The 119,946-nt window shown below is 47.4% G+C and overlaps 6 protein-coding genes and 1 long non-coding RNA gene across 29 annotated transcripts; 3 read left to right on the top strand and 4 right to left on the bottom strand.

Annotated features, from left to right (window-relative positions):
• The first annotated feature begins 33,031 nt into the window (after positions 1-33,031).
• Sdhaf1 (succinate dehydrogenase complex assembly factor 1) lies at positions 33,032-34,153 on the top strand. The gene has a single exon (XM_076838994.1). It carries the CDS (start codon positions 33,119-33,121, stop codon positions 33,473-33,475), a length of 357 nt encoding a protein of 118 aa, XP_076695109.1. The 5' UTR covers positions 33,032-33,118; the 3' UTR covers positions 33,476-34,153.
• A 6,745-nt stretch (positions 34,154-40,898) lies between these two features.
• On the bottom strand, positions 40,899-45,292 carry Syne4 (spectrin repeat containing nuclear envelope family member 4). 2 transcript variants are annotated; one of them, XM_076838944.1, is made up of 9 exons: positions 45,207-45,292; positions 44,389-44,517; positions 44,073-44,199; positions 43,461-43,604; positions 43,091-43,285; positions 42,754-43,002; positions 41,919-41,996; positions 41,170-41,228; positions 40,899-41,076 (listed from the first exon to the last, which is right to left on the bottom strand). In XM_076838944.1, exons 1-9 carry the CDS (start codon positions 45,245-45,247, stop codon positions 40,899-40,901), a joined length of 1,200 nt encoding a protein of 399 aa, XP_076695059.1. In that variant the 5' UTR covers positions 45,248-45,292. The 2 variants fall into 2 exon arrangements, with proteins under 2 accessions (XP_076695059.1, XP_076695060.1); XM_076838945.1 differs by having other exon boundaries at positions 44,073-44,102; positions 44,389-44,455; positions 45,207-45,276.
• Positions 44,959-50,022, bottom strand: Alkbh6 (alkB homolog 6). 4 transcript variants are annotated; one of them, XM_076838948.1, is made up of 8 exons: positions 49,954-50,022; positions 49,606-49,630; positions 49,183-49,261; positions 48,808-48,876; positions 47,421-47,481; positions 46,953-47,104; positions 46,612-46,728; positions 44,959-45,392 (listed from the first exon to the last, which is right to left on the bottom strand). In XM_076838948.1, exons 3-8 carry the CDS (start codon positions 49,234-49,236, stop codon positions 45,129-45,131), a joined length of 717 nt encoding a protein of 238 aa, XP_076695063.1. In that variant the 5' UTR covers positions 49,237-49,261; positions 49,606-49,630; positions 49,954-50,022; the 3' UTR covers positions 44,959-45,128. The 4 variants fall into 4 exon arrangements, with proteins under 4 accessions (XP_076695063.1, XP_076695061.1, XP_076695062.1 ...); XM_076838946.1 differs by lacking the exon at positions 49,606-49,630 and having other exon boundaries at positions 49,954-49,995; XM_076838947.1 differs by lacking the exon at positions 49,954-50,022 and having other exon boundaries at positions 49,606-49,838.
• A 157-nt stretch (positions 50,023-50,179) lies between these two features.
• Positions 50,180-55,339, top strand: LOC143383386 (uncharacterized). Its single transcript, XR_013089141.1, has 3 exons — positions 50,180-50,914; positions 51,924-53,514; positions 54,807-55,339. It is a non-coding gene; the product is annotated as an uncharacterized LOC143383386 (long non-coding RNA).
• Clip3 (CAP-Gly domain containing linker protein 3) lies at positions 50,428-63,643 on the bottom strand. Of its 2 annotated transcripts, none has more exons than XM_076837857.1 (14): positions 63,301-63,643; positions 62,764-62,991; positions 59,569-59,708; positions 59,393-59,486; positions 59,046-59,207; positions 58,564-58,682; positions 57,467-57,703; positions 55,055-55,190; positions 54,780-54,908; positions 53,358-53,501; positions 53,163-53,286; positions 52,904-52,968; positions 52,327-52,399; positions 50,428-51,991 (listed from the first exon to the last, which is right to left on the bottom strand). In XM_076837857.1, the coding sequence occupies exons 2-14, from the start codon at positions 62,927-62,929 to the stop codon at positions 51,937-51,939; spliced, it is 1,644 nt and encodes a 547-aa protein (XP_076693972.1). In that variant the 5' UTR covers positions 62,930-62,991; positions 63,301-63,643; the 3' UTR covers positions 50,428-51,936. The 2 variants fall into 2 exon arrangements, with proteins under 2 accessions (XP_076693972.1, XP_076693973.1); XM_076837858.1 differs by having other exon boundaries at positions 58,564-58,679.
• An 85-nt stretch (positions 63,644-63,728) lies between these two features.
• Thap8 (THAP domain containing 8) lies at positions 63,729-77,866 on the bottom strand. Of its 5 annotated transcripts, none has more exons than XM_076837863.2 (4): positions 77,428-77,866; positions 67,742-67,934; positions 67,072-67,473; positions 63,729-63,936 (listed from the first exon to the last, which is right to left on the bottom strand). In XM_076837863.2, exons 1-4 carry the CDS (start codon positions 77,508-77,510, stop codon positions 63,910-63,912), a joined length of 705 nt encoding a protein of 234 aa, XP_076693978.1. In that variant the 5' UTR covers positions 77,511-77,866; the 3' UTR covers positions 63,729-63,909. The 5 variants fall into 5 exon arrangements, with proteins under 5 accessions (XP_076693978.1, XP_076693975.1, XP_076693974.1 ...); XM_076837860.2 differs by lacking the exon at positions 63,729-63,936 and adding an exon at positions 64,940-65,622 and having other exon boundaries at positions 77,428-77,861; XM_076837859.2 differs by lacking the exon at positions 63,729-63,936 and adding an exon at positions 65,632-66,974.
• A 375-nt stretch (positions 77,867-78,241) lies between these two features.
• Positions 78,242-118,864, top strand: Wdr62 (WD repeat domain 62). 14 transcript variants are annotated; one of them, XM_076837483.1, is made up of 33 exons: positions 78,242-78,421; positions 82,908-82,999; positions 84,095-84,157; positions 87,638-87,695; positions 87,934-88,104; positions 89,067-89,204; positions 89,572-89,754; positions 91,471-91,631; positions 93,191-93,365; positions 95,858-95,995; positions 97,463-97,641; positions 99,566-99,657; positions 102,345-102,470; positions 107,471-107,538; positions 107,617-107,738; positions 108,511-108,586; positions 108,789-108,900; positions 108,988-109,051; positions 109,873-110,001; positions 111,179-111,312; positions 111,451-111,503; positions 113,138-113,356; positions 114,696-114,823; positions 115,156-115,250; positions 115,611-115,721; positions 115,978-116,112; positions 116,397-116,511; positions 116,603-116,744; positions 116,824-116,884; positions 117,036-117,713; positions 118,268-118,425; positions 118,514-118,703; positions 118,746-118,864. In XM_076837483.1, the coding sequence occupies exons 1-33, from the start codon at positions 78,245-78,247 to the stop codon at positions 118,817-118,819; spliced, it is 4,617 nt and encodes a 1,538-aa protein (XP_076693598.1). In that variant the 5' UTR covers positions 78,242-78,244; the 3' UTR covers positions 118,820-118,864. The 14 variants fall into 14 exon arrangements, with proteins under 14 accessions (XP_076693598.1, XP_076693606.1, XP_076693600.1 ...); XM_076837491.1 differs by having other exon boundaries at positions 93,176-93,365; positions 114,750-114,853; positions 115,987-116,112; positions 116,824-116,875; XM_076837485.1 differs by having other exon boundaries at positions 93,176-93,365; positions 115,978-116,099; positions 116,399-116,511.
• The last annotated feature ends 1,082 nt before the right edge of the window (positions 118,865-119,946 follow it).

Genomic DNA, 119,946 nt, shown 5'->3' with positions numbered 1-119,946 from the left:
TGCCCCTCCTCCCAGGTCCCATCTCAGGGTAACCCCTACTCAGCTTCCCCTGTGTCCATCCCACCACTCCTTCCTCCCTTCTCTGGCCCTGTCCTGATCTAGCTGGCCTCAGACATTTGGGTCCCTGCATTGGCCTCCCCTCTGGACTGCCAGCCTCAGTCTCCCGATTCTGGTAGAAAATCTTCCTAGAGCCAAACCAGACCCTCCTTTTCATAGACTCCTTTATGGCTCGCAGGGACAGACTCTAAGCTCCCCAGCCTGCTTTTTCTATGCTGTCCTCCTTCCCCCAGTGCCATCTCCAGCACGCTTGTTCCCACCTCGGGCTGGAAGGAAATCTGCTCCCTAAAAGGCAGGGACAGGGACTTTCAGCTCTTCCTTCATGTTGTTCACTGTGCCCTCTCTGGAACCTGCCCTCACTTCCTGCTTGCAGTGAGGAGCCAGGAAAAGATCTTAAGCGAATGGCAAATGAAGCTACTGGAAGAAAGCTAGTTCCTTCTTGAATTGTACCCTGTCTCCAGCAAAGCAAAGGTTCCGGGGGAGAAGGGATCTAGGGGTGTAGGCTCCTGGGGCCTGAGGTGGAAGGTGGTTGGAAACTATCACCTTCACCTTTTCCTTTCTGGAGACTGCCTTGTCCTCCCTCCCAGACCCCCTCGGGAGAAAGCAGCTCGGTTGCTCTCCAGCTAGGACCTTCTGGGAGGATGGGAGTGGAGGATGGCCATTGTCCTCCCGTGGGGAGCTCTGCCCCCCACCCTCCACCTCACATCTGAGTGCATGGCCTGGCCTCAGCCTGGCCTCCGATGGGTGGGATTCCCTGCTTCTGTCTCCACTCACTTCTGTGACCCAGAAGTCCAGGCCTCCCACCCCTCCTTCCCCAAATTCAATTCCCCAGTTCCCTCCTCCCTCAGACACAGGAACCCGATCTCCATTCCCCTCCTTCCTCAGAACTTCCTTCCCAGGTCTCACAAGCACAACCTGGAAGCTTGTCTCTCCCTCCTCAGCAGGCTCAGCGGGGGGCCACCTCTCTTCTCAGGATGGCCTTCAGACCTGGCTTCCTCCCCCACCCCTTTGACCCTGATCTCCTTTTATGTGGCAGAAACTGGGAACCCTCCAAGCACAGCCACCCTCACACCCAGAGGCTCTCCTCTGCAGAACTCCCCTTCCTGACTCTCTTTTAGTCTTTATGTCTTTCCCTATACCTGTTCTCTTTCCCTCATCTTCTCCCCACATCTTTTTCTCCTCACTGTAATTCTCTCCCATCTCTTCCTCTCCCTCTTTTAGTGTCTGTCCCTCTCTGTCTCTTCTCTCTCTTCCCTTCCTTCTCTGCCCTTCCATCTGCCTCTTGTCCTTCTGCCTCTTGTCCTTATCCCCATAATCATCATGATGGATGGCACCAGGTTAGGCTGGAGCCAATGCTAACAGGGATGTACATAAACGGACTCAGGGAGGGTGCTGAGGGACCAGCCTAGGCACCTACAATAGAGTGTCCCCCTCTGAGCATTCCTGGCCTCAGCCTGGCCTCTGATGGGCGGGACTCCCAGCCTTGCTTGCCTCCCTGGGCTCTAAGGTGAGTCCTCCTCTGGGGTTTCCCTTGTGCCTCCTACTGCTCCTACAGTGGGAGGCTAAAGAGAAGACTGGCAAAGGCCTCCAGCTCTTACCCAGTTATGGCTGCCAACGTGCCTGGCCTTCCATGCCTTGGTGCTCTGAGTTTCCCGGGGGCTGGAGTGATCCATGGGGGACACAGAAAGCAGGTAAGCTGGTCTGGCCTTATAGCAGAGGACTGGTCATGCTGGCTGGGTTGGCATGATTCTGTGACAGAGGGGTGGCAGTGAAACTTCTTGGGATCGAGCCCTGGCCAGCTGGCACACAGGGGCTATTTGGACAAACTCCGTGCCAGGGGTTGGCCAAACTAGAAGGGGGCACAGCAGGTAGTTCAAGGAAGCAACTTTAATATTTATACACATGACCTTTCTACTCCATTTCATCTACCTCCTATAGCTCTATGAATCGTGTACTAATAACCCCTTTCCAGATGAGGCAACAGAGGCCCACAGAAGTTAGATACCTTGCTCAGCTTCATATGAGTAGAACCTGGCAGTCCGGATTAAAACCGGATTAAATCCACCCAGTTATTCTGACTCCTCTCCCCTCCAGCTTCCCTCAGACTCAACAGCTGCGTCTGTGGGTTTCTAGGATAGCCACTTCATCGCAGCTTTCTTGGAAAACGGGGGCGCTGAGAAGCTTGACTTCCGGCTGTATGTATTGCCACCGCCCAAAGGCCCCCGACGGGGGTGCTAGTGACAGCGCCTGAGCGCTGGCTCGGAATCCCTGTGGGGGCGCCTTCCTGGACGCGGTGCCTGCCCCACGGCGCCGCCTACTGGGCACTTAATGCTTGGTGGCAATGCCGTGGCAGCATCCCCGCGACAGGCACAAGGAGTGGGGCTGGGGGTGGGTTCAGTCCACGTTCCTCTTGCACCTCGAACGGTTCCGGGCACCGCCGCTACAGAGCACAGGCCACCAATCTAGCTCCCGCATCCTGGCCACCCATTCCGTCGCGCTACTTACTGGCCGGCCACAGTTGCCTACAAGCTAGAACAACCGCTGCCCTAGAATCTCTGGGGCCACATCAGTGGTTCCCTGACCTCGAGACAGCGTGTAAGTGTCGGTTAGTGGCTTGGGTAGCTTGCACTTCTGCTGGGGCCACCTCCAAAGGACGCTGTGTGCGCGTGGTGTTTCTTTAATTCTTTGGCAGTGTGCAGGTGCTTTTTCTGGTGGCAGCCAGGGCTCCCAGAGATGCCACCTACGATCCCTTTTTCGTACACATGTCATGAGTTGGAACGATCTGCTGGAGCTTCAAACTCACTGTACAGCCTTAATTTTCAAAGTGGCAGTGCTGTTGGCGCGCTCCTGCTCTGGTGGACCTGGACCGGTGGTTATTGCCCTGCCCAGGCCCTGGCGCCTCAGCCCTGCTGGCCCCAAGCCACATCGTCAGCAGCAGCATCCTGGCCAAAGCCAGCTCAAGGCTTCCCTGAACTGAGGAGGCTTAAGAGTACCGGTATAGAGTTGTGCACCACCTGGAGACTCACAAGTGACCAGTGGGAGTGCCCAGCTTCTGGACTGTGGCTTTAGTGCAACCAGAGGTTCAACAGACCTGAGGATCAAGGGTCTTGGGAAGCGATCGTATGATGGGATTGCTGAGGATGGGATCAAGGAAAAGCACAACACTACATTTGATTCCTCGAATAGCAGCCAGAGAGACTTTTTAAATGCAAGTCACATTCCTACTCCACTCAAAATTCTGCAATATATGGCTGAGGTTGTGGCTCAGTGGTAGAGTGCTCACCTAGCATGCATGAAGCACTGGGTTAGATCCTCAGCACCACATAAAAATAAAATAAAGATATTGTATCCACCTTTAAAAAATAAAATAAAAATTTCTGCAATGTAATTATCCCACCTCTCAGCAAAAGCAAAACCCTTACAGTGGTTTATAAGGTCCTACACCTTTGCTGCCATAACCGCTCTCTTCCCACTGTGTCCCTCCCTCCATCTACACCAACCACACTGTTCCCCTTATTTTCTTCTTCCTGCCCCAAAGCCTTTGCACTGGCTGTCCTGGTGACATCCCTCTGGATCCTTCCCTCACTTCCTTTGTTCAAATATCACCTTCTGACTGAGGCCAACCTGACTACCAGATTTTAAATCACAAACTCCCACCTCCTACATTCACTATCTCCTTTCCTGGCTTTTTCTTTATAGCACATATTTCTTTCTATATGCTTATTTATTCTATAATATTTCTCTGTTACACAGATGTTCCTTGAAGGCAATGATTTCCCATTGTTAAATAGGTTTTAATATAGGCAGTTAATTGCACAGTGTGTAGGTATCTAGCCTGAATGAATTTTCACATATATGTATGCCTGTGTAATCATCATTTAAATGAAACTATAGACATTTCCATCACCCCAGATAGCTTCATAAGGTCAGTTTTTTTAAAGAATATTTTGTCCACTGTTGAATAGTGGGCAGTGCTCAGTGCTCAGTGCTAAGTAAATACTTGTGGAATGAATAATATTCATTATATTTTGTTAAATATACACCACATCAGCCAGGCGTGGTGGTGCTCACCTGTAATCCCAACTACTCAGGAGGCTGAGGCAGGAGGATCACAAGTTCAAAGCCTGGGAAATTTATGTATACTATGTCTCAAAATAAAAACTAAAAGGCCTGCTCTGTAGCCAGTGATACAGCATTTGTCTAGCATATGCAAAACCCTCAGTTTGATCTCTAGTACTGAAAAAAAATAACACATCTTGTGCCAGGTGCTGGGCTCAGAGAGGAAACTGTTGGCCAAAACGTTTTCTTTATTACAGTGTAATATGCAAGTAGTGGGGCAGGGAAGGGATAAAATAATAAAGGTTAGTACTGAGTGCCTTCATATTCATTCTCATTCTTTCTCTCCCCCCTTTCCTGCTTCTCCCTCCCTCTCCCTCCCCCTCTCCCTCTCTCTGTTAGTTGGAACCTAGGGTCTTACACATGCTCTACCTCTCTACCTCTGAGCTATGACCCAGGCCTCTGCATCCTCTTTTTATCTTCCTGCCAGCCTTTGAGCTATAATAATATTGAAACAATTCCTTTTTCCTAAGGAAAAGGAAAGGGGCCAGAAGTCACCTCTCTTGCCTTACATAACTAAAAAAGTGATAATATTTGAACTTAGGTCTGCTTGCTTCCAGAACACAAGCTTCAAATCACTTTTTGGGTGGTAGTGGTAGTGGTGATGGTTTTGTGTGTGTGTGTGTGTGTGTGTGTGTTTTGTACTTCCTCACAAAGACTTATAAATAGTCCAGACTTTATGGGCTAGGTGGTAAGTGCTTCTCTGTATAAAGTACATACATCATATAATATATTCCTCAGTCACCCTGGAGGCAGGTGTTTTATCATCCCTCTATTTAATAGAGAAGGCAGTGAAGATTGAAGGCGCTAAATCATCGCCCAGAGGCACACAGGAGCAGGTGGCAGCTTGTACCCAAAATTCGCTGGGGCTGCTGGGAACCAACCTTGTGGCTGTGGAGAGCGCAGTGTTTCGCGCAGACTCAGTGTGACTGGGCGCTGGCCATGGTCCTGAACACACGGTGCTCTGAGACTCAGGATTTTTCTGTGTCCTTGGAATTAAGGGACTCCCACTCAAATTTTTTTCCAGTCTTGAAAAACAAACAGGAAACCAGGGAGATGCGAGAAAAAGTGAAATAATGTTCAGAGACAGGCTGGAGTTTTTCAGAAACGAAGACCTTGACTTTTTTTTTTCTAATGGCTTAGAGCTGAACTCTGGAGCCAAGAAAATTCAAATCCTGCTCAAACCAAACTGTGAGCCCTTGTACAAGTCGCTTCATCTCTCTGAGTCTCTATTCCCTCCTCTGTGAAAGTGGATAATAAGGCCAACAACATCATAAAGCTGTTGTGGGTTTTTTTTAAATGAATTATAGAACAGTGCCTGGTAAGCAGTAAATATTTGCTATTACTATATTTTGATGATCTTTTTTTAGCATTTACCTAAGGCCAGCCCAATTGTAGACACTGGAGATGCAACAATGAACCATATAGACAATATCCTTACCCTCACAGTGTTGATGCTAATCAAATCTGTCTAATCCATACTAAAACTCTGTTTTCCATTTTCATAGAAAATAAACAAAACTCTAGAAAAAGCAAGATTTTCTATTAAAGATCCACTTTGTAGGGGGCCAACTTAATCACCAGCTACAAACAAATATCTCCCCTCCCTAGGAAGGAGGAAGGCAAGCTACTCTCAAGGCTGCTTAATGTATCAAGCTGAAGTCCTCACTGGTCAAAATTAACCCACAAGATGTGTTTGGATTGACTGACACAGATGTGTCTGTGTGTGTGTGTGTCTGTGTGTGTGTGCACATGTGGGGGTGAATGTGCATGTGCAAGTGCTAGGAATTGAGCCCAGGGCCTCACACATGCTAAACATGTGCTCTACCACTGAGCTGCATCCCCTAACCCCCAGGGTTTTTAAAATAATTGAATCTTGTTATCTTTACATGGGGCCTGTACTCTACAGCTCACATCAGTTCTATTTTATACCCAGACTGTGATGATCATTTCTTTTTTTTACCTCAGTCCCATCTTTCTCCTCCTGCTGATACATACAGGCCCATTTAATTTTATACTAGGAGCCCTGCTTGCTTCTGAATGTTGAGTTTCCGGTTCCAAGGAAACTGGGGGCCTAGATATGGAGGCAGGTCAGGGGTGAGGCTAAACACAGGCATTAAATTCTCCTGTGGCTTCTCTTTATCTCATCTCCAGGCATTCTGACTGAAGAGCAACTGAATCCTTCCAAGAATTCCATCCCTTCCTAGACTCTTTCTTGTCATGAGCCATCCATAGGCTGTGTGTTTGAGCTATGCACATTTGAATGTATGAAGGGACTGGTCTTGTGTTACACGCTTTTTGGGCTGTGCAATGCATGTGTGCCTTTCCTCTCTCTCTTCTCTCTCTGCCTGCATCCCACACAGCACCTGAGATGGGTGTGGCTTTCCAAGATGTCAATCAACCTGATGACCACAAGACATCACCAAGCAAGACTCCACCCTTTGAAACCCAATCCTTTGCCTTATTTGGGTGGGATATTCTATGAATGACTTTTCCCCAATAAATAGGGGGGGGGTTGCCTTGCCTCCCTTGCTCTCCTTGCCTTCCAGCGTAGGAGCTGACACCTGAGGTCTCAGAGCCATCCCTGACCCCTAAAAAGGAATTTCTGTGTTTGTGTGAGTTTTTGTTGCCAGCCTGGACAGCTGGTGACACTTTCCTGGTAGTGTCATTCCAGTAAGAACTTTGCATGCTATGATGGTTTACATGTCACTTTGTGAAGCAGAAGCCTAAATCTGTGTCCAGTAACCATGTCACATCTGGTCCCAAGACCACATCCAGTTCCAAGATGGTATTTCTAAAAGGCTCCAAAACAGAATTCATCTCCATCTCCAAAACCCGACAATGGTTGAGCCAGGATCAAAGATCGCACCTGAAGCTGCTTCTATGGTCATCGCTGAACCTGCACTTGAACCTGTGGTCATGGCTCAACCAGGGCTTTCATGAGGGGCTGTGGATGAGTGTCTGGCCTGAGCCTGTAGCTGTGGCTGAGCCAACACATGTACCTGTACCTTCGTCCAAGCCCGTAGATGAACCAGTGTCTACAACCATGTCCAAAGCCAAGTCATTCTGTCTGTCCGGATCAGAAACGTCACAGTGACCAAGCCACAGCTCAAAATTGTAGATGTGACTGAACCAGGCTTACGGGCTGTGGAAAAACCAGAACTTAAAACTGGTGTCTATGGCCAAATCAAACAGTAAGCCTCTCTAGCAAGGGCAAAAGGATACCACAGTGGGTACCTGCTAGGCCTCTGAGTCGCCATACCATTATACTTTTTTGTCATAGTTGGAATTGAACCCAGGGCACTCCACCCTTGAGCTACAACCCCAACCCTCTTAAAATTTATTTTTGAGACACAGTTGCTGAGGCTGGCCCCAAACTTGCAATCCTTCTAGCCCTGCCTCCCAACTTGCTTGGATTACAGGTGTGTGCCACTACACTTTAGATGGCCTGTCTACACTTTCAATGGTTACTCATTCCCTGTTCCTGCTCTGGAAGGAAGTATCCCCTGTGCTCTGTGACAGTGTGCATCTTTGACATCATTGCTTGTGCTGTCAAGCATGGGTAAGAATCCTAAGGCATGGGATCTTGGGAAAACTCGTCCTTCTCTCTCCACCACTTTGGTCATCTCTAAAATGGAGGCAATCATACAGTCCAAAGTTCTTTGCCTTAAATGCTTGGGCCAGGTCATTTCAAGTTTTGGAATTTTGAATGATCATACCAGCGAATGCCACATATCGTAGAACACACCCAGTGGGTGTTCACATAATCAGAAACACTACTATCTCTGAGGTGAACTATCTGAATATTCATATTAAGTGGGGTCAATTAAGAGTATAAGCAGACACCCATGGGTTCAGGTCAGCGAGTGCTGCCAATCAAGTTTTAACATCAAATCCAACTTTTGGTCTTTAGGCTATTTTTCACTCTCGGGGATAAGGGATTGTGGATCTTTAGCACCTACCTCATGACGTTCCTATGAGGTGGAAATGATTTAACAGATAAAAAGCACCTGAAACAGAGCCCAGCTCATAGGGAGTGGCATATGAAGAGTGTTTGCTATGTTTGTTTTCCCCATAACACTGCCCTCTGGAACCTCCAGATCCTCTGAGCTTTGAACATATCCTAGGACCACATGCAGCTACTAGAATGTCCCAAACTTCTCCTCAGAGGAAGTTTAGGGATAATGCTCTGGTTGAAATGTTGTAAGGACCAGAGTATATTTAATCAAGGTTGCTAGAGGAGGAGACTTGATAGAGGTCATGGATGTACTAAGTCACCCTCAGCACCACTGTAGGAAGACCATGGGGAAATTCTTTTTTTAAAAAAAATAAGAAGATGGATTCTGAAGCCAAATGGCCTGGGTCCCAGTTTGGCCTCTCATTACTGTGTGACCTTGGGCAAATTATTCAACCCCTCTGGGCCTGTTTCTTCATATGTGAAATCAGAATGATGAAAAGATATAACCTGTAGGGCTATGGTGAGGATTAAGGAAACTAATATATGGAAAACTCAGAGTGTGAAATGCTAGGACCTGATATATGATCCCGTAATGCTCTATATGAGAGAAAGAGAGGGGGGGGGGACACGACTCCTGAGATGTTACCCTGCCACTCAGAAGTCCCCAAGTGCTCCCATAGCTCTCCATGATCCAGTGGCCTCCACCCCAGGTATTCAGGACCTTCAAATTCTCAAGGATCCAGATCTGTACTCTCACTAACATGAACTCTTACTTCCCAGGGACCTGACACTCCTGTCTTCCTTCCTTCCTTAAGGAGTGTTTTATTATTATGCATCAAGCCTTGTTCAAGGTGCTGAGGACACATCAGTGACCAAGACAGGCAAAAATCCCTGTTCCTGTGGTACTTGTGTTCTGGCAGAGAGAGATAAGCAATAAATATAAGTAAATTGATTACATAGCATGTTAGAAGGTAATACACACCAAGGAGAAAAAAATAGAGCAGGGAAAGTGGGATCAGGATTTCTGAATGTGCAGTTTTAAATAGAAGAAGAGGTTCAAGCCAAGTCTTAGAGGAAGTAAGGGAGAGAGCTATGTGGCTGTCTGGGAAAAGAGCATTCCAGGCGGAGAACAGCAAGAGCCTAAGGTGGGAATCTTCCAGGCACACTAGAGGAACAGCAAGATGCTCACTGCAGCTGCTGCAGAGGGATCGTGGAGCAGAATAAAGAGAGAGATGACAAGGACCTCATCCCTGCAAGTGGCTGAGGCCACCACACATGCTGGCCCTGGGTGGTAACTTCAACTGGAAGGGGCCTGACAACATGGGCACAGATGGGCCCTGCAGCACCTGATGCCCTGAGCCACATCCTTTGAGCTGCCCCTTGCACCAAGCCCACATCCCGACAAGAGACCCCAGGACCCTATGCTGTTCTGGCTGCCTGGAAAGATGTCTTTCATCACTGTCACCGAGTGCTGCAGCCTACGCCCTTCAAGGCCAGCTGCAGTGCCTGGAGTTGCCACTTCCCCAACCCCCATGCTGCACGGTCCTCACATCCATGCACATACCTGTCAGTGCCTGGGAGTCAGTGTCCACGGAGGTTCCAGGCTGGCTACTGTGGGCAATCCTCCAAGGAAAGGGTTAATGGCTGCTGGGGAAAGAAACTCGGGGAATCAGGAGTGACGCTTCTTAGTTCTGGAGGTCTGATGTTGGGACAAGGCTACCGGTCCCTGGGGTGGGACAGCCTCTAGGTGCTGGGAGCAGAACTACTAAGTTGTTGGGGGTGGGGTAGTTAAGAGGAAACTTCTAGAGTCTGGAGGCAGGGACTTCTTGGATCCTGGGTCCTGGGATGGAGACCCCGTGGCTCTAAGGCTGGGACTTCTGGGTTCTTGGTTTCTGGGGAAACAAGACGTAGGTCCAGTGAGTTGGGGGCACATCTGAATCCTGGGGCAAGGACTTCTAGGGCCTGGGGGATCAGAACTACTTCATTCTAAAAGGGATGGCTTCCCAGATTGGGTGGACTGAAAGGTCTTAGTTCTAGAGGGTGAGAAACCTATGGGCTGGGGTAAGAGTTCCGTGTTCCAGAGCCAGACTCTCATTTTGGATGGGGGACTTTGGGTTTCTGAGGACATAAATTTCTGTACCCTGTGAGTCTTTTCAAGAACATGTTGGTCAGGACAACAAATAGCAGCTCAAACACTGATAGGCATTATGGGCAGATTCCTATTCCTGCAACAGAGCCCTCCAGAACCCACATTTCTTACCTAGGGATCCAAGAATACTCAGAACCAAGACTGGGTTCCTAGTCTCCAGCTTGACCCACTCTCTTCCCAACATCTGGCGTGTCAAGCCAGGTATGGTGGTGCATACCTGTAATCCCAGTGACTAGGGAGATTGAGGCAGGAGGATTGCAAGTTTAAGGCCAGCCTCAGTAACCTTGTGAGACCAAGTTTCAAAAAATAGCTCAGTGGTAAATCCCCTGGGTTCAATCCCCAGCATCACACCCCCACCAAAAAAAGAAAGAAAGAAAAAGAATCTGGCATTTCAGACTCTGGGCAACAGTGTCCACCATGGGTGGGACACTGGTCCACTGCCCTGTTGGCTTACTTGTGACCTATACCTTGTGGTGCTGTGTGAGAGCCACCTGTGGGCTGTGTGCATCGCAGCCATCTTGTGCATTGCAGCCTAGTGAATAGGTGAATAGGACAATCTGGTGTCTGGGAAGTGCCAGTGGACAGTTCCTCTGGTTGACTGCCCAGACACACTGTGAGCCCTATTCAGGTCCAAAGGTCCAAAGGTCCCACACAGCACCGGAGATGGGGTGACCTGCTGTAGCTGCACAGCCCCTCTGAGATGGGTGTGACCTTACCAACATGCCAATCAACCTGCTGACTGCAAGACCTCACAAAGCAAGACTCCACCCCTGAAACCTATCCCTGCCTTCCTTTGATGTACCCCTTAAATAAACCGCAGGAGCCTTTTTCTAGTTGTCTAGCTCCAGCTCCTGTGTGGACTGGACCTATTAGGGTTCAATCCCCAGTATCACGTCCCCACAAAAAAAAAAAAAAAAGAAAGAAAGAAAAAGAATCTGGCATTTCAGACTCTGGGCAACAGTCATGGTGCAGACCTTCATATATACCGATCTTGAAGTTTGTTCTCCTCTGATTAGAATCCAGTCCCCAACTCTTATCGGTCCCAATTCTCAATTCTGATGACAGTGCAGCCCATTAGCTCTGACCTCTTCAGAGAGATTCAGAACCCCTTCCCTGTCCAGCCCCTAATCCCTTGCCCATCTCAGAGGTCCCATAAGTTCCTCTGATTCATGGTTAGCCACATGTGTGATGTGGCCATGGGTCGGTGCCAAGCCAAGCTGGTCGCTACCTTGAGCCTGGCTTTGGTTATCATCCCCTCATCAGGCCTCTAGCCACAGTTGCTTGCTGCCACCCCGGCTGCTGGGTGGCCTGAAAACCTCGCTGTGCCTCTGGCGGTGTCTCAGGCATCTGCATCCCCTCGAGAAGGCCCTGTCACTGCATCTTCAAGAGCACCTCCCAAGCACTGGCATTTGTTGGCGGGTGTGGCCCAGCAGGTATACGGCCTTAGAGGTGGTGCTGGAAAAGGGCCCAGGAATTCCTGGCCTCTGCTACGCACTGTGACTTCAGGAGTATGTCACAGTGAGGCCCCACACTGCAGCCCACCTCATTGGATGGCCTTCAAGACTCCGTTCCGGTGGGTGAGTCCCTGGGTGTGTCCCTGGGTGTCCACCTCTGAAGCTCTCCTTCCCTCCCCTCTCCAACACCCTCGTTTCCGCTCTTCTCCTCCCCTGTCCACTCTTCACTCCCTCATCCCTCTCTCTCTTCCCTTCACCTTTCCATACCTGCCCCATCAGCTGTGCATCCCTGCTCCGTGCTGCACGGTCTCTGTGTCTCTGTGTCTCTGCTCTTCCCTTCTCAATCTCTTCACCCACCCACCACTCTCTCCCATCCTCCGATCTTCATTTCCCCATCTTTTCCCCCCACCCCACTTTTAGAGATTGAACCCAGGGGAGCTTTACCACTGAGTTACAACCACAGTCTGTTTATCATGTATTTTTTATTGTACTTTGAGACAGCACCTTGCTAAGTTGCCCAAGCTGGCCTTGAATTTGTGACCCTCCTGCCTCAGCCTCCTGAATAGCTGGGATTACAGGTGTGCACCACAGCTGCAGGTTCCCTATCTTTTTCTCCTCCTCCTGGGCCTCAGAGGTGCCCTCTCCCCCCACAAAATTATTAACTCCTCCCCATCCACCCTCCCCAAACCTCTCCTATTCACCCAAACCCCTTCCCTGAGCGTCCCTCACTTACCACCGGCCCTTTCTCCCCCAGAATAGTCCCTCTCTTCCTCCCTCTTTCCATCCCCAACATCCCCTCCTTCCTCTCCCTTGGCTCTACAGCCTTCCCATCCCCCAGATGCACAGAGACCTCCAGACCACTCTCCTGTCCTGAGTGTTCCTGCTCTCTCTACACCCCCAGGCCCACCCTGCTATTTTCACTGCCCCTCCCTCATTCTCTCCTGGCCCCTTCCCGCTAGCTCTTGTCAGCTTTTTCACAGCTGCAACCAAAAGACTTGAAAAGAACAATCTTAGAGGAGAAAACATTTCTTTGGGGATCACAGCTTCCAAGGTCTCTGTTCATACACGGCTGACTCCATTCCTCAGGACCCAAGGTGAGGCAGAACATCATGGCGGAGGAGCATGGTGGAGGAAGGCAGCTGGGATCACAGCACCAGGAAGCAGAGACTAAGCTCAGTTCACAAAATATGTATGCCAAAGGGAGCCCCCAAAGACCCACCTCCTCCAGCCACGTCCACCTGCCTACAGTGGCCACTCAGTTAATCTTTATCAGGGGATCAACACACCGATTGGGTTAAGGCTCTCATTACCCAATCATTTCCCCACTAAACCTTCCTGCATTGTCTCACACATGAGCTTTTGGGGGACACCTAATCTAAATCATAACACCACTCCATAGTATCCACCCAAAATGTCGCCTGGGCCCTCTTCCCTTCCACTTTCCCCCATCCAGTCCCTCGTCTCCCCGGCCTTACACCTCCTCATCCCCATGTCCTTCCTCTAAATCGTCCCATCCTCTTCCACCTCCCCACCGCCCTCAGTTCTGACACACCCGCTCTCATGCCCTGTAACACACTTCTCAACACCCCCTCCCGTCCTCCCCAATCTGGGATGTCCTTCCTTATTCTTGAGTGTGGTGCTGTCTGCAGCCCAACGTGGTCACATGCTCGACCTCTGCAGCAGCTTCAGTGAGTAATGTCTTGGAGCTGCTGAGGCCTGGGCCCTGCGCTGTGCAGCGTCTTTGCCCAGGGTGGGGCTGTTCAGTGGCCACTGGAAGCAGAGACACAGAAACAGGGCGGCCTACCACCGATAGCCCCTTGTGCAAGCTGGGGGTGCAGCTGGGCACCCTTCCACAGAGCCTGCTGCTAAAGCCCTTCTTCCAGGCTTGTGTAGAGATATGGGCATGCCTGCCTGGACCACCAAGGGACCAGGTCTTGCTCTCTTTCTGCCTGTGACCCTATGTGGCAGCAGCCAGACAGCTGGTAGCAGGGTACACCCTGGAGGGTGCAGACTTCCGTTGTGAGTCTTCTACCCAAGGTTGTCCAGAGCCAGAGTGAGCGGGGACATGAAGCCTTTCGTCATCCACAGGTATTAGTTGAGGACCTACTAAGTGCTGTCCCCAATGCTGAGGACAGCACCAAACGAGGAATTCTGTGTATATTCTCATGGAAAGGACAGATTTCATTTGAGTTCTTAGCTAACACAGGGCACTGTGTGGGAGGAGTGTGGAGACCAACAGAGGGAGGAGTAAAGTAGTGGGGTGGGCATGGGGAGAGAGGGAGTCTTCAGGACAGGGGGTGAGATCTGGAGGCCTCTGTGGCCCCTGGGAACAGGGAGGGCTATAGAGGCAGGGAAGAGGTGGGAGGGGATATTGGGTGCTCTTTTAAGGTAGTAGTTCTCAAAGTTTCTCAGCAGCCCCAGCAATAACTAGGATTTGTTAAAAATGCAAATTCTTGGGGTTGGAGGTTTTTAGCTCAGTGGTGAAGTGCATGGGTAAGGCCCTGGTTGAATCCCCAGCAGGGGTTGGGGTGAGGGTGTTGTAAACCCTTGCCCTACCCCAAACACACTGAATCAGAAACTCTGGAATGGAGCCCAGCCATCTAGGTTTAACAAACTCTAGGAATTTCTGGAGCAAGGCCAGACCTGAGAGCCTCTGTTCTACTTCCATTAATTTAGCTCACTCTGTCATCAAACTGCTCTATGACAGGGCAGGGTGTGAGCACTTGTCTAAAATGCACAAGATCCTGAGTTTTACCCCCAGTACTGCAAAAACTCAAACAAAAGTTACTCCACAAGACAGCAACAATTGTCTGACTTCAACAGTTGAGGAAACTGAGGTGCAGAGAAGCTAAGCAACTCCCCCATATCCCATAGCCAGTAACTGGCCTTTCGGCTGATCCCAGAATCCTGACTCTGACTCATTGTGCTACAGCACCTCTACATAAGGTAAGAAAAGTCTCAATGATGGCATAAAAAGACACCTTCCACTAAGGAGGCTGAAGAAAGAGGATCACAAGTTAGAGGCTAACCTCAGTAACTTAGCAAGAGCCTGTCTCAAAATTAGAAAAATAAATAAAAAGGGCAGGGAATGCAGCTCAGTGGTAAAGTGCCCCTAGGTTCAATCCCCAATACCAAATATAGGTGATAGATAGATAGATAGATAGATAGATAGATAGATAGATAGATAGATAGAGCTGATCTTTTTATTTATTATTTTTTGTTGTTCATGGATCTTTATTTTATTTATTTATATGCAGTGCTGAGAATCGAGCCCAGTGCCTCACACATGCTAGGCAAGTGCCCCACCACTGAGCCACAACCCCAGCCCATAGCCAATCTTTACTGCTAAGCCCTCTCCTACTTCAATTAACTCTCCCATCAGCCCCACCAGGCAAGTACATTTTACAGATGAGGGAAACCAAGGCACAGATGGTTAAGGAATCTGCCCAAAGTTACACACCCAAAATATGGTTCAGCTGGATCTAAACAATTACTCATTCTTTTTAAAGCAAAATCTCACCAACTCTAAGTCTCTGTGTCCACTTGTTTCTTCCATGCCCCTCCTGAACTCTCGGCCCCAAGTTGACTTACTTTTTTGTGTCTGTGTCCTCCACTCTCCACCACCCAACCCCTCCCTGCCTCTAGGTCCATGCTCCTGGGGACATCTGTTTGTCTTGTCTTACCATATATATGGATGACCTCTATATGTACTTTTTGTCCAGCTCTGACCCAGTCAACTGGCTATAGCAGAGGCAGGGTGCGTTTTTTGTGGCACTAGGGACTGAATCCACTGCCTTGTACCCTTGAGGTTGTCCCCAATCCTCTCATTGTATTATTTTACTTTGAGAGGGGTCTCACTAAATTGCCCGGGCTCACCTTGAACTTATAATCCTCCTGCCTCAGCCTCTTGAGTAGCTGGAATTATAGGTGAGTGCCACCATCTGGATTGGGCAGGGTTTTGTTTTTGTTTGGTTTTGAGGGGCAAACTGGTTTTTTGTTTTTGTTTTTTGCTTGAAGTGCTGAGGATCCTACACCCCAGCCCTCAGGCAGTACTTCTTTTTTTGGTACTTGGATTTTGAACCCAGGGGCACTTTACCACTGAGCCCCTACATACTAGTCCTTTTCATTTCTTATTTTGAGACAGGGTCTCACTAAGTGGCTTAGCACCTAGCTAAATTGCTGAGGCTGACCTCTAACTTGTAATTCTCCTGCCTCAGGCTCCAGAGCACTGAGATTATAAGCATGTGCCACTGTGCCCAGAAAATAATTTTTTATTATTCTTTGTTTGTTTATGGTGCTGGGAATTGAACCCTGGGTTTTACACAAACTAGGCAAGCATTCTACCAAATAAGCTATGTCCTCAGCCCTCAGGCAATACTCTTAATGGCAGTGTCAGAATCAAAGAGTGAAAGAAAAAAGGTTTTGGAGCACACACAACTGCAAAGACTAAAGGGGCATTTCTAACCTTCAGGCTTAGCTAGATATTGGGAATTCATTTCTCTCTCTCTCTCTCTCTCTCTCTCTCTCTCTCTCTCTCTCTCTCTCATTTGTTTGTGCTGGATTGAACCCAAGGGCACTTTTCCGCTGAGTTATATCCTCTGTCGTCTTCTTCTTCTTCTTCTTCTTCTTCTTCTTCTTCTTCTTCTTCTTCTTCTTCTTCTTCTTCTTCTTCTTCTTCTTCTTCTTCTGTATCTCTTCTTCTTTGTCTTGTTCTTGCTTGTCCCTTTTTCCCCCGCCCCCCCCCCTTAGTTAGCTTTATTATTTTCCATTGAAGCAAAAGAAGAAAATTTATTGAAAAAATCGAGGAAAATCAAACAGAAAAATAACCTCAAACAAGTAACAAAGCAAAGACTAAAAGGAAATAAGAGGAAAAGATACCTAAATTAAGACAAAGCTGCAAACTATTTCAAGATGATGAAATTGGATATGGAGCCTAAAAGATTCAGTTGGGGGATGGGGATCTGATGTGGGTGTGGCTGTCAGCAGAGGACTGGGGAAAATCCTTGTGGGAGAGCGGAGGTCCTTCATTCCTGGAGATGCAGGCAGCCGCTGCGCTGGGCTGCAGACCAAGATCCCCATAAATTAGGAAAGATAGTGACAAAATAGGTTAGGGGCGGGGGCAGCATCAAGAGAAGAAAGTGCACCCAGGAACACCCATTCCACTCCTAGACTGGAGACCCAGACACTCCCAGGTGACTCAAATGACAGGTGAGGACAACAATTAGATGGAATAGTAGCCAGAGTGAGGACCTGTGGGACCTGTGGAGTGGGGCAGGTGCAGAACCCCCCTCCACTCAGAAATCTCCTGGACCTGATTTGTCTGTGCCTTCAAGGTCACCTTCCTCGGGCTCTGCAGTAGAGAGTCTCTTCAAGGCGACATCTAGTTCCTCATCCTCTCCCCTGAGGGGCCAGGCACTCTCCTGGGCACCGCCCTGGAGGTTCCCACAGGCCTGGGCCTGAATGGAGAACCTTCTGGATCTTCTGGGGCTGGGGTAGTGGACGTCTTTCAGGATGAGCATGTACAACAGAAGCTAGACCAGGATGGGCCTGCCCAGGTTGAGTGGGCCCACAATGAGCGTGAGGGCCGCCTGAGGCGTGGTGCAAAATGACTGATAGCCTCGTTCAGGATTCGGGTATATCTTCTGTTGCACCCTAAACCAATTCTGCATCTGTTGTTCCTCTAGGCCGAGGCTGGAGGCCAGGGCCACCAGGGTACCATGGGATGGAAAGGGGTCCTTCAGGAAGTGTGCCTCCAGCTCCTGCATCTGCTGCTTGCTGAGGATCAAAATAGACCAATCCGAGGCCGATGGGCCCAGCATACTGCGAAGGCTTTCGATCTCATCCATGTTAACGGAGGCTTCGTTCAGAGGAATGGAAGCTTCCAACTTTCCATCCTCCAATCTCAGCCTCCTGGGTAGGTGAGATTACAGGTATGCTCCAACTCGGTTCAACTCTATTCTCAAGCAGATTCTCCCCCCATGTAGCAATAAGGCATCAATAATTTAGACTAAATCCTACAGCTTCAAAGCCTAACACCATTTTCCCCAGTGGCAGCTTTCTGTGGGCTTTGTTGGCCAATTATCGTGGCCTAGAGGAGGGAGAAATAATCTGAAAGCCAGACTTGAGGCTTGTTAGCACCCCTAACAAGGAGGCTGGTGATGGAATCACCTAGGTCCACATATTGAAAGTAAGGATGGAGAGGCTGGGTATGCAGCTCAGTGGTAGAGCAGTTTCCTGATATGTGTGAAGCCTTGGATTTGTTCCTCACAACAGGAAAAAAAAAAAAAAAGTAAGAATAGGCAGTTGTCCAGGTACAGGCTAGGCATGGTAGCAACTCTGGAGGCTGAGGCAGGAGGATCACAAGTTGCGGGGCAGCCTCAGCAACTTGGCAAGACCCTGTCTCAAAATAAAAATGGCTGGGAATGTGGTTCTGAGTTCAATCTCTGGTACCACAAAAAAAAAAAAAAAGAAAGAAAGAAAGAAAGGAAAGGAAAGAAGGTACATGTTATTATTAGAAGGGTATGGAAGCCCTGCATGGGGTTGCATGCCTATAATTCCAGAGTCTTGGGAGGCTGAGGAAGAAGGATCAAAGTTTGAGGCCAGATTCAACAATTTGATGAAGCTCTCAGCAACTAAACAAGAGCCTATTTCAAAATTTAAAAGACTGGGGATGTACAACCACAAGAATGGGATCCTAATTAGAAAAAAATTATACTCCATGTATGTATAATATGTTAAAAACATCCTATTATAATGTATATCTAAAAAGAACAATTAAAATTTTAATTAAAAAAGACTATGGATATAGTTCCGTGGTCAAGCACCCCTGGGATCAATCTGGGCTTGGAAAACAAAAATAGGTATCCCTGCTAGAGGCCAGAGACAGATCCCCACAGACCTTTGGGGGTGGGCAGGGCAACTTGGTTCACATGGAGGCCAACCCCTTCAGCAGAGGCTGGGGGTGAGGTAACAAGAGCTCAAAGAAGACAAAGAGAGGGGTAGCCATGCTGGTCATGTCCTGGGCACATTAAAGTAGTTGGCACCCTGTGTCCCTGTAGACCTTCCTTCCGGCTGCCTCAATGGCCTGGACTTCCCTGAGAGCTTTCTCCTGGGTCTCTGGGAGAGTCACACTTGTGTGGACCCACTTGGCTTCTGAAGCCATACTCTTCCTCTCCCTGTACCTTCCAGTAGCACCTCACCATCCACCACTTCCTCCATACTCAGGCCAGACTCCCTCATCAGGGACTTCTCCTGTCCCCTGCAGGGAGAGAGTGTGACCTGTGATCCTTTAGCTACCCTAACAGAGGAGCTTGTGGCATCTCAGATGGAATTATTCTAGGCTCTTAATTGTGAGGTGACCAGGGATGGGGTCCAAGGAGTCAGGGGTGGGATCATGACTTCTAGATCCTGGGAAGGGGGGTGGGGGCATTGCCTTTTGGGTCTGAAGGAAGAGAGGCCTAGGGACCCTGAGTCATGGGTTCCTGGCTTTCTCTCTCCCCTACAGCATCCTCAACCCTGGCCCTAAGTCCTGTAGCCCCGCCACTGGTTACTCTCATGGCCCCATGACCCTGGTTACTCTCACTTTGTCCCATGTGGGTCCCATGCCCAGCCCCTTGGACCCAGCAGCTGCAACCACTGTTTCCTACCTGCAGCTCCCTGCCTGGATACCTGCTCCTGAAGGCCACTGTGGCCTGGCACCCACTGTCCTGCTTCCTCTTCAATGCTGCACTTTCTGGACACTTTCTAGGCCCTGCCACTGCCTGGAAAGACCCTGATACCACAATGTCCTGGTGCTGTTCCAACAAGTGCTGAGGTGGTTGTAAGACCTCCACAGGTGGCTGGCACTGCTGCCCATTGACCAGTCCTTGTCCAGTCCCATTGTCCTGGAGGAACCACGGTCTACACTGCCACTGGAGACTTCCACTTACACACATTTAGAGGGCCGTTGGGAGTTTCTCAGCTCCTACATCTACCAAAGGGTGATTCTCAGGGGCATAGCCCATGCCAACCTCAAGCCCATCAGCCTGATTAATCACATCCTACTTCTGCAGCCATGTAGCTGCACCAAGGCTTTGACCCTCTCAGGCTGTGACCTGACCTGACTCCATGAGCCTGAAGGGCCTCAGTTACATCCAGGTGAGGCTCCTAAAGACTCCACATTATTCCCACTATTCCAGGCAACCTATAGTTAACTTTTTATTAACTTTCCCATTGGATCTCAAAATGCTGACTCCAGTTTCCTACTGACCCTGTGTATCCCCCACCAATGGCTATTGACCCCCCTCCCAAGTTGTTGGTTGATCCCTCCCCATCAACTCCCCACTTGCCATTATTAACCACCACTGAGACTCCAATTACCCTACCATTGACTCTCCATTGAGTCCTCAATGATCTTCCTATTAACTCCCTAATAGCATCCCCTTGACCCACGGGCACCCTACAGATCTCCCCACTGCCCCTCCCTTTCTTTGGACATTCCACTAATCCATTGAGTCATCCACTGCTCCCCAACTGATCCTTCCACTCTTAAATTGACTTGCCCATTAACCCTATCCACTGTCCTTTTGAGCCCCTTCCCCCATTGATCTGAACTCAGCAGTCTGTTGACCTTCCCAGTGATCCATTAACCAGTCCATTAATGTCCATAATTACCTTCCCATGGAGCTCCACCACCACCCACCAATTCTCCCAGTGAACTTCTTATTAATATCCACTATTCCATTGAATTCTCAAGCCATTCAATTATCCTAATTGAGTCTCTCTTTGACCCGTTTTCTCACCCATTGAACTTTCCAAAGAGCATCCCATTAACACCTGCTGATGCCACCCGACTTACTTTCCAGCAGAGCCTTCCCACTCCATTGCCACTTAAAACCACCAAGACTTGACCCGCAGTGATATGTGAACACAGCCACCATTTCTTCATTTGCCATCTTCTTGATCTTTCTATGGCTCCCCCAGTGACCCTTACTCACTTGGCTATTCTCTCATTATCCATCATTGAACTCCGAGAGATCCTCATTTACTCTGATCACTCTACCAACCATTGAATCCTTAACTGAATCCTTAACTGACCCTCCACTGAGGCGCCTCTTGACTAGACCAGAGAATTAGAAGTTATTTTTGCTAAAGGCACCGACTCTTCATGAGGGTCTGAAGGTGCCCAATGGTAACTAAAAGCAGGATAAAGCCAGGCATCTCTGCTTAATTTTGTATCTTTATTCAGATTCCTGCTCAGCTCTGCATATGGGCAGGTTATTTGCTTTCTGCCCACATAAGGAGATCTCTCCAGAGGCACAAGAGACCGCTACTTGGACCTTTCAGGCTCACACAAAAGAACTTGAGGGCGCATCAGATTTTAGCAAAGAGGAAGAATTTTAACAGAAAGTGAAAAGTAAAGATATTCACTCTCAGAGCCGAAGGTGGGCTATCTCAAGAGGGAGAAGCACTATGGGGGTCTTGGGCTCTTTATTTTTTTTTTTTTTAGTACTGAACCCAGGGATACTCTACCACTGAGCTATATCCACTACCCCCTTTTTATTTTTGAGATGGGCTCTTGTTAAGTTGCCAAGGCTGGCCTTGAACTTACAATCCTCCTGCCTCAGCCTCCCAGGTATGTGCTGCCTTGCCTGCCATGGGAGCTTCTTTTAAAGGAAACTTTGTGAGGGATCAACATGGTAATGTATATGAGAATAATGACAGTTCAGTGAGTTCAGTTCTTTGATCATGGATCACAAGACATTTATGACAGCCTCATCTTCTTCCAGAATCTTCAGGTTGACATTTTCTCTTCCATAATGTTTAGAATGTGCCTATATAATAGATGTCTTAAAATACATCTCTCTTTGCTTTATCTAATCTGAAAATATCTGTGTAGGCTAACACTGCACTTAACCTTTAATCAAAATGAGGCAATTTTCACAGATGAGTGAATTTACAGTAACTGTAACATTTGTAGATTTCTCAGAAATTTGGGAGTGACATGCCTGGAGGTAAAAACAGGGCTGGAGAGTATGTCTAATCATGTGGCTTTTAGATTGATAGCTACAGTCTCTTTTTCCTTCCCTTTTGTCTTATTTCTACCTCTTTATTTCTTCTATCCTATTCATGTTCATCGAAAACTGGAAATACAACCAATCTTGTCCCCCCTCAAGGCTGAAGACACCAAGATAAGAGTAAGTAAGTTATTTTCATGATTTTCAGGGACATTCCTTGGCTGCAATTGCTGCAGTCTGCCTGGGCACAAAATAACCAAGCCGCCTCGAGGCACTTGTAGGTTCAAACAGGAACTACTTTATTGCCAGAATTCTCACCTGCACTCCATGTGCTTCCCAGGAACTCCCTCACCCTCCACCGGGCTCCGCATGACTCAGAACTCAATGGGAACCCCGTGAGAACTCAAGGGGAACTCCAAAGTAGCAGTGCCGGAGGAAGCAGGAGCCACCCTATTGCCAGACAGCAGGGGTCTATATACACCTCAATACACAGTCTGTTTCAATCCAGCATCATCCAGTCACAGCAATTATACACGCTTCACTTAATTATCATCATCTTAATGGCTCCCTGGCGTCACCTCTCAACCACTCCTTCTGGCAAAATCCTAGTGGAGTCATCCCGACTTGGCTGTGGCTCTCAACATGCAATAGTGAACATCTGCAATCCTAGTGACTCAGGACACCTAGGCAAGAGGATTGAAAGTTCAAGGCCAGCTTGGGCAGCTTAGCAAAAACCCTGTCTAAAAAATAAAATAAAAATGGCTGTGGATATAGCTCAGTAGTAGAGTGCCCTTGGCAGTATCTGCAGTAACACACACACACACACACACACACACACACACACACACACACTTGCAGGAACATTCAAGCTTTTATAGCCTCCTGTTGCAGACCCTTAGAGGAGCCCCTAGAAGACTCTAGTCATTTCCCTAAACCTGTAGTCACCCTGGATTCCAGAAAGAGCACAGCCTCACAGATAGATCACCCCATGATGAATCTGCCCACCCTAAGTAATCACCTCATGGGAACTGAATTGCCCCTCCCATGATCTCAATGGTAGCTAATAGACAGACATGGGTGGTGGGGACATAGGTTAAGGGGATAATTCTATTAACTGGGTCCACTATGCTGACCCCCAGATGCTTTTTTCTCCAAGAAGCAATTTATCCGCAGCCCTGCCTGGCTTAAGTGGATAGGATATGTTACATTCTTCAGCAAACAATCTGTTATCTGCAGGATAAATGCAGGCACCAAAAGGTTTCCTCCCTGCCAATAAGAAAAACACGAATTACCCTGAAGGAGAAACTTTTGTGATCTTTATACTGATCAGATCCCAGAACTGTGGGAAATAGGATAATCCTCCTAACCTTAAAATCTACAAGAACAAGGTCCTATTAGAACTGATCGGCATGGGCCAAAGTGAGCCAGAGTTGCCTTGGATCTTTAGCATATCATTACAACAGTCAAATTTCCCCTCCATGGGATAAAACAATGCTTAGTAGGGAGTTGGAAGTCTGATGCGATCCTGCTGTCAGTCAAAAATCAAGAAGTCTCTGGAAACTTCCTTGGCACCCCCAGTAAAACTGGAGTTCAGGAGGGGTGCACCATCTTTCTCCTCTCTGAGAACCCACTCTCTCCTTTAAGAGTGTCCCCTTTTTCTCTTTTCTTATACTTTCTAATAAACTCATGCCTATATTCTGAGTGACATGTCTGAAAACTTTACAGTGTGACTGCAAGAACTAGCAACTGAGGATGCTGTGGATGCATCACCTCCGCAACAGGCCCTTACTCTGTAACACCAGGACAGACAGAAAATCATCCTGAGCTGAAAATGATCTGACTGAGATGAGGCAAAACATCACGGTGGAAGACATCAGTGGTGGAGGAAAGCCACAAAGATCATGGAGGTCAGGAAAGAGAAAGAGGAGGAGGGAAAAGGAGAAGAAGAAAAGGAGGAGAAGGAAGAGGAGGATGAAGAGAAGAGAAAAGAGAGAAAGGGGCTAGGGGACAAGAAATACCCTTTCAGGGCAGGCCCCTGGTGACCTATTCCCTTCAACCAGCCCCACCACCTACAATTTCCACCACCTTCTAGTAGTCCATTAGGCTATAAGTGGATTAATCCACTGATGAGAGCAGAGCCCTATGATTCAATCATTTCCTAAAAGACCCACCTCTGAATAATGCTGCATTGGAGACCAAGGCTTTAACACACACGAAACTTTAGGAGATATTCTAAATCCAAACCATAAGAATCACTCAGGTGATAAAGCTTCTCCAGCCACTTTACAGAAACAAACTGAGATAATGGTCAACCAAACCAGATTAACCAAGACTGTTCAATTATGCATGTCTCTGTACCAATTATTCCTCTATTTAAACCTAGAGTTCACATCAACGCTGCAAAGACAGGACTGAGACTCTTGATCTGTTTCCCTGTACAGCCCTGTTGATTAAAATTCCTTTCCTGCCTTTTTATTCTTTCTTTTGTACTAGAGATTGAACCACCCAGGGACACTTCACCATTGAGCTACAATCCCTTCCCTTTTTTTACTTTATTTGGAGACAGGGTCTCTGGTAAGTTCTCCAGGCCAGCCAAGAACTTGAGATCTGTTGGGTGCGATGGTGCACGCATGTAATCCCAGAATCTTGGGAGGCTGAGGCAGGAGGATCACGAGTTCAAAGCCAGCCTCAGCAAAAAATGAAGTGCTAAGCAACTCAGTAAAACTCTGTCTCTAAATAAAATACAAAATAGGGATGGGGATGTGGCTCAGTGGTAGAGTGCCCCTGAGTGCAATCCCCAGTACCCCCACACACCCAAAAAAAGAACTTGAGATCCTCCTGCCTCAGCCTCTCCAGTTGCTGGGATTACAGTCTTGCCAACTACAACTGGCTTCCTTTCCCGCTTTTCACTGTTACTTTCTCAGTTTGATTTTTTTGGATGAGTGGCAAGACCTAATTTGTTGGGACCCTCAGAGTCCTGCTTCTGGTCTAGGACTTGGGTAACATGACCTTCCACGGAATCCTCTTATGACACTTAATGACTAGTCCTATTAACCAACCTCTATGTTCTCCTTGATCCCTTTCTGGCTCTTTCTGCTGACCCACCACTACTCTGAACCCTCTCCTCCTGCTGTCTCCCCACTGGGCATCCTCCCTGTAGGTGGTCAGAATTCAGGAATTGTTGTCTTTCTCTCCTGGCAGCTGCCTCTGCACTACCTTCAGAGCCACCAGCTCTGTGTGGAAACAGACCTCTCCTGACCAGGACTGGAGCAGCCTGGTGCCTGTGATGAGCTGCCAGGGCTCTGTGGACCCTACCTATATGAACTCTGCAGCCCCAGTGGCTCCAGCGGGCCCTTGTGTTTGCTGGACTGCAGCCTGGTCTGGGAAGGCCTCTTGTGGACCCTGCTTCAGCTACAGATGCCCACCTGCCAGGGAAATGCACTGCGGGCTGCTGGCGCTTCCCAAGCTATGCAGTGCTGGACTCCCACTAGACAACGTGTATGGCAAAGAGGGCCACGCTTTGGGGTCATCTACCCTGTTTTGCCAAGCCCTGAGCCTACACCTGTGGCTGAGAAGGACCCCTGCCTTCTGTCTAGAATGCCCAGGCAGTTGGAGAGAGATCAGAAGGGTCGCTAAGCCACCAGGTGCTGATGCCGCAAACCCAAGGGAAGCAGTTCCCCTGGGTTGGAGGAAACAGACCAGGCAGAGTGGGCCTCGGAAAGGAGCAGCCATACCTGGTGTGGCTACAGCTTAATTAACTAAGTCTTTCTGTCTTTTGCGCCTGTCTCATTTCGTCACTCTGTGTCTACCCACCAGCCCCAACCCACTCACCATCATGCCTCTGTCTGTCTCTGTCCCTTTCTGATTCTCCTCCCCCAGGCCCTTCTCTCAGTTCCCCCTCTCTTCCCAGAGTACCTCTGTGTTGCTCACCCCCGCATCCTCCTCCGTCTCTGCTTCCCCCATCTACCTATCAGCTTCTTGTGGACGTACTTCCCTCTCTGTCCCCCACGGTGTCTCTCCATCTCTGTCCCTCGGCCAGGTTTCTGACCCTCCCCCTCAGCATTGCCGTGCTATAAGGGCTGCTCCTGGGTTCAGGGCTTCTTGCTGAGCTGCGATGTCTGTGTGTGTGCGTGGCTGCCTGCCCGCGAGCCAGGGTACTGACCGCTGAGCACCATCTGGTACCCTGGGCCTGGCTCCGTATGCTGCTGCCGCTGCAGCGCTGGGGTGGAGATGGAGCACGCTGACTGTGTCAATGCAGCCTCAGTGAAGGACAGAGTTGCTGCCAGCCGAGGACCCCACGTTCACACTGCACCTGCCGCACCTGTGCTCACATCCTTGGATCCTGTGCGCTACCTTGACTTGGGATGTGCAGGGACCCTGGCCTTTCAGGTTGATGTAGCCCACCATGAGGCCAAACCATCTGCGCTTCAACTTCTCTGGGCGTCCACTACAATTGGACTGCTCAGTGGTCAGTGTCATCGTAGTAAGCACCCATTGGGCTACCCCCAGGCCCTGCCCTTCCCCTTCTGGAAACATCTCGGTTTCACCGGAAGTAAAATGGACGTGTGTGCCCCCTCAGGATTTTAAACGATGCCAAGTATACAATCAGGTGGAAACCCCCTGGATATAATTCAGTAGCTGTTGTTACTTATATTATGTCCACCATGTAGGATTGCAGAAAATCTGTCATTTGGGATTTTTTTCAGTAAATACTATTAGTGATAAGCACTTTTCTGGCATCATCTGACTTAATTCTCACAATTGTATCCGTCAACTAACACTGTAGAATAAACAACTGCAGAATCTTTTCTTTTTTTCTGGTCCAGGGGATTGAACCCAGGGGCACTCTACTACTGGGTTCATCTGCAGCCCTTTTTATTTATTATTTTGAGACAGGGTCTCCCTAAGTTGCTCAGGCTGGTCTCAAACTTGTGATCCTTCTACCTCAGCCTCCTGAGTAGCTGGGATTACAGGTGTGCACCACCACCCAGCACAACCTCTGAATCTTAGTGACTTACTCCAACCAGTTTTCTCACTCATATGCCTATGAGTTGATTGGCATTTAGGTGATCTTGGCCAAGGTCACAAAGCACTTACCACATATCCAGCTCTGTTCTAAGCCCTTTTAGTTATCTCATCTATTCTGCCAACAACCCTATGAAGTATAAATTCTTTTCTTTCCATTTTACACACAAATAAAGTTCAGAAAGGCTCTCTCTCCCCCAGTTCTCACAGCTCATTTGTGGCAGATGAGGACGGACATCCAGGTTGCAGGAGCAATAGGAATAAGCTGCAGCTCCTCAGTCACAGTCCCAAATTCTTTCCTTCTCTGTGGGTGAAAAGTGAAGGCTCCCAGGTTGTGGCTGCATTTCATCAATATGTGGGGCAGCCAGATGCCCCTGTCAGTACTTCCACCTTTTGAGGCCAGCTATCAGGGCTTTATGAGAACTTTGGTGGCAATTTGGTCCATTTGACTTGCCTTTGGACACCAGGTCATTACTCCTGCCCACTTCTCCAGCCTGTCCACAGTGTTAGCATCAGCTGCACCATGAAATTTGTCCAGATCTTCAAGGCTTCCAAACTGAATGGACTTTTGAAGGTATCAGTGGCTCCTTTGACCATTACCTGGGCCACACCAACCCCAAGCCCTTCCTTATTATATACCTACAAGATAAGAGGTACCTTTGCCTCTGTGATGCCCTCACAGCCTGGTAGGAAGCTGGAATCCCCTCTGAACTCCTTGACAAGCCCTAAACCTTATGAGTTCTATGGCTGGGTCTGGGGTGCATCCAGAGCAGGTTATGGGTTTCCAGGAAGAACTCCCTCCCTTGATGGGGGTCACTAGGTCATAAGCTAGTATTATGATTTAGATATGAGGTATCCTCCAAAAGCTCCTGTGTGAGACAATGCAAGAAAGTTTAGAAGTGAAATAATTTGGTTGTGAGAGCTTTAACCTAATCAGTGCATTGATCCACTTAAATGAACATAGTAACTGAAGGCAGGTAGGGTGTAATTGGAGGAGGTGGGTCTTTGGGGACATGCCTTTGGGATTTATGTTTTGCCCCTGGTGAATGAGAGCACTTTCTGCTTCCTGGTGCTACGTCCTGAGCTGCTTTCCTCCTCCACACTTTTCTGCCATGATGTTCTGCCTCATCTCAGGCCTAGAGCAACAGAGTCAGCTGTATATGGACCTAGACCTCTGAAATTGTGAGCCACAAAAAACTTATCCTCCTCTAAAATTGTTCTTGTCAGTTTTTTTGGTCACAGAAACAAAAATAAAAACTTACTAAAATAAAAATTGGTACTGAGAGTGGGACCATTGCTGTGACTAACCTGACCAGGTGGTCCAGAAGCTTTTGGAGCTTTTTGGAATTTGTGGGAGGAATTTTGAAACATTTAGAGATGCAAGCTGGAAAAACTTTAGAACGTTGTAAGCAGAGCTTAATGGGAGATTCTGGTGGGAGTTTAAAAGACTAGAATGCTGATAAGACTGTGGACAGTAAAGAACGGGCTCATGAGGTTTCAGAGAAGGAGGACTCTATTGGAAAATGAACTAGAGGCCATTCATGCCGTGTTATGGATAAGAAGTTCTTACATTTTGCCCATTTCTGGAGACTTTGTGTGAGACTAAATTAAAGGTGATGTGCTAACTAATCTGGCAGAAGAAATTTCAGGGCAGCGCAGCATTCAGACAGTGGCATGGATATTGATGGCAGCTTTTAGTCACATTTCCTGTGATAATAGGAGCAGAAAACAGAGCGAAAAGATTTGAAAACCTTGGAGTTCAGCCACAAAAGTTTGATGAAAACTGGGACAAAGGAAGTTGAGGCTGTTAAAAACTTTACAGTTTTCTAACTCACTAAAATGAGACTACATGCTTTACCCAGAGACAGTTTAGAAAGTTGATTTGAGGGTATCTCAGGAATTGGCAAGACCACACACATCTTGCTATAAAATGGCTATAAAAATAAAGACTATAAAAGTAAAAAATCCCTTGAGAATAGACCAGTGGGAACCCTGCTTGCACAGAGGGGTCTAGAAAGTTTTTTCACCATGCTCAGACACCCAGGCACTCAGTACTGGGGATTAAACCAGGGGCACTCTACCACTTGGTTACATCTCCTGCACATTTCATTTTTTATTTTTAGACAATCTCACTAGGTTTCTGAGAATCTCACTAAATTGCCCAGGCTGGCCTTGAACTTGTAATCCTCCTGTCTCAGTCTCCCAAATTGGTGGGATTACAGGTATATGCCACCGGGCTTGGCAGGGGTACAATTTAAACAAAGAAGTTGAGGAAGTCAAGGAAATAATTTTGTTGCTATGTTATAATTGTGCCTTTAGTGAGAAAATAAGCCACATGGACTTCTAGTGCAGCCCCGTCCAATAGACACAAATGCAATTTTAAATCTTTTAGTAATCACTAAAACAGTAAGAATATGTGAAATTAATTTTAATAATTTATGTTCTATTTTACCTGCTATGTCCAAAATGTTATCAGTTCAATACACTGTCAATATAAAAACAATGAGATGTTTTACAATCCTCTTTTCTTACTAAGTTTTGAAATTTGGTATGTATGGCCAGGTGGCTGCTTCCACTATAGATGTTACACCCCTGTGAGAGGGAACCTCTTCTAATGCTGGGGCGGAGTTTTTCATATCTCATCACAAGATGTTCCCTGAACCACAGTATTTTTTTTCAGTCATAAATGAAAGAAAATGAAGCTAACTCTTAAAATGAAATTTATCTACTTTTACTTATCTGTGAAGCCTTTAGGCATGGCTGGATTCAGGAACTCAAATGATGTATTTAGGACTTATTCATCTCTGTTTTTCCTTTTTCTGAGTTAGCTTCTATATTCGGTAAGCTCTTGGTCCAAATGCTACAAAAAGGCTCAAAATTTACATGGCTTAAACTTGATGGGAGTCTATTTCTGTCTCATTAACAGTCCAAGTATAGCCAGTTTGGTTCTTCCAAAACACTCCTATCAGGTGGCTCTGCCCTAATTTGCTCCCCCCCACATCTATATTCAGGCAAATTGGCAGAGAAAAGGGCAGGACAAGGAGGTCATGAAGTCAGGCCACCTTCCTTTAAGGGTACAATTAGAAGTGACACACATCTCTTCCATGTACTTCCCATAGGCCAACACTTCCAGGAAAGACACCATCTGGCTGCAAAGAAGGCTGGAAAATGTATTTTTAGCTGGGTGGCCACGTGTGTAGCTAAAAATTCTAATTCTAAAAAGCCAGGCATGGTGGCTCACATGCTTGTAATCCCAGCTATTCAGGAAGCTGAGACAAGCAGGCTAGAGTGTAACTGAGCGGTGGAGCGGCCCTGGGTTCAGCCGTCAATGCTGAAAAAAAAAAAAAAATCTAGGAAAGAAATGGAGGATGGATATTTGAAGCCAGCTATAAATTCACTTTCAAACCACCTGTTTGTCTGTGGAGCAAAGATGGCCTCCAACTGGTCCAGGCTTACCTAATATAGGTTAGCAATCCCAGTAGGGAGGCAGCACTTACTTATCAACAATTTTAGCAGATATCCCAGGGCGGATAGTCATTGACAATCATCGTTCCAGTGCCCCTTTGCTCATTCCTGTATTGATCAAAGGAACGAGGGATGGAGTGCTCTGTTCATCTCTGTTTGGCCAGGTCTGGATATATCGAATGGGGCTAGATCCCCAAAGGCAAACTGAGAGACCATTATCAGAAAACCACAGATAGACACTGGGCAGGGGGGAACAGTATGTCGTCTGAGATTTTGCAGCCCCTTGAGTCCATTAGAAAGCAAAGAAAGACCCTAAGCCTGGTTGACATAGTTGTCTAGGAAATGAAAGACCACTTGATAGAAAAATATGAATTTTTCTGAGGCACTAGGGATTAAATCCAGGGACTCTCTACACTGACCTACACCCCCAGCCCTTTTTATTTCTTTTTAAATATTGAGTGAGGGTCTTGCTAAATTGCTAAAGCTGGCCTCTAACTTATAAGCCTTCTGACTCAAAGTCTCCTAAGTAGCCGGAATTACAGGCCTACACCCAGCTAAAAGCATGGATGTTTAAACCCCTGTGTGACCCTGGGAATGAAGAAATGGCCACAGAAAGAAAAACAACACAGAAAAGCAGATACATCTACCATTGTGTCCATTCCATTGCCAGAGTTGACAATACTCACTACATATCAGAATCTTGAGAGTTCTTAGAGCTTTTCAAACACCAATGAAAGGCATAGTGACAGTCCTAGATCCAAAGGGCCTTGAAATAATTACTACTTCAAAATAAAAATATTACATAAAATAATATAAATTAGGTAGCAATGTAAAAATACCAATTGTATCACATTATATTGCTCATTTTATTATATGAATACACTGTGTCACATATTCCTATAAGGTAAATGATAAAATATTAAAGTCATGTGGAATTGTACCTGGCACATAGCGCTCTGTAAACAGATTATGAAGAGATGCAGTTGGTCCCCAAGGCTTTATTTTCTCCCTCTAAATCTCTCTTTTAGGAAAGTGCTTAAAAGAAAAAGTATCAAATAAAGCTAGAGAAATGAGAGTGGAACCAAAGGGTCATTCTAATTCCCCTTTTGGGTTAAAAAAAAAAAAAAGTGGTAAGTCACCTCCTTGGCTTCAACCATGCCTAACGGCATGCTTACTCAACAGGAACCATGACAGAAGACCTGCAAAATCAATCCAAACCAGAAAAATCTAAATGCAGTGGTGTGGCCAGCACAAAACTGGCTGGGTGCAGAGCACAAAAAGATAATCTGCTCATGATTCTCCTTTTCCCTCCTTGACCTGACCCCTGCCATCTGCCCTTTCACCCCTCTTTTTAAAAATATTTTTTAATTGTAGATGGACACAATATCTTTATTTATTTATTTATTTATTTTTATTTGGTGCTGAGGATGGAACCCAGTGCCTCACACATGTGAGGTATGCGCTCTGCCACTGAGTGACAGCCCCAGCCCAAGAGGAGCCCCTCTTGACCCACACTGGGAAGCAAGTGTCTTTAGAGCATGAGTTTTCCCCTCTCTGTTCTTTGTATACACAGAATAAAGTTTCTGTTTTACCCAACTCAAAAAAAAAAAAAAAGGAAAAAAGAAAACATTTCAAGTATCACAAATAGAATAGTATTATGAAACCCTACGAACTCATCAACTCCAAATATCCTATCATTCTTGATTTAGACCTTATTCCTCTTTGCTGATACAGATACACCCGGCAGGATTCACTGTGGTTTCTGAGCCCCTCTAGACTCCGGGACTCCATTTCGTCTTCTGACCCTGACCCACCCATCCTTTCTGCAGAACCAGTGCCTAGCGGGGCTGCCCACTCATGTGCAGAGACTTGGTTGCATGCCTGGCAGAGGCTCAGGGGTTATCCAGTGGTTCCCTTTGCTCCTGGTACTAATGGGACCCGAGGGGGGCGTTTCCTTGCGGGCCTCTCAGCAGCCTGCTAGGACTACGGGGAAATTGCAGCAGCAGACCAGGAGGTTCAAACTGTGTCAACCCAGGCAAGCTGTTCAGCATATGGGACTTCGAGCTTTAACTGCGGGGAAGGACTCTCCCGCTGCTGCCCCAGGACCCAACTCTCACCCGCAGAGGGCGCGACCAGTCCAACTTGTTGAGCTTGGCGCTCTCTCTCTCTCTCTCTCTCTCTCTCTCTCTCTCTCTCTCTCTGCTTGTCTTCCAAAAAAGAGAATCTTGTCCCAGACCCAGCATTTTACTCCTTAATCCCTTCCCTCTGGGAGTCTCCAGGGCTGGGACCCCTAACGCAGACCTGGCCTGAGGAAGCGAACGCACGCAGCTTTTAATAACTAATGACAAAGTGCTTGGAGCCAGGTGGATCGCGCCTGTAGTCCCAGCTGCCCCGGAGGGTCACTTGACCCCAGAAATTCTAGGCAAACCTGGGTAACATAGCAAAACCCGTCTCCTTAAAAGACAAAGCAAAATAAAATGTTTGTGCCTGTCTTTTCTCTCCCAGTGCTCCCACGCCCTTGGGGACAGAAGGGTCCGCATCCCTAGCTCCCTCTCCTCCCAAGACCAAGGGGTTAGGTCAGAACCTCCGGTACTCTCTGACCCAAAGCCTAAGAATTCGAGCGCTTAGCCCTCTTCCCCCAGGTCCCAGGTGCCTGGATCGATAGAACGGCTGTCCACTCAAGGGCACTAATTCCCCTTGGGGTGGGCCAGGGCTACAAAGACTCCGCCCCCTTCCCCGGGGCGCCGTGACGTAACTGCCACGACAGCCAATCGGGAGTGGCGGCGCCGGATAGCTGGAGGCGGGGGGCGGAAGTGACTGTTTCCTTGCCCTTTGGCTTGGGCAGCTGTTTGGCTGCTGTCCACCCGGCCTTTGCTGCTGCTGCCTCCCTGCTGCTATCATGAGCCGGCCCAGCCGGCTGCAGAGGCAAGTTCTGAGTCTCTACCGCGAGCTTCTGCGCGCTGGGCGCGGGAAGCCGGGTGCCGAGGCGCGGGTGCGGGCCGAGTTCCGGCAGAACGCCAGCCTACCGCGCACCGACGTGCTGCGCATCGAGTACCTGTACCGCCGCGGACGGCGCCAGCTGCAGCTGCTGCGCTCCGACCACGCCAAGGCCTTGGGTGCTTTTGTGCGCCCTCGGGGCCCGACCGAGGAGCCTGGCGGCGCGGCGGCCCTGGGGACCCCGCCTGACGATGATGATGGTCCAAAGAGCCCTCTCGACGACACCGGGGCACCGGAGATCCGACCCGATGGACGATGACAGGCAGAAGAGCTCTCTCAGTGGTGCAGAGGGGCCCGCCTGGCTCCTTGAAGGGGCTCGAGAACCCATCTGATGGAAGATGAGAGGTCTTGAGAAACTAGCTCCAGATTTGGGTAACAGCTCTCCTGGCGACGTGGGCGTAGAGAGCCCTGTGATGGACGGTGAGAGATGTCCGACCTTGCCCGATACATGGTGACAGGTCAGTCCCCCCATCCCCTTGGGGTGGCCTGGGAGGCTGAACGGTGCTGTGCGGAGATCTACTTACCCAGAGTCATGGGGAGCCCAGATGCCCCCTCCCTCTGTCATGGACAAAGAGCCTGAGACCCTTCTCTTCCTTCACCTCTGAGAACACATCTACCCCTGGCTCTCAACGGGACTGCCCTTTCCTGTATTTAACTCTGAGAAAAGCAGACTTTTTGCTGAGAAGCACTTTGGAAAGATACCCTGATGAACCGTGAGAAGACTAGAGTTCCCTTTGAAAAGCTTTCTGACCCCACCCCCATACACTGTGTCAAACTGGAACCACAAGGAAGGGGTGGGGTCTCACCCCCAGCTGATCAGCTTAAGAATCCCTATTTGATTGTTAAAGGGGCAACTCTAACTCTTGTGCCCCTTCTCTCTCAGGATTGTTGCACAAAAGGAATAAAATTGGGGATGTGCTTAGTTCCCTGTTCTTAAGGATTTTATGGGGAATTTTTGAAGACACACACATCCACACCTGGATTTGGCTCTCTCGGAGAGAATGGATGTAGGGTGCTGTCTCTTCCCTTCTGAAGCCCTCTAGCCTGGCAAATTGGTTGAAGTGGCATTGTTCTCTCTCTTGGGTAAATCCAAGGAGGAGACCCATCCTAGCTTCACTTCAAAAAGACTCCAGTTGACTTCCTTTAAATCAAGTAATAAATCAGGAGAGGAAAAGGTAGAGCTGAGGCAGTAGTGGGGATCTCAGATTCTTTTCAGTGTTTCACAAAATCTAGAAACTTACACATCTTCGAACCTGACTGAGGATTCCAACCTCAGCTAGAAGCTGGGATTTTTGTTAGCAAGGCCCTGGGACAGGGGGCAGGGAATGGACCCACAAAACACAGGCATACCCCTTCTCCTGTTCCCATTCGAACCTTCCCTGAACATTACCTAGAGTACTATATTTTGCAACCCTGAGCTGTGTTTGCATCCAAGTCAGTTAAAAAAGTGGAAGAGGGATGAATTCTTGCAGATGCAGTTGAGGAAAGGAGGACCTTAGAGAGGAACCCAGACCTTGACTGAAGAGAGGCCAGAAAAGACAGTCACTGCCCTAATCCCAATGGAGAAGCCAGGCACCCAAACATTTATAAAGTTGGCTTGAAATTTGAAGAATTAGGAGTTTTTCAGAAAGTAGTTATAGACTTCTAAGAGGAAGATCACTGAGGATAAAGGCCTGATAGGGGCAAGAGGGAGAAATACAGGGTCCTAGTGAGGACCTAGAGTGCCCCAGACAACAAAGCTGTGGCACTGCTCTGTGTCATCTCCTCTACTTCTGTCTCTGAATAGTCTTCACCATGGGACCTTAGTCATCTATTCATCTCTCAGCCTCAGTTTTTTCCATCAAGGTGACTCTGCCCAGGCTCCATTTCAGAATTAAAATGAAGACTTGTAATTAATGGGGTGCCAGGTCAGTGGCGCATACCTATAATCCCAGTAGTTCAGGAGGCTGAGACAAGAGGATCACAAGTTGAAAGCCAGCCTCAGCAACAGCGAGGCATTAAACAACTCAGTGAGACTCTGTCTCTAAACAAAATACAAAATAGGGCTGGGGATGTGACTCAGTGGTCAAGTGCCCCTGGGTTCAATCCCTGGTGCACCCCTCCCCCCCAACAAAAAGAAACTAATAGGATCCTACCCATCCAGCCCCTGTTATGTCTTCCAGCCTTACCTCCCACCTGGCTACATGATCTTGAGCCCTAATAAGCTCCAGGATGGAGCCGCCAGCAGAGTCACTGAGCTGAGCAACCTGGGTCAGCAGAGGAGGAGACATTCACCTGGGTGTTGTGGAGGAATGGAGTTTGAAAGTAGGAAGGACATGAAGGGAATGTCTCCCTTGACAGAGGAGGTGTGTAGGTAAGGGGAGGTTAAGAGCAGGACTACAGAACTCGAATGCCAGTTGATCATAGCTCTAGCACTTGCTGATTACATGGTCATGGGCAAGTGGTTTAACAACCTCTTTGCACCTTTGTGCCCTTATTGATGAAATGAGCATAGTAATAGGCCCCATCACGTGACTGTTATGAACCAGTGAGCAGCCAGCGATGGTACTTCCTCTGCCCACCACTGAACCCTCCAGCTTGAGTTCAATTGCAGCTGCAGAAGCAGGTTCCCAGCAGGCTGCCAGCTTCCTGCCCATAGCCTGCCTCTCTGTTTCTTTGCTGGAGGGTTTCTGGGAGTCAGAGAAGGTGCTTTGGTGCCCCTGGGGGCAACCCTTAGGCTGTGGGGAACAGCAGTCACTGGATGAGTGCCTGGACCTGCCTCTTGTCCATCGAGCCGATCATAATACATGTTCAAGCTTCCTCAGAGGTCCTTATGGGATTGAGCCCCTGTTGCCCACAGTGGTCACCACTCCATGAATACCATTCTTGGCCTTCCCCAGCCCTGCCTCACTCTCCCCACTGATGCTTCCTGGATCACCTCCCAAACAAAATTCCTCATCCAAGTCTGGGGCTCAGCATATGCTTCTGTGTAAAGGAGGGGATTCTGCTGATGCTCTGGGACTGTCTACTGCTCTATTCTATCACTCTGCCAAGGCCCACTGTTAACATTTTAACAACCCCTTGCCCTGGTCTATTAAAAAAGAATCTCCTAGTCCAAGAAAATTGCTATAAAGCAATTGCTATAAAGTTGGAGTAATTTAGAATATGAATTGTGGGTTAATAATAGATTTGAATTGAGTTGTAAAATTTCCTGATTTTTCCCCCAGTACTGTGGGTTAAACACAGGGGTGCTATGCCACTAAGCTACATTTCCAGCCCTTTTTATTTTGAGATGAGGTCTCACAAATTTGCCCTGGCTGGCCTCAAACACATGGTTCTCCTGTCTCAGCCTCCTGGGAAGTGTGCATTATCACACCTGTAGAATTCCTGATTTAGACAACTATATTCTAATTGCAGAAGAGAATGCCTTTTGTTTTGTTTGCAGTGGAGAAATTACTATGGAATCAAACCCAGAGCCTCACATTTGGGAGTTTTCTGTCATTGAGCTACACACCCAGCCCGCCCTTGTTCTTAAGACACACACATTAAAGTATTTATTTCTAAAGTATTTAGAAGTAAAGAGTCATCATGTCTGCAGCCTACTCTCAAAAATTTCCAAAACATGCAAGTACACAAGCGTGTGCACGTGTGAGTTTGTACATACACATATATGATAGCAAGAACGTGATGGTGGAGCCGAAGTGTAGCTCAGTGGTAGAGGGCTTGCCTAACACATGTGAGGCACTGGGTTCGATCCTCAGCACCACATGGAAATAAATAAAGGTATTGTGTCCATCTACAACTAAAAAACATTTAAAAAAAGAAAGAAAGAAGGACTGGGGTGTTTCTCAGTGGTAGAGCACCCCTGGTTTTGTTCAAGTTTCAAAAATGAAAAATCAAGAAAAGTCAGTGGTGACTGGAGGAAGAAGGGCTGAGGAAGGAGGATTGCAAGTTCAAGGACAGCCTCAGCAATTTAGCAAAGTCCTCAGCAATTTAGGGAGAGCTTGTCTTTTAAAATAAAATTTAAAAAGGACTGGAAGTACAACTCAGTGGTATAATGCCCCTGAATTCAATCCCTAGTACAAAAAAAAAAAAAATTAATGGTTATACCAATTGAGAATTCCCTTACTTGAAATGCTAAAGACCAATGCATTTGATTTAGATTTTGGAATATTTGTGTCTACATAGTGAATCATCTTGGGGGTGGGACCCAAGTCTAAACATAGAATTAATTTGTGATTCACCTTATACACATAACCTAAAAGTACTTTTATATATATTGATATTTTTAATTAGTTTGAGCCAGGTACTATGGTGGGCACTTATAGTCTCAGCTACTCAGGAGACTGAAGTAGGAGGATTCCTTGAGCCCAGGACTTCAAGATCAGCCTGGACAACATGGGAGACCCCATCTCAAAAGTAAGTAAATAAATAAATAAAAATTTTTAGAAGAAATGAAGCTTTCTGATGTTGAATTTTCTACTTGTAGCATTATATTGATATTTAAAATTTTCAAGTTTTGAGGCTTTTTAGATTTGAAATTTTCAGATTAGGGGTGTTCAACCTGGGTCATTGTCTTACCAGTCATTGTCATCTTTGGGCCAGAAAGACAATGGCACATTTTTATAAAAGAGAAGCTGATATTTTGAGACTTTACAAAACTCATGCATAGCTGCTGCTTCACAATTTTATTTCAAAATCAATTAAATAAAATTTCCATTTTTTTTTTTTGTCTTTGAAAAAACAAAGACTTTATTTGGTCTCCCTTATAGAGTGTGATCGCCACTCTATCAGGAATCACAGATTACTAGAATATATTCTTATCTTGGGTCACAAATTCAGCTGTCCCAAAGTACCAATGACCAGATGCATGAGGTGGCCCAGGAGGGCCTTGGAGAACTCTGGGAAATTCACTATACCAGAGGAGGAGCCACCGACCACAACTAGAACTTCCTGTCACTCCTGCTCAGCACTCTTCCTTGAACAGCGTCACCCTGGGTGCAATGATGTGGAGAAATTACTATGGAATATTTTGACAATGAAAAAAATATCATGACCAGATTTATTTATGTGTGTGTGTGTGTGTGTGTGTGTGTGTGTGTGTGTGTGTATGTATGTATAAAATTTTTTGTACTAAGGATTGAACCCAGAGGTTTTACCACTGAGGCATATCCCCAGCCCTTTTTATTTTTCATTTTGAGACAGCATCTCACTAAGTTGCCTAGAGCCTCACTCAATTGCTGAGGCTGGCTTTGAACTTCCCAGCCTCAGCCTCCCAAGCTGCTGGGATTACAGACATGCACCACTGCACCCAGCTCTCATTATTTTTATATTGACTATATATTGAAGTGATATATTTTGGGCATACCAGGTAAAATAGAACATAAATAATTAAAATTAATTTCATCTATTTTTACTGTTTTAGTCTACTAGAAGATTTTAAATTGCATTTGTGTCTTACATTACATTACTACTGGACAGGGATGCTCCAAGAATCCATGCAGCTTGTTTCCTCACTACTGTTTGTTCTAAAGATAGTTATAACATAGCAACAATTATTACCTTGACTTCCTCAGCTTCTGCCAGGCACAGTGGTGTATACCTGTAATCCCAGCAATTTGGGAGTCTGAGGCAAGAGGATCACAAGTTCAAGGCCAGTCTAGGGCAACTTAGAAGACTCTCAGCAATTTAACAAGACCCTATCTCAAAATAAAAAATTAAAATGGGCTGGAATGTAGTTCAGTGGTAGAGCACCCCTGGGTTCAACCCCCAGTACTGCCAAATAAACAAAAACCAAAAACATCGGGGTTCCCATGGATGGGCACCTTTAGTCCCAGCTACTCCAGCAGGTTGAGACAGGTGGATAGCAACTTTTAATGAGGCCCTGTCTCAAAAACAAAACTTTTTTTAGAAGGGAGGTCTGAGGATCGCTCCTGGGCTCAATCCCTAGTACTTCAAAAATAAGTGAATGAATAAATTGTACCCCCCTAAAAAACAAAAACATAATTATGCTCCCTATAGCTTTGTCTACTTTTTCTCCTTAGCATTTATAACCACCTGATTTACTACATATTTTACTTATTGGGACTCTCCCACTAGAATGTCAGCTTCATAAGGACAAGGATTTTAATCTGCCTTGTTCACTGAGGTATCTTCTTGACCAGGGCCTGGCTCCTAGCAGATAATCCTCATCTGTTTAATGAATGAATGAAGATTTACTCCATTCCTAGGTTTTTTAGGTCAATATTGCTAACACCCTGCTGGCCCTATTTGTTGGTGATGCCAGGGAGGCCACAGCCCCTCTACGGGGGGCAGAGACAGGGTCTGGCCTTTGAAACAAGATGGACATGGCTTGCATTCTGGATTTCCTAGACCTGCAATCTGTCCTGGAACCTGCTGCTTCCCTTCCTCTTCAGTATCTGTTCCCCTGCTTCAATTAAAAGTCCCTCAATTTTCTTTAGAGATCTTCCCTTCCCTCATTTTCAGTTTACATGGTACAGGCAGGGCTGACTGGTCTCCAGTGGATATGGGACATGTGGCCCAAGCCAGAGAAGCCACCCTTAAGACTTAGCTAGAATTACAAAGAACGAGTGACTCTCCTTTTGGCTGCTAAATTGGTGGTAGATATACCTGAAAGTTTTGAGGGCTACTTTGGTCACCACTAGGATAAGAACAAAGCGGAAGCAGGAAAGAACTGAAAGAAGGAGACATCATTTGAGTCCCTGGATCTAGCTGTTCTCAATTTCTCAGTTTCCCGTGAAAATAAATTCCCATTTCTGTTTAACATTAGTGAGGATTGGGCTTCAGCCACTTGCTGCATATGTGGCCTTAGCCTGTGACTTCTTTTTGAGCCTTGTTCAGTAGGCCCACATCATGGGCAGTGGTGAGAATTCCAGGAGAGGGGATCTGTGTTAAGAGAATATCCAGGAGACCACCACAGAGCTCCTGCCCCTGTTCTTAAGTCTGATTCTGTTTCCACCTCTTTTCTCCATACTTTAAGTTTGAAGGAGACTGGACTTCAGGACCACTCTGGCAATTCAGCCTGGTGCTGAAGAGTGCTGGAAGCAGGTGATGGCCCAGCAGGGGAGCCGCCCTATCCTCCTGTGTAGAGTGTTTGAACAGAGTTCCTGTGTGGATAGTCAGGGCTGACAGCAGTTGTCTCTGGCAGCTCACCCACAACACCTGCTCCCTTCTCCTTCCTGCCTCCAGCTTCCTGTGGCAAGCACCTGTGCTCCTTTGCCTGAGGGAGGGGCCTTCCCAGAAGGGACAGGCTGGCAGTGGTGGGGAGTCAATGTCACCAGAAAAAGTCCATCTCAGTGAAAGATGGAAGCTGAGACGTAAATGCCCCAAAGGGTGAAGAATACCCAACATGTGGTGCCTTAGGAACCCAGAGCAGCAACCAGCTCATGAACCAGTGTAAGCTTTCTCCCTTTCCTGGTTCACTTCCTCATTCCCCTACCACTCTTCCGAGGACCACCTCCCAGTCAGCTACTTTAGCATGAATCTTTGTATCTGGATCTGGGGGAACCCAGCCCAAGATAGGCTCATTCAATTCCATGTTCTGTGCTCAAGACAAAGTAGTCTACAGAGGGGGCTGTCCAGACACATCAGGGCTGTATCCCAGCTTCTGGGTAATCGAACAACCAAGAGCCTCACACATCCTTTGACAATGACCATTTATTACCCATGTCTGGGCTGGGTATTCAGATTGGGGGGAGACCATTGACATAGCTGAGCATCAGGTGGGGCATCCTGGCCTGTAGGGCATGAGAGCAGCAGGAGCCCCCTGAAATGGGCAGAAACAATGTGACACCCATCAGAAGAAAGAAGAAGAGGATAAGGAGGAAGGTCAGGGACCATCTGGATGCAGGAGCAGAGGCCCTGAGGGGGGAAAGGAAGTGTTAGATACACGTGGGCTACTACCATGAGCCCAGTCTCCCACATCCCCAGACCAATGTCTTCCAAGCATCTCACCCAGGATCCACCTCCAGCATCACATCCTGAAGACGAGGAGATGTTTGCCTCTTCTTGTCCTAAGGTGGACAGCAGCCAACAGCAGAATGGATAGATGTCACCCTTAATGTGGCCTTTCCCTTACTACTATAGCCTTGCAAGACCAGTCTTATTTATCTTCCTTTCCTCTTCCCCCCCCAGGCTCCCACATGGACTCGAGAGTGTCTCCAAGTGTGGTGGATGTCTGTCTGTCTCTATGCAATCCAATCCCCTTTTCCTGATAACATTAGCTTAGTTTGGGGGGGAGGTGTGGGAATCATGCCTCCCCGCTCATAGACCTTCAGGCTCAATTGTAGCTGACTCCCACCTCCTCCACTTTCACTATTGGTCATGTGATCCAAATGTGACCAATCAGAGCATTCTGATTGGATCTGGGTATAACCCATGACCCAAGCAGGGCAGCCCTGGGACTTTGGCTGCTGCCAGTAGGCAGAAGCATTCTCTTTCCCTGGAGTACTGTGGGCAGAGAGTGTGGAACAGCAGAGCAGCCATGAGGAAAAAGCCATCTCAGGGAAGTAGTACCCAGGAGAGGGAGGGGACTGAGCCCTGATAGAATTTAAGATCTGAATTCAGCAGTGCCTGGACTTTTCAGTTACAAGGAACAAAGAGCATTCTTTTTTTTTTTTTTTTAAGTTGGTCAATTTTGGTTAGTTTTTTGTTACTTGCCATAAAGGTCCTCAATTGCTATACCTGGCTGAGGACCAACTCACCTGAGGCTTCTGGAGCAGGGAGCGTCTTCGGTGACCTATTAAATGTTTCTGGTGGCTAAACCCCAATGAGACCATATCCTGTGAGGAAAGAGGGGTGTATGGTTTGTGGAAAATTGCAGCAAAGAAAAACATGGTTAGGGGAGGGTCTGGAAAGGGGAGTGTCACAGGGATAAGATTCTAGGAGAACAAAGAGATCTCAAGGGAGAGACAGAGAGGGGAAGAGCCAGAGAAACCAAGAGGGGAGGGGCATTATTTATTCATTTCCTCAACAAATATTTGATGAGTATCTATTACATGTCACTCTAGGAACTCAGGGACAGTGGGGATGGAAAGAGGGAAAGTCCTGGCCTCCATGGAGCTTATATTCTAGGCAGAGATGCCAAAAATTAAATAAGTAAATGTATAATGTCAAACTACGGGAAGTTGTTTGAGGAAATACAGTAGTAAGATAAGGAGTGCTATTGTCAGAGGCTAGGGAAGGCCTCTGATAAGGTGACATTTGAGGAGAGACTAGAATGAAATCAGGGAGTGAACTGAATGTGAACCCCGGGCCTCAGAGATGAGAGCTGTGACACAGAAAGTGAGGGGCACAGGGACAGGGAATAGCGTGGAGGATGCAGATAGAGATGGGAAGGAGGGAGACAGAGAGAGGGACTCCTGGAGACAAAGAGACAGGCGGTAGGAGCAAGGAAATCCTGGAGACACTGAGAGACGGGGAGAGGGACAGACAGCCACTAAGACCTCAGTAAAAGGAAACGCCCACGCTACAATACACAAAGGGGGCTCTGGGGGTGCCTGGCAGAGTTGGGGAGCCCTCAAGAGGGACTGCTCTCACCTCAAGACTTTGTCCCCTGCCCTGGAGGCCCCTGTGGCCACACAGCTCACAAGGAGGCCCTGGTGTCTGTGTTGTCTTTTGCTTCGAGGGTCCAAGCTCCCCAACATCCCCTGCTGGGTCCCACTCCAACTCTGCAGGGGTGGGGAGGTTACTGGGTGCCCAGGGCCCTGAGGCCCCATCAGGTCCTGGCCCATCCAAGTCCCCCTCGACCTCCAAGTCCTGGTCTGGCATATTGGCCTTCTCGAACACCTGAGTCAAATGACAGAGTTTGTAGGAGTTGGGGGGCCTGGGGTTGGGGACTGGGGCCTGCACTGAGGACGACCAGGGCAGTTTGTACCAGGCTGTAGCTGGCCAGCTGGGCCTGCAGCTGCCAGAGCCGTCGGAAGATGGTGTTTCGGTGTGCTCCAAGGGCCCTCAGGATCTGCTCCAGAGATGCCCAAGCCCTGGGCTCACTGCGCTGTGCCAGTCCCTCACCAAATGTTAGCAGTGCATCCACACGCTCAGCTGCCCCTCGTAGATCTGCCTGGAGGGCCTGGACACATGGTTAGACATCACCCCACACACATGCCAGGGAGGCCAGAGACCCCTTTCCTGTTTCCTACCCAGAAACCTGGAACACATACTAAACCCACTTCTCACTGCAGAAAGCTGGAACCCACTCCCGGGGCCCTGCCCACCCTCCTGCATCCTGTCCTCCCAACGCCCACCTGTAGCTGGACCATCCTGCGCTGGGCCAGTGTCCAGGGCCCAAGGCCTTGCTCCAGGTCCTGCAGCTGGAGACCCAGCCCCAACAGGCAGAGGTGCAGACTGTCCTGCTCAGCCTCCAGTGCCTCCAGGCCAGAGCCAGGGTGCTGGGGAACACAGGGGGCTGAACCAGGGTCAGTGGGCCAATCAAGATAATACCTCCACCCTTCTGCAAGCTGCTGCTTTCTGGATGCTTCTCTGCACCAGAGTCCATTCCTGGGGCTACATCAGGGTTGTTCCCACCCGAGGGCCCTTCCACTTGGAGGATGGGGACATATAATTCAAGGTCTACAGATTTTCAAGCTTCCTTGAAACTTGGATATATGGGGCATGGGAGTCTGGACAGGGAGGGAATTGATCCCTGAGAAAAATGGGGGTGTATCCAGGCACCTAATTGGTAAAATATTGAAATATTTTTATAACAATTAGTAAAGAAATGTTTTCCACAGCACCTCACACCACCACCACAGATGCCCAACACCTTTCCAGAATCATCTCCTCATCTCCAGAACAGAGGTCAGATTCTGGGGGACAGAGAAGGCTGACAATAAAGGGGTCTATTCACCTCAGCTCACCTCATGGTGTTTGTTCCCATCTGGATCCTCCTGGAAAGAGGGCGTTGATGTTCTTGGGGGCTCAGTGCCCCTCAACCCACCCTGGACATGCCCAGGAGGGTCCAAGAAGTCCTGTGCCTGTTCTCTCCTGGGATGTAAGGGGTGTTGACAGGTCCCGGATGGGCCGCTGTATCTCATTTCTATCCACCCTAACCCCATCCCAGTAACCTCTCCCATGTCCCCAGATGATCATAGCCATAGCACCTCCCGGCCTTAAATGGTCCCTGCCGTTGCTCCCACCCTCACGGAACCAAGTTTTAAAAGCCCCAGCCCCCACCTGATTGTCTCCTCTCCAGATGCAAGACAGATGGTGCATCCAGCAATGTCCGGCTCCCTAGGGGCTCCTGGGGGATGATTGAGAGGCTCTGAGGGGAGCCTAGGTGGGGACAGGGCCATATCTGGGGGCCTGGGTACAAAGAATCAGGTGAAGACACCTGTTAAGAGCCTTTTTGTCTAATAATGGTGTCTCCTAGACTTCCTCAGCAGGACTCACTCAGGCCTGAAGCTGTCAGAGGCCCAGGGGCACGTCTGGCACCACCCATTCCTAGAGAAACAAGACCCAGGTAATTTGATGCCCTGCTGAGATGACAGCAGAGCCACTTAACTCCTTCCTCCCTAGCAGGACCAGTAGCCAAACCTCCCAGCATCACCTCACCTCAGTCCAAGGGGGTCCATGATAGAAAGCCTCAAAAGCCCTGGATTCTGACCCCCTAAGTGACCCATAAATCTGACCTCCAAGGCCCATCCCATCCACTTGAAGTCCCAGATGCAGTACCCCTCAAGAAAACAAGAATCTGTACTGTGGCCCCCCACCCACCCCTCCCCCCGAAAAAATAACTAAAAGCAAGAAAAGGTATTTTTGGTTTATTTGGAATGGGTTCTTCTCCCATGGTTCCCACAGTTACTGGGAAAATAAATAACTCAGGGGAGCCACCTCCACCCCAGAGTACCAAGGTCACAGCATCCCAACAGCCAAGTAGGAAGCCCTGTAATCAGGAGGGACCTGGAGTCTGGCAGTCACTTGCTGAGCAGTAGACCAGCGCGTAGTACGCGGGGTACACGGCGGATGGTCAGCGAGACTCGGGTGCCGCGTACCAGATGGGCTCCAGGCAGTGCGGATCTGCAGGCAGCCGCATTGGGTGGCAGTGAGGCAGCGTCCAGCACGTCTACCTGGGTGGCTGCGATGCCATGCAGGAGGCGTGTGTATGCAGTACCACGGAGCACCAGCAGGCTGCACGGTTCTAGCAACAGTGAGGTAGTGGGCTGGGGTGGTGGCCGGGGCTGTGAAATGGGTTGGTATTTAGAGGCTAATCAGAGGTCAGGTATGGGCAGTCAGGTTTCAGGGGTCAGGGGACAAGGGTGAGTACCCAGGGGCAAAAGCTGAAGAGTAAGAGTGCTCCTGGGAATGGAGGCTTTGGTGAAAATCTGTGGGCTCCACAGTTACAGCTGATGGGAAGGGAAAGGACTAGGAGTCAGCAGTCCCTCCAGACCCCTCTGGCAGGATGTAGGCTGCAGATGGGCACCTCAAATGGTCAGCTGACTGTGGGAGTTGCAGCTGGAATCTCCAAAGGGCTGGGGCTGAGCCTGAGATCAGAAGGCCCCAGGACACCAGGGCAGAGCTGGGCTGAGAGGGCATGTTGAGGCAAGGACCTGGGGTGGGCAGTCTAAAGGGGCTGAAATATCAGAGGACATCAGGATGTTGGAAGACACTGACATTAGGAGGCAGGTCAGAATATTCAGGAGCATGTAAGGCTAACCGAGAAACCCCAAGGAGCAAAGGGCTAGGGTGTCCAGGAGTCTGTGAACACTGGGATGTCAAGTATATCCCTCAGTGAAAGAGGTCAGAGAGGGTACTGTCAGGGTTTCTGTGGGGGGTCTCTGAGCAGAGTCATGTGACATGGGATCAGGAGAATCTGGGCACATCTGCACTGCAGATCACATTACAGGAGTAGCAGGATATCAGTGTTGCAGTGCTCAAATGGTGGGACGAGAGGGCAAGTGGGAAGATGTTGAGACACCCATAAGTGAATGACACTAGGGTATCTGAGGATATCAAGAATGTTTCTTGAGGGGCTCAGTTGGCAGAGTGCTTGCCTCGCAAGGTCCTGAGTTCAATCCCCAGCACCACAAAAAAAAAAAAAAAAAGAAAAGAAAAGAAAAGAAAGAAAAAAAATGTCTATTGAGTACTGGGGGAGCCATACATGGTGCATAGGTGAGACTAGGTCTGTTGGGCCACTGAGTGTATGGGGTCAGGGGACCGTAGGGTGTCAGGGCATCTACTCGGCAGTAAAGGTACTGGATGTCTGTGTTATGGCAGTCAGGGCACCCAGCAAACAGATGGGTTGGGTGTCTGGGAGGAAATGAGTATAACCCATGAAAGAACAGGTCAAAGTGTCTAGAAGATGTCAAGAATAGCCTGGGGCAAATGGGATTGGGTCAACCTGGAGGAGGTGGGATGTCAGGGCACTCCCAGCGCTTGGGGCAGCGTTGCAGAGCCCACCTGTTCTATAGGGTCATCATCCTCCGGCTGCCGAGGTTCGTAGAAATCCAGCATGGTGTGGGAGCCCAGGCTGATGGTGCTAACGGTCGGGTAGTAGAGTGGTCCATCCTCGTGGGGCTGGGGAGTGGGCACCAGGGCTGGGCAGGGCAGAAGTCCATCCCTCCCACCCTCTGGTCAAAGGGGCACTCCCGAGCTGGGATGGACACGCGAATGCCAGGTTGGGTATGCAGCTGCTCCATGATGTGAGGGCGGGTGAGCATGATGCTCTGCCCTATGATGGCTCAGAGATCTGGGATGAGGTGGTTACTACTGTGGGGGCTGGGGTGAGGGTATGTGGTTACCATGATGCCCTCCCCAGGCAGATACTGGTTCACGAGGACATGGTTAGCAGGGAGACCCCCAAAAAGGCTGAGATCAGACACTTTATCCACGTAGCGCTGGAGCCACGGGGGCAGTCGCTCAGGGACCATCCCCTTAGGATGGGGGAGCCCACCTGGGGAGTGCAATGGGGTCCTGAGGGCACCAAACCAAGGATTCCTGGTACTTGGTGCCCCCTGAGGGACCCCTGAAGACCACTGGGCCCTTCAGAGATTTTCTGACTTTTCTGGTTCCCCAAACCCCATGAGTTACTCCCAAGTCACCAAGAAGCCCCTAAGCCCTCAGGATCTCCATTGACCCCCTCAGAATCCTTCTGGCCCTTAGAACCTCTTGAGCCCTCAAGGGTCCCCTTATCTTGAGACTACTGGACCTAAACCCTCTGCCCACCCCATATCCCAAAATTACCTACATCCCTAGTTAGGGAAACTTACCCCAGTTCTGTAGCTTCCTCCCAGAAAGCTGGGTCCACTTTGGCTTTGGGGCATTGAAAACCTAGGAGGTAGGGAAAGGTCACTGTTTTTGGAGTCACCCCTCTGTAAGTCTCGCACCCAGTTTAACATAGTGGCCCTTTCCTAGGGTGGAAATGGGTCATCTTAGTGGCTGTGGAATTTTTCTCTGGAGTAGTAAGTTCCCAGGATTTTGTTGTTTGCCTTCTTGCCAGGGCAGGCCTTTGGTCCCAAAGTCTATCTGTGTCCACCAGAATTAAGTAAAGAAACCAGGGCTGCACAATCATAGTTTGAGTCTAGTAAGAACGCTGAGGTTGGCCTAGGCTCTTCCTGGCTATCTGGGGATACTCTGGGTTCTGGAGCACCCTTGTTCCTATTGCATGGGAGAGGGAGTGTGCTGGGCTTAGTCCTTAGTACAGCAGGGAAAGTATTTTGAAAATTCTCCATTGCCAAGATCCCCAGGGTCTAGAATGGGCTATCTCAGTCAAAGAAATCTATACTCTAGCTGATAATCTCATTGTTGGTATGGTTATGAAGCTAACCTGAGCTACTTCAGTACAAGGATTTGAAAATATGTCAAGTTTTCAATCCCAAGAACCAAAAACTTTTGGGCTATTTCAGCACAAGGGTTTATGTTCTGTGGTGAACTTGTTCCTGGGACTCAAGTTCAAGAGGGCTATCATAACACTGGGAAGATTGGTGCTCTGTAAGACTCTGACTAATAAGAGCTATCCCAGTGTGGGAACTCTAGGTTCTGGAAATTCTTCTTTTCCCAAACCTGAAGAATAAAATATGAACTGGGCCATCTCAGCATAGGTGGTGTATACTTGGTAACCTTGTTCCTAGCGTTTTGAGACTATGCTGAGCTACCTTGGCACAAGGCAGAACTTACTCTGTTACATCCTGATTCCTGGATTATCTTAGCATAGAAATTTGAACACTAAATTCTTCTATGTTTATAACCTCCTTTAAGATTGCAGGACTGGACTATCTCAACATAGGGAATATCGTAACTTCCATGTTCCTGAGACTCTGGAGTTGCATAGGCTATTTCTACCCAAGGGATGTGATCTCAATAAAATTCTCATTTTGGAGGCTGGACAGGACTATCTCGGTACAGGGTGTCTGAGCTTCATAATAACTAGCTCCTTCCTAATCATTAGTTTGGTTGCCCCTAAGCCTCCTAGGAAAAAACAAAACAACTCTAACAGCTCTAACAATTTCCAAGAAAGCACACGGAGGGTAGGGGAAGGTCTCCTTTCTGCCAGTGTTTTCACAGCAGCCTTGGGGGCTCTCATACCAAAGCTGAGGGTTGGAGAGGAATATGGGAAGACCGTGGTGGGGGTGGTTTTACAAGGACATTAGGGGTCACCTGTCGAAGCAAATACTCTTCCTCTTCCTTGGAGATGAAGTCAGGTACATAGTAGATTACAGGTGGTGCCTACAATGGAAAGATTCCCCTGAAGATGTGGCCCTCTAACCCACAAAGGGCCCTACCATCACTGAGTAACCTCCCTCTGGGGAGGGAAGCTAAGGATGTCCTCAGACAGGCCAGGGTCTGAAGTTGAGGGACTCATGCCCATTATGAGTTGGGGTTGGGAGTGGGACTGGACTCTTGAGGGTAAAAACAAATTTGGAAGGAGTGGGGGACTCCCAACCCAGGGACCCAGGAGTCAGCTTGTCCATCCCACCTCACCTCCCACTTTCTAGCCCCACCTTTACCCTATGTATCCCCAGTCCTGACAACCTGTTCCACCCTGAATGGTTCCAGAGCTGGAACCCTGACGTCCTGCTCCTCCATCGACACCAACTCCTTGCACCCAGTCCTGTGGGGAGTTGAGGACAAGTTTCAGTTACTAAGCCTCCTATCCTCAGTCTGTGATTCAGCCTTCTGCCCCATCACCATCCAGGCCCATTTTCATCCTCCTGTGAAACGCATTGTCTCTAAAAACCGAGTCCCCGACATCTCAAATGCCACACAGTGATCCCCTAGGCTCCTTGCCCAGCACCCAGCACACTCTTCCAAAATTCTGAGGACCCATCAAACTACAAATGTGCCCTCTCCAGTCTCTCGCAGAGAGCATTCTCTGACCCCACACAGGGAACCTTTCTCCAAAGTTCCGCACAGAGTCCCCCTACCCCACTTGCACCCCAGAGCCTCTTTAAATACCTTAATTTGAGACCCCACTTCAGACCTGCAACGATGAATGACGGCTCTCTGAGGCGGAGGAACGCTTCTTCGACCTCAGCCCTTTCGGAGCCCCCATTCTGAGTGTCCTTGTGACACAAATCTAAGCCTCCTCAAACCCCTTCCACTCTGGAGCCCCTCAGATTTTTCTTTCAAAGCGCCCCTTCACTGCTTCTCCCTAGGACCCAAGTCTGACTCCTCTCAAACCTTCTTCCCTCCCTGAACCCTTGTCCCCGACTCTTTAAAGGACTCCCCAGTATGAACTCCCTCGGACCCCCACTCTCGGACCCCCTGGGCCCCCCATCTCTGCCCCCAGCCCCCAACACTGACCGTCCACTCGTGTCCCCTCCAATTTTCAGAATCAAGACCCTCCTCCCCCCCCCCAGCTACTTCCGCCCCACGTTGCGGAAGCAAAATACCTCAGACCAATGAGAACTCTCAGAAGCCTAAAGGGTCCGCCTTCCAACCAATTGGCGCTCTCGCTTGGTATTCGCCCGCCCCCTCACCCTCGCTCAGGGAAAGGCCGCGTCTCCCGGCCTCTGAGCCTGCGGGGAGCCACTGGAGACCGGTCTTCGTCTGACACCGGCCAATCAGGATTCCAAAACCGAAAGTGTCCGCCCTGCGTCGTGGGCCAAGATGGGAGAACCCGCTGTAGTGGCGGCGGGAAGGAGATAAGGGCTTGTTGGGTGGATTTTTTGCAGACTAGGCCATCCTACAACCAGGCCGCGGGGAGGCGAGATTGAAGGGAAGCCTTGTTCTCCCTCACTCCCCTAGCAAGTGACCTGACACACAGAGGCCGTAGAAACGTCTTTATTGAAGAGGACAGGGGTCATGCTGAGTTTGGGGACATGCAGTGAGAAGGGGCAGTCGTGAGCTGTCCTTGGTGGTCAGGGCCCCAGGTCTGCCCTGGACCCGCGGGGCCTTCAGGTTCTCCCTTAGGCTGTTGGCCTGGCCCAAGTGCTTTGAGGTCCTTTGGGGCCAGTAAATCAGATTTGGTGTCTTGGACCTGTGACCAGAAGATAGATTGAGATGGGGGCTCCAAGACTTGGGATCGCTTCAGGGCCTCGGGGCCCTCCACGTATTATAGACGGAGGCTTTAGGATTTGGGGGTCCCTTAGGGCTGGGGCTCTTGAATTTGAGTTTCTTGAGATCCTTGAACTCAGGGCATTGAAATCCTGCAGTTTCCAGGATGGGAATTCCTGTTTGGGGGTCTCCTGGTGCCTATGGACAGGGCTTGAAATACTCTGAAAGCCTGGAATACATTTCCCGATTGCAGTCTCCTCCATCCCAGGTACAAGGACCTCATAATTGGGTTTTCCTGGGGGTTTGCGATTGGACTTTTAAATTTGGGATTCCCTGGGGATTTGGGGATTCCATGATTTGGGGGTCCTGGGAGTTAGAAATTTGGGATCTTCTAGGGGTTATAGGACTTGGGGGCACAGGGGTTCTTGGGACATGTATACTCTGGGGTGTGGGATCCCCAGAGTCTCAGAATGGGGTCTCCAAATTTTGGGGTCCCCCAAAGGGGGAAGTCATTACTTCAAAAATAGAGAATTTTCTGGGAGCCTTGCCAGCACAGAGGCTGGAGGCCATGTGGGGTGGGCTTCATACAAGGCACTGGGGGTTTCTTGAGGGTGCAGAGGGTAGGAAGACTTGGGGGTCCTGTAATTAGCACTTCCAGGACTGTTTTGGTGTCTATAAATTGGGGGGGGGTGACAGTGGGCTAGTTAAAGTGGGTCTTTTCTTGAGGGGTAAGAACAAGGGTCTTTGTTCATGGAGAGTCTTTGAAAGGGGGAATGGAATGGAAGGGCTTCGGAGTGACTATGGGATCACGGAATCTTGAGGGCAATGATGTTAAATGGGGATAGTGACATGGTCTATTATTCTGGAGTTGTGACCTATGTTTATTACAAGGAGAATCAGGGAGAGTCTTTGTTAATGGGGGAGTTTCTGATCCACTGAGGAGTGACTCAGAATGTCCTGTTATGGAACATTATATGGAAAGGATCAACCATAATTTGGGGTGATGCAGAAATCTGTTAATTAGGGTTCTGCTCTGAGGGGCTGGATAGGGACTAGCCTGAAGGTGCTACTTAGGGAATCTTTTTCTGGGTGATATGGGGTCTGTATTTGGGGGGCAGGTTATCATGGGGATCTGTTAATAATGGGACCTCAGTGATTGAGGGCTGGCTAATGGGGGGGTCTCTATTCTGGATGTGTTACTGGGAATCTCTATCTCAGGGTGACTGGGGGCTCCTTGTGTCAGGAGATGCTAGAAGGGACTTCTTTGTCTCTGTCAGGTATCCAGGGTCTCTAAGACTGCATCTCTGCCCTCAGCATCCATGGAAACCAGCAGCAGAAGAGCAACCTAAAAGGAGAAGAACCTGGTCAACCATGATTCAGAATGCAGGGACAACTGGTTCCATCACCCCCTAGTCTTTGGGATTCTGCTTCTGGCTTTGCGTTCTTAGGCTTATGTGCAGTGGAGGGTGTTCTGCTTCCTTAACCTGCCCCCTAAGAGGTGTCAGCAAAAGTCAGTATTGGGCCCTACACCCTAAAGACTGTTTCTGGGTGTGCTTACTAGTCACAACTTCTAGCTTCTATTTCAATCCCCAACTAGAGCCCCAGACCCTAGTATCCAACAGTCTTGTGAATGCCTCTCCCTAACAGCCCACAGGAAAGGGGACAGTCTTGGCCACACACCTGGAGATAGAGTTCTCTGACGCAATGTCCTTTGGAGTCCTGACTGTCGTGAAGGTGCGTTTGGGCTGTGTCACTGGAGAGGAGAGCAGGGTGAGAGGATGACAGACTCACTTGTGTCCTCAATACTCACCTAGAATCCTTGTCATTAATATCTATCCATGTCCCCAGGACCTACCTGGATTCTATGTTCCCAATCCCCATCTGAACCTCTTGTCGATAATACCTTCCAAGTCCCCCTATACCTAACCATATTCCCAAAATCCACTCAACCTATATCCCTGATGCCTGCTATAGCCTTGTTTTTTGATTTTGTAGGGTTTTAGTTGTTGTTGTTGTTGTTGTTGTTGTTTTGGGTGCTCAGGATTGAACCAGGGCCTTGCACATGCTAAGCAAGTGCTTTACATCTGGGTTATAACCCTAGCCCTCCAAGCCTTGTTGTTAACTTCCTCATACCCTATAGCACCTCATCTCAATATTTTCCTGGGCTGACTCTTGTCATAAGCATACACCTGAAAACCCATGACCCTTCTACCATTCCCAGACCCACATGCCTCCCCATGTTCAGCCCCCAACTCACTTGTCACTTGATGTACTTTTTTGGCTCCAACACTGTCCCCAGGGGGATCCGTAGACCCACCAATCCTGGGGAGACACAGGGAATGGAAGAAATCAGAGCCACAAGAATTCAGGGCCTCCCTGGAAGGTGAACCCAGAGGAAAGGGCTAGGGTATGGGTGGTAACTACAATGTCCTGCTAGTCCAAGAGGAAGAAACCAACCAAGGGTGGATTAGGGCTGTGGGTGGCCCCCTGGGTCAGGGGTCAGAATTTGGGCTCACCTCTGAATGCGGGATGCTGGTGCAAAGACTCCATGCCTTGGGGGGCAGGTGAAGTACCGAACACCAAAGACAGAGCCATCGTGCTTGCCTGTGGGCTGGTCCAGCTCAATGCCATACCAGTAACCTGTAGCAGGAAGGTGTCAGGATGCCCCAGAGCCTTGCCTGAAACCCCCAGCCCCAAATCCCTGTCCTCACCTGGAGCAAAGTCTGTCTTTCCATAAAAGCGCACAATCCCCTGCTTCTGGCCTGCCACAAGGACTTGGTCTCCAACTTCAGCCTTGGCCCCCTCACGCTGCTGCAGGCTGCCCAGAGATGGGGACGATGGGGACTTCTTCTTGCCTGGGAGGAGATGGTAAGGGGAAGATGGGGCCTCAGATGCCAGTTTTGGGGACCCCCATGCCACCTGGAAAGTCTCAAGATAAAAATTCTGTCCTGGCTCCAATCACAGGAACTTTAGTGCCTTCCACAGGATTAGGGTAGGGGATGGTATTTGGGTTTGAAGGGAAACTGAATCTCAGATGCCAGAGAACTAGGAGAGAGGGGGCCTTTAGACTTGAGTGGAAACTGAGCCACAGAACCTAGAGAACCCAAAAATCTTAGAACTGAGGATTTAAAGGCCAAAGGAAAAACTGAGGCAGAAGGCATGAGCCTAGAAACTGTCCTTTTTACAATGCTAGGTTGTGGCTCACTGGTAGAATGCCCTCGGTAAGATCCCCAGGACCACAAGAAATAAAAAATTAGCCAGGTATGGTAGCACGTGCCTGTAATCTTAGTTACTCAGAAAGGAGGCTCCCAAGTTCAAGGCCAGCTTGGGCAATTTACTGAGAACCTGTCTCAAAATTTTAAAAAGGCTGGGAATGCAGCACAGTGGTAGAGTACTTGTGTAGCTTATGTGAGGCCCTAGGTTTGATCCCCAGTGCCACTAAGTATATAAATAAATAATAAAACAAAGTCTGGACACAATAGTGTCTACATGTAGTTCTTCTTCTTGTCTGTGAGGAGATGGTAAGGGGAAGATGGGGCCTCAGATGCCAGTTTTGGGGACCCCATGTCAAGACCCCAGCATTCAAGAGGCTGAGACAGAAATTCAAAGCCAACCTGAGCAATGTAGCAAGACCCCTGTCTCAAAAATCAATCAATCAATCAATAGTGAAATAAAATGAAGGGGGATTTGGGTCTGAGAATAAGTAAATCAAGTCATAAAAGCCATAAACCCCTGGAACAAGAACTCCCAGAAAGAGTCTTCCCCAATTTGGGGAAGACTTTGGGCTTGAGGGGAAACTAAGTAGAAGGCAGTGAACCTACAAGTCCTTTCAAGAACTGGATGGGGGCTGGGGTTGTGGCTCAGTAGTAGAGTACTTGCCTAGCATGTGTGAGGCACTGGGTTTGATTTTCAGCACTGCATATAAATAATCAACAACAACAACAACAAAAAAAAGAACTGGATATGGCTACTCCTGAGCCAAAGGGAAAACTGAATTAGAAAAGCCAGGAATTCAGAGCCTATCCTCTAAAACTAGAGTTTGGGCCAGAGGAGAAACTGAGTCACACAAACTGAGCTATCCACAGAATGTCCCCATGACTGGCTCTTCCTACCCCTAATGTTCCCCCTCTGACCTTTGTGTTCCCTTCGGCCTTTGCCAGTAACACGGGAGAAGTCCATCCGGGGAGTCCGGGGCGTGGAGGTGACAGACGAGGGGGGTGCATCCACTGCTTTGGAGATCTTGGACACAGAGGCAAAAAGACCTGCAGGGACAGAGACTAGGCTTGGTGTTGTTCAAGCCTCTGCCCCTGGCCATGCCCTCAACTTCCACACCATTACTCAGACTCTGGCATCAGAACTACTAAATGGACCCCCATCCCCACCCTCCTGGACGCCAGGTGAGACTGACCTTGCTTGGGAGGGCAGATGAAGTACCGGACACCCCCAACACTGCCATCATTCTTGCCCTCGGGTTCATCCAGCTCCACGCCCACCCACTGGCCGCTGGCAAACTCCGTGGTCCCGCAGAACCGCAGAGTGCCCGTCTGAGGAGACAAGGGAGGTATGACTTGGGAAGGGACCCTAGGGAGGACCACTGGCACATAGGAAGCATGGTGGTGGGGTGAGTGTACGCAAGAATACTGGGCTCAAATTTCAGCTTCAACATCATCATTTACTGGCTATCTGACTTAACTTCTCTGTACCTCAACCTCCCTATCTGCAAAATGGGAATACCACTCTTACCTACTTGTAACATCCTGTCCAATACAGTAAATAACCACTAACCAAGTATGAAAATTTATTTTTTTAAATATTTATTTATTTTTAAATATTATTTACTTTTTAAATGTGGTTGGACACAATATCTTTATTTTTATACGGTGCTGAGGATCAAACCCAGGGCCTCACACGTGCTAGGCAAATGCTCTACCACTGAGCCACAACCCCAGCCCTTAATATTTATTTTTTAGTTTTAGGTGACACAACATCTTTATTTCATTTTTATGTGGTGCTGAGAATTGAACCCAGTGCCCCGCACATGCCAGGCGAGCACACTACCACTTGAGCCATATCGCCAGCACCAAAATTTTTATTTTAAATTTAAGTTAAAAATTAATTTCCCCAGTCACACTAGCCAAATTAATATATATATATATAGATAGATAGATAATATAGATATAGAGGGGATTGAACCCAGGGCACTTTACCACTGAGCTACATCTCAAGTAAAAATTTTATATTTAAAATTTTGAGACATGGTCTTGCAAAGTTGCTGAGCCTAGTCAGGAACTCATGGTCCTCCTGCCTTAACCTTCCTAGTCTCTGGAATTACAGGTGTGCACCACCTGCCTGGTTTTAATACAAGTAAAGATGCTTAGCTGCAGACAGTCCTCCATGAGTGTGGTTACTAGGATTGTGTGAGTCCCTCTCACCTCCATACCTCAGTTTTCTTTTTTTTTCTAATGGTACTGGGGATAGAACCCAGCCCTTAGTTCCTTATCTATAAAATGAACTAACTTGAGCAGATGAAGTACCGGACACCCCCAGTACTGCCACTGGGGTGTAGCTCAGTGGTTGGGTACTTGCCTAGAATGTGTGAAGCCCTGGGTTCAATCCCTAGTGCCATTAATTAATTAATTAATTAATTACAAAATAGGCTAATAATGTTGATTTTGGAGGGTTGACATAGAGACTAGAACAGGCACACAAAGAACAATTAGTGTATACCAGGTTTTAATTCTTTTAACCTTCATACAAAGAGGGATCAATGGCCTGTGATGCAGTGTTTCTGACCCCTCCATCCCCACAACTTCTCTCCAGTCCTATGCCTCTCTTCACCATGGGTCTTCATACTTGCTGTTTCCATATATTTGTGATATGAACTTCTTTGTGAGGTGAACTTCTTCCCATCTCTGCTTGGACATCACCCACTCAAAGAAGCCTTCTGAGACCACCCAGTTAAAATAGCTCCTGCTTCAAGCCAGACAATTTAAATCCATCCATCTAATGGTTTTCACAATACTTTCTGCTTCCAAAAATAATTTTTAACCATAGTGTATTTTACTGACTGGCTGACTTTTCTTCACTAGCAGTGGTGCTTCATGAGAGCAGAGCTGGAGCAAATGCAGCCCTCTATCCTTAAGAACACACTGGGCTCAGCATGGAGCCTGAAGGACACTAGCAAAAGAATGAAAGTTGGGGGGCTGGTGTTGTGGCTCAGTGGTAGAGCGCTCACCTAGCATGCACAAGGCACTGGGTTTGATCCTCAGCACCACATAAATGTAAAATAAAGATGTTGTGTCCACCTAAAACTAAAAAATAAATAGTAAAAAAAAAAAAAAGAATGAAAGTTGGAATGCCCAGATGAGTCAAGATTCTCGACTCCCTCTAACTGAAACCCTTTCTCCTCCCCTTCTCTTCATCTTCAAGTTGGGTGCATACCCCAACACTTCCCTGAGCACTCTGGCTTATACTATCCTAGTCAAAGTTCTGTCCACTCTAAGATTGGAGATGGGAGCTGAGAAGGGACCTTAAAACTCTAGGAGCCACAGATACACAGAGCTATGCTAATCACTCTGCTCATTTCAACCATGACTGCTCTGTGCTGTCCTCGTTTGGGGATGGGTCTATTTCTCCCTCTAAGCCAACAGTTTAGCACAGAGTGAGGCACAGAGGAAGCATTGACAGAACAATTGTTAGATGGAATAAAGAACTGTGTGAATGACTGAGAGGCGGACAGACAAAGAGGACAGTCTGTTTGCAACCAAACACCCAGCTCTGAGGGATGAGGGAACCGTCCCCTCCAACACTCATCTCTGACCTTCTGACCATCCAGCAGAACACGGTCTCCTAGACGCAGGCCCAATGCGCTGAGCATGAGATTGCCTGGGACGTTGTCATAGTTGGGTAGTGTCACCTTGGGAAGGGCACATGATAGTGGTACAGCCTCTTCCAGCAGCGTTCGCAGCTCTTTGGCCACCAGTGCAGCCTCTGCCTTGTCCAGGGACATGTCCATAGGGTCTGGGACCACCTCAGCTGGCACCTGCCCCTTCCGATTCTGTGGGCCAATAGGAAGAGAGGAGACAGGAGCTCAGGGGTACAGGCTACACTCCCATGAAGGCTACCAGTCTGAATGAAGCTGGGACAGGACTACATCATGCCCTGGGCCAGCACAGGAATAAGAAGGGGTGGGGCATTTGGGTGCAGACCCCCAGTGAGTCCACCCCTGTGGTCCTGAGCTAGGGATGTGTCAAGTAATGCAATGTAGCATTGGGGATGGAGCCTACAGGGAATGAGGATGGTACTGCAGGTCATGCCCTTGGGGAGCTTATGCTTTGGGGACCTTAAGCCTGTAATGGGGCCTTGGGAGGTGGGTGGGCATGAATACTGAGAACAGGCTCCTATGCTATAGGCTCAGATATCAAACTGAGCCGATAGGGAATGAGAGAACAGGGGCACAGGGGCACAAGCCCTGTGATGAACCCCCGGGATGCCAGGGATATTGGGACCTGATAACAGAAAGGGATCAAAGATCATATTGAGGGCTTATAAGGAGCCCAAGCCTCTCATTCACTGAAGGCCTAACTCCACTTTCCTCATGATTTCAACTGCTGTTTGTACAAAGCCATAGGGTCAGCCAGGATTGAAAGAAAAGATATCCTTGCTGAGTGCCCCTGGGAAAATCCTTGAATCTCTCTGCCTCAGTCTCCTGGTTGTAAAACAGGGCTTGTGACACTTCACCTGACATATAATGAACCCTAATATCATCTATCATTTCATTTGTTGAATGTACAGATCGTTTTTATAACATTTTAGGAGAAATACAAGTGGTCCTCGTCCTCTGCAGTGGCCTGTTGGAGGGCAGTGGATGGAGGGAGTGGGGAAGAGGATAACAGGGCTGGGCCAGAGTGGCAGTACCCTCAGCGCTGGGTTGGCGCCATGCTCCAGCAAACATTTGGCCGCGCCCAGGCACAGGTTGGAGGCAGCGATGTGCAGGGCTGAGCCGTGGTTGAAGTCACTGCACGTGGAGTTCACTACTGGGAAGTGGGCGAGAGGAGGGTTCTGGGTGAACGTGGTGGGAACCCAGCCCTCCTCTTACCTCTGGGTTCCTCTCTTAACCCTCCCCAGGCCTCCCAGCCTCTGTCTCTGCGAGAGCCCCGCCCCTCTCTTCTATGCCCCGCCCCTCCCATCCCTGAGGGTGGGGCCCACTGACAGCGCCCTGCCGGCTTCCACCTCTTGCTTCGGGCTACCTCCTGAATCCTAGTCCTCTCCCCTTCCCAGCCAGGCCTCAGTTCTGCCCCGTCACTCCAGGTCCCTCTCACCCCAGGTCTCTACCTCTCTAAACCAGGTCCTCGAGGCGCCCTCCCCCTTCTCCTCTCAGCCAGGGCCCTCCTCCTTACCGCGTGGCCGCGCGCCCTTCAGCAGCACCCGCACCAGGTCGGGCACATCAAAATAGGCAGCGTAGTGAAGAGCGTTCATATTGGTCCAGCGACTGCGCAGGGTAACATCGGCGCCCAGCGCCAGCAGCTGCTGGGAGAGACGCACGGCCGCCGCAGGGTCCCCTGCACGACAGCAAGGGTCAGCTTGGAAGTCCTCCAGTAGAGCATGCACTTAGTGCGTGGGGAGACCCTGAGGCCTCATGGTCTACACTTCGTGTTATTAGGGTCTGAATTCTGGGAGGTTTTGCGGGTATCAGGGCTAGAGGCTTAGGCTTTGGGGCTCAGGGCTTGGGGGTTTGGGCCCTCACCGACTCCATGGGCCCCAGCCTTGCATGCATAATGGAGCAGCGTCATGTCGGTCAGCCCATCACGATCATTCACGTGGCAGCCTCGACGCAGAATCTGGGAGTACCAGGGAACGGGAGGGTTACCCAAACATGTGAGGGGCACATCCCCTCCCCCCTAACTTCCCCTCTGTTCCTACCTCATTGCCGATGACATCTATCTTGTGCTGGACTTGGGGCACCCACTGACGCACGATGGCGAACAACTCCGGGATGGTGGTCTGAGGGTCAAACAGAATCTCCTGGCATGCAGGGTCATTGGGATCGAAGAAGGTGAAGGCTAGGGTGGAAAGAGGTCCAAGGTCACTCTAGGCAAGCTGGACCCTCTCTACCCTGTTCCCCCCAACCCAGGCAGGGGAGCTCAGTCTTTGCCTTTAAAAGCCTCTAACTAGCCTTGGTCAACCCACAGACATTTTCTGTGTGCCCAGCATGAGGTTTCAAAATCTGAAGGTTTCATACAAAAATCTGGATGCACAGTGTCTTGAAAAATTGAAAAATCAGGCAGTTTTCATAGGGTAGCAAACTCTAGTGCAGCGCCTTCTGGTCTGCAAGCCCAAGGATGCTACTACCACTTGAGGACTCTGTTATGCTGTCAGACTATGGTCACAGTGTGGACAACTTGCCAGAATTTTATTTTATTTTATTTTTAATTTTTTTAGTTGTCAGTGGACCTTTATTTAATTTATTTATTTATATGTGATGCTGAGAATCGAATCCAGTGCCTCATACACGCTAGGCGAGTGCTCTACCACTGAGCCAAGACTCCAGCCCTGCCAGAATTTTAAAAAATTTATTGCAGAAAGCCCAAAGTCTAGTTTTTTAAGAAAATTCTCAAATTTTTCAAATATTGTGTAAAAAATATAAAATGTCTCTAAGAATGAGCAGGATCCAACCGGTGGCCAGCCAGCATGGTGGTCAGAGGGACTTCTAGTTCCCTGCATTAGATTCTGATGAGTGTTGTTCTCTGGGAGTAACCTCAGCACCCAGCAGGAGCCTTGCAGTGGCAGATGTGTGAGCTGAATGAATGAGTAAGTGAAGGATCAGATCATACACAGCCCCGGGACAGGCTGCGTAGAAGGTGACTCAGGAATCAGCCTGTGTGTTCCTTTTCAAACCCCATTCACACTGCAGCCCTCCCTGGCTCAGAACCTCCTTCCCTGGCTCCCATCCTACTCAGAGTAAAGACCAAAGTCCTCCCGCTGGCTCAAGGCCCTGAGCAATCTGGCCACCTCTTTCTCTGCCCTCTCCCTCTCCCTCATTCCCCTCCAGCCACATTGGCTGCCTTCTGTCCCTCTGATGTGACAGGAAAATTCCTGTCTCCTTGCACTTGCTATTTTCCCACCTGGACAGTCTTCCTTCAGATATCCTGAGTCCCCCCACCCCGCCTCAGAGTGCCCCATCTAAATCAGCACCCCTGCCCTTCTCCAGCTCTATTTTAATCTTCTTATCATAGCACATATTGCTACTAAACATGATATGTTTACTCCTTTCTCTCTTCTCCCTCTTTCTCCTCCTCTCTTCTCTCTTTTTTCCTTTCTCTTCCTTTCTTACTTATTGCCCTCGCTTGGATAGAAGCACAATTTCTGTTCTGCTTGCCACTCCCTTATCCCCACAGCTGGGTGTAGCAGCCAGCATGCAGTGGCTACTCAGCAGATCTCTGCTGGATTAATGTACAAATTGAACAAACAGATATATAGTTTTCAAAGGAGTTCACCTTAGCTTTCTCTCTGGCTTGGACAACATTTCCAGATTCCTTCACATTTTGTGACCAAACCCTCCCTTGCTCTATAAGCAGGATTCCTTGGGGGGCCCAGCTTAGACACTCTGACTGCCCACTGGACCTCAGGCTCAAGCCACATACAGTTGCATTTCCAAAGGAGATTTTCCAGTTTTTCCCCACAACTCACGCCCTCAGAAAACTTTCCTATTTTTCTGCCAGACTGAAATGAACATGTCTCTCCAATCCATCAATAGTGGGTGATGCATCCATAGATGCCATCTCTCCTGCCCTATCCTGGTGATGCCAACTCTCTGAACCAAGTGCCTAGTTGCTGAGCCTCACAGCTGCTAGGGATTCCCAGTCAGCATCTTCTAAAACCTCTCTCCTACATCCAACACTGGCTGCACTCCACCTCTCTACCCAGAAGCCAGAGGGAGCTTTTAAAATTATAAATCAAACCTGCCACTTCTTTGCTTTTAGACACACTGAGCACACACATGCGTGTGCACAGATACACACACACACACACACACACACACACAGCTGTTTGTGTGTGTGCCTGTCATACTTAGAATATATCCAAAGTCCTTCAAGGCCCTTCCAGATCTTGCCCATGCCCTCTCACCTCAACTCTGATCACTCTCCAAATGCAGCTCTATGATCTTTCTGTTCCAAGCTCAGTTCTGCCTCAGGGCCTTTGCACTTGCTAGTCTCTGCCTGGAACTCTCTCCAGGTCTCCTATGCTTTGGGTGTCAGCCTAAATGTCACCTAATCAGAAAGACCCACCCTGACTACTTGGTTTCAAGCAAGAGGTCCCTGGCCCTTATCTATTATAACTTTACCTTTTATTTCTTTTATAGCATTCACTCTGATCTGAACTCATCTGATTTATCTGTTCACTTGTTTAGTCTCTCCTGAGAACAGGGGCTATGCCTTGATTGTTCTTCATCAACATCCGATTACCCAGTATAGAGCTCATTACAGGATAGTAGCAAGCAATAAATAAATGATAGATACCTTCAGTTTCTCCAACAGGACACCCCCAGATCCCACCTCACACTCTCCTACCTCAGATCCTTTACTCCTGAAGTTATCTCTCCATGGACCCTCTTTTCCTAACCTTTTAGTTAACCCAAGGGACCACATTTTAAAAATATCCTACAGCATCCTGTTCTTGGCAAACACAATTATCATACTTTGTATATAAATATATACAAATTTATATATAAATTTGTATATATTTATATTTATATATATATAAATCATATATTTATATTTTTAATACTTATTTGTGTGGTTGTCATTGATTTCTCTCAGAGCAAAGACAGCTTGTCTTATTCTGTGCTGTGGCCCCAGCTACTAGCATAGAGCCAGATCCGTAGTGGCTCTTCCAAGATTTGTTTGTTGAATGACTGCATGATAGAATTATGTGTCATGAACCAAATATTAGGATCATTCCAACTCCATACTCAAATGGGTGAATAAACGAAGGGAGGGAGGTCCAAGACTCTGGACCGCCTCAGAATCCCCCCACCATCACCACTAGCAGAGTTCAGCCATTCTCCCAGACCACCCAAGTCTCCATGCCAGATTCCAGGGTGGGGATAGCAGTTACCATAGTCTTTGGGGAGGGGTGCAGGTGCCGATGGATGCACAACAGGCTTCTGCCGCCGCTCCTGGGTGGGGCTGGGGGCTTCGGGGACGGGCTCATCCTCTTCCTCCTCTTCTTCCTCCTCTCCTCGGGGTGGAGGGGCCATCGGGGCAGGATCTGTCTTAGTCATGATCCTCTATGGCCCTCAGTGGTGGGCGGGCACAAGAGTCAGGGGCGGCCTGCAGGCAAATCCTGGAGGCAGAGGTCAGCTACAGAGGGTGCCCCAGAGGCTCTGGGTCCAAGCCCCCAGAAACTCCCAAGGCCCCGGGTGGTCCCCGTGCCCCCAGCTCAGGATCTTGGAGAACCATAGGGCCTCGTTACCCATCAGAGAGCCCCGGGATATGCGCCCAGCTCCTGCCTCCTGCACCAGGCCCAGCCCCCCATTCTTCTCCCGCGTCAGGCCCCTCAGTCTCGGCCGCCCCCTCTCGGGGTTTGTTTATCTCGGGATGCAGGATGCTTCGCCCCTCCCCTTCTCACGGGCCTCCGCGCTTCCCATCTTACCTCGGGCGGACGGGGTTGAAGACCGAGGCTGAGACTGAGGAGACCGCGAGTAATGGGGTGTCGGTGTCGGGGGACGTGGTAGGGGAAGACAGGGAGACAGAGAGAAGGGGACGAGGCCCAGCAGCCGATCGGGGGTGGGGGTGGAGAGGGAGGGGCGCTGGCGGCGCATGCGCGGTGGCAAGGCGCGGGGGAGGAGATGCTGGGCTGCTCGCTCAGATGAAGGCGCTGGAGGCAGCGACGCCAAGGGGCTAGACCCCGAGCACCCGAAGAGGAAGAAGGGACTGCCACCTGGAAGGGCGTGAGGCACCGAGGCAGGACAGAGATGAAGCAGAGACCTGGGGGCTGGGGGGGCGGGAGAGGGGCGGCAAGACGACACGGGTCTTTTTATCCATCCGCGCGGTGACAGACCCCTCTCCCAGGTCTGCGAACCCGGCCAGTTGGGACAGTGGTCTCTGTGCGGTGGTGATGTTGTTCCCTCTGTCGGAGCTCAACGCCATGCTTACCCTCTATGAACGTCTCAGAGGGGTGCTTTTACATCTCCATCACCTTTGTCCTTATAAATAGTGCTCATAGCACTTCCTCAGGCCGAGAGTTCGAGTTGCTTGCCCATCAGTACACACCAAGTGGGTGGTGGAGCTAAAATTTGAAAGCAGGCAGTCTGTGCAGTGAAGGCCATGTGACCTAGCAGTGTCTAGAAGACAGATCTGTCAATGGATCTCTTCTGAGAACCTGTATCTCTTGGAGTAAAGCCTCTTGGAGCCAGCCAGGGTCCTGGCTCAACCTCACTCCTGGTTTGTTACCTGCTCTGCCCCAAATCACCCCAGCCTGGATGTGCCTTGTGCCCTTCATACTGGGTAGGCCCAGTATCTCCATCACCAAAATACTTCCAGAATTTTATCACCCAACTCCAGGCCCCTATCCTGGTCCATCCTTCATCTTTTCCCACCTCAACAATGGCAGCAGTGTCTTCTCTGTTCTCACTGCTCTCCCCACCCCACCTGACCTTTCTTCCTACCCTGCAGTCACAGGAACCTAACATGTATCACATCAGGGTACTCCTTGACTCAGAAGCATCTGGCTGCACCTCACTCCAGGTAAAAGCCAGTACTCCCAGCCACAGCCTGTAAGGCCCTAGGTACACTTGCCCACCATGTTTCCAATCTCTCCTCCTCTCACTCTGCCCACTCCACTCCGATCATTCTGGCCTCCTTGCTTTTCTGCATGCCAGGACCTATGCATTGGCTGTTCTGCCTGGAAGGCTTCCCCCAGGCCCTTGCATGGTTCCTTCTCTCCTCTCACTTGGGATATTAATTGTTTGCCTTTTCAGTGACACCTCTGCTCTATCTAAAATTGCACCCTGTCCCAGCCAGCCCCTTCCCTGCTTTAGTTTTCTTCAGAGCAACAGTGCCCTCCTCCTTCCAATGCCCTAGAAATTAGGTTCTCTGCAGATCTGTTCTTGCCCTGGAACACCTGCCCACATGCCCTACAGGTTGACTCCTCCCACCCAGGTTTGTGTTCAAATGCGGCCTTCTTAGAGAGCCCTCTCCCCCCAACTTCCTCTCAATCATATTTTTTAACATTTTTTTTGTAGTTGTAGATGGATAGAATGCCTTTATTTATTTTTATGTGGTGCTGAGGATCAAACCCAGTGCCTCACACTTGCTAGGCAAGCACTCTGCCACTGAGCTATAGCCCCAGTCCCTCAATCATATTTTAATTCAGTTTTTATGGCACATATCAGTCAGAAGTGATCCAGTTTATTGGTACACTAGTTCACCTTCAACTCAAGCAAAATGTGAGCACCATGAGGGCAGGGATGGTTTTGAGCTGTGTTCACTGCCATGTCCCCAACTCAGCAGCAGGCTTGACACAAGGTGCCAAGAGCTCTTTGGAACCAGGTACAGAACTCCCCAAATAACCCCTTTTCTGCTGATGTTGTTTTACTGACTGCAGAGATTTGAGCTGGGGTTGGCAGGGGCCGGGTACCCAGGGGGATAAGGGTTTGGGGCCCAGACACCCGCAAGATTCAAGGGATCCCTAGAAGTGGGGAGAAGAATCTAGGTACTTGGGGAAAGCACTGCTCCTCCCCAGGCATGGGTGATAGGGCTGGGCCAAGCACAGGTGTGATGGGCTCTCTTCTTCCATCGTGCATCTTCTGTCCCTTGACATTGTCCATCCTGACCCTTAGGCACTGGGTGACTGGATGTCCAGCTCAGGCTTGGCATCCAGTGTGGCAGGTGCAGGGTCTTGGGCAAGGACCACAGCTATGTCAGGCCCTCCACAGATGATGGTGAAGGTTTGGGATTCCTCAGATCCAGGCAGCTGAGCCATTCCAGGCAAAGAAGCAGTAGAGATGGGGAACAAAGGGGAGCAAGGGGTGAGGAGATTGAAGGACAGACAGAAATGGTGAGGACCAACGGACATCAGAGAAGGAAGGGGTGTCAGAAAACAGAGTGAAATGTGATGGAAGACAGGGAAGCAGATGTGAAGCCAGAGACATTCATGGGAGAGAAAAGAAGTGTGGGGAAATAGGAGAGAGATGTGGAAGGACAGGGACATGGGGAGATGGATGTGAATGTGGACAAGGACATTGATATGGGGGGGGGGCAAAGAAAGATGCAGATTCAGAGAGACATGGGCAGATAGGGACACAGGATGAATGAGTAGGAAACAGGGATTGAATGGGGACAGGGAAGGCAGAGAAAGTGAGTCAGCCCAGGGCCGGCTCCATGGAGAACTCCAGTCCGAGACTGAATTATGACCCAGCCCCACTGTCCCTCTGGGTTCCAGGCCATAGCCTCAAAGCCCCCAGGGGCAGTCACACTGCAATTCCAGCTGACTGCTATTACCTGAGAATATGAACCCTGCACTGCAAGATCTACTGAGCCTTCAGGAAAGATTAAAAGTGATTTTAAAGCACTGTTGAGGCCAAACAAATTATATCTGGAGGTCATGTCCAAACCATTAGCTGTCTACCTGAGACACTTCAGCTCCTTTCTGAGCCCCCCTCCTCTTGTCTCCACAGCTCTGCTTGGATGCTTGTCCCATCCAGGTAGGATTCTAAGTGTGTGAGTGATAGGTTGAGGTTCTCAAGCTAAGCCCTGGTTTTTAAGCAGGGGACTGACATGGTCAAGCTTTGATTTTTCACCCTTCCCTCAACCAAAACAAAAAACAATCCAGTAGTAAAATGTATGGATAAAGAGCTTTAGAGAGAGTGTGGGAGACTGTAGTAAAAGGGTTGTGAATTTAAGCTAGACAGGGGCTGAGAAGGGAGCTTTCCAACAGGACAGCCGGGCTTCTTCCGGTGCTAGACATCTGGTTTTGAGTCCTGGCTGCCTGACTTTGGGCAAGTTACTAGACTGTTCTATGCTGCAGCTTTTTCATCTGGCAAATGGGAACAACAAGAGAACCAAGATGGTAGTGAGTTTTCAATAAGTTATTAAGTATGTGTCTGGCAGAAAGTGAGAACTTCCTAAATATTATTCATAAGTGGAGCAGCCATTACTCAGCTCCAATCAATAGTTGCCAGATTGACGTTTATTTTTCTTTTTTTGCTGAGCTGGGGATGGAACCCAGGGCGTCCGGCACACTAAACAAGCGCTGTAAACACTGAGCCTCATCCCCAGCCCCAGATTCTTTCCTTCGCCCCCTAGAAAAACGAGCAATTTGGAAACCTGAAAGAAATATTGGGATTTTTAAACATAAATGAGGACACTGTGCAGGCCAGGCAAGACGCCCTGGACTCCAGACCCAAGCCCCTGCGCCACTCACCACACGAAGCTGGCCCTGGTGCGCCCGAGCCTGCAGGCTCTCCGTGCGCAGCTGCAGCGCCAGCTGTTCCAGAGCCTGGAGTTGAGCCTGGTGCCTCTGGTGGCGCCGCTGCAGCCTCCGTACCCGCCGCTGCAGTGCTCCCAGCACCGCTCCCAGTCCCGCCCGTGGGTGCTGGGCAGAAACTTCAGTCCTCTGCCCTGTAGGAGCGGAGGGAAGGGGCAGGGGGGTCAGGAGCACGGTGGACGCAGCCTTGGCGCCGTCAGATGCAGGCTCCAGCACCACTACGTGCACTGGGCCAGAGGCTGCAACCGTGGACTCCCGGGGGAGTCCTGCCTCCTGTGGCGGGGGAGGAGGAGGAGGAGGCGCGACTGGCTTCTGGGTACTTCGGGTCCTCCGCGGGCTCTGGAAGACAAGGCATAGGGTGGGGATGGCCCTTCAGGGCCAGACTCCAAGAGGCATTTCCTGGAGAGGTTAGGTCAGTCTCCAAGGGGGACTTCCCTGGGGTAAGATGACTTCAGCCAGGAACTTCCTAAGGAGAGAAGGGCCGAGGGGCCGACCTGGGGAAGGACTTCGCTTAGAAAGGGAAGGCCAGGTACCAGACTCTAGGAATTGTGTCCCAAGTAGGGAAGGCTGGGGATCAAACTCCACTCATTGGACATCCCGCGCTCACCTTGGCTGGCGGCACCCGGGAGAAGATGGAGGGCACCGCGTCTGGCCGCAGGTAGCGCACGCCCCAGCGCCACTGGAAACAGGAAGGTGTGAAGTGCTCACTGCACAAGTGCTGGTGGCAGCTGGGCACCCAGTGCTCCCGGCCCATGCATCGCAACCAAGCCTCAAGCCTGGGGCCGTCCTTCAGCGGGAACCTGCAGAGCGGTGGGATAGCAGGGTCAGCGCTACAGGTCCCCACCCACCCCGCTCTGAGGGTACCTACCTATACCTGAGATCCCTGGGTTCCAAGCCTCTGTCTTCCATCCACGCTTTCTCTACCTCACTCGCTTCCCATGAGTGGGCTCTACATCCAGCAACTGCCTCTACCCCTCCTTCACGGCCTCTCCCAGTTCTCCTGGCTGGGTTCTGGCAGCAGCCTTCTTTCTGGTTTCTCTGCCCACCTCCACTCCCTACCCTCAGGTTACTTCACATGAACCTAAAGGAGTGATCTATAAAAGCAAACATCTAGAGTAAGAGAGATCCTGCTGTCAAGTGAAAATGCTTCTTCCACAACCATATGGCATGTGAGTGGGGGTTACAGGTTGAGAGATTTAAGAAACACCACCCAAATGCAGGATGTGGACCTTGTTCACAAAAAAAAACATTCAGTAAAAAGCCATTTCAAGACAACTGGAGAAAACAAAACAGAAATTGGGTATTAGGTAATTGTAAGAAATTAAATTTGCTAGGTGTGATAATGTATCCTTCTAAAACAGGATTCTGGCCAGGCTTGGTGGTACACACCTGTGACCACAGCTACTCTGAGATCATAGCCTCTGAGGAGGCTGAGGCAGGAGAATCACAATACAAGCCCAGCCTCAGCAACTTAGTAAGGCCCTGTCTCAAAATTTAAAAATTTTAGCCAGGCTTGTTGGCAAATGCCTATAATCCCAGTGGCTCGGGAGGCTGAGACAGGAGGATTGCAAGTTCAAAGCCAGCCTCAGCAAAAGTGAGATGCTAAGCAACTCAGTGAGACCCTGTCTCTAAATAAAATACAAAACAGGGCTAGAGATGTGGCTCAGTGGTCAAGTGCCCCTGAATTCAATCCTGGTACCGCCACCCTCCAAATTTTTTTTTAATTTTAAAAGGGGCTGGTGATGTAGGTCAGTGGGACATACTCACTTAACATCCCTGCTTTCCACTCCCAGCACTGCAATAAACAAATAAATACAAAATAAAAGTCTTCTGTTAGAAAAACATTCTGAAGTTTTTACAAGTAGAAGACCTGATGTCTGGGATTTACTTTAGGGGTTTTTTTGTTGTTGTTGTTGTCGTTGTTGTTGTTGTTCTTGTTGTTTCTTTTTCAGGTACTAAGGATCAAACCCAGGATGCCCTGTGTGCTACAAAAGTACTCTACCAGTTAGCTACATTCCCAGCCCTAGGATTTACTTTAAAATGAGGGGCAAAAAACTTCGAGGTGTGGGGGGCAGGGAAGTAAAAAAGACCAGCAAAATATACTCTATTTTTTTGTGTAAAAAGGTTATTTTTGTGAAAATAACCTTTAAAAATTTATAAGCAACTCAACAATAATAAAAACACAACTTAATTTAAAATGGGCAAAGGACTTGAACAGACATTTCTCCAAAGAAGATATACAAATGGACAACAAGCATATGAAAAGATGCCCAATATCACTAATGATTAGGGAAATGCAAATCAAAACTATTATGAATGTTACCCCCAACTATTGGAATGGCTACTGCAAAAACAATAAATAAATCAATCAATAAATAAATAAATACAGAAAATGACACAGGATGTGGAGAAACTAGATCCCTGTACACTGTTGGAAACACAAAATGGTATAGCCATTATGGAAAACAACATGGCAGTTTCTCAAAAAATTAAAAATAGAATCACTTTATGATTCAGCAATCCACTTCTGGGTTATACCCAAAACAAATGAAAGCAGGGTCTTGCATACCATGTCCAAAGCAACTTAATTCACAAAGCCAAAAGGTGAACACGTCAACTGACAGGTGAATGGATAAACAAATGTGGCACATATTATACAATGGGATATTATTTAGCCTCAAAAAGGAAAGAAATTCTGACATATGGTGCGACATGGATGAACCTTGGGACCATTAGAAGAAATAAAATAAGCTAGTCACAAAGAAGAATACTGATGCTTTCACTTTTATGAGGTCTTTAGAGTGGTCAATTCACAGAGACAGACCCTGGTGGTCACCAGGGGCTGAGAGAAGGGGGAAATAGGGTATTGCACAGTGGGAATAGAGAAATTCTTTTTTTTTCCTAACTTACCAACCAAAAAGTTCTGGATATTGGTTACAACAATAGGAATATACTTAACATTGCTGAACTGTACACTTAAAAATGGTTAAGATGGTATATCTTATATAATGTGTATTTTACTACAATTAAAAATAAAGTTTTAGCAGAGCACAGTGGCACACACCTATAATCCCAGTAGCTCAGGAGGCTGAAGTAGGAAGATCACAAGTTCAGAGCCATCCTTAGCAACTTAGCAAGGCCCTAAGCAACTTAGCGAGACCTTGTCTCAAAAATAAAAAATAAAAAGAGCTGGGGATGGAGCTCAGTGGTTAAGAACCCCTGGGTTCAATCCCTGATACCAAATAAATAAATAAAAGGTTAAAAACATTTTAGCAAGGGCCAGGGGTGTGCTCAGTGGTAGAGCACTTGCTTAGCATGCATGAGGCCCTGGGTTCAAGACCCAGCACCATGAAACAAAAACAAAACATTTTAGATAGCCGCTGCAGTATATTGAGCTCCACAGAGACAGCACCAGGGCATATGAGAGTCACACATACACTAGGTAACTCTGTGCCTTGCTGAGAAAAAGTACTAAACATGGACAAAAAAGATCCTAAGAGACCAAGAGCAAAACAGCCTCACATGCACTCTTTGTGTGAACTTGAACTTGATAGGAGGAACAGAAGAAGCCCCCAGAGTGTTATTCTAAGAGTGCTCAGGGAAGTAGAAGACAATATCTGCTAAAGAGAAAAGGAAATCTGAAGACATGGCAAAGGCTACAAGGACCATTATGAAAGGCAAATGAAAACCTCCCTCCCTCCTAAAGGGAAAATAAAAAAGAAGTCCAAGGATCCCAATTCATCCCAGAGGCCTCCTTCCATCTTCTTGTTCTATTCTGAGTATCACCCAAAAATCAAAGGAAAACATCCCAGCCTGACCATTAGTGATGTTGCAAAGAAACTGGAGAGATGTGGACTTAACGCTGCTGCAGATGACAACAGAGAAAAAATATGGAAAAAAATTATTACTGCCTATCAAGTTAAAGGAAATCCTGATACAGCAAAAAACAGCATTGTCAAAGCTGGAAAAAATAAGAAAAAGGAAGAGGAGGGAGATGAAGAGTAAAGGAGCAGGAGGAAGAAGATGATTCTAGTGCAATTTTTTTCTTGTCTAGAAATCATTGAATTTTCCCTGTATACAACTCACTCCTTTTAAAGAAAAAAATTAAACTGCAAGTCTGTGTAAGATTTGTTTTTAAAAAGTATTCAGTGTTTTTTGGTATAATTAACACACCAACAAATATGCCTTTAGAGAACTCTGTCCTTGTGGCATTTTTTTATATATACCTTTATTTTATTTATTTGTCTGTATGTGGTGCTGAGGATCAAACCTAGGGCCCGACACATGCTAGGCAAGCGCTCTACCACTGAGCAACAACCCCAGCCCCTTGTGGTATTTTTCAATAGCTACTCACCCAACCTAGTACAGTGTGGGTTGTAGACTGGCATGGAAATTTAAAGCAGGTTCTTGTAGTGCACAGAACAAATTAGTTATACATGCAGAGAGTAGTTTTTTCATCTTCAATTGGGTCTAATGCAGCCAAATAATTATTCTGTTAAATGAGTACTGCTCTATAATTGCCAAAAAAAGTTACAGCTGATGTGTTGACATTCTGAATGCTTCTAAATTCATTTTTAATTAAAAGAAATGTTTTTAAAAATGAACTAAATAAGAGCTTTCTCATGGGTGAAGATTATCTGATCAGACACCATCTAAAGGGACCCCAATGCTCCTGTTTCCTGATGCTATTTGTCCCCAACATCTGTTCTTGCCCTCTTAAGATAGTAATACACTCTCTAATCAGATCTGGGCTCAAGGCTATCCACAATAAAAACCTCATTTTCCAGCCCCATTTGCAGCCAAGGAGGCCACATGACTAAGCTCTGGCTAGTCTGTTCTGTAGCAGCTGCCAGGAACTGTGAGACATTAAATGTTTATCTTAAGCTGCTGAATTTGTAGATGTTTTAGCATTAGACAACTAAAATGTTCATTCACGTACATGAATCTGCACGATGTTTTTCATATCTATGACATTACTTAATAGTTTTCTTAAGATTAACCAACATTAGCTGGTTACAGTGGCACACACCTGTAATCCCAATGGCTCAGGAGGCTGAGGCAAGAGAATCACAAGTTCAAAGCCAGCCTCAGCAACTTAGCAAGTCCCTAAGTGAGACCCTGTCTCAAAATAAAAAAAGTCTTGGGAGGTGGCTCAGTGGTTAAGGAACCCTGGGTTCAATCCCTCGTTAAAAAAAAAAAAAAAAAAAAAAGAATAATTAACTAACATTAGGTATTAAATATACTTAAAAGATACCACGATACACTACAATTGAAAATGGAAAACCAGTATCAATAACTTAAACAGGGGCAGGGTCTGTAGCTCAGTGGCAGAGCACTTGCCTGGCATATGTGAGGCACTGGGTTCAGTCCTTTGCACCACAAAAATAAAGACATGTTGTCCATCTACAACTACAAAAAAAAAATTTAAAAGAAAATGTTTAAATAAACAGAAGCTAGCCATAAAAAAATCAGAATGTACAACAAGCATCTTGAAAAATTGTGCTTTAGGGGCTGGGGTTGTGGCTCAGTGGAGCGCTTGCCTAGCACGTGTGGGACACTGGGTTCCATCTTCAGCACAACATAAAAATATAAATAAAAAATAAAGTTATAAAAAAAGTAAGTTGCTTTTTAAAGAAAAAGAAGGAGGGAAGGGAGGAATGGAAGGAGGGAGGGAGGTTACCTTTAGGGAGTGGATGGATGGAATGGATAGAGATAGAGGGGTGCAAGACTTCTTAGACAAAAGGCAGAGAAGGGGGGACAGCTGGATCAAACCACTGAGAGAAGAGCTGTGGCTCCCAAAGGGCAGAACCCAGGGCACATAGCCAGGGAGTATGGATCCCTTCAGCCTCTTCTGGGATCCACATACACCCACCAGCCCCGTTCTTCCTAGCCACTGCCTGAGACCTAATGTAGCAGCACTTCCATCCCCACCCACTCCCCAGCAGGGACTGGCAACTGACTACTGTAATATCCATTCTCTTCTTTTTCCTTAAAAACAAAACTCCAACTTTGAGGCTATAACCTGTCCTGCTAAAAGACTGCATTTCCCAGACAAATCTGCAATTGGGCGTGGGGGTGGGGGTGGGGAATCATGTGGTGTGGGACATCTTCCAGATGCCTAACACAGAAAAGGGATGCTCAAATAAAATAAGAGTAGCTCACTGGGCAGAGAAGGAAAGCGAATTATCTCAGGAAGCCTTTCCTTAATTTGGTCTGGTTTTTATTCTCTCTTATTCCTCTGGATAGCAACATTTTTAAAAAATTTATTTATATGTGATGTTGAGAATCGAATCCAGTGCTTCATACATGCTAGGCAAGTGCTACCACTAAGCCACCACCCCAGCCTCACGGAGAGCAACATTTATATTGAGCAATATTCATCTCTAAAAACCCACTGAAGGGCTGGGGATGTGGCTCAGCGGTGGAGTGCTTGCTTAGTATGTATACATGTGAGAGGCCCCAGACACACACACAAAAAAAAAACTAACGCTAAGTAGACAGCAAGTGTTTGCCTTTTTATTGACTATTTTGGTTTTGCTGGTTATCTTGTCTAGAGCATAGGGTGGTATATGCTGCCAGATCTTTTCTTCTTTACTTAACTCAAGATTTCTGCACGGTAGTTAAATGTATAATTAATATGCTACATTTCCCAGCCTCTTTTTTGTAGTTGGGGGTGACCAATGATGAAGAAACCACCACTGGATGGGGTTTCTGGGAAGACCTTGTAAAGGGAGATGACTCAGTTTAGTTTTTGCTCTTCTTCCTTTCCCTTTTCTTCCTTCCAGGAATGGTAGGGCATATGGCTGGAGCATTGGCAGCCATTTTGGATAGAAGCCACATGTTAAGAACGAGAGAAAAAGAAGACCCTCATCTCTGATGACTGTGGGGCTGCCATCCCAGTGCTGGTCTTCCAACCTCCAAACTTGTTTTATGTAAGGAAACATACTGTTTAAAACTTTGCTGCCTCTCCCCACAAGAAGATTATACATCTCAGCTCCATGGACAGGTGGCTTCCCATATACTTGCTTTGGCCAAAAGAATGTAAGTGAAAGTGACACGGACCACTTCTAAATATAAAATTTACCAGAAGCCACTGGATTGTTCTCTATACTTTCTCTTTTCTTTCTCCTACAAACCAGCAATATTCCAAGTAGGGACAGTTCCCTCCATCTGAATCTTCAATTAAGGCACTATAGAGCAGGCCCACAAATGACCTGCAAAGAACATAGCATGAGCAAAGAATAAATCTTTGTTATAGTAAGCTGCGGAGATGGGGAGTTTGCTACTGGAGCATAACTACCATGCCAATTCCTATGGCCCTCATAATTTGTTTAAGCCACTATTATTTCAGGATTTTGTTACTGCCAGTCAGATGCAATTCCTAACTGACAGCCCCCCATTAGTGATGACTGTCACTTGTCTATGAAAGGGCCTAAATCAGAGCTAATGAATGTTCTCTTTGGCTGCCAGGCAGGCTTTCAAGTTTTCTGGTAGCCACTTCCCTCAATATGTTTCACCTTGTTTCCCACCTGGTACCCATCCCTCTCCTGAATCTCTTAAGGAAATGTTCCTTCTCTTAACTTTTAGTAAATGGCTTCTGTGAGACTAACTTAGGTTGAGCCTTAAGGTGGATATGGACCAGACAGTGTGAAGAACAGCCTGAAAGTCATTGGTGGGTACCAATGAAGACATGAATTAATTTTTATAGCAATCTTGCTGCTATGTACTGTTGTCATCCTTATTCTCATTAATATTATTATTACTTACGAAACACTTAGAACAGTGCCTGGCATATGGGGTGCTACCCAAATTTGCTGCTGTTGTTGTAAGGAAGGCTACAGTGGAAACAGGTAGACCAGCAAGCAGCTATCTCATTAAGAGAAAAGATGAATGGGTCAAGTATGGTGGCACATCCCATAATCTCAGCAACTTAAGAAGCTGAGGCAGGAAGATCACAAGTTCAAGGCCAGCCTGGATAACAGTGAGACCCTGTCTCAAAATACAAACAAAAAAGGGCTGGTCTCAATCCCCAGTACAAGCAAGCAAGCAAGAAAGCAAGGAAGAAAGAAAGCAAGAAAGAAAGAGAGAGAGAAAAAGAAAGAAAGAGAGAGAGAAAGAGAAAGAAAGAGAAAGAGAGAAAGAGAAAGAGAGAGAGAAAGAGAGAAAGAGAAAGAGAGAAAGAGAGAGAGAAAGAAAAGAGAAAGAAAGAAAGAGAGAAAGAAAGAAAGGGAGAAAGAAAGAAGAGAGAAAGAAAGAAAGAGGGGGAAGAGAGAAAGAAAGAAAGAAAAAGAGAGAAAAGGATCATGAATAACTTCTGGGTTGTATATGCAGTTCTTTAATGTTTGATCCCTCCCCTTCCATGAGTCTGTTATGGCAGGAACAGATTAGTTGGGGTCATAGATTGGATACAACAGGGTCTTACTTGAAGTTTCTCCACCAGACACTCAAAACAGTTACTGAATTAATAAGCAGTGCCAGAGTGACATATTTTAAAAAGCAAATCTGGATGATTTAAGTTTGAAGACTCCTCTGCTCTCCTCTACAATATACCGAAGTCCCTCAGAGGAGAGCTGGGACTGCTGGTTTCCTGGAGACTCCATTTGAAATCCAATAATCAAAACCCATCAAACAAATATCTACTGGACATCCACTATGTGTCAGAAACAGTTCTAGAGGCTGGGGACACAACAGGAAACAAGGCAGACAAAATTCCCTGGCTTTAAAGAGCTTAGTGACATTCTAGTGAGAAAAACAATGAATAAATACCTAAAATATGTGATATGATAGATAATGATGTATTTAAAGGGAAATTAAGGTAGGAAGCAGACAGGGAGGGTTATGTGTATTGGAAGGCAATCACAATTTTGTATAGGGTGGTGGTCATAAAGGCAAGAACTTTTCAGAGGGAATAACTGGCATAGGCAAAGGCCCTGGAGCAGCAATGGAGCCCTGGCATGCTAAATGAACATGGAGTAGGCAGTTGTCACTGAAGCAGAGTGAGAGGTAGGAAGGAGGAGATGAGGTTATACAGGTAGTGGGGAACCAGCTCTTGTAGGATTTTGTAAGCCTGCTTTTTTACTCCATCAGACCTCATCTTGTTTTTTATAGTAAGGTGTGGGCCAGGGGAGGGATCAGAGTAGAAGAGGGCCCTGAACTGGGCTGGGGTTGTGGCTCAGCGGTACAGCGCTCGCCTTGCACATGTGCGGCCCTGGGTTCGATCCTCAGCACCACATAAAAATGAATAAATAAAATGAAGGTATTGTGTCCAACTACAACTAAAAAACAAATATTAAAAAAAAAAAAAAGAAGAGGGCCCTGAACTGATTTAGGTCTAGGTTCCCTCTGGCTGTAGATGGAAGAGACTTGGTGCCAGCAGGGGTGAGAGTAGGGAGACCAGTGAAGAGACTATTAATAGAGTCAAGTTGAAGGAGGGAGTTAGACAAGATCAGATTCTGGATAGATTCTTAAGGGAGAGCCAACAGGATTTGCATATGGACAGGATGAAGAACATGTTCCAGCCCACTTAGGCTAAGATGACCAGACAAACCTGTATTCATTTACCATAACAAAGAGGGAATTTGCACACCAGAGAGTCTTGCCAAACAAAGGAAAACATAACATATCTGGGTTTGGGGGAAGAGTGAAATTCAGGTGAAATATAAATGAAGCAGTGTTTAGATAGGTTAAAAGCAAATCAGAACTCTGTGTAAAGGGATCAATATTAGGTATGGATTGCAAAGTGGGACTAGGTCCCGTCTCCTTGGAAGCACTAAAATTTAGATAGCTGTGGAATATTTGGTCTGGATATCCCTTTTCTGAAGCTTTGAACCTGGGCTATAAATTGAGACCGCTTTTCTCCATTCCCCCCGCCCCCCGGGGTGTTGGGGATCCAACCCAGGGTCCTGAGCTACAATCTCCAGTTCTCCCTGCTATTTTTCTGTGTTGAGGTGACTTAGCTCCTCCATAATTAGCTATTAAGATAGGAAAGACTGTGAAAGGTTTAGGGAGATAAGATAAGAAGCTCAGCTTCAGATATATTAAGGTTGAGATGCCTCCAATGATTGGAGATGAAGAATGGACATTTTAAGTTAAGAACCCCACCTTTCCTTACATCACCGTCTCCCTTTTCTACTCGTTCAGTTCATTACCTGTGTCTACCTCTGCTGTTTCGCCCATTTTCACCTTCCTACACCCCTCCAGCAAGACCAGATGCCAAAAACAGCTGCATTTCTCCTTGGGCCCCGCCCCTTCCAGGCCCCGCCCCCTAAAGCCCCGCCCCGCGCTTGCGCTCACTTGTAGAAGCTCACAGGGCGGTTGTCTGATCCCAGTTGGCCCGCAGTGTTAGAGCAGTTCGGAGCCCTGCAGTACTTGGGCATGGCTGTCCAACCCGGTTGCTTTTTGCTCGGTCAGAGGCCGCACTTTACTCCTCGCCGGGAGCAGCCGATTCCCGCCCCTCCCGAGCACTCTCCTCCTGCCTCACGTGACATCCTCGGTGTCATGTGACAGGGGTGTGCTGATCCGGCTTGCATACCAGGTGTCCCTCCGCGTTGCCACTGCTACACCCTGGTCACATGGTTGGTGAGGAAACGCAAGTATATCTACGCAAAACCGGTTCTACGCCACTCTAACCTTCATCACATGTTTAGGGAAAGGCGGCGTCTTAGGGTTTCTGAGCCTGCGCCAACCGAGTCCTCTGGGCCGGCAGGCTCTTTCCGCTCCACCCTAAACCAACATCGGGCGACTGCCATAGCCCGGATAGTCGTCCCGGTGGCAGCAAAAAGCAAAGGAGAGGGCTATGGCCTTAGCCTAGTAAAAGTTAATCACTGTACATTCCAAAGAATGAGAAAAACAGTCTGAACGAGAAGCCCCAAAATGCTTGATCAGAACCGAACAGATTGGCTGCAGCCCCGCCCTGCCTGGTACTCTGGCTCCGCCTCTTAGCTCCTATTGGTCCTGATCGCCGTCCGGCCGCCCCGAGATTGGCCAGACGGGTGGCTGCCGCGTCCAATGGGCAGCGCCGCCGGCTTTCCCGCGGCTATTCACTATTCGAGTGGGTCGTGGCGGCCGCGGCGGTTAAAGAGCATAACGGTCGCCGGTCTCCGATGCGACGATGGCTGCCTTAGGGCCGGGAGGCTACGCGCGGAACGATGCAGTCGAGAAGCTGCCATCTATCATGGGGGGAATTCCAGCGCGAAGAACCCAGTCACCCCCGCCCCCTGCCCCACCACTCTGCCTCCGGCGGCGAACACGACTCTTGACGGCGCCCGAGGACACCGTGCAGAGCCGGGTGAGAAGCTGCTCGCCCTGCCCACTCCAATTCCAGCCTTCTTTGGGCCGCACCCTGTTCATCCCTAAGCTCTTTGGCCCCGCCCATCAGTTCCCGCCTATTGGTCCCCTCAGGTTGCTCCCTAGCCCCGCCTCATCACGGAAGTTCCGCCCCCTTTGAGCATAAGGCTCTTCCCACTTTCCGCTGCCTCCTCTCTTGAGTGCTGCCCTTGGTTCTTGGCTCTACTCTCAATATTGGAGCGTTCTTGGGGTTTCTTCGGATTCCAACGCCTGGAAAAGCATTTTGTTTCTACAAATCACTGCCTAGACCCACCTTCCTGGATAAGCCCCCATTCAATCACCTTTAAACACTTCTCGTCCAGTCACCTGCCCCATCTCAACTCAGTTCTGCTCTGCATTCTCTCCTATCTTGCCTTCTGCTTCCTTTTCCCTCACTAAGGTGGGATTCTTATTCTATATTCCCCCTCAAAACTATGGAAAGGATGTGAATAATTATTTCTAAAATGTCAGCAGTGCGGCTTGGGGAGGAGGGCGTACAGGATTTTAGTACTCTAAATTCTGAGACACAGAAACACAGAAAGGAATTACTTTAGAGTAGGAAGAAGGAATTCCCTTAGCACACCAGCAATTTAAGAAAAAAAAAGTGCTCTTTAACTCCTTAGGCACAAAAATCTGTTTTTATAAAATGGAGATAACATGGGGCTGGGGTCGTGGCTCAGTGGTAAAGTGCTTGCCTAGCATGTGTGAAGCACTGGGTTTGATTCTCAGCACCGCATATAAAGAAATAAAATAAAGGTTCATTGACATTTAAAAAATATTTTAAAAAAATAAAATGGAGATAACAACCATATCACAATGTTGAAGGAAGATGAAATTGACACAGAGCCTAGATAATAGGTGAATACCTGGCAGCTGCTGGTGTATATTATTGCTGCTTTGTGGGTTTCTGCTGTCTTTGTACTGCCTACTCCTGGCTGCATGATTGTGGGCAGGTGGCCCTTGCCTACCTTTCTGTCTCTACCTCCCATGTCCTCTCTCTCCCCAAAGTCCTGTCAAACTTCCTGATTGCTTTCTATATTTTATTTATTTTGTAATTTGTTTTATGTATTTTTATGTGCTGAAGATCAAACTCAGTGCTTCAAACCTGTGAGGCAGGCATTCTACCATTGAACTACGACTTCAGTCCCATATTGTTATGAGGTGACTGCTCAGAAAACACACTAAGTACGAATTTGAAACAAATAAAATAATTTTATTTTATCTCTCTTTTCCTGACCAGGGATGCTTCCGACAGAGTCCGAGTGGCTCTCTGAAAGAAGCACCTCAAACTGTTTGTGGTCGAAATATTTAAGGAAGAAAACCACATCCCATGGAATTTTGCAAATTGCAAGCAAGCAGAGTACAGGAGCTGAGAAGGCAGTTAGCAGAGCAAATATAGACCACAATATCCCGGGGACTTTACATTTGTGGGCACACAAAGTATAGGTGGGTGCACAAACTGCAGAAAGACAATTTTTTATCATCTTAGAAACAGCTTAACATTATTTATTATATAACACATCACATAATCCTATTATTTAATATTTCATAACCTATAATATATAATTTATAATCTATATTGATTAAGCTCAGACCATAACAATATACTGCCTGCTTTCTGTTTTTCTGGAGCTCCAAGTTCCTTTCTGCCTCCTAGCCCTTGTGGTGGGTGAATCCTCTACCTGGGCCTTTTGCTACAGTCTGCCTGCCTGCCTGGCTTCTCTTCTCTCAGTCTCATCCTTGAGTATTCCTACTCAGAGAGACTTTCTCCAGTCTCAGTCTAAAGCAGACACCTGCCTTGATCTCTTATTAAGTGCCCTATACTTCATGGCCCTTATCATATGTGTTCATGAAAGTGTTTTGTGAGTTCTTAAACTTGTATGGTAGAATAACAGTATTAAATACCAAGAGGCAGTATAGTATATCAAGGTAATTAAGTGCACAATCTCTAGACTCAGACTGCCTGAGCTTGAACATTAATTCTGCTCTTCTTAACAAGTTTGGAACTTTTTTTTTTTTTTTTTTTAATTTTCCCCACCTGTAAAATGAGACTAATGATGTGGAAATCCCTCATAGGGTATTTGTAAGGATTATAGGAGTTCACAGTCCTTAAGCATTTAGAATAACACCTGGCATATTTGCATATACTCTTATTAGTGTTAACTAATGCTGTTATTACTGTACTTGGGTAGTGTCACTTATTTTTCTTCTTTTGCAGACACATAAAACATTAGCTGGGTGCCATGGCACACACCTGTAATCCCAGCAACTCAGGAGGCTGAGGCAGAAGATCACAAGTTCAAGGCCAGCCTGAGCAACTTAGTGAGTCCCTATCTCAAAATAAAAAGCTCAGTGGTAGAATAACCCTGGTTTCAATCCCCAGTACCAACAAAACAAAACAAACAAAATCTAGCATAAGTGTCATGGCTGTGTTAGAATCCTGGCACTCCTTTCTGGATGGATAACCCCTCTGGGCCCCTGTTTTATCTGTAAGACAGGAATAACAATGATAGTAATTATATCATAGGGTTATTATGAGTATTAAATAAGTTAATACAGCTTATAGGGATTGGAATAGCACTTGGCTACCAGGAAATGCCCAGTAAATGTTAGCTACTCTATATTTGCTTTTCAATTCTGAAGCCAGTGACTTGGTTAAGGATCACTGACTATAAGAAAAAAATAATCTGTTAAAATATGAAAGTACCATACTTATATAAATTGTTCAGTCAATTATGATTGGGTCTGACCCATTTAACTTATCTTTGAAAATTTAAAAAACATTTTTTTAATTTTTTAAAAAATTTCTTTATCTATCGTGGTACTGAGGATTGAACCCAAGGGCCCTCTACAACTGAGCTTTATCCCCTACCCTTTTATTTATTTATTCTTAAAATTTTGAGACAGGGTTTCACTAAGTTGTCGAGATTGACCTCAAATTTGTGATCCTCCTGCCTCAGCCTCCCAAGTAACTGCAATTACAAGCATGTGCAATCGTGCCCTTTGAGTTTTACTTTTTTAAAATGTGACCATCCTCTTGTTTCTTTGCTTATTGAAACTTATAGAACTTCCAGACATTGAATTTTTTTCTTTAGTACTGGGGATCAAACCCCAGGGATCTCTACTACTGAGCTTTATCTTCAGTACTTTTTTTGGCGGCAGGGGCGTGGGGTGGGTACCAGGGATTGAACTCAGGAGCACTCGACCACTGAGCCACATCCCCAGCCCTTTTTTGTATTTTATTTAGAGACAGGGTCTCACTGAGTTGCTTAGCACCTTGCTAAGTTGCTGAAGGTGGCTTTGAACTCACAATCCTACTGCCTCAGCCTCCCAAGCTGCTGGGTCACAGGCGTGCATGCCACCACACCCAGCTCTTTTGATACTTTTGGCTAGAGTCTTACTAAGTTGTTCTGGCTGACTTTGAACTCTTTCTTCAGCTTCAGCTACCCAAGTTCCACCACACTAGGCTAGACTTTGATGAGGGAAAGTGTCTCTTTTTGTTCACTGCTCTGTTTCCCTGCAAGGCCCAAAGTGCCTAGGTTTATATCCCAACCTTGCTACTCCCCAGATGCAGAATCTTGGACCTCAGTATCATTGGCTATAAATAAGAGTGGTCATAATACCTTCTTCCCTGGTTTGTTCTGAGGATTCAAGTCTTACATCCATGTACCTGGGAGGCTGAGGCAGGAAGATTTCCAGTTTGATGCCAGCCAGGGCAACATAGTGAAACTACAACATAGAGAAAGTACTTAGAAACTTATTCAAAGGTCATCTTCCCACTATGGCATTCTCTTTCCCCTCCCCCTGCATTCTCGGTCTCCTTCCCTGTGTTTTTCTCTGTTGCTTCTATCATCACCTCACATCTATTCTGCATATATGTTCTGTTCCTTTTCTATGTCCTCCATCCACATCACCATCAATGTGTGAACTCCAAGAAGATAGGAATTTTTTTTTGTCTGTCTGCCCCACTACTCTGTGCCCTTCACCTAGCATTATATTTTTGTCAAAAGAGTGTTAAGGGCTGGAGTTGTGGCTCAGTGGCAGAGCGCTTGCTTAGCATGTGTGAGGTGCTGGGTACGATTCTCAGCACTGCATATAAATCAATAAAATAAATGTCCATCGTCTAAAAAAAATATTTTTTTAAAAAGAGTGTTAAAAAGTGGTGGGCTGGGGTTGTGGCTCAGTGGTAGAGCGCTCACGTAGCACACAAGAGGCATTGGTTTTGATCCTCGGCACTACATAAAAATAAATAAATAAAATAAAGGTGTTGTGCCCATCTACAACTAATATATATTAAAAAAGAGCAAGTGGTAGTTGCTGTGGGTAGCATGACTTCAGAAACTCTGAGTATTTGTTGAATATAGCAGGAATTGCATCAGTAGCCAAGACAGCTGCGCCATGGGGGCTTGCTGGGGCAGGTGCTTCTGACTTGGGCCTTTTCTTTGCAGGTGTCACTTGAGAAGGTGCTTGGCATCACAGCCCAGAATAGCAGTGGTCTAACCTGTGATCCTGGCACAGGCCATGTGGCCTACCTTGCAGGGTAAGTACGTGATGGGCTTGACATCTCATCATTGCAAGGGAATTTGAAATCTGAAGTCATTGGTGATTTCTCTAGAGCTAAGATTTCCTATTTGTAGAATGTGGATAATGCTGCTTTTCTCTAAGGGCTGTGGAGAGGATTCCATGAACCCATCTGGGTCTAGAACAGTACTCAGCATATAGTAGACATTATAAAAGTCTTAATTATGACTATAAATGGGAGATGGCAGAGATTCTGGGAAATACATGTGGTTAAAACCAAAAATGTGGTTTTAACCCCACAAATGTATTCTGCTTCTGTCTCTATAAGACTGAACTAATGATACCTCCACTTGGGTAGTTGAGAGGACTGAGGATCAGACAGCTGTGTATCCCATAAATACTGATCTAATGTGGCACTGATCTAGGCACCAAAGGGACCACCCCAACAAGGTAGGGCAGGGAAGATCCAAGGTAATTCCTGATGAACAGTTTCTGTTGTTGAATTTGAGGGGAGCAGTTCAAGATAGAGGACAAGGGTGGGCTTTTAAATCTAATGGGGAAGAGTTCACATCCCTGTTCTGTTACTGATCTGCTGAGTGAGCAAAGGACTTCCTGTCCTTGGGCTTCAGTTTCCTCATCTATGAAATGGGTCTAAGGAGTCCTGACCTTACCTGATAGTTTGGAGGATTTAAAAAGATTATAGACATTAAAAAAATCTTTATTAGCTTAGGACCTGACAGAATAGTTTCCATATAGGCAGTGTTGGTTTCTATTTAAGAATTTATTAATAATGTTAAGTACCCCAGAATTCTCAGCATTAAAATCTAGAGAAGGGGTTGGGGCTGTAGCTCAGTGGTAGAGCACTTACCTAGCATGTATGAGGCACTGGATTTGATTCTCAGCACCACATTAAAAAAGTAAATAAACAAAATAAAGGTATTGTGTCTATCCAAAAAAAAAAAAAAAAAATCTAGAGAAGACCAGAAAAAAATCTTCTGTTCAGAGGAACCCTATTGATGTGTGTTTTTTTCCTGTTGGGATAGAATCATACTGGATACCAGTGCCCCGCTCATACACACTATTTTAATAAGCATGTTTTCCTCTTTCTCCACAGCTGTGTGGTGGTGATTTTGAACCCCAAGGAGAACAAGCAGCAGCACATCTTTAATACTGCCAGGTAGGCTGGGGCCTGGGCATGGGGTGGAGAGAATCAGGGTCTTGGGACCTGTCCTCCACAGAGCCTGAAGTGCTCATGGGTAGGTGACTCACTCATGCACTCAACCATTAGTTCAGCCTCATTCACCAAGTGTCCACTCTGTACTAGGTACTGTTCCAGGTGCTGGTGATAACAGCAATGAACAAAAGTGATGAGAATCTCCGTTTTCTAGAGCTAACAGCCCAATACAGGAGAGACTGAAAACCAGTTGGCAAATTACTAGCTCATCCTGATTGGTGACGTGGAGGAAATGATGGGGGATGTGCTAGGACAGAGAATGTGAGAAATCCACTTCTGAGGACTCAGGGAAGTCCTCCCAGGGTCTGAGACTTGAAGGAAGTGAGAGGGTGACTCGTGACAACAAAGGGAAAACACCTGGGCAGGAGAGATGGCTAGGGCAAGAACTCTGCAATGGTGAAGGGTCTGGCAATGTGAGAAGCAGCCATAGTTTGTTCACTGAGTGATCTTAGGTGAGAAACTTCTTTCTGGGCTTTGGCCTACTCTGCAAGAAAAATAGCTGCCTCCATTTGTGAGAGCATCCTTAAGAAAATAATCATAAATCAGGTGCCCACAGACTTGCCCAAAGTGTTCTAAAGATTGGAATTAGTCAACAACACCTAAAGTTGTTTATATAAAAATAAATATCCCTCTCATTTTGGAAAAAAATGAGAAATTCTGGCCTTAGGCCCATGTTCACTTGTAGCAGTGGATGGGCTGGATCTTGACGGCATTTGTCAGACCTCTCTTAATAAGTTTCTCTCATCTATGTTCCCTGTAGGCGGTGAAGTAGGTGACCCTGACCTGAAGTGGAGGCCACGAATGTGCCTACTCTTAGCCTTCAGTGGGTCTTTCTCAGGAAGTGGTGTGGCCAGTGAAGGATTTTTTTCCCTCTGACTGCATATCAGAGTCACCTGATCCCTGGGCCTCACCCCCAGAGAAATCTGAATTTACTGGTCGGATGAGACCTGGGCATTGGCAATATTTAAACTTTATATTGAAATATGTCCAGACTTACAAGAATAGTACAAAGAGGGCCTCTCATTCTTTATCAATACACATTCTTTCTAAAGTATTTGAGAGTAAGTTGCAAACATGATGCCTCTGTCTCTATATACCTCAGTGTTTATTTTCTACAAAACAATTATGATATAATCCTTCAAAAACACAATAAATCCCTAGGCAGGAGGGATGGCAAAGTACATCACTACCATCTACTTCTCATATGACTCCAAGTTTCACCACTTATTCCAAGGCTGTCCTTTATAGCCAAAAGGTTCTATAGAATTACACATTGAGTTGTGCTTTCAGTCTCCTTCAGCCTGAAGTGTCTCTTCCATCTTTTCTTAATTCTCAACACCTTGACATTTTTAAGGATTGCAGATCAGATATTTTGTAGAATATCAACATTTGTCCGATGTTTCCTCATATGTAGATTCAGGTCCTGCATCTTTGTCAGGAACACCACAGGAGAGCTGTGTACCTGGAGCATCCTGTCAAGAAGTCTCCCATGACTGGTGGTGTTCATGTGGCGCTCTAGGTTAAGGTGGTGTCTGCCAGACTTCCCTACTGCAAAGCCTCTTTTTTTCCTCTTTGTGATTATAAATTATCTTGGAGGAGTCTTCTATGAGAGTGGGCATATATTTTTCCATTTTCTCACCACATTTCCACTTAACTGGTCTTAGCATAACCTGACCATTTTTTAAAAGCTCCCTTGGGAATTCTGATGTGCAGCCTAGACGTTAGAACATTGCCCTGTCTGGTTGAATGACCTTGGGAAGGGGACTTCCCTTTGTTGAAGTATCATTTGCAAAAATTGGCTAATGAGAGTCCATACTCCCTGGTATATGCTGGAGGAATCTGCAGTGATGCCTATACAGAGTTTGCCAGAGGGCCAGGCACGGGGTCAAGGCATGCAAGTGGTTAGAAGTGGCTACAGACAACAGAAACCCCCCTATCATGCATGGCTTAAAACACAAAGATGTTCTTTCTACATGTAAGAATTCTGAGGGTGGGATGTTGTTTCTGTGAGCATCAGAGACCCCAGTCCTTTGGTTTTTCTATTTTACCACACTTATTTTGAGGCTTCTGTTCCTGAAGTCACCTCATGGCCTGTGCTGGAGTTCTGGCTGTCATGTCCTTATTTCAGGAGGGAAGCAGGTGGTGATTAGAACAAAAGGTTCACTTGAGAAACCTTTCTGGAAGTCATAAATAGCATGTCAATTTCCTTCTCATTGGCCAGACTGTCATGTAGCCATCCTTGAGTAGCTTCAAGAGAAGTGAGGAAGCTGGACACGGTGGCATATGCCTGTAATTGCAGTGGGTGGGGAGGCTGAGCTAAGAGGACCCATGAGTTCAAAGCCAGCCTCAGCAAACGTGAGGTGCTAGCAACTCAGTGAGACCCTGTCTCTAAATAAAAAATACAAAATAGAGTTGGGGATGTGGATCAGTAGTTGAGTGTCCCTGAGTTCAATCCCTGGTACCAAAAAAAAAAAAAAAAAAAAGGTGAGGAAATGTACTCTAGTCAGGAACATCAACATCCCAATTAAAACTGGGGCTATATCAGTAAGAAGGAGGAGTGAGGGGACAATGAATAAACAGCTCACCCTGTCTGCTGCTATAAGAATTGATGGAAAGTTACCTGAGGGTGGACTCAAAAATAGATGTTCTCTGAGGTTGTCAAAGACTAACCCAGAAAACTAGATGTGGTGCACACCTGTAACCCCAGCTATTTGGGAGACTGAGGCAGGATTGATTGAGGAGGATTGAGTCCATGAGTTCAAGTCTAGGCATTTACTTAGTTATCTGTATACTAATTTACTAACTGATTGAGGGAGACTGTTAAGGAACAAAGGTAAAACAAGATTAAAAGAGAAGAAGAAAAAAATGATACAATGTGGGAACAGTAAATCTTGCTACCACAAAATGTGCCAACTTGTCTGGTCATTCAGTTCTTGGGAAGACTATCTATGAGTATCAGAGAAAAACATGTAGGCCATTTATGGGTTTTCCAGAACACCTTGAGCATTTAGCAGTGGAGCACATGCTGCAGGCTGTCTTGGGGTGATGGCTGCCAGTGTCCTCCCATCAGCATCACTTCTTTAGTTAGGCCAGGTCTGTACCATTTCCTGCATCTGAGTTTCTCAAAGTTACTGGGTGGTAGGTTCTTGGGAAGCTCACCCCTGCATAAAAAGAAGAAAATAGGGTCCCTGTACAGTGTCCATCCTATTTGGGTTGGGTGTTCAAGGAGGAAGAGGCCTTGTTTTTAACACCCATTTCTCTGACTGCTGTGTTGGGCACACAGGGGCACTGGTGTGCGGGAGCTTCTCACACTCAGCTCTCCTGGACTCTTCCTAGACTGGGGAGCCAGGAGTGGGCAGATTGCTGAAAGAAAGCACAGCCATCTCAGTGGAACCAGTCATCAATTCCTTTCCTTGTCCCCAGGAAGTCTCTGAGTGCCTTGGCCTTCTCCCCTGATGGGAAGTTCATAGTGACGGGGGAGGTAAGTCATGATCACAACTGAGCAGGTGGGGAGGGTCTAGGGGGTCATTCCTTGTGCTCTAGCAGACCTGGGAGTCCCGGGAATGATACCTGCCTGGGCCAGAAAAGCCCAGTAGCAGATGAGGGAGGGAGGGAGCTTTTTTGGTACACCCTATGGCAAAGCCAACCTCAGCCCTGACAGTCCCTCTAGCCTTGCCTGGTAGACAGCCCAGCAGCAGTAATGGCCTCACCTTCCCCAGAACGGGCACAGGCCAGCCGTGCGCATCTGGGATGTGGAGGAGAAAAGCCAGGTGGCAGAGATGTTGGGCCACAAGTATGGTGTGGCCTGTGTGGCCTTCTCACCCAATATGAAGCACATCGTGTCAATGGGCTATCAGCATGACATGGTCCTCAACGTCTGGGACTGGAAGGTGAGAGTTGACAATGGGCATATGGGTGGGCAGCCAGTTGCCAGATCATCCTGAGTCTTAGGCATTGGAGGAACTGAATGAGATAACTTGGTAAATGCTCATTCAGCCAGCAAATATCAACTAGCCCCTACTATCTCCTGTCTTTTTTGTTCTGCAGCACTTATTGTGTCATTCTGAGATCACTTTATGTCCCCAAATGGAGTTCCTGTTGCCTTGTCCTTATTTCAGGAGGGGAACAGGGTACCCTTTTTGTAGGGCTCATGACAGCATCTCATCTAGTGGAATTATTAGAATTATTTTTATATTGATCAGCTGTCATCTTGATTTGCAAGGGTTACCTCATTTCTGAAATATCTATAATAGTACCTGCTTTGTTAGGTTGTGAGACTTCGTTGAGTTGCCACATACTGGAAGTCTGGCCTTTAGAATAGCTGGAAAAGGGCTTGGTGTCAGCAAAAGTGGATACCAAGATCTGACTATGCCCATAACCTACTGTGTGACTTTGAACACATGACATTCCCCCCTACTACCCCACAAGCCTGGCAGGGTGGAGGAGACCTGCCTCCTTCATAGGAGGCACTTTGAGTGTATTGTATAAGTTATCCTGTAGAGGGCTCAGGGAAGGCTCAGAATGGAGCCCCGTCTGTGACAACCAGAGGTGCGTTGTCCTTACCCCTAGCTGTGTCTTCTCTAATATTATGTATAAGCTGCAGAGCTTGGACCCTCGAGGAAAGCTCTGGAACTTGCTCTCTTCTGGGGACCTTTCAAGTCTAGTCTCTTCCCTTAGTTACTAGAAATGACAAGAGTCACACATAGATTTCCTTAGAGAGCACCTCATTTCAGGGTCCAAGGAAAACAGCAGGGAGACCCAGGGCTGAGGGCCAAGGCACAAAGAATCCCATGGGGTGGGTGCTGTCACGAGCTTCTCCCTGCACTGTTTTGTTGTTGTTGTTTTTTCCCAGAAAGACATTGTAGTGGCCTCCAACAAGGTATCATGCAGGGTCATTGCCCTCTCCTTCTCTGAGGACAGCAGCTATTTTGTCACTGTGGGGAACCGACATGTGAGGTTCTGGTTCTTGGAAGTCTCTACTGAAGCAAAGGTGAGTTTCTGTCTTTGCCACCTTAGCCAGGCCCTAGCAGAGTCACCATCAGCAGCATGAGGCTCTGATTTCTATCTGAGATTTGGCAGGCAGTGGTCTCAGGTTGTCAATCCTGTCAGGGTTCCAGGTGCTGACTGGCAGGTCCTGCAGAGACCCCACGACTCTGAAGCCAAATCTCTTTCTTGGACCAATACTTTTTTACCCTTCTACCCAGAAATGTGGTTCTGTTTTTCTTTTCTTATCCACTTTAAGGAGTTTCTTAGAGTCCTCCTGTTTAACTGTATAGATAAGGGACACATTACGGCCCTGTCAGGGGGTAGAACATATACACAGCACCTCACTGTGCTCTGCTCTGCTCTGCCTCCAGGTGACAGGCACAGTGCCCTTGGTGGGACGTTCAGGCATCTTGGGTGAGCTTCACAACAACATCTTCTGTGGTGTGGCCTGCGGTCGGGGCCAGATGGCAGGCAATACCTTCTGTGTGTCCTACTCGGGCCTCCTCTGCCAGTTCAACGAGAAGAGGGTGCTGGAGAAATGGATCAACCTGAAGGTACCCCCCAAGCTCTCTGCCAGCAGTGGGGAAACTGTTCTTTTCCCATACAGTTGTCTCCAGGGGTGCTTAGCATCATCCCTGCTGGTGACTGACCACCTAAGTTCAGGATGTGTGGCTTCCCCTCTCTAAGCCCCAGTTTCCTTATGTGTTAAATAGGAATTCTGCTGCCTCCTTCACAATTGATAGGGAAGATAATATGTGTAAAGGACTTGCCTGAAATGGGGTCCAGGTCACAGTTGTTTTCCCATCACTGTTAGATTTGTTTCACGTTTCTCTTCTTTACCGAACACTCTTGGCTCAAGTTTTTTTAAAAATCAAATTTATTAAAAAATCTAAAATGCTATTGACTTAGTTATTTTTTTTTATTTTTTTTTAGTTGTATATGGACACAATACCTTTATTTATTTATTTGTATGTGGTGCTGAGGATCAAACCCAGTGCCTCACTCTTGCAAGGCAAGCGCTTCACCACTGCGCTATAGCCCCAGCCCAACTTAATTATTTTTCAATCAAAAAAGACTATACAAAATACATAAAATCTTAAACTAAACAACAATTACTCAATAAATTGCAGAATTTCTTTTCTTAAGTATCTGAAGTTTTGAGTCCAAGCTATCTTCCCACCCCAACCTTGGTTGCCTATTTGGCTGTTTGAAGGAACAACTCAGTTTCCGCTCCTCCTAGCCTGCTCTTGTGACTCGCCTCTAGTTTAGGATTAATGGAATGTAAAGAATTACAGGCTTTATCTGTCCTAGGTAACACAACAGCATTTTGGATTTTGTTTTTGTTTTCCCCATTTCAATCCTTGCTAAAACATAAGCAAATTTCAAGCCAAAAATCATCTGGGTTTTTTTGTTTGGTTAGTTGGTTGGTTTTTGTTTTTGTTTTATTACTGGGAATTGAACTTAACGACTGAGCTACATCCCCAGACCTTTTTATCTTTTTTTTTGAAACAGGGTCTCGTTAAGTTGCTTGGGGCCTTGCAAGTTGCTGAGGTTGGCCTCAAACTTGCAATCCTCTTGCTTCAGCCTCCCAAGATGCTGGGATTACAGACATTGCCACTACTCCCAACTAGGTCAAAATCTTCTGGCCAATAGAGTTTAGTGCTTGAGCACCAAAAGACTCGTGAAGTTCCTCTTGATATGGAAAAGCTTCTTTAAACTGTATCTAGAAGTCTGGCTGGCGCTTGCTGCCCTTCTTATCTACATGTCCTGGTAGGACAGACAGTCCTTCCTATAGGCTAAGTTTTTTCTGGACTCCTTTGGAATATTAATCTTTATGAAAATGTTTTTAAGTAATTGGGAATAAGATTTAAGCCTAAGCTGTGGGTTCTTATGATGTTGTTTTATTTAAAAAAAAAAAAAAAAAAAAAAAAGACTTAAGCCTAAATTTTAACCTGGTTACTGCAGGTGGCCTATCTGAAGTTGTAGTCTGCTGAAGAGATACTTTCCACAGCTAAGTTCCTCTATAGACAACAATGACAGCTCTGTCCCAACTTGTGCCTCTGTCCATCTGCTGGCACGTTTCCGTCAGTAGTGACTGTATACTGTATCCTGATTTCAAAAATCTTAAAATGTACCCAAATAGGTTGTTGGATCCAAGGAATTATAAGTCTTCTCCTGAGGCCCATGACTGCTTTGTCAGTCCCTGTGTTCCTGGGTCAGAATACATAATGCACTAGATCTAATTAGGTCTACCCGCTCTGTCCTCAAAGGTCTCCATGTCTTCTTGCCTCTGTGTCAGTGAGGATCTCATCTTCTGCGGCTGCACAGATGGGATAGTCCGCATTTTCCAAGCCCACAGCCTTCACTACCTCACCAACCTGCCCAAGCCACACTGCCTTGGGGTGGATGTGGCACAGGGCCTGGAGCCCAGGTACTGTTCAGCAGGGGGAGACGGAGGGACCCACTCAGATCCTGTTGTAGGCATCCATCCGCGCTTCTGGATCTGTCTGCCCAGGTGTCCATCCTGCAAATACTAGTTATTACTCTTAGTCCTTGGCATTACTGCCATGAATAAAGCAGAAAAGTTCTGCCTCTGGAGACAGGCTCCAAGGAGAGAAAGGAAGCTGGGTTGGGGAAGGAGTAAACAAAATAACTTTAAGTAGTAGTTAAATGCTACGAAAAAGAAAAACCCAGGGCAGGCATGAATATAAAGGCATATGTTCCTCCAAGTTGCTAACATTTATTAAGCAGTCATTTAATAAATAACATTTATTAATTGCCATCCTTAGGCTAGAAGCAGGAAAATAAGACAGCAAAGTCTCTGCCACCATGAAGCCTATAGTGTGGTGAGGGAACTCTATGATAAAGAAGTACTCAGACAAGATCATGTTACATAATCACAATGCTCTGGTGAAAGAAAGCAGGACATGGAAAGGAGAGTGCCCTGGAGGGGGAGAGCAGGGTCCCAAATGTAAAAGACTAAAGGGGACAACACAGTGGCATGGTTTGTTGCAGGAATAGGGAGGGGCTGTGTGACTGGAGCCTAGTATGCTGGGACGGGGTGGTAAGAGATGATGAGGTTGAGCACTGGGAGAGGCCAGTGGGAGGAGTCTATTTGAGGTCAGGGGGCAGCCACTAGAGTTACATGAGCAGGCCTTACATGTTAGATCCCTTGGCTGCAAGTCTGATCTATGGAATAGGGGTGGGCGATGCCTAACCAGGGAGTGCTGGGTACCTGGGGCTACCTCTTTGTGGATTTCTAGCCCTAACTCTTGGGATCCTTTTCTAAGAAAGAGCCTGGAAGTGCTAACTGGGTGTCTTGAAGGAAAGAAAGGGTGGGTAGCAACCCACAGGCCATGGCATGTTGAAGTAGCCTTTGCCACCTTCTGTTGTGTGCTCTGGGCCTTAGGCAGGTTAGTGCACCACCCTGTGCCTGTTTCTTCATCTGTAAAACAGAGTACCTGCCTCTCGTAGTGGTTGTGAGAATTCAGGGCACATAAACTTTCCATTCTAGCATACAGTAAGTGCTCAGTAAACTGTAGCCTTTGTAAGGAAGCCCCAAACCAAGGGACAGCTCCCCAGCCCCCTCACAGAGGTATTTGAATCATGTGTTGGTGAGGCCTAGGAGAGAAGAAAGACGTCCTGAAGTGCAAGTCCATTTTCCTTCCATGCTCCAAAGAAAAGAGAATGGGAGTTTGGGTAGAGTAGAATGAACAAAGGGCAAAAAGTGTCAATAGGAATCAAAAACTCAAAATTTTCTCAGAGGCCCATTGCAGTTTGTAACCTCTATGAGAAGCCAAAGAGAAGCAAAGGAAGAGGGAGGAGGGAGATGTAAAGTTAGAATAGGAGAGATACAAGGCCAAAATACTTGAGGGATGGCATTGCCAGGTAGGGGGCGGCTCCTGTGTTCCAAAGATGACGGTCACTACTCAACTGTGACATAATGGTAATTGATGATCCATGCGGCCTTGTTAGCTTCCTCTTCTGCAGGAAGGCGGAAGCAGTCTACCCAGATACAGTGGCACTGACCTTCGACCCCATCCATCAGTGGCTGTCCTGTGTGTATAGAGACCACAGCATCTATGTCTGGGATATCAAGGACATCAATAAAGTGGGCAAGATGTGGTCAGAACTCTTCCATAGCTCTTATGTCTGGAATGTGGAGGTGAGCCCACTCTTCCTATCTCTACCCCTACTCAACTCTTATTTGGGAACTCAAGGAGTAGAAACTTCCATAGAGTTTAAAGAACCCATTCAACCATTTCTTCAAAAGATAGTCATTGACCCTCATGCCAAACTCTCTTTTTTTCTCCCCCAATACTGGGATTTAACCTAGAGGTGCTTTACCACTGAGCCACATCCCCACCCCTTTTTATTTTTTTTATTTTGAAACAGGGTCTCTCTAAATTGCTGGTCTCAAACTTGCAATCCTCTTGCCTCAGCCCCCAGAGTCACTGAGATTATAGGCATAATATATATTATGCTCCACCCCACCTGACAGAAATTTATTTTCAGCAGCCAAGTTCCGGATTATAAGAAAAATAATTGTTGCTAGGTGTGATAGCGCACACCAGTAATTCCAGTGGCTTAGGAGGCTAAGGCAGGAAGATTGCAAGTTCAAAGCCAGCCTCAGCAATTTAGTGAGGCCCTAAGCAACTTAGCAAGACCCTGTCTCTAAATAAAAGATAAAAAGGGCTGGGGAGGGGCTGGGGTTGTGACCCAGTGGTAGAGCACTAACCTAGCATGTGCGGGGCCCTGGGTTCGATCCTCAGCACCACATAAAAATAAATAAATAAAATAAAGGTATTAAAAAAAAAAAAAAAAAAAGGCTGGGGATGTGGCTCAGTAGTTCACCACTGGGTTCAATCCCTGGTACCAAAAAAGAAAACTTTGTCCTTTTGAATAGGCATTATTTAGCCCTTTGACTCTACCTGCTTTTGTGGGTATGGTGTATGTGTGTGCTTTTTTTTGTTCGTTTTTATTTTAGTTTAACTTGGTTTCTCTTTTTCTTTTCTTTTTTTTTAGTGTATTACAGTTATACGTAAGAGTCGGGTTGGTTCATTTTGATCCTCCCATAAATGTCATAAATACAGATAACAGTTTTCTCCACTTTAGTCCCAAGTACTACCCTCCTCCTTCCCTGTGACCCCATTCCCCTACTCTTTTGGTAGGTACTCTTATTCCTTCTATTTATTTATTTACTTTTTAATTGATGCATTATAGTTATGTATAGAATTTGGAATGCATTGTGGTATATACACCTGGTATAATTTGGTCCATTTTATTCCCCAGTTCTTCTCCTTTGCCTCCTCCCCGCTCCTCCTTGGTTCCTCTTTCTACTCTACTGGTCTTCCTTCTGTTTTCAAAACATCCACCTTTTTTATTCCTTTTTTTTTTTTTCTCTTTAGTGTCTGCATGAGAGAGAATGCTCTTTTTCTTATGTGGGAATTGTGGGAGACCGGAAATCTATGCTGCTGCTATCATCATATTCTCAGAACCTAATTCTTCCGTATTTTGAAATTACATGTTGTCTCTCTCTCTCCGAGCTTCCTTCTAAATCATCTTTAGCTCTATCTTGCAATTCACTTAATTTTCTTTCACTTATGTCTTATATTTGGTATTTTAAGACCTTTTACTTTTTGAGTGAAGGGCCCAGCTCAGTGGTAGGCCCTGCATTTGAGCCCCAGCACCAAAAAAGAAAAATGTATGTTTTATTTTTCATTTCTAGAAATAGTTTTGTTCCTTTTTAGCCATACTTCAATGATTTTATAATTTCTGGTTGGCTTTTCACATTTTTTTTGAGAGGAGATCTCACTAAGTTGCCTGGTCTGGCCTTGAACTTATGACCCTCCTGCATTAGCCTCCTGAGTAGCTGGGATTATAGGTATGCAGCACTGTCTGTGCCTAGCTTGACTATTCATACTTTTAATCATGTCAATGTTTGTTCGTTCTTTCTTTGGTACTGGGGATCAAACCCAGGGCTTTGTGCATGCTAGGCAAGTGCTGTACCACTGAGCTACACCCCTAGCCCTTATTTATTTCCTTAAATATATTGAACCTAGTGGTTTTATATTTTATCTGAAAATTCCCAGTATTGGACATATTTGCTAGACTCTGATATTTTTGCTGCCTCTCGCTCATGAGACCTTGTTTCTTTTGGTGCTTAATGATTTTTGACTGAGCCGCCCATTTGTTTTGTTTTGTTAGTTTGTTTGTTTGTTTTTGTAGTTGCTGTTGTTGTTGATACTGGAGATTGAACCCAGGGATGCCTTATACTGAGCTACATCCCCAGACCTTGATATTTTTTTTATTTTGAGACAGGATCTCGCTAAGTTGCTGAGGCTGGCCTCAAACTTGCGATCCTCCTGCCTTCCAAATCACTGGGATTATAGGTGTGTCACTGGGATTATAGGTGTGCACCACTGTGCCCGGCTCATAGGGATGTTTTAAGACATGGACTGAAGGTGGTGCGTGGATGATACATGGGAGCATGTTATGTCCTTTTTTCTTGCTTATTTTTACCATAGAAGGTATTGCACTCTGCCTGTTTGTCTTCAGCTTTTTTTTTTTTCTTTTCACCAAAATGTAACAGTATATCATCATACTATCATCAAGATGGTCATCATGAATTTTTGCCTTGTTCTCTGGGAACTCTAGGTGTATCCTGAATTTGAAGATCAGAGAGCTTGTTTGCCATCGGGATCTTTTCTAACTTGTTCCTCAGACAACACCATCCGCTTCTGGAACATGGATGGCAATCCTGACTCTCACTGGCAGAAAAACATCTTCAGCAACGTGAGTAGCTCCATCATGATCTGTCTTTTAGGAGGAACGAAGACCCACTTTAAGCCAGGTACAGGAGCTAGAAGGAGTCTTATAGAAGGAACCTAAATGTTAGGTTTTACTAGGGGCAAGAACCAGGAACAAAAGCAAGTCAATCTCTGTGCCTTCCTCCTTTTTCTCTCTCTCTTCTGTGGTGGTATGGTCTGTCCTCTGTGATTTTCTCTGTCCCACCCCAGCTCCTGCTTGCCAGGTTTTTTTGAACATGGCCAATCCAGGCAGCTTGACACACTTAACAGAAATGAAATTACTCCCTGAACCTTGAGTCAAAATTCCCTGTTGGGCCAAACCAGGCAAGGGCTTTCCCTCTCTAATTGACCTCCACACTGGGAGGGTTCAAGTGGGGGCTCTGTTGGATCCTGGAGAGAGCTCTGACAGAAACTGGAGAAAAATCATTTTCTGAAGATATTTTATTAGTATTGCTAGGCCAATGAGGGAGCTTTTCTGGGGAGCTGGACCTTAAATCATGCATTCATTTATTCTGCGATACTTATTAAGGTATATGCCAGGGACTTGACTACATGCTGGAGACACAGTAATGACTAAGACAGACCCTTCTTTTGCCTTGTGGCACCCACAATTCTAGTTAGGAGAGGCAGACAGTGAATCAATGATAACTGTACAAATCATGTATAATCACAAGTATGATAAGCACCATGAAAGAAAATGTAGGGTACTAGTTAGGGTATTTAGCAGTATCATAGGATTTTTCTCATCTGGGCCATCAAGAGCAGCTTCCTCTAGAAGGGACAGTTGAACTCTGTAATATGGGGGATTAGGAGAAGCAGAAAGAAGAGAGTTCCACACCTCGGGAATAACCCATGCAAAGGCCCCAAGGTAGGAAAGAATTTGGAAAACCTGAAAGAGGTCAGTGCGACTGAAATAAAAAGGCCTTTAATGCAGGTTGCATGTTGCAGATGCTCCTTTACTGCTGCCCACCTGTGATGGACACATTACATTTGGCCATAAACAATAGAAAAACTCAAGATGTAAAAGTATGATTGTCTGACTCATAAAAGGAGACTGGAAGTAACTCTGCTGTGTTGGTAGCTCTAAGATGCCTATAGAGACTCAAGTCTTCTACTTCTCTACTCTGTCATTTGAAGGAATGGCTCTCATCCTCATGATCCAGTATAATTGCTGGAGCTTCAGCCATCATGTCTGAGTTCCAGGCAAGCAAGATAGAAGAAAGGCAGCAGAAGAGTTCTCACTTGCTTTTTATCTCATTGCCCAAAATGTATTCATTCACAAGGCCTCATTTAGCAGCAAGGGAAACTGGAAAACAGTTATTATTCTGAGTGGTGAAGCACTCGGCTCAAAACCTGTAGTCCTAATGAGGAAGGAATAACTGGGCTCTGGGGAGACCTACAATTCCAGAGGTGCTTCTGTGCTCCTTATAGCACTAACCTCTCCTTCCTGCAGACCCTGCTGAAGGTAGTATACGTGGAGAATGACATCCAGCACCTGCAGGACACATCACACTTCCCAGACCGGGGCAGCGAGAATGGGACACCCATGGATGTGAAAGCTGGGGTGCGAGTCATGCAGGTCAGTCCTGATGGCCAGCACTTGGCTTCAGGCGACCGAAGTGGAAATCTGAGGCAAGTGGGCCCTGGCAGTCTCTGGTGTGCACCTCCCAGCTCCAGCTTGGGTTCTCAGGGCAGTAGGGAGGAGCCCTGATCTTGGCATCTCCAGTTGCCCATTGGAAATGAGGGACTGTGAGTAGTAATCAGCCATTCCTGAGAACTTAAGCTGGGAGGGGGCTTCCAGAAGGATGGAGATCAAGACAACTACCAGGACCTCAGCAGTGAGCCATGCACTTTGTCTACACAGTGATAGGCAAATTCATGTGACTCTAGGGCAAAGTGACACTTTCACCAGCCATGTGGCACCAATGATGAAATGTCAGGGGGCTGCTGGTGGCCTTGAGAGAGGAATTAAGAGGGTGGGGCATGTGAGGGCTCAGTATTTTAATAGATGCTGGCAGAACATGAGCCCTGTTACAGGGACCAGGTTTAAATGACAAAGGACAGTTGTGACCATCTGGGTGTTTGAATTACTGGAGGATGAAAGAGACTTGGGAGAACTGGAGAGCTTGTGCCCCATAGAGGTAGTACCATGAAGCACCTGGAGGGCAGGCTACAAGTTGTCCTGTCTTCTCACCAACAAGAGTGGAAAGTGAAAATTTTTTTCTGTTAAATTCTGTGATTTTTAAACACTGGTAACTGTTGTGATATCATGCACTGTGTGAGGAAGGAATGTGGCTCTGCTATGAATGGCAGAACAATAACAAGAGCCAACACTGGACCAGCACTGTTGTCCTGTGCCAGGTACTGGCCTGAGCACTATGTGTATCAACTTGCTTAATCCTCTCACTGAACCTCCCCACCATGTAAGTGCTCTTTTAGCTGTTTTTCAAATGAGTGACCTGAAACCAGAGAGGTCAAGTGGCTAGGCTAAAATCACACAGAATGACAGTGGAAGAGCCAGAATGACCTGTTGACTGATTCCACTTGGAGAAAATGAAAAAAGTCTTGATTTAAAATGAGTCTAGGGCTGTGGCTGTGGCTGTGGCTCAGTGGTAGAGCGCTTGCATGAGGTACTGGGTTCGATCCTCAGCACCACATAAAAATAAATAAATAAAATAAAGGCATTCTGTCCATCTGTAACTACAAAAAAAATTTAAAATGAGTCTAGAGCCTGGCGCAGTGGCGCACGCCTGTAATCCCAACAACTCAGGAGGCTGAGGCAGGAGGATCATGAGTTCAAAGCCAGCCTCAGCAAAAAGCGAGGTGTTAAGCAACTCAGTGAGACTCTGTCTCCAAATAAAATACAAAATAGGGGGTGCTGGGACTGGGGCTCAGTGGTGGAACGCTTGCCTAGCATGTGTGAGGCTCTGGATTTTATCCTCAGCACCACATAAAAATAAATAAATAAAAGAAAGGTATTATGTCCATCTACAACTAAAAAAAAAAAAATATATATATATATATATATAAAAATACAAAATAGGGCTGGGATGTGGCCCAGTGGCCCAGTGCCCCTAAGTTCAATCCCTAGTACCAAAAAAAAAAAAGAATGAGAATGAGTCTGGGCATTGTGATACATGCCTGTAATCCTAGTAACTCAGGAGGCTGAGGCAAAAGGATCGCAAGTTTGAGACCAGCCTCAGCCAAAGAATGAAAGTCTTGATTATGTCCCCAAATCCCATCAGAGATCACCTCTAATGCTGTCCTGCACAAATGCCTATCCCCCTGAGGACTGTCTTTGATCCCTGGGGGTATATTTTGACCCATGAATCACAAGGGACTGGTGCCTGCTGAAGTCTCAATGGCTCAATGCTGTTCCCTTTACAATGGCTGGGTTCTTGATGACATTATGTTGGGCATCGTTATACTAGTTGGCATGAAAGGGGACTCCGTCGTTGCCTACTTGGCTGTTCTGACCTTTTCCAGCAGTCGCAGAGCACCTGGGGTTGGAGGTAGGGGCTCCAGGCAGGGTACATGGTCAGTCTATGTCTTCCAGGATCCACGAGCTGCACTTCATGGATGAGCTGGTCAAAGTGGAGGCCCACGATGCTGAGGTGCTGTGCCTGGAGTACTCCAAGCCTGAGACAGGTGAGCTCACAGCAGCTAGTGGGAGAAAGAGGGGCAGCTCCCTAACAGGAATGGGTAATTGATATCTGGTGGAACTGTGGCTGACAGCTGGGAATCCTATGTTTAGTAAGGGCCCAGGTTGCTGGAGCCTGGGACCGGGGTGGCTGGGTTTCCACAAACCAAGACACCTGCAGGGCTTAGCTCAACCTGCTTCTGTTGTCCCAACATCCCCAACAATGCCCAAGCTGGAGAGATGAGTGAGTAAGCGTCTGAATGAACTCATCCTCTACTGGAGAAGATAAAGTGATTATTGGGCATTATTTTGAAAAGCTTAGGCTGGGGATGTGGCTCAAGCGGTAGCGCGCTCACCTGGCATGCGTGCGGCCCGGGTTCGATCCTCAGCACCACATACAAAAACAAAGATGTTGTGTCCGCTGAGAACTAAAAAATGAATACTAAAAAATTCTCTCTCTCTCTAAAAAAAAAAAGACACAAGTGATTTGACTATACTTTGTGTACAACCAGAGATATGAAAAATTGTGTTCCATATGTGTAATATGAATTGTAATGCATTCTGCTGTCATATATAACAAATTAGAATTAAAAATAAATAAATTTAAAGAAAAAAAAGAAAAAGCTTGAATCCCACATAAAAAAATTGCAAGAATATTATAATAATTACACACATACCCTTCACCCAGATTCATGTGTTTTTCTTTTAAATTTAGTCTAACCCTCTCACTAATCATAACTTTCTCTGCTTTCCCTTTCTCCATTTCTTCCTTGTGTATATACATGTATGTACTTCTCATATATACATGTGTTTACATATACACACATTTATGCATAAAGTAAGATGATAATATATATAGGTATCATTCTCTTTTTTTATACCTTTATTTTATTTATTTTTATGTGGTGCTGAGGATTGAACCCAGTGCCTCAGACATGCTAAGCAAGTGTTTTACCTCTGAGCTACAACCGCAGCCTATCATTCACTTTTTTTTTTAATATGACAGTGGAATGCATTACAATTCTTATTACACTACTTTTTTTTAAGAAATTTTTTTGTAATTGTAAATGGATAGAATGCCTTTATTTAATTTATTTTTTATGTGGTGCTGAGGTTAGAACCCAGTGCCTCACAAATTCTAGGCAGGCACTGTGCTGCTGAGCTATAGCCACAGCCCCTATCATTCATTTTTGATGGACTATTTGAGAATAAGTTGCAGACATGATGCTCCCACACCCTCAGATGCTGGGAACATTTCTTAGGAAGGAGGACATCCATATACATAACTCAATGCACTTATCAAATCTGGGATTTCACTTTGATACTGTGCTGTCATTGTCTGTGGTCCTTATTCATATTTTGCCAGTTGTTCTAATATTGTCCTTTATAGCACCCCTTGTTTTTCTAATCCAGGTTCACATTTTTTTTTAAAGAGAGAGTGAGAGAGGAGAGAGAGAGAGAGAGAGAGAATTTTTTGATATTTATTTTTTAGTTATCGGCGGACACAACATCTTTGTTTGTACATGGTGCTGAGAATCGAACCCGGGCCGCACGCATGCCAGGCGAGCGCGCTACCACTTGAGCCACATCCCCAGCCCACATTTTTTTTTTTAAAGAGAGAGAGAGAAAATTTTAATATTTATTTTTTAGTTATCGGCAGACACACATCTTTGTTTGTATGTGGTGCTGAGGATTGAACCCGGGCCGCACGCATGCCAGGCGAGCGCGCTACCACTTGAGCCACATCCCCAGCCCCAGGTTCACATTTTAATTATCTCAGATTTTTTATTGCCTTTATTTTGGAACATGTCTTTTTGATCTCAGCTTTCTGCAGAGTACAGGCCTGTCATTTTGTAGAATTTCCCACAAATTTAGTTTGTTTGTTTTCCCCATGACTTGATTCAGATGATACATTTTTGGTAGGAATTCTGCGTAGGTATAGTTATGTCCTTTTATGTTACTTGATAATCTTTCCCACCGTCTTTTCTCATTCTTCCATAATCCACACCCTCTGTCCACCAATTTTTCTCTACATCTCTATTGACTCTACACCTTTTCTGAGCTCCCCTCCTGAGGTTGTATTAGAATTTTGCCAGTTGTTCCAATATTGTCCTTTATAGCATCTTTATTAGGCCTGAGCCACACTATGTGACAGGTAGGCACTATCTGAGGAGGTCCAGTAGGGAAGGCAGAAGGAATATGGCAGCAGACAGTCATTAGTGCCCTAATGAGCACTTTATTTTTGTTTTGTTTTTGGTACTAGGGATTAAACCCAATTATGCTTTACCGATTAGCTACATCTGCAGTCCTAGGGAGCCAGAGTCCAGAATGTGTCGTGGAGGGCAGTATTTTCTGATGAGGCTGAAAGGGTGCCAGGTCTTCACATGGATGCCAAGGAGCTGAACTTGGTGGGGGTGGTACTGGGCTCTGTCAGAATGGCTACTGTGGACATTTGTCGGGGGGAAGGGTGAGCATCCTTGGTACTCCCTGAACTGATGGTAAAAGCTTGGGTGCTCTGGAGAAAGACTACCCAATGTGGAGGGCATGGCTCTTTCTGGCTTTGGGGCAAGTTGGCTCCATCTCTGAGTTAATAAACCCCTTCTCCAAAGACTGGACTATCCAGTCACACTGTCCTTCTGGAAGGCCAAGGCATCCAGTAAGCCTTAGGGAACCCAGGTTCATCTTGTACCCACAGGGCTGACCTTGCTGGCCTCTGCCAGTCGAGACCGACTGATCCATGTGCTGAATGTGGAGAAAAACTACAACCTGGAGCAGACCCTGGACGACCATTCTTCCTCCATCACAGCCATTAAGTTTACTGGTGAGCTCCATCCTTCCGGCTTCCTGTGCCTGATTAGATGGGTCCCTATGCAAGTAACAGCAAGAACTCTGTCTAGCTTAAACAGAGAAGGAGAGATAAGCTTTGCATTCAGGGCACAGCTGGATCCAAAGACTGAATTTTTTAGGTTTTTGTTTGTTTGTTTATGAAAATTAATACCCACAGATTATATTTACAAAGTGAATTGGTCCAGGTGTGGTGGTACATGGTGATAGTCCCAGTTACTATGGAGGCTAAGTCAGGAGGGTTTGTTTTGTTTTGTTTTGTTTTTGGTACTAGGGATTAAACCCAATTATGCTTTACCAATTAGCTACATCTGCAGTCCTTTTTATTTATTTTTTATTTTTTTGGTACTGAGGATTGAACTTAACCACCAAGCTACATCCCCAGCTCTATTTTGTATTTTTTTAATTTAGAGACAGGGTCTCACTGAGTTGCTTAGCGCCTCACTGTTGCTGAGGCTGGCTTTGAACTCATGAGCTTCCTGTCTCAGCCTCCCGAGCCACTGGAATTACAGGCTCCTTTTTATTTTTTATTTTGAGACAGGGTCTCACTAAGTTGCTGAGGGTCTTGCTAAGTTGCTGAGGGTCTTGCTAAGTTGCTGAGGCTGACCTTGAACTTTTGATCTTCCTGTCTCAGCCTCACAAGTCACTGGGATTATAGGCATGCACCACCACCCCTGACCTCCAGAAGGATCTTTTGAACCCAGGAGTTTAAGACTGGACAACACAGACCCTGTCTCAAAAAAAAAAAAAAAAAGAAAGAAAGAAAAGAATATTTTCTTTTTCTGACTCTTCAAAAAAAATTATGTTTTCACTTTGGTTTTATGTCACAATAGATACGAAATACAAAAGCATTATATAGATCCTCAAAGTAGAATAAAAAGGGAGCTTTTTCAAATCCTAAAATTTAAAAAGCTCTTTCCAGCCCCTGTATGCTGTGAAACTGGTCTGCAACTTATATCCCTGAGTTACAGACAAGCTGCACATGCCCCGCCATATATGGACTATTGTGTTCATATGACCAGACCATTGTTACCCCGTGTTGTGTGCTCTTTACTTCTGTGTCATGTTGAACATTTCAGCGTCTTGTTCAGTCATCTCTCTTCTCACCTTCAGGTCTGTCTTGTCTCTCTGCTTGCCTTTTCTGGTTGCTGTTGTTCCCCAGGAAGAGATTTCCCCTCTTCCTCTCAATTTTGGCAGAAATTGTGGGCTGAATTTCCTTGTCCTGACTTGAAGCAACTGCCTTCCCAGAAGCAATTATTGGTGTCAGGACTTGTTCTCTTGGTCCAGGTCTGTCTCCTGTGACTCCTGTCCCCACCTGCTTCTACCCTCTGATCCCAGAGGATCAGCATTAGGAGAATGCTGGTACCCAAAAGGAAATCAGAGTGCTAATCCACAAGAGGGCAGAATGGGCACTTGTAACTTTGGCAAAAAAATAGATTGTGCTAGGCAGAGATTTTTGCATTCTGTGAACTGGATAGACATTGATTCCTCCCAGCATTTATCCTCTTCTTCCTGAATTTTATAGAGATAGCCACATAGCCAGAAAGTACAGAGCTTAGGATTTTGCCTAAGACTGTTCGCCAAGAGGGCAGAATGGGCACTTGTAACTTTGGCAAAAAAATAGATTGTGCTAGGCAGAGATTTTTGCATTCTGTGAACTGGATAGACATTGATTCCTCCCAGCATTTATCCTCTTCTTCCTGAATTTTATAGAGATAGCCACATAGCCAGAAAGTACAGAGCTTAGGATTTTGCCTAAGACTGTTCGCCCAAAGCCCACACTCAACAGGAAATCAAAGGGACTCTCACAGGACTGGAGAGATTCAGTATGGAGATCCCTGTCCCTAAAGTATTCCCAGGGAACAGGAAGCAGGCCCTGTAGGGTTTAATTGATAAAACCCAAGAACATGTTAAAACTATATTCAAGGGCACTGAGGGTGTAGCTCAGTGATGAAGCACTTGACTAGCATGCGCAAGGCCCTCCGTCCCCAGTACTGGAGGGAAAAAGAACATGAAAATCTGTATCCAACAGGAATCTATTCATGGAGAGAATACATTAACTGACTCTACCTTCCTGACTATGAAGATTATTCACATATAATCTTGTGAATGAGAAAGTATTGATGTCCTTTGGTCTTCTCCACTTCCTGTCCTAATCTAGCTGAGGGGTAGAGGAGCTGGGCAGATAAATTAAAAGTGTTTGATAGATTTTGACAAAGGTTGGGGCTGGGGATGTGGCTCAAGCGGTAGCGTGCTCGCCTGGCAAGCGTGCGGCCCAGGTTCCATCCTCAGCACCACATACAAACAATGTCCGCCGAAAACTAAAAAATAAATATTAAAAATTCTCTCTCTCTCTCTTTAAAAAAAGATTTTGACAAAGGCTTAACAAAAGCCTTTGGTCAGATGAAAGTTTTTAGACATTTTTTTTTTTTTTTTAGTTGTAGTTGGACACAATATCTTTATTTTATTTATGTGGTGCTGAGGTTCAACTCCGGGGCCTCGCACGTGCTAGGCGAGCACTCTACCACCGAGCCACAATCCCAGCCCCTTTTTTTTAGACATCTTTAGAAAACATTTGAACCATCCTATTCTATAGGATATAGGTAGTTAGAATAAATCAGTAACTATAACAGCTTGATCAGCTGTTAGGCCCACCCTTTTTTTTTTTTTTTTTTTTTGATATAAGGAGAGTAACTAAGAACAGAGTAGGGACGAAGAGCATGAGAAGAAGATTAACATTAAACAGGGACGAGAGGTGGGAGGGAAAGGGAGGGAGAAGGGAAATTGCATGGAAATGGAAGGAGACCCTCAGGGTTATACAAAATTACATACAAGAGGTAACGAGGGGAAAGGGAAAAATAATACAAGGGGGAGATATGAACTGCAGTAGAGTGGGTAGAGAGAGAAGAGGGGAGGGGAGGGGAGGGGAGGGGGGTAGTAACGGATAGGAAAGGCAGCAGAATACAACAGACCCTAGTATGGCAATATATAAATCAATGGAAGTGTAACTGATATGATTCTGCAATTTGTAAACGGAGTAAAAATGGGAGTTCATAACCCACTTGAATCAAAGTGTGAAATATGATATATCAAGAACTATGTAATGTTTTGAACAACCAACAATAAAAAAAAATATAAAAAAAAAATAATAAATAAATAAATATTTAAAAAAAAAAAAAAAAAAGAGAGAGAATTTTTAACATTTATTTTTTAGTTTTCGGCAGACACAACATTTTTGTTTGTATGTGGTGCTGAGGATCGAACCCTGGCCGCACGCATGCCAGTCGAGCGCACTGCCGCTTGAGCCACATCCCCAGCCCCTAGGCCCACCCTTAATAAATAATGGTCTAGATCTAGGAGAATTACTGACTGGCTAATGGGGTAGCCAGGAGTCAGTCCTTAAGGCCATTTAATGAAGGTCATGGACCTTCACTAGAACCCCTGGCTAATCTAAAAGGATGCAGACCCTAAACTAGGCTCCTGAGTTCCTTGCTTTGGCTGGTCTGGTTCCCCCGGGGGCAGTGCTCAAAATCTTGGATAAATAGTATAAACTGGGCCCTGGCTACTCAAAACCTGTAGAAAGCTGCCCTGCTGAAGGCTTAGCCTTTTCACTGTCTTCTGTGAAATATGTCTAAACAAGTGAACAAATGTATGTAGTTTACAGCATAATACTGAGAAATCCCCATTCAAGTTCATCGTCCACAGGTCTGAGCTGTTACAGATTGCAACCACTGTTTATAGCCAGAGACTATTCTGATCTCCAAGTAGTTTTTATTTGTTCTCAACCTTACCACGGCTTCTATTCTATAAAGACATGAGAATACTAAAAACAGGAACCTTTATTAGGCTTACCACATGGCAGCCCTGTTACAAAGGCTTCACATAGCTCTATAGGAGAGGAACTGTTATTAGGCCCATTGAAGCCAAGGCACAAAGGGGAAGCCTGGGTTCCAAGCACAGCACGAACAGCCTTGATTCCAGCACCAGAGGATGCCTGTGTTCAGTCCTGGCCCTGCCCTAGTTTTCTATGCACCTTGGGACAAGGACTTTGTGTCTCTGAGCCCCATTGTGTGTACAGTGGAGTGGATGGTGAGTGTTCATTCAGGTCGATCAAACAAATATATGAGGCCTAGCCTAAGGTTAGTATGGGTGTTCTGATTGTTTGTTTTTTGTGTGTGTGTGTGTTTTTTTTTTTTTCCTCCTTAGTTGCTGGGAATTGAACCCAAGGCCTCTCATGTGCTAGGCAGATGTTCTACCACTGAACTACATCTCAAGCCCTTTTTTGTTTTATTTTGAGACTGGTCTCATTAAGTTTCCCAGGCTAACCTTGAACTTGCAGTCCTCTGCCTGAGCTCCCCAGTAGCTGGGATAACAAGCGTGTGCTATTACACACTGCTTCTGTTTATCTTGATGGCACCAGCCTCCTGGCCTGTCTTCCACTTGTCTGTTATGCATTCTCACCTCCATTCTGCTGTTGCAGTCACTCACCAGAATCACACATTGGGAGCTGGGCGTGGTGGTACACACCTTGATCCCAGCAACTTGGGAGACTCAAGCATGAGGATCACAAGTTCAAGGGCAGCCTCAGCAACTTAGCAAGACCCTATTTCAAAAAATAGGCTGGGGGTGTAGCTTGGTGGTAGAGCACCCCTGGGCTCAATCTTCAGTACCACGAAGAATAGAATCAAACAGGATATATTCTGTATTGGAGATGGTATCGCTTCTGAGTCCCTGGTCTGTTTCCCTGTATGCCCTTGCTCTGCAGTGTCCTACCTTGCTCATAGCTTCATCTGTGCCCCCTCATGTACAAAGCTCATGTCTTACAGAGTTTCATCTAGGCTCAGCACCCATCTTACCTCCAGGGAGCCCACCTTGATCCAAAGTTGCTTGATTGCCCTTGCTGTAGAGTTGTCTAGCTAGTCCCTCCTTTACCATGTGGCCCAGCCCTTGCTAACCCTCTGTCTTCTCCTCTCCCAGGCAACAGAGACATACAGATGATCAGCTGTGGGGCAGACAAGAGCATCTATTTTCGCAGTGCTAAGAGGGTAGGGTGGGGTGAACTCTTGGGGGTGGAGGGGGAGCTTGTCGGGAGTGTCCACTGAAGGTCTTTCCTGCTCTGCCAGTCCTCAGATGGACTACACTTTGTCCGTACCCACCATGTAGCAGAGAAAACCACCTTGTACGACATGGACATTGACATCACACAGAAGTATGTGGCTGTGGCCTGCCAGGACCGCAATGTGAGGTGAGAAGCTTCCCTGCACCCTTTGTTGTCCTGACCTGGGCTGGTTTCTGAACAGGCCTGTAAGGGACCTCACTGGGTTCTATCTTTTCCTTAGCTGCCTGCTTTCTTCCCTACCTGGCCCCTAAGAAGCTGGGAGGGGAAGGAACCCAGCAGGTATTTTTTAGAAGCCAGGCTTTTCTAGGCTTAGTCAGTAGGTCCACAGAGGGCTTCTTTTAGACTCTCCTGGAAGCCTGTGTGGAGTGACTGAGAGATCATAAACTCAGTCACCCACCTTCCTTAGCCCTTCCTGGGCTAGACAGTGCAGGGGTCATGGCAGTGGCCCTTCTTCATAGAGCTCACAATCCACTTGGAGGACACAGTCATATCATTAGGCAGTAGCAGTGCAGAATGGCTAGGAGTAAGACAAAGGGAGCCCAGGGGGCTTCAGGGGCCCAAGGGAGATATCCAAATCCACCTGAGATCAAGCAGAGCTTCCTGAAGGAAGGGAACATAAGAACTGAGCTGGGGAAGATGTGTCCTCCATCTCCTTCATGGGCTTATTCAGATTGGGGGCCAGGCACTAAGCTTTCTGTATGGAGGGCCCATGGACACTAACAGCAGATTGCCTCCACAATCTCAGATTGAGGCAGGGTTTCAGTTCAGGCAGCAGACAGGGGGCTAGAGGCAGTAAGAAACTGCCAGGGGAAAGGAAGGCAGAGGAGCCAGAGGGGAAATGGGACTGGCATGAGGGCGGGGCCCTCCTTATGTCCCCACATCTTGTCCCACTCCCCAGGATCTACAACACAGTGAATGGGAAGCAGAAGAAGTGCTACAAGGGCTCTCAGGGCGATGAAGGATCTCTGCTGAAGGTAAGTAGTGGGGGCCTCTGGGATGGGAGCCACACACCTCCACCCCCACCGAGGCCCCTGTCTGCTGCCTTATGATGATGCCCTGGGCCAAGAGTCCACGCAGAGTGGATTGTCAGTCAGCGGGGTCTGGGATGTTTCGCCCAGGCCTCACAGAGGGATAAAGTAGGCAGCCTGAATGACATGAGAGGACTTTTCCTGGTAGGTCCACGTGGACCCTTCAGGCACCTTCCTGGCCACGAGCTGTTCTGACAAAAGCATCTCAGTGATAGACTTTTACTCAGGAGAGTGCGTTGCCAAGATGTTTGGCCATTCAGGTGAGTGTGCCTCACTGCCTGGCCCACCTCCCTTGCCACCCACAGCCATGACTCAGACACATGGGTGGCTTCTCTTTTTGCTTGCAGAAATTGTTACCGGCATGAAGTTTACTTATGACTGTCGTCATTTGATCACAGTATCTGGAGACAGGTGGGACTACCCTAGAGGCCATCCCTAGCTGTATCCCTCTGATTGGGGAGAGGGTGGGACCAGCAGTACTATGTTCACAGCCTCTTCACAAAGAGCATTTCTAAGCTTTCCAACTCATTCCCATCTTGGACAATGTACATTTTGGTTTTCACACCCAGCCCTGAGTTCAGACTCTAGATCTGTCACTTATTTTCTTATAACCTAGTCATTTCTCCATTCTGAGCCTCACTTTGCTCTTCTGTAAGAGTTGATACTTCTGCCTTCAAAATTGTATGATAAGAATTGACTGGGAGCCAGGCACCACCAGTGGCTCATACCTATAATCCCAGTAGCTTGGGAGGCTGAGGCAAGAGGATCACAAGTTCAAAGCCAGCCTTAGCAAAAGTGAGCTGCTAGGCAACTCAGTGAGACCCTAACTCTAAATAAAATACAAAATAGGGCTGGGGATGTGGCTCAGTGGCTGAGTGCCCCCAGAGTTCAATCCCTGGTACCCCCCCCCCAAAAAAAAAAAGAATTGACTGGGATTCTATATGTAAATTTTGTAGCATGTGGTTGGTGCCCAAGGAAGTCCCTTTTGTCACACCCTTAAATTTACCACATTTCTTCCCCGGAGCCCCTTTCCTCAGGTCTTGAGGCCCCCAGAGAAGGCACTGATTTGCTGGGATGTCCTAGACCCAGACCAGAGTGTACATCCAATAATCCAGAGCCTCTGGGGAATGGGGTCTTAACTCTGGTGACTCTGGTGACCTTTGAGGTCAGATGTGGCAGTGGCTCCCATGTTCATCTAGTCCTTCTTCCACATCTCTCCTTTGCCTGTGCAGCTGTGTATTCATCTGGCACCTGGGCCCAGAGATTACCACCTGCATGAAGCAGCACTTGCTGGAGATCAACCACCAGGAGCAGCAGCGGCAACAGCAACCCAAGGACAGGAAGTGGGGCAGCCACCCCAGGTCCTGGCAGTCTCATCCAGTCCCCAGGGATCCCTGGAGGAGCGATGTGGGGACATGACCAGGGCCCAAACAGCCCTAGGCCCTGCCCTAGCACACTCACAGCCTGATCAAGGAGACAAACGTTGAAAACAAAGTTCTAAACACATATGAGAAGAGTTTTGAAGCACAGAATCAATGTGCTTGGCAATCCTCTGAGCACTGTGATACTGTAATGGAGGAGCCCCAAGGGTCTGGGGAAACCAGAGGGTCCCTGACCCAGCAATGATTGGGAGCCGGTAATCAGGGGAGAGTACAGCGGAGCTGAGTGTCCTCTTACTCTCAAAAAAAAAAAAAAAAAAAAATTCCTTCACTTACTTCTTCGAGTCCCTCAAACATATTTCTTTGAAATCTTTATGCTGCAAACCAACTTTATTTAGAGCAAACTCAGGCTCTAGTTTTTTGTTTGGGGTGGGAGGGTTTTTTGATTTGGTTTTTGTTTTTTCTTTTTTGTGTGGGGCACTGGAGATCAAACCCAGGGCAATGTGTAAGTGAGGCAGACACTCTGTCCCTGAGACATCTGCAGCCCAATGGTGGGATAATTATTTTGAGCAGGAAGATTTTTTGGTTTTCCTCTCTGGTACCTCTGGATCTATCTCTATCTGTGCTTCTCCTCCTGGATGATTTGCCATTACCTCCATGTGGACTCCCAAGGCCCCATGGGGACCAAGCCTTGACATGGGCCACCGGTCCTGAGGTGGCACTGGAGTGTCACAGACTTAGGCATCAAGGGAGTGGGCAGCTTCTTTGGCTCTTGGTTTTGAGGCTCACACCCCACAGTGGAGCTCCGGGGCCCACCTTGTCCAGCATGATTAAGCCTCTCATACTCAGAATTGGCAAAGCTTCATTGCTTCCACCTGAAGGGAACTCAGTGACACAAGACTGTGGCCTCATTGTCTGCTTTGTGTGTCCCATTGCTGTGTTCTTAGACAGTCTTGTCATCAAACCCAGCCTTTATCATATCTCATTTATTATATGTTTCTAGTGGAGAGGATGTGTCAAGTTTAACACCTCTTGGCACCATCTTGGCTGGAAGCCAAAACTATGTCCCTGTGGAGCTTAGTACAGGGCCTGGGTCTAGGCATGTCCTCCCACTTCACCTCTTATATATCTCTCCTTTCATCCTTCTTCCTGGCTTTAGGCAGGAGACATATGCATCCATGCCCAGTGAGATTCTGTCCTTAAGCCCTGGAGAGCAGACAGAAGATGAGATGGAAGAAGAGTGTGAACCAGAGGACCTGCTGAAAACACCGTCCAAAGAGAGCTTGGATCCAGGTTGGAGAAAGGGCCTATCTGCAGGGGCCTATTTTGAATTGTCAGCATAGGGAATCATTGCTGGGGGGTCTGGCCCACTACCATACTTGTCACTTGAGCTGTTTGTTCTCTTTTCATGGATTCCATATGTCCTTCCAGATCCTCAGTGCCTACTAACCAATGGCAAGCTGCCACTCTGGGCCAAGCGACTGGTGAGTCTTCTGGGAGAGTCGAATGCCTAAGGGCTGCAAGGAGGGGCCTCCCCATCTTCCTCTTCCTTCTAGGAACCCTTCCCAGGTCTTTCCTTTGCTTGGAGAACCTCATTGTCCTTCCAGTTTCAGCTCCAGCATTGTACTGGCTGTTGGAGATAAGCAGTGATCGAGACACATAAAAAGCTCACCCTTCCCAGTCTCACTTGCTAGTGTGGGAGAGGGACAGTAACCACATTAAATAAGTAAATTATGTAGTATGTTGAGAGCTAATAAGTGCTATGGAGAAAAAGATATTAAGAAGGAAAATAAGGTCAGTCATGGTGGCACATGCCTATAATCCCAGCAGCTCCGGAGGCTGAGGCAGGAGGATCTTGAGTTCAAAGCCAGCCTCAGTAACAGCAAGGTGCTAAGCAACTCAGTGAGACCCTGTCTCTACATAAAATACAAAATAGGGCTGGGGATGTGGCTCGGTGGTCGAGTGCATGTGGATTCAATACCTAGTACTAAAAAAAGATGGAATGAACAACAACAACAAGATGGAATGAATGTTGACTTGGCTGGGGGCTTGTAGGTTAGAAGCCAACAGCAGAATCCTAACATCTAGGTTGGGGAGTATTTCAGGAACATGTCATACCTCAGGTCTAGGCATAAATGCCAGCTCCTCAGAGAGCATCCTTTTCTGCAGACCAGGTCAGGGCACCTAGCCATGCTCACTCAGCCCCCCAGCAAGCTTCTTGTGAACACATATTACAGTTAGAATGACATTCAACAAATATTCGTAGCATGCTTTCTCTGTTTTAAGCCTCTTTTTTTTTTAAGTACTTTTTTAATTGTATGTGGACACAATACCTTTTTTTTTTTTTTTTAATGTGGTGCTGAGGATCAGACCCAGTGCCTCACATGTGCTAGGCAAGTGCTTTACCACTGAGCCACAGCCCTAGCCCTATTTTAAGCCTTTTATATATATTTTCTCATTGGATCCTCACTGAGGTAGGGGCTTTTAAGAATAAGATAAGCTTATAAGATAAGCTCCATGATAGGGAAAATGATGCCCAGAAAGGTATAAGTAATTAGCCAGGTGTCACACTGCTAGGCATTAGATGTGAGGTTGGCCCTGTGCAGGCCAGCTTCACACCCTGTGTTCTAAAACAGCACCCTCCACTGTCTCTCCAGCAGTGGTTTTGTCAGGAAGCAGTGTTAAGTAGAACTAGGGTGGGAGTAAGGAGAGGTAGCCATATTTTGGATATATGGATGGAAGAGCTAGCAGAATCTGCAGATGACACACAATGTGGAGCATAAGGGACAGACTGAGGGAGAGGAAGAAAGGATGAGGCCAAGATTTAGGGCCTGAACAACTGGAAAGAATAACAAAGGCAGGGAAGGTTTTAGGAGGAACAGGTTTGGGGAGATCAGGAGTGGAGTTTTCAACAGGTTAACTCAGGAATGTCTACTATACATCCACGCAGAGATGTAGAGCAGCTGCCTTAAGAGAAAGGCTGGAGATATGTTTCTGAAAGTTGTTTCTGAAAAGTATTTAAAGCCAAAAGACTGGGTGAGGTCCATGCAGTGTCCATGGCTCTCACTGCAGTTGGTGAGCACTTGGCTAGCTGCTTGACCATCCACTGTCCCTCAAGCTAGGAGATGATGATGTGGCAGATGGCTCAGCCTTCCACACCAAGCGCAGCTACCAGCCACATGGCCGCTGGGCAGAGCGGGCTGACCAGGAGCCCCTCAAGACCATTCTGGATGCCCGGGACCTGGATTGCTACTTTACCCCCATGAAGCCTGAAAGTCTAGAGGACTCCATTCTAGACACAGTGGAGCCACAGAACCTGGCAGGCCTGCTAAGCGAGGTACGTCCTAGCCCAGCCTGCAGCCCCTGCCCCATGCCTTCCCACCCAGGACTTGGGGTTTCCATGCTTTCATTTTGAAAATAGTGCTGAGTGTCTGATTCCAGGGGTATGGAAAAGATTATGGGAGATAGTGGGGGACAGAAGGGTGAACCTTGGGGTTCTTTGGGAAGTGGGTCACTTGGAGTTAAGACATGGGGCCTTGAAGCCAGGCACAGCTGCTGTAATCCTAGCAGCTCGGGAGGCAGAGGCAGGAGGATTGCAAGTTCAAAGCCAGCCTCAGCGATAGGGAAGCACTAAGCAACTTGGTAAGACCCTGTCTCTAAAGAAATACAAAATAGTTGGGAATGTGGCTCAGTGGCTGAGTGTCCGTGAGTTCAATCCCTGGTTTAAAAAAAGAAAGAAGGAAGGAAGGAGGGAGAGAGGGAAGGAGGGAAGGAAGGAAATTGGGCCCTGGTATAGGCCTATTCCTGAGTGGGGGCCATTCAAATAGACAGAGCTCTGGTTTAAGCCCTGTGTCCATGTGACTTGAAGTAAGAGGCTTACCTCTCTAGACCTCCATTTTAAAAAAAAAAAAAAGGTCAAAACCATCTCTGAATAAATTAATACCCAAAATAAATAAAGCAATCTCCTCTGCCTCTGAGGACTTTTGTAGAAATGCAGTGCTAAGGACAAGGCCTGGGCCTCTAGAGAGAGGTAACCAAGCAACTTTAGCTCTTACCCTATTATTTTATAAAAGATCATTCTTTCTTATTCTAATACATAATATTATAAATTTTCTTCTAATACATGTTATATATCCAGTAACGTGCATAGATATAGGTATACAGCTTGATGGCTTTTTTTTCTTCTTTTTTTGGGGCGGTACTTAGAATTGAAACCAGGGGTTCTTTATCACTGAGCCACATCCGCAGCCCTTTTTATTTTTGTTGTGAGACAGAGTCTCACTAAGTTGCTTAGGGCCTCACTAAATTGCTGAGGCTGGTCTCAAACTTGTGATTTTTCCTGCCTCAGCCTCCTGAGTAACTGGGATTATAGCCATGCGCCACTGCACCCAGTGGTGTGCCTATTCTTAAGCATCGTATAAATGGACTCTTGAAGCCTTGGGCCTCTTATCCTTTTGAAGACATGCCTATTCCCCACCTGTAAAGGGACCAGTAGTGCAGAGGGAGCACAGAAGGAACTCGGGGCGGGGGTAGCAGAGCACTTGGCAGAGGCTCTAGCTCAGTGTCCAGCAGTGGGCTGCTGCCATTATTCCTGCTCCATCACTTATGTAACAGCTAGTATCTGAGAGCTTGGGTGCCACTGCTGCCTCAGAAGAGCTATGCTTTTCCCTCCCTAGTCAGAGAGTCCCCAGGAAGATGGCTGTGGGCATTCCTCCTTCCTGCCCCTACAGAGGGAGTCACCTGAGGCCAGAGAGCTCATCATCTACTCCCTGGAGGCAGGAATGACAATCACAGGGACAGACAGGTGGGTCCCCTTGCACCAAGGGCAGCCTTAGTCGGAGAGAGGAAACCCCCTTTTGATAGGCACACTCTGGAAGAACTCTGCTCTCCCAGTGGGCCTGTGGGAATAAGGATGGGTGAGGCAGAGGGATGAGTCCCAGGTGGGTCAGGTGCCCAGGCCTGTCGCCTCAGCTACAGCCTCAGTTTCCTTGGCCCCAGCTGAAATGTGGAAGGGAGCACTCAAAGGAAGCAAGAGAGGCTGCAGAAGTGCTCCCAGGAGGAGCAGGGCGCAGGTACCTAGGAGCTCAGGGTGGGGGCCAGTTGTTACCAGTACAATCCCCCCTGTTGGCATTTCAGTGAGAAGGAGGTGGAGTCAGGGCCTGGAGACCAGCAAGGAGACTCCTATCTCAGAGTCTCTTCCATCAGCTCCAAGGATCAGAGCCAACCTGAGGGTGAGTGAAGGGCAGACAAAGGCCTATAAAAGTCTGTTCATTCAGCTAGGCCCCTTTCTGGGCACTGATGGTGACCTTGACCCAATCCTCCTGGAGCTCACTGTCTGTCACAGAAGGCAGACATAGTCCCTGCTATTACCTGAACATTCTGGAACCCAGCAGCCCCCTAGCTGAGAGCCCAACTCTGCCACCTCCTTGGTTGTAACTTGCTGATTCATAAAAATGGGAGGTGGGCTATCATTGCCTCCATTCTTCAGATGGGGAAACCAAAGCCCAAGAGCAGCTGAGCCACATGTCCTGGCTGGCTCACCCAGGAAGGGCCCCAGCAGTGGACTTCTGACCTGTGCTTTGTTCCTGCAGACTCAGGGGAGTCGGAAGTCGACTTGGAGTGTAGTTTTGCCACCACTGATTCCACTCCTCCACAACCTGACCCAGACCCTCAGTGTGCTATGATGAAGCCCCACATGCCAGGTGAGCCAGACACCTGGGTAAGGGCCGTGCATGGGTCTAAGAGATAGTCACAATACATAAAACCTCCTGGCCCCATGTTAGGCCTGAACCTCAGTTTCCTTGCGTGGAAGATGAGATCCTTTTCTCTCAGCCCAATGGCAATAGGGTGTGTGACAGGTTAGTCCAGCTTTCTACATTGTCAGGTGACACCTGCCATGACTCATGGTATTGACAGCTTTTCTCTTCCCTGTCCCTCCTTCCTGGCACCTCTTTCCAGAATGCCCAGGTACAGCAGAAGAGTCGTCCCGACCTGAAGGACCAGGCTTGGCCAACAGCTCCCTGCCTCAGACCCCCGAGCAGGAGAAGTATCTCCGCCACCATTTTGAGACGCTTACTGATGTCCACCCTGAAGGTAGGGCCCGACCCAGCACCAGACCTGCCTGGGCTGTCTGTCTAGTGCTGAGCACAGTGTGGGTATCCCTGGGATAGGTCTTTTCCTGGCAGAGCAGGAGAGCAGATGACCTCTTAAGAACTGAGCTGCACAGTTCCTCTCCCTGCTCTGCTGGCTTCTAAAGTGCGTGTGTTGTGTCTGCTGATGGGGCTTCTGGGAATCTACTGGCTGGCCCGTGGGTCTGCCTGCATCCAGGACTGATTGGCCAAGAGGAATCTGAGGGCCCTGTCATCATCTTCTCTTAGAGCTTTTCCCTGGGTCCCTGGGAGACACAAAGGTCTCTGACTCTGAGGACTACTTCTTCAATCCTCGCCTGAGCATCTCAGCCCAGTTTCTCTCACGCCTCCAAAAGAAATCCAGGTAGAAGCTAGTAACTCCCTCCATTCCCCCGCCCCTACAGGCACCACAGAGCAGGCTGTGTGAGGGTCTCTCTCCCATCTGGCTTCCTCAGGTACACCCATGCCTTCCCTTCCCAATTGCCCCTGCACCTTTTGAAGTCTCCAGAGGTCAAGTCCACAGGCCAAGGGGGAAGCCAGCCCAAAACAGAGCTCCTGAGAGCAGGTACTGGCTACGCCTCCCCAGACAAGATCAACGTGAGTATTGGAGTCACCTCCCTCAGGGCACAGGGCTGAGAACTAGGAGGCCTTGTCCTCACCTCAGCTGTGCTTGCAGGTCCTCTCTGGGGGGAAGGCTGAGGAATCCCTCGAAACCCTGGAGGCCTGGTGCCCACTGAGTAAGTGTTCCCAATTCTAGACAAACAGCCCTGGGTTTCTCATCTAGACAAACAGCCCTGGGTGCCCAGCTTAACTGTGGGAAGTATCCATTCAGACCCTGTACCCTCTGTGACTGATGTGTTGAGAGTAAGCCATCTGCTTCCTTTACAGGCCCCTGCCTCCCAGGCCTGGTGCCCTGTGTCCCTGCCTCCTCAGTGCCAACCACAGACAGGAAGCCAACACCCACATCGATACCTGCCCCAGGCCTGGCTCAGGGTGTCTTCCCTTCACCCTGTTCATACATGAAGACCACTGCTAGCTCCCATGCCAGGATATCACGCAGCATCTCCCTTGGGGACAGTGAGAGCCCAGTCGTGGCTGAGCTGACCAGGCCCCTCCACAGGCCCTCATCCATGGGGGAACTGGCCTCCTTGGGCCAGGAGCTCAAGGCCATGACCACCAGAGTGATACCCAGTTCTGACAATGAAGGCCAAGAACCCGTCCTGCCCTCCTGGGGCAACCATGAGGCCCGAGCCAGCTTGAGACTGACCCTGTCAAGTGTCTATGATAGGCTCCTCTTGCCTCCACCCCCGCTGGAGCCACCTACCACATGTGTCTGGTCCCAGGAGTTCATAGACACCCAACCTGGTGTAGCGGGTATAACAGGCGGCTTCCTAGCCCCCAGCCCTGTTGATGTGAGCACCATGAGGCTCCACAACTCTGTCTTTCTTCCAAAGCTCCCAGCCCCTGAGCCCCTTACCCCTCCTGCCCACCCCAACAGCCCCCAGCTTGCAGACACCAGGCCTGGGGCCATTGGTGGCACAACATCCCTCCTGGAGCCCACCCCTGGTGAGTGTTACCCTGAGGACAAGGGACAGACCCCTAAGGTCATCCCCTGTGCTAGCTGGCTCAGCTTCTAATCTGGGCACTTGACCTAAACAAAGGGACTCTGCAAATCTTTCATTTGTTCATTTATTTGCATAAATGTTTAATGAGCACATCAATATATGTGTTGAGTCTTGTTCTAGGTCCTGGGGACATGGGACATGGTGGCAAACAAAGTAACAAAAAATTGACATCTTTCTTGGGGGAGATAGCCAGACAAAATCTATAAGGAAATTGTCAAATTTATCAGAGTGCTGTGTGCTAAAGAGAACTAAGAGAAGGGGATGGGCAGTGAGAAGGCGAGCACCAGTGGCCACTTTAAACAGGAGGATGAGAAAAGGCCACAGGGAGGAGGTTACATTTAGCAAAGACCTGCAGAGAGAAGGGGAGGGAACGTTGGGGACTGAGGGAAGTGTTCTAGATGGAACAATATTTGAAATCAGTCCAACCATCTGGATTCTTCCCAGAGCAGGTAGAAAGCCAAAGTGTCTTGCTCATTCCCTCCTGTCCACCCTCAGATGCACCCAGTCTGATCCGGAGCAGCCCTGGACACTGGAGGGAACACAGGCTGCCAGCTGAGGTCCTTCCTTCAGCTCCCCCTGAGCTGAGCAATGTGGGGAGCATCGTGCACAGACTGCAGGCTGCCTTCCAAGAAGCCCTGGACCTTTACCACATGGTAAGCCATGATTGAGGGAAAGGGCTGAGGAAGCTCCTTGGGACTGTCTGGCCTGGCTGGCCCCTGACATAGTTGACATACCTTACAGTTGGTCTCCAGCAACCAGGTGGGCACTGAACGGCAGCAAGCACAGGCTGAGCTGGCTTCCACCTTCCTTTGGATCCACAGCCAGCTGGAAGCCAGCGACTGGCTAGTTGGGACTGATGCGACCCCAGCCCCAACCCTACCCAGCCCAGATCCCCCGTCCCCACCCACACTATGCCCCCTGGCCAGCCCAGGCCCCCCATTCCCACCTATGCTATGCCCCCTGGCCAGTCCAGACTTGCAAGCCCTGCTGGAACACTACTCAGAGCTGCTGGTGCAGGCCGTGCGCAGGAAGGCTCGGGGGGACTGAGGCTAGCAACCCGCCCTGTTCTGAAGAAATTGCTATTTTAAGGAAATAAACTGACAGCTTGGAGCAATAGTTCCTGGTGTGTGTCTTGGCCCATCCACAAAGCCACTGTCAGGTGGATGCAGGGAGAGGGGAAGAGGGCCATCCTCAGATAGACCTGCCGGGAACTCACGTCCGTCCTGCTCTGAGATGGCTCCGGTGGTTGATTTAAGGGGGTACATCAAAGGCAGGGATAAGGTTTCAATGGAGTCTTGGCAGGTGCTGTGTGGGCCATGGCAGAGCAGGAAATAAATTCACTTTGTCTCTGGGCAGTTGACCAGAGGAAATGTCCACTGGTCATTCCCAGACACCAGATGTCTCTATCCACAAGGCTTCTGTGCGTGGTGACCCACATGCAACCCTTGGACGGCTTCTGACAGCCTCAGGGCCTGGCCTCCCACATCTCCTGTACCCAGATCATTGAGCTCCTACAGAGGGATTGTTCACTTGTGGTCCTTCCCCATTGGGGCCCAGCTGTATCCAGAGAAGGGCTGGACCCCATCCCTGCCCACTGCTGAGAGCCTGCAAACCCACAGAACTTCTGAGCGGATCACCACGATCAGCCTTGCCCACTAGTACATGTATTGCCACACCACTGGTCCTTTAAGGTCCAGGCTGCTATTGTACCATCTGCAATAGTGAAAGTAGGAGAGACAAATAGACTGGCCCACTGGACACTCCTGGCAGCAGGCCCAGGCTGCCCAGCAGCTGGGACCAATAATTCCTTCTCCAGCAAAACTGGGTCCAACTTCAACCCGTGAGCTGCCAGCAAGCATCTGGCATCTGGCCACATGGTGTATCTGCCAAGAAGGCCACTCATGACCACAGATGCCCCCAAGCCCCAAACTTCTATGTAAAGGAAACCAGACGGGCCGCCGCAGTCCTACCTTGTGGCCTACTGTGACCTGTGAGTTCTTCCCGTCTGTTGGTTCTCATGGCCCACCAGCAACAGCTCAGAGGGATTCAGTCCCTCACCCAGGCCCCTGAGCTGAGACAGGAACCTAAGTTTGCCTGGTGGCAGAGCTGGACCTCTTAACATGGGGACACAGCCCTCTGCTGCCATAATGTGCCACACCTCAGGACCAATCATG

The sequence above is a fragment of the Callospermophilus lateralis genome, chromosome 18 (assembly GCF_048772815.1).
Source record: "Callospermophilus lateralis isolate mCalLat2 chromosome 18, mCalLat2.hap1, whole genome shotgun sequence".
Taxonomy (NCBI): Eukaryota; Metazoa; Chordata; class Mammalia; order Rodentia; family Sciuridae; genus Callospermophilus; species Callospermophilus lateralis.
Note: the sequence above shows the minus strand (reverse complement) of the source record. Positions and strands in the feature narration are given on the sequence as shown.

Bases quoted from the DNA above. Each gene is read 5' to 3' on its own strand.
- Sdhaf1 (XM_076838994.1), top strand. From the start codon at position 33,119: ATGAGCCGGCCCAGCCGGCTGCAGAGGCAAGTTCTGAGTCTCTACCGC.
- Syne4 (XM_076838944.1), bottom strand. From the start codon at position 45,247: ATGCGGCTGCCTGCAGATCCGCACTGCCTGGAGCCCATCTG. The intron at 43,286-43,460 runs GTGGGCGTTGGG...CCATGTGTCCAG, and splicing joins GCAGGATGGTCCAGCTACAG to GCCCTCCAGGCAGATCTACG. The intron at 41,997-42,753 runs GTGAGAGCAGTC...CTTTCCTCACAG, and splicing joins GCAGGGGACAAAGTCTTGAG to GATATGGTCTCATTGGGGTT.
- Alkbh6 (XM_076838948.1), bottom strand. From the start codon at position 49,236: ATGGAGGAGCAGGACGTCAGGGTTCCAGCTCTGGAACCATTCAGGGTG. The intron at 47,105-47,420 runs GTAAGTTTCCCT...TGCACTCCCCAG, and splicing joins GAGGAAGCTACAGAACTGGG to GTGGGCTCCCCCATCCTAAG. The intron at 45,393-46,611 runs GTGGGCTCTGCA...CCCATTTCACAG, and splicing joins ATGATGACCCTATAGAACAG to CCCCGGCCACCACCCCAGCC.
- Clip3 (XM_076837857.1), bottom strand. From the start codon at position 62,929: ATGACTAAGACAGATCCTGCCCCGATGGCCCCTCCACCCCGAGGAGAG. The intron at 54,909-55,054 runs GTCAGTCTCACC...CTGTCCCTGCAG, and splicing joins CATCTGCCCTCCCAAGCAAG to GTCTTTTTGCCTCTGTGTCC. The intron at 52,400-52,903 runs GTGAGTTGGGGG...TCTCCTCTCCAG, and splicing joins AAAAGTACATCAAGTGACAA to TGACACAGCCCAAACGCACC.
- Thap8 (XM_076837859.2), bottom strand. From the start codon at position 77,510: ATGCCCAAGTACTGCAGGGCTCCGAACTGCTCTAACACTGCGGGCCAA. The intron at 67,935-77,427 runs GTGAGCGCAAGC...ACCGCTCTGCAG, and splicing joins CGCCCTGTGAGCTTCTACAA to GTTCCCGCTGAAGGACGGCC. The intron at 67,474-67,741 runs GTGAGCGCGGGA...CTTGTCTTCCAG, and splicing joins CCCGGGTGCCGCCAGCCAAG to AGCCCGCGGAGGACCCGAAG.
- Wdr62 (XM_076837479.1), top strand. From the start codon at position 78,245: ATGGCTGCCTTAGGGCCGGGAGGCTACGCGCGGAACGATGCAGTCGAG. The intron at 78,422-82,907 runs GTGAGAAGCTGC...TTTTCTTTGCAG, and splicing joins AGGACACCGTGCAGAGCCGG to GTGTCACTTGAGAAGGTGCT. The intron at 93,366-95,857 runs GTGAGCCCACTC...TGGGAACTCTAG, and splicing joins CTTATGTCTGGAATGTGGAG to GTGTATCCTGAATTTGAAGA.